This window comes from Silene latifolia, chromosome 7, assembly GCF_048544455.1.
Source record: "Silene latifolia isolate original U9 population chromosome 7, ASM4854445v1, whole genome shotgun sequence".
Taxonomy (NCBI): Eukaryota; Viridiplantae; Streptophyta; class Magnoliopsida; order Caryophyllales; family Caryophyllaceae; genus Silene; species Silene latifolia.
In genome coordinates, this window is record NC_133532.1 from 113,889,479 (window position 1) to 114,033,657 (window position 144,179).

General features: G+C 38.4%; 4 protein-coding genes, 3 long non-coding RNA genes and 1 pseudogene across 9 annotated transcripts; 1 reads left to right on the plus strand and 7 right to left on the minus strand.

Moving 5' to 3' along the window:
- Positions 1-5,810: 5,810 nt before the first annotated feature.
- LOC141590553 (heat shock 70 kDa protein 3-like) lies at positions 5,811-8,351 on the minus strand (annotated as a pseudogene).
- A 3,993-nt stretch (positions 8,352-12,344) lies between these two features.
- LOC141592579 (heat shock cognate 70 kDa protein 2-like) lies at positions 12,345-77,198 on the minus strand. 2 transcript variants are annotated; one of them, XM_074413314.1, is made up of 4 exons: positions 76,988-77,198; positions 74,903-76,344; positions 53,396-53,429; positions 12,345-12,795 (listed from the first exon to the last, which is right to left on the minus strand). In XM_074413314.1, exons 1-4 carry the CDS (start codon positions 77,196-77,198, stop codon positions 12,449-12,451), a joined length of 2,034 nt encoding a protein of 677 aa, XP_074269415.1. In that variant the 3' UTR covers positions 12,345-12,448. The 2 variants fall into 2 exon arrangements, 1 of the variants encoding a protein (XP_074269415.1); XR_012521179.1 differs by lacking the exons at positions 12,345-12,795; positions 74,903-76,344; positions 76,988-77,198 and adding exons at positions 53,174-53,279; positions 54,010-54,060 and having other exon boundaries at positions 53,364-53,429.
- LOC141592581 (uncharacterized) lies at positions 30,574-32,843 on the minus strand. The gene is made up of 3 exons (XR_012521180.1): positions 32,685-32,843; positions 32,478-32,587; positions 30,574-30,732 (listed from the first exon to the last, which is right to left on the minus strand). It is a non-coding gene; the product is annotated as an uncharacterized LOC141592581 (long non-coding RNA).
- Positions 36,592-38,766, minus strand: LOC141592582 (uncharacterized). Its single transcript, XR_012521181.1, has 3 exons — positions 38,609-38,766; positions 38,402-38,511; positions 36,592-36,657 (listed from the first exon to the last, which is right to left on the minus strand). It is a non-coding gene; the product is annotated as an uncharacterized LOC141592582 (long non-coding RNA).
- Positions 62,237-74,005, plus strand: LOC141592580 (protein HEAT STRESS TOLERANT DWD 1-like). The gene is made up of 6 exons (XM_074413315.1): positions 62,237-62,346; positions 62,458-62,623; positions 67,734-67,840; positions 72,778-72,917; positions 73,016-73,088; positions 73,658-74,005. Exons 1-6 carry the CDS (start codon positions 62,293-62,295, stop codon positions 73,790-73,792), a joined length of 675 nt encoding a protein of 224 aa, XP_074269416.1. The 5' UTR covers positions 62,237-62,292; the 3' UTR covers positions 73,793-74,005.
- An 850-nt stretch (positions 77,199-78,048) lies between the features above and the next one.
- On the minus strand, positions 78,049-81,994 carry LOC141592583 (heat shock cognate 70 kDa protein 2-like). The gene is made up of 2 exons (XM_074413317.1): positions 81,502-81,994; positions 78,049-80,086 (listed from the first exon to the last, which is right to left on the minus strand). The coding sequence occupies exons 1-2, from the start codon at positions 81,878-81,880 to the stop codon at positions 78,456-78,458; spliced, it is 2,010 nt and encodes a 669-aa protein (XP_074269418.1). The 5' UTR covers positions 81,881-81,994; the 3' UTR covers positions 78,049-78,455.
- Positions 81,995-119,505: 37,511 nt separating this feature from the next.
- Positions 119,506-122,992, minus strand: LOC141592584 (uncharacterized). 2 transcript variants are annotated; one of them, XR_012521182.1, is made up of 4 exons: positions 122,527-122,992; positions 121,685-122,409; positions 119,800-119,946; positions 119,506-119,668 (listed from the first exon to the last, which is right to left on the minus strand). It is a non-coding gene; the product is annotated as an uncharacterized LOC141592584 (long non-coding RNA). The 2 variants fall into 2 exon arrangements; XR_012521183.1 differs by having other exon boundaries at positions 122,273-122,409; positions 122,527-122,970.
- Positions 122,993-128,309: 5,317 nt separating this feature from the next.
- On the minus strand, positions 128,310-128,768 carry LOC141590554 (heat shock 70 kDa protein 4-like). The gene has a single exon (XM_074411134.1). The coding sequence runs from the start codon at positions 128,766-128,768 to the stop codon at positions 128,310-128,312; it is 459 nt and encodes a 152-aa protein (XP_074267235.1).
- Positions 128,769-144,179: the final 15,411 nt, after the last annotated feature.

The following is a 144,179-nucleotide window of genomic DNA, read 5'->3' on the forward strand; positions in this document are numbered from 1 at the left end:
GAATAAAACGATCTAAGAAGATCAAGTTATGAAAACCGACAATTGTCTCGTACAAACTATTCCCTAACCTTGTTCAAGTTTCACCCTAGTTAATCCCCAGCGGAGTCGCCAAACTATGGACGCGGGCCCACGGGGGCGAAAAGTGAGCATGCTTTTTCTGTGCATTTGGGAGTCGCCGCCAATTTATTGTGGAAAATTGGAAACCGTTCGAATACCTCATGCCATGTCAAGACACAAAGTAGTGATATGAACACCAAGAACTCGTTACCCTTAGTATTCTATGTCTAGAATGACTCTCGTGGATGCCAATGAACACGAGTGTTCACAGAGATCTGGAGTATGGGGTGAGGGTACGTATTAGGAAGCTCTTCTGATCGAACACCTAATCCCGCCCGCCTCGATAGCGGCCTCTACTAATGATTAGGGAAATTGTCTATACTCGATATGTTGTCGATTATATGCATGCAATGCAACATCTAATGTTTTAATCCTAGCATGTGAATTAATACTAAGTCGGTAAACACGTAATTTAGCATACAATTAATGTCAAGGTAAAAATTTAAGTTGATTACATGTGAAGGCATAAAAGCAATACGATAAGAGGAATACAATAAATATACAATAAAGAAAATTAAAATAACTACAATGGGTTAATTGATTGATGTCGAAAATACATTTAAAACGGATGATTTTAGAAAAGAAAGAAAGAATAAATAAATAAATAAACAGATTATTAGACGATAATACGAATAATAGTTAATTAAATACTTAATTAATAAACTAAGTCAAAGCAACAACGGAAGTTCAGAGACAGAACTCAACCAGGAACAGGCGCGGCAGAGCTGCGTCCCTTGGAAGAGGCGCAGCAGTCGCTGCGTCTGTTCCTTAGCTCAGTTCTGGCTGTGAAGCCGGAATTGCAAATCGTTAATATTCATTGGTGATTTTAATACTTGATTATATTATTTGACTCGGATGAAAGTGATTTAACAGATTATTTACATGTGAATAAGGTCATAAAAATGATAAAACATGAACAAAGCTAATTAGAACTAATTATATACAAGATTAGAAAGATTATTTACAAATATAAATTAATCAAATTAATTAGGTTAAACAAGTTATTAATGATGAACTAATGATGGTGATGATAAATAACAGATGAAATCTGTCAAATGATGAATTCCAGAGATTCAATATCGATGAATCGAACCTCTAAAACCCGGATTGATTTTAATAACGAAAACCCGCAAATATGAATTATAAGGGACTTAAGTCGGGAAATTGAAAGGTGAATTAATTATTAAGAATTATTAATAAATTACAGGTCAAAATTATCATACTTAAATTGTCGTGTTAATGAACAATGAACAATTGAAAGCAAAATAAAAACAAACAGACGAACAAAAGACGAAGGAAGAAGAAAGGAAGAAAGAATTGCGGCAGCCTCACGAAGAGGTGCAGCAGGTGTTGCGTCCCTTCGAAGTGGCGCAGCAGTTACTGCGTCCTTTCTCGACGTTTGTCTCCTGATAATCCGTAAAAAGAGTTTAAAACAAGGTTTTACAAATCGGTTTTAAGAGTATTTTCGACATAAATCTTACAATTGTGATTACAAAAATAAAGAACAATAAAGAAAAGAAGGATTTACACCCTCAGACTTACATGTTTGACGAAACGAGATGAACTAAGTTATCGTTTAGTGATGCTCAACTCGAATGTACGACGAAAGTGCCATCTAGGAGGAATTAAACAGATTGATTAAAGTTGATTAATTGTGGAGTTGGTCAAATTGGTCGGTCATGCAAAACGAGGCTGGTACTCAGAAAGATCCGAGCTTACGCGGTCGAAAGTTCAAGCACGTAGACGCCAAAAAGTAAGAAAGTGGTCTAGAATGCAAAGGGAGAAGAGAAGGGCGGACACTCGCGTGAGAAATATGTGAGACCGAAGGTATCTATTTATACTAATCACAAAGAGGAAATTAGGGTTTTCGGAGAAACTTTGGAAGTGAATCTCGAAAAGATACGAAAAATACGCAGAAAAGGACTGAGGAAGAGGCGCAACAGGCACTGCGTCTTTTGGAAGAGGCGCGGCACTTGCTGCGTCTTTTCCTCAGTGGTTTCCTCCTGCGGAAGAAAGATTTCCGTGTTTCTATTATGGAATAGCGGATTAATCTTATTTCCTTAATATTTTATATGATTATTCCGGGATATATTTTACCAAAGATTAAAAGATTGGAAAATATGGAATAGAAATATCCAGAACATTCCAGAACATTCTGACTCGGCATTTTAAACGGTTATTAGAAAATGAAGACGGTTTTTTAACCCGGACTCCAAATGTACTCTAATTACTGTCAAAACGACCGTATCGGCGCGTAGATGACGACTATTAGGTAGACACAAGTGTTTGAGCGATCACTTGGTGATAAACTTACGAACTGTCATAAATCGTTCCGTGTACCAAACATGCGGCCCAATCATCACCGGGTGGTTTGCGGGAGGTGCAGAAATGAGGTATCTACATAACCCAAATTAGGGCAAACCCCAAAAGACAACCATGAACTGATTAAGATAGAGCTAGAGACTTACCAACGAAACCGGTACGGAAAAAGAGATGTAGACTCACGATCGATCACACTAGACTTGGAAGTGATGAAGATGACTAGAGGAGTGGTAAACGAAGTTTAGGTTTTGTAAAAATGATTTAGTAACTGGCAACACATGATTTATAACCTCTAATCATCTTAATCAAAACCGCGGAAATTAATCCGTCGGACTGGGTACTTTATCGAGTACCTGGGGCACTCGACCGAGTATCTCACAACTCGGCCTAGTGAACCCAAAGCAGTAGCCTCTTTAAAAGAACTCAACAAGTTACTCGACCGAGTATGGAATACTCGACCGAGTAAGCTAAGACCATAAAATCGTAGTATTACACATAGGGCCAGAATGTGGTTGGCATTTTGGCTTGTGTAAGAAGAGCGAGACCGGTTTCAACAATATGTCTATGTCGTCGCTCCGCAAATCCATTATGCTCCGGGGTATGAGGTGGGGAAGCAAGGTGCGTGATTCCGTTGTCAAGGAGGGAGGGGTTTAATTTTTTGTATTCTCCCTAATTTTCGGAATAAAAACTCTAAATTGGTTTTTGAAAGAATTTTTCGATGATTGCCTTGAGTCGAGCAAAGGTAGTATGTGTGTCGGATTTATTTTTTAATGGATATAACCAAAAATAGTGTGTAAATGATCCACGAAAAGAATATAATATTTGAAGGCATCGTGAGATAAAATGGGTGATGTCCAAACATCCGTATAAATGAGGTCGAGGGGTGCTCTAGGCGTGAGACTCGAGACAGAAAACGTAAGCTTGTGACTTTTATTGATTACACAAGCAGTACAATGCATAAAATTGGAAATACAAAAATTAAAATAACTATTTAATTGTTTGAGAGTAGCGGTAGATGGGTGGCCAAGTCGGTGGTGCCACAAGCTTGAAGAGAGAGTTGTGTGTGCATGAGGAGAGGGTGAAGATTGCCATTCATAGGTACCCTCATGGAAGTGCTTCTGAAGAACAACCCGCATCGTCGAAATTTCCTTAGAACAAAACGAGTCATGTGAGGATAAGGCGATAGCGTAATTGTCTTTGCAAAATTGAGAGACGGAAAGTGGTTTGCTAGAATTATTTGGGACAACTAAAACATTATTAAAAATAAGAGAGTGGGAATAGAATGAACCAATATGAGTGATTGGAAGGGATGACCCATCGCCAATTACGAGATCATAGGACCCATCATATGCGGTATGGAGAGATAGGGTACTAAGATCGTTTGTTATATGATGGGAAGTACCACTATCTATGACATATGACGAGATGGGAGCGGTGATGATGGTGGCAGTGTGGGCATGAGGGCGGGGTTGTTTGGTGAGAGGTGGAGGGAAAATAACATTTGGATAGTCATGTTTGAAGTCGGGGCAATCTCCATTAACGTGCCCAACTTCACGACAATAGTGACATTTGCCTTTGAAGGGTTTATGGTGAGAGGTTTTCGGGGCTGACTAACGGGTTTGGGCAGGGGTGTGAGATTGGTAGGTGACCCGAGGCTGATATAGGTAGCTAGGTGCGGGTTTGGTAAGGGGTGGAGTAATAACAGGGTGCAGCATGAGCCGAGGGGGTGAATGGGTTGGCAGAAGGTGTATTTTTAATGGTAATCTGTTGTTGTATCAACTTTTCGTGAAAAGCTTCAACCGAGATAGGGGTATCTCGTGCACGAACCGCGTCAATAATCAGTTTGTAAAGGTTATGGTCAAGGCCAAAGATGATTTGAGAGGTGATATCCTCGGCATCCATCGGTTTGCCTAGTTGAGCCAATTAGTCAGTGCAAGACTTGATCGAAAATAGGTCATCAGTGATATATTTGTCGCTAAGGGTTACGTTCTTAAGCCTATCCTAAATTGAAGGATATGGCCTCTTGAGGGATTAGCATAGGTAATAGCAAGTATGTGCCAAGTATCATGGAAAGTTTTAGCATCGAATATAAGGGGTCCTGCAAATTCATGGAGCGTGGCCGCAAGCACACTAAGGATGAGTTGGTCTTGACGAAACCATGTGTTTTAGGCTAGGTTAGGGATGAGTTCAGGGTTCGGCTTGGCGTCAGTGGCAGAAGGGGTGATGGTTTGTGGGGGGGGGGGGGTGGTGTGTTGGTGTCGTCAAGGTAAGCAAAAAGGCCGTAACCTTGAAGGAGGCGAGTAATCTGAAAACGAAAGGTGCGATAAGTGGTGGGGTGAGTTTGATACATGAAGGAAAATGAAGGGAGAGTAGAGGTTTGGAGGGTTCATCGAGGCTGGGAATGAGATTGTAATTGGGGGATGCCATGAGTGTACCGACAAGTGCATAAGCAACGAAGAAGATGAGTAGTATTAGGATTGATGTGAACCTGATACCATGTAAAGATTAATGTTATTAGTTGTGTATGTTCAATAGAGAATTACAAGGTTTTATATATTAATTACAAGAGTAATCATACAACTAACCTAGTCAATTAGCTAAAATCAAATCCCTTGATTAAGGGAGAGAAATATGGTAACAAAATTTACATAATATGAACATAATGTTAATAGCCAATTATATGCAGTTCATAGACTATACATCTGAGGTAGTACCTCTTATTGTTTATTTTCTGAGTTTTATTTTAAAGTTTTTGAGTTCTGCTTTAGTATAAAGTTTTTGAGCACATTTACTAAAACATTACACTAAAAAAATATAATATTGCTCAAAAACTATATTTATAAATGGTAATATGCTCAGAAAAAATGTGTATAAGCTCAAAAATTACAAGGTCTGAGGTACTACCTCAGATGCGTAATCCTTTTTCTCAATTATATGGGATAACAACGTTGTTAAAAATATATTGATAAAATTGTTAGATGAACCATCTCAGCCAAATCCTTAAGGTGATAGTTGATGTCCAACTATTATATTTATTCTTATTACGCCCTCTCACTCGAATGCCTATTTGGCTTCAAGAGTGGTTAATGCACAGGCTCCCCAAAGCCATGTGCTGAAATTCTACTTCGTGAGTTATTGAGGGTGCCAGGATTCGAACCCGTGACCTTTAGTCACGCTGGCTTTGACACCATGATAAAGAAACCATCTCAACCAAAAACTTAAACTGGTGGTTAAGGTCCAACTATTATATTTGTTCATAAGAAAAAAATACAACTCGATTTCTATTAAAGATAGAAGTTGGACTCGACTCCTATTCCATCTCAACGTCGTAGTCATTAACTCGACTTCTACTACGTCTCAATCCTACCTTGTCACAGATCGAACCCCACCCTCACCATGACTATCAGCCTGTTAATTCTTCCTACCTGTAAGAGATACAAGTGAAAAGGTGCAAAACAGTATACATGTATTGTTATTCATTCTAATTGTTATATAATTCAGACCTTTAAAGCTTTAATGATACCGTACTTTTCATGTTCTCCATAATAATCCGGTTGCAAATATTCTCGAGTTCCGTCCTCTTGTCATCAAACTCATCAACCTCGGCAAGCTGGTTATCATCAAGCCATAAAATGATCTGTTCAATGGCATCATCGATCTTCTTTTGTTTATCCTTCACCATGTTTTGAATGTTGAAGGCATACTTCTCTAGGTCATTCTTGTCCTCGGCCGTCTTCACGCCTTCTTCATCATAAGACTTGTACTTCTCAGCCTCTTAGATCATCTTTTCAATCTCATCCTTGGTGAGCCTACCGTTTTCATTGGTGCTAGTGAGCAGTTTCTTTTGGCCGTGGGTCTTAACCTCGGCAGAACATTTAGGATTCCATTAACATTAATGTCAAAGCGCACTGTGATAAGAGAAACAGAAAGAATGCCGGAGATCTTAAATTTCCCAATTAAGTTGTTATCGCGAGGTCGGTTTCGGGTTTTCTCACCCTCGTAAACCTGAATTGCCAAACTCGGTTGGTTACCAGGGTAAGTGGAGAATACATGTGTGTTATTAATAGGAATGGTCGTGTTCTTAAAGATCATTTCAGTCATGACACCATCGCCTGCCTCCAAACCAAAGGACAAAGAGCTGACATCATGAACCAAAAAACCTTTGATCTTCCCTTTACCCTGGCCACTCAAGAGGGCGGTATGAATAGCTTCTCCACAAGCGATGACCTCATCGGGATTGAAGCTCTTGCAAAGCTGCTTGCCATTGAAAAAGACTTTCAAAAGCTGTTGACCTTTCGGAATGTTAGTAGACCCACTAACAAGAACGACATCATCGACACTGTTCTGTTGTATTTTTGTGTAGAGTATTTGACAAATTGAACTTGGATAACTTGATGATGACGAAATATATCACTTTCCTTATAAAGTATTTCTACCCTATTAAGCCTTTGGATTACAAGAAATCTTTCCTAAGGATAATACACCAAATTTCCCTCTTGTTCTAAGGCAAAAACAAGAGAAAACTTATGAAGTTAATATATTTTGTTTGTTATACAAAAAATCTGAAAATAAAGTTTGTTTTATTATTTTATCTAACATTTCCTCATGCATACTTTGAGTATATATATACTTATACAAAATAATCAGAAAACGAAAGGTAGTTATCATCGAAACGGAACATTATGACAAGTATGAAACAATGCAGCACGGTTCATAGAACCCAATAAATATCACTCACCCCGATCGGGGACGTAGCTTTTCAGTTTTACGTAAATAAAATTTTTGGAAATTTTTACTAGACACCTTCAACCCCGATCGGGGCTAGCAACTCCGATAAGGGTTAGTCAAATTTTCCATTTTAGAGCTACAATTACATCGACTAATTTGCATTGTAACTTATTCTTTAAAATTGCTCATTCAAACTCGTTTATATGAGCGTGTACTCCACACTCCCTAACCCATATTATAATGGTCAAATTTGCTACGATTTTTGGCCAAATCCCGATTTCATTCAAATGATATCGTGATTCACTTAAATCACCAACATTCCTCCCCCATTTAAATGCAATCCTTGATTCAAAACAACAAACCAAACCAAACTTATACATAAAACGAAAATGTCACGAAGATTGAATTTTCATCTTGGTGATTTATACATTCTGCATTCGAGTATTGGGGTGTCACAATGGATTGAATGCTTCAAAGTCATTTGAATACATGAAGATAAAACACATATAAATTTATTACAACTTTATAAGCTTATTAACCGACACTATATTACACGGCCTAGTGTCACTATCCATTCATGAGGGCTTAAAAGCCAAGCCCGAGCTTCCTGAAGCGGCCAACTTCACACTCACATAGGTAGACTCTATTCTTCATGCTCCTACAAAAGCAATTTTTCAAAAGATCCATTAAGAAGATAAACGTCATCCTAACATATCAGGTAGGGCTAAGCACATACCTTCGGGATTATCTAAACTTGTGCTTCAACTTAAAATAATAGGCTTTCCACATTGAATTCTACCTCTAATGTCATATTAGAAGGAAATTGGGTGTCCTACCACCATAAGTTAAAAGGGCTTTAAACCCATCCCGATCATTGACTTGTACACCAAGTCCCTAGCCAATCCCTTGGTCAAATGATCAGCTAGATTTTGTTGAGATCTCACGAAACTCACCGATATCACCCCTTGAGTGATCAACTCTCGTACCGTGCTATGTCTAACGCCTAGGTGTCGCGACTTACCATTATATACTTGGCTATATACCTTAGCCAAAGTAGGCTCATTATCACAAAGAATAGAAATTGGTGATATAGGTTTAGGCCACAACGGAATCTCATAAATTAAATTCCGTAACCACTCCGCCTCTTTTCCGTCTAAAGCCAAGGCTATGAATTCTGACTCCATTGTTGAACTTGTAATACAAGTTTGCTTCTTAGAAGCCCACGAAATGGCGCCTCCACCAAGCAAGAATACCCATCCACTTGTAGAAGAATGATCTTCCACATTGGAGATCCAACTTGCATTCGAGTATCCTTCTATTACCGATGGATGTCCTATATATGTCGGACAGGTAAGATGCGGAGTTGATTGGAATTTCGAGGGAGAAAAGGTCCACCATTTTTAACTCTAGAAGAACGGCAGGGGGAGTGAGGATGAACAAGAAGCCGACGAATAATTTGCCCGCTGACTGGTAGCGAGTCGGGGCGAAGATCGGACAGGTAAGATGCGGAGTTGATTGGAATTCCGAGTAGGGTTAGAGGGGGGAGTGTGGAGCAAACCACGGTGGAGAACGTCTCCTCTATGGGAAGAAGGATGACTGGTGGAAGGGGGGTAATGAGGTGAATTCTGGAAGATTAGAGGGGGTCAAGTGGAGGGGATGAAGAGGCGAGAGCAGAGTGGTTGTGGGCGGTTCATTGGTGGTAAGTGTTGAGAGGTTTAATGGTAGGGGAAGTGAGAGGGGGGTGTTTTGTGAGTTATCGGAAGAAAGGCAAAGAGAGAGTGCAGAATGGGGGAAGAGTTTATTATTATTGTTGTTATAATAATTAATATTATTATTTTTGTTATTATTATTTTTATCTCCACAAAAAGGCACGGTAAGGAGTAAAAAGGGGGAATGGGGGATAGAAATAAATTTGTTGTAGAAAAGGATATTTAGGTGATGTGATTTTCCAGATGGTTGAGGATTGGAAAAGTAGGAGGGGAGGGGGTTGAGTTGGTCAAAGGAATTGACCAAGGCTAGAAATGGGTTAGAAGCTTTAAACATACTAGGGGTTGGCTTCTTATTATAGTTTTCCTTGAATGGAACAACAGTCCAAGAACTTTTAGGAGATGTGACAGCAGAGCTACATTGTTAGTTTGTATATTTTCCATAGAAGATTTTTGTTGCTTATTCGTCCCGGATTCAGAATGATGATTAGCTTCTTTCCCGGAGCATTTCCCATTACAAATAGATTTAGAGAGATTGCAGAATAGCTGCTTATCACTACTACAAATCCAGGCAACCACAACGGCTATTTAACAACGCTTATTCACGAAAATCACCAAAAGACGTTGTAGAATCGATTGCGCGAAATTTTACTAAACTTAATTACAACGGTTATGTGTTGTTAACCATTGTTATTGGTTTTAACAACGGGTCAAACTTGCACAACCGTTGTTAATATAAAAACTAATAACAACAGTTTACTCTGTAATACATTATAACCGTTGTTAATAATTTGACGCAAAATTAGTGAAAATTAATTATAACGGTTATATTAGAACCCGTTGTTAATACCTTTTAACAACAATTGTCAAAGAAACCGTTATTAATATATTATCTAATGACAACGGGTTTATGTGTAATAACCGTTGTCAATACTTTCAAGCAAATACCACAATATAAACCACACAAACACAGATCAGCTACAACCACAACCACAAACACAAACACACAACCACACTCTTTCTCATCGTCGCTTTATCATCTCCGTCACTGTTGTTGTCATCGTCTCTTTCTTTCTCTAATTATCAGGTATAGATATATCGCTTTATGGTTTTAGGTTTTATCATCTCCGTCATTATTGTTCTTTCTCTAATTCTTTTATTTGCATGTGTTTTTCTCCGTCATTGTTCTTTCTCTAATTATTCGCTTAGTTTTTCTGCGTTTATTAGTAAAACAAATTAAATAAAATAAAACAAAGAAGATGATGGAGAGGATAGTAAAACAAATCCACATTTAACAGACATAAACTTAATTAATTGATATACATACATACATACATATATATATATATATATATATATATATATATATATATATATATATATATATATATATATATATATATGTATATATATATATATAAACTTAATGCATTGCTAAAAATACATTTCTTAGATGTTCATACAGGGATGCATTCTCTTCTATGAGAATCAACCTCTCCTCCTTTGCTATTAGGAGATTTCGTTCCGCAGATGGAATATTTTCTTATAGCTGCATTATCTGCGGGTCTAACAAGCCATGTTTTTTTGGCCTCATTGAGTGCGATCCGAGCTTGCTCAAGGAAGAGCCTATTCTTCCTCTCGATTTCCTGCAAGCGGCGTATGAAACTTTTGTTGTACTCGGTCATAATGCATGTTAAACGAATGGTATCATTCATTATTGAAGGAAGTTTGGAGTTTATTAGGTTTAAAGATTTAGGGTTTGAAGTTTAGGGTGGAGATAGTGATATAATGGATTGGTTATCTAGATAGTGGAATGAATTTATAATTAGTATATGTGTCGTTTGAGTAATTTTTTAATTAATATGTTTAGGGTTTGATGCTTAAATTAATACGAAGTATATTTTTGTTTAGGAAGTTGTGCCATATCCCTGCTTCAATTCTTATAACCCTTCGCATTCCATATATTGTGTCTTTTCATGCAAGGATTTTGGCAGTAATAATGCATACACTAATATATAATTAATTGATGCAGGAGTGATTTTGGCAGTAATGCTTTGTATTTTTATTATTTTTAAAAACAATAACATCGGTTATTTATTATTTTTTTTTATTTTTTTTTTTTTAAAATAACATCGGTTATTTATAAAAAAAACCGTTGTCTTTAGTTATAACAACGGTTTTTTTCTATTGTAACCGTTGTTATAACTTTCCCACCAAAAATTAGTCACACTTTTCACAACGAATGAGTCGTAACGACAACGGTTTTTAACTATTGTTAATAGTTTTCACAACGGGTTTCTTAAAAAACCAACCGTTGTTAAAACCTTTAACAACGGATGCTTTAACAACGTCCGCCTTTTTATATAACAACGGTCTTTAACCGTTGTTATACCCTATATATGTAGTAGTGTATCTGCTAATTTAATTTCCTGGCAAAAAGACCTAATCCACATCTTAGACGGAGTCAGAATGGTTTGGTCGAGATGGACAGAAATTCTGGCGAATCTCGCATTTTTATTTTTCATCCCGTTATTGTCATATTTGATAAACCCGCCTAATTTGTCTTCGATTGCACGGAGGACATCTACCCGGTGGTATTCAATGGGTAATTCTGGGAGAATAACCCATGTTGGTACAGATGAAATGGTAGCATAAGACGGTCGAAAATTGGGTACCCAATCTTGAACATAAAGGTAGTGACCATGGACAAACCAAGGTCCATTCAACTTAACAGAATTTAACTCAGAGGAATTGTGAAGTTTGCAGGAGTAATAGCCCTTACCTAGACCAATTAGGTTAATTGGTCCATTGATTTTCCATAAAGTCCGAAGAGCAGTGGAGAAATGACCCAATTCGATCGATTTGCCCAAAACCTTGATAATAAGGGAATTTTCCCATGGAGAGTGGATAGATTTGAGAATCTCAGGAGGGAGGGTGACGGTTAAATCGTGGGGATGTACAGGAAGGTTGGTCGTCGATTCGGAAATGGTGGTAGTGGTGGTTGGGGGGGTAGATGGAAGTAAAGAGGCAGATGGGAGTTGCTGGGAGGAAGTATAGGAAAGATTGTGTAGAATCTCAGTATCGGACGGTGACGGAACAAGGGGATAAACAGGCGGTGGTCCATTACAGGTTGGGGCGGGGGGAGATTTGTTTTTGGTGGGGTACACTCATACTTTCTTTATCACTCTAGTCTCACATCTCTCTAAGTCCATTTTCACTCTTTTTACTTAAAACTCATTATGAACATGAATAAATTAAATTCCCCTATGATTCTCCTCCCGTCCAAACTTGCTTGTGACTGTGACAAATTATAACGTCTCACAACCCCTCCCCATTTATAACATTATTTAAATCGAAGAGACGATAAAAATGAATTGAAGGGTCTACTTAATTTTGTGATACTGATACAAATCTGAAATCCTTGTTAACTAACTAGGATAATCAAAGAGCTTAAACACAATACAAAGACTCAAGAAATCCATTTCCCTTTAATTAAATTAACACCAATTACCTACCACTTGATCATACAAGTGAAGGAGTGCAGTTGTTAAGCAATTCATTCCTTTAATAATTACCTAAATTTTCATATTCTCCATAATAATCTGGTTGTAAATATTCTTGAGCTCCGTCCTCTTGTCATCAAACTCATCAATCTCGGCAAGCTTGTTATCCTCAAGCCATATCATGGTCTGGCCAATGGCAATGTCGATCTTCTTCTTCTTATAATTCACCATGTTCCCAATATTTAAAGCGTACTCCTTCAGCGCATTTTTGGCCTCATCCTTCTTCTTCCCAATAATGGTGTTGCAAATGCTCGTGAGTTCCTTTATCTTATCCTCGTACTCATCAGCTTCTGCAAGCTGGTTATCATCAAGCCATGAGAAGGTCTTGTCAATGGCATCATTGATCTTTTTCTTGTCTACTTCAGAAAAAACAACAGCAACAGAGTAATCGTTCTTCCCTTTTGATTATTTCTTTTTTTTTTTTTATTCATAAACCCAATTTCATTTTGCTTAATTTAATCATATTGTCCATAAAATTGATGTATATTTTCTGGGTTTTGCAGAGTTCCAACAATGGTGAAGCATCATCTTCAGCAACAGCAGCAGCAATAACAACAGGCGTTTCGGCGCCGGCTAGAGTATGGCAGCCTGGTGTGGATGGTATGGAAGATGGTGAAGAGCTTCACTGTGACACTTCCGCTTATAATTCTCTTCATGCCTTTCAGGAAGGCTGGCCTTGCTTGAGGTTATTTATTTATTTATTTTTTTTTTTACTTTGGGGTTAATTTTGATGGTACTCATGTGGGTTGTGTAATTGGAATCGTTTCGGGTTATGTCTTTGGGTTGCATTTCGGCTGTTAAATGGTTTGTGGCGGAACAAGGATTTTGTTAGGGGAATACCATACTGGAATCGTAGAGAGAGGAAAGCATAGAGAAAACCGTAGTATTATTGATGATCGTTCGTATCTCGAATGATTACATTGACTCGACATTTATAGTACTCACGAGATCTAAATCATATCAACTAATATCGCAATATAATATAATTATTCTAATACTGATATTATTCCGATTACGATAATATTACCGTAATATTCCCCTAACAGATTTATAGTTTTGGGTGAACTATTAAGGTCGTGTTTGGCCTAACTTTAAAAGTACTTTTGCAATTGAAAAAGGAGAAACTAGGCCAAACATTATAAATTAGGGAGGATTAAAAGTGTTTTTAAAAAGCCAAAAATTAATAACTAACCCCTACAAGTAGAAGTAGAAAATTGTTACTTCTACTTCTACTTTTTACTCTTAGTGCATAAAAAGCCCAAAAAAGTAGTTAGCCAAACATAATTATTTATTAAAAAAACGTTTTTACAAAAGTTTGGCCAAACAACCGAAATTTTTCTGAAAAGTAACTTGTAAATAAACTCATTTTAAAAAGGAAAAAACTATTTTACATAATCAAGGCCAAACAACACCTAATTTGGCTATTAATAACTAAAACTGTCAAATTTATCATTCCTCAAGGTGCTAGGGTCCCTGTTAGCCTTAATTTTGTGGCGGAACAAGGATTTTTAGTTAAAAGTCATTGAGTTCCAACTACATCACTATATCTCCCGGCATTAATTTTGTGTGTAATCCTTGCTACTTCACTATCTTTTTGCTACCTTAAAAATTTCAGTCAATTATTATTTGCAAAATTGAGGATTTGCACAATACTATGCTCCTTGGATTTTGATTTTCATATCTTGCTTTGCAGGCGGAGAAAGTAACTGATAATTCCATTGAAATATTTAAGCTATCTAACATTTCTGGAAAGAGGATCAACGATTTTTTCGAAAATGAGAGGTTAAAGATAGAGAGAGAAAAAAGCTGCGAAAATCCAAAAAAAGAACCCTAGATTTCAGCGATGACGGCTGCAAAATCCCCATCGAAAACTACCCCAAAAAATTCATCAAAAATTCACAAAAATTCAGAAACTGTCTGTAACAATAAATTTGATCTTCTTTCTCATGCTAGTAATGAAGAATTTCCAGCTCTAACCAAAACAATACAAGGACCTACAAGTGCGGATGTTCTTAAGGAGAAGCCGTTCATGAAGTTGTCGGAATTCCTGCGTTGAATCTTGAGGTCTTGGTAGAAGATGAAACAGAGGAGGCAGAGGATAGCAATAACGTCACGTCTTTGCCAGTTATTGAAGAGGAGCCCTCTAGTTTACTTCAATTTACTGCTGAGGAGGTGAAGGTGGAGCTTGATTACTGGATGAAGAACTCTGTCTATTGCTTTATCCTAGGAGCTAACCCTCCCTGGGATATTGTTGAAGGCTACATCAGGAGACTATGGATTAATCATAAGGTAGATAAGCTCTCCTTCTTGCCTAATGGTGTTTTCATGGTACGCTTTCTCTCCAAGGCTGCTAAAGATGCTGTCTTAAGGCAATGACACTTTCTTTTTGACAATAAGCCCCTCATAGTTAAGCCTTGGACCCCTGATGTGGAACTTGTTAAACATGAAGTTAAATCTGTACTTGTGTGGGTCAAGTTACGTAAACTCCCTCTGAAATTCTTGGGTAAAGGTCTTGCTCGTATCTCCGGACTGATTGGGAAGTTTATCAAGTGTGATTTGGCTACAGAGGATAAAACCAGGATTGGGTATGCTAGGGTTATGATTGAGTTAATGATTGGAGACCCTCTACCTGACAAAGTTAAGTTTTTAGATGAACATGGTGATCTTGTTATTATTGAAGTTGAGTTTGAATGGAAGCCTGTGGTGTGTGTTGGTTGTAAAGGTATTGGGCATGCTACTGCTGAGTGTAGGAGAACTAAGAAAACACAGGCAGTGGTGCCTAATACTAAGAAACATGCTGCAAAAGTTTGGAAACCTAAGAACAAGTCTACTGAGAATGTTCAGAAAGATAAACCTGTTAAGACTCCTGTCCATTCTCCCTCTGTTGTGGTTGTAGCAGCAGCTACTCCTGTTGAAACACAACTTTAAACCCCTGTGGTTTGGCATTCCTCTGGGACCTATTCTATGGGGCCTGCTCCTGCTCCTGCCAAGGCTACTGCAATAGGGAGACTCAGTAGACAAGATATCAGTGAAGGAGGGTATACTGTTCACAGATTTGGGCAACATACCTTTCTGGAAACCCTGAATACTCCTACACCCAAGGTAGGCATTGGGATAAGTGGTAGTGTTCCTCACCTTGTGGTGAGGAATGCATAAACTTGGGTTTTGGAATGTTAAGGGCCTAAATAGTCCTACCAAACAAAAGCATGTTAAGTGGTTCATGCATATGAATAAGGTAGGTTTGTTTGAGCTCCTTGAGACAAAGGTTAAGGCCTTGTCTCTAAATATTATAAATGGCTTAATAGTTGATGGTTGGAGTATTGATACTAATAATAGTTGGCACAAAGGAGGTAGAGTTTGGATTCTCTGGAATCCAGCTATTTTTATTCTTGATTTCTATGATTTTTCTGCTCAATGCATCAACATGAAAGTTACTGAAGTTGCCTCTTCCACTCAATTTTATGTTGCTATGGTTTATGCTTTTAATGACCTTGTGGATAGAAGAAGTTTATGGAATCAGCTTATCAATTTTGCATCTATTATTAATGGGCCTTGGCTGGTAGCTGGAGATTTTAATTGTGTGCTATCTCACTCTAAGAGACTTGGTGGTTGTAGCACTGATGCAGAGATTGATGAGTTCCAGAGTTGTTTGGATGCTTGTGGTGTAACACCCCCATATTCAGAGGAGCCTTAACTAGGCCTTCCTTAGGATATAAGGGCATTACCATCTCGGTTGCCCGAGGATAGAAATAACCAAATGTCGATTAAAGAACTATTAAGTTATATTACAAGCGATTTAAACCAAAATACGATATAAAGGTACAACTCAAAGACTATTCGCTATGACCATCGTATCTCGTGAGAACTCATCCCTGCCCGGACTCCAGCTATCAACACCACCAACACCTGTTAAGACCGACTGCTCACCATAAGGGATCACGGCAGACACATAACAAACAAACAACCACACAAGGTCAGTACTGAGACAAGACACGACAACGGCAACTACAATTATCAACACAATACAATGCTACTAATCTCAACACAATCACGGTAATTCAACCAACTTTGTCATTGACTGTCCACTGGACCGGTCCTGCCAGTGGGGGACCGCAGCCGTACCCACCAAATCCCCGCTCATCATACCGAGCGATAACCCTGTCCATTAATGTGCACATCCCCTCCCGTGGCGGGTTCCACGGAGGGCGAAACTAGGGCGTGAAGCCACTCCCGCAAGTGACCCCACTCAGCCGAGACGCATCTCGAGAACCAGAGACAACAACCACAATCGCCATCACACTCGTTGCCATACCATTACGACACTAAGCAAACACCAAACAATCACAACAACTGACACGCTAGACCATCTACAGAAACTGAGTAGGCGAACCTACCTTTAAGCCACCGCAACCAATCCATGCCGACAGATAACATGTCCAGCGACCAAGCAACGCCTATAACCAGAATACCGTCATCTATTACTAACAGGCAAACCCTAACTAAAAGAACAAGGACACGGATGATGATTATGACATACCTATTAGGGAGAAAACTCAAAGAAGAGACCGCTACCCGACACCGGACGCCCTCCTAAGGTTCAAGGATCTTCAAAAAGGCTTCCATGGAGGTTTTGAGGTGAAGGGGAAGGAAAGAGGCGACTGAAGGATAGAAGGAAAGTGGCGGAAGTGATTTGCGGATTTAACAAAACGCGATATAAAACCCTCGGCGAAAACCGGTACTCGATCGAGTACCCAACATACTCGATCGAGTGGCCCCTACTCGATCGAGTAACCTAGCTACTCGATCGAGTAGCCTCTACTCTATCGAGTACAACTCTTAACACGCAGCCCAAGATGGTTTTGGCACACTTTTCTAAGACTACTCCCGCTCCCATGGTCATCAACGCGGTCAAAGGGTCCCTAAAAGAGCGGGTATTACGGTCTTCCCCCTTAAAAAGAACTTCGTCCCCGAAGTTCAACTCACCTATCTCCTGCTCGAGGCACGGGAACAACACGACCTCACCACTCTTTCCGCTCAAACCATAACTCCCTGGAAATACCATCCCCCCCCCCCCCCCATGTCATCATCATCACCGTCTACATTTATACCTATCGATTCTTACTACTGTCATGCAAGCGTTATCACCGTCAACCGTCACTCTATATATATATATATATATATATATATATATATATATATAAAACATCAAACTCGCAATGCGAATCACCACCCACGATCACCCAACATACAGTAACAATTATCAAACTATCAATCTAGAACGTGTCTCATATCAACTTTCATGTGGTACAACTAATGCCACCATGTTACTCGACAACGTGATTCAAATACGATTCATCGCACTATAACTATTTCTTCATGACCGTCTCTTGAACATACACTTGAAACATACAACCACATTCACTTTAAAGAACTAAAGTAATCCGTTATACTTTAGAAATTTTTGTAATTAAAGCAAAACATAATACCAACAACATTATAAACAAGCAAAACATTATTCAAAAACAGCCTTTTTATTTCGCGACATTACTCTTCCCCTCTAAAAAGGAACTTCGTCCCCGAAGTTCACCACCCAATTTCAACGCATATTACTTATTATCTGATTCATGACATGGGTTAAAACATATTATTTATTGTGGACATTACTCGCTAAGCATAAACTCGTTAAATTATAAATCATACATAACTCTCCGGGACAACTAGTCGCCAACGATAAAGCACGTTAACATGGTATGCACAAATGTATGAGAAGATGTAATTCCGGTAATGAGATAAGAACAAGGCGGATGCAACATTTAAGCAAAAGAATCTATCACCTAGGTTCATTAGGCGATATAAATATGCATAGAGAACTCAAGCACGACTTCCAACATAGAGAATTAACGGTTCAACGATGTTACTAAGCACTAACAACCACGTTAAATATGAAACTTGCAATTATAAAACAATTGAACATTTTTAATTTTCGAAAACCTCCTCAGTAATGTGCTACTCGATCGAGTATGTAGCGGTACTCGATCGAGTGCCATGCTACTCGATCGAGTGTCCTAACTACTCGATCGAGTAGCCTACAGTCGAGAATGCTTTCTATCCCTCCTTCCTGCAGCTACTCGATAGAGTACGGGGTACTCGTCGAGTACCTACGAGCCACGGTGTCCTATAAAACCTGTCGTATCCCACATCCGTAAACATAGACGTCATATAACTTGAGTCGGGATGATTTCCCGACCCCCAACACAATCCTGCAACGTAGTTAAGTGACAAATCTGGCCTTATGGCCAACAATACAAGTCCAAAATCAAAGTCTCAACAAAAACAACCATCAAAGTCTAACCATCCTACCAATACTACTAGAAACAAGGATAAAAATAAGGAGTATCACTCCTGCTGCTGCTGCTGCTCAAACATCACCTCATCATCACCACCACCAGAAGTACCTGCTCCCGATGACCCGATCCCTGCATCCACTCCTGCTCCTGCTCCTGCTCCTACTCCTGGTCCCACATACCATGGAGTCAAGCCACCGTAAGGAAAGGACTGAGGTGCCCCCCACGTCGACTGATCCACCCCGTAGGAATGGAAAACCCCTGAGTAGTCCCCAACTCCACTCCACTAAACTGGATGCGGTCCCTCGGTCCCTATCCCCTGAGCGTACGCCATCTCGTGCATGTTCCGGAGTGTCAAGGTAGATGACACTCTATCTGCCAAGTAGCTGGATCGCGTCTCCGGGGTGTCGAGGTAAGGGTAGCACGGAAAAGGATGTTCTTTCTTGCTGTGGGCGCTACCGGCTGTGGCCTAGTCTCCGAGGCCCTCTCCCTCACTCGACGGGGTCCCCTCCCCAATATGGGTCTCTACACCACCGCAACTCCCGCATTCTCGCCCTTCGTCGGCTCCGACATCACCTCCAGGATGGTGTCGTCGATGAGATAGGTCTGCAGCTGGCGGGGTCTATCCTCATCCTCATCCTCCTCCTCATCATCGGAGTCCACCGCCACTACCGTCGGCTCCAAGGGCTCCGTCGGTGGGAGGTGCTGAGGAGCTGGAATTTTCATCCAACTCATGCCCCACACCCTCCACGCTAGGCTACCGTCAGCCAAGGTCCTCAACCATTTCAGGTCGAGATAGTAGTCACGATCCATGGTAGGCACTGGGGTAGCTAGAGGCACGTACTCCGAAGAAGCCTCAAAAGAGGTTAGCTTTTCAGCTAACCGAGTGGCGATAGCGCCACAACTCAGGTACCGGGAAGAGGAAGAAGCCATCAAGGCAAGGGCAGCACAAACCATAGAAGGATCATTAAAGACCTCATGATTATTCAATTTACTGATATCCTTTCTGTCATAGAGGAGGTTCGAAAGAGAACGGAGAAAGACCCTCAAGGTAACATGCTGAACGTCATTAATCAGCATGTTGCTCGAGGTGGAAGCTTGCTTCCCAGTCAAGCAAGGCATTAGGCGGCAGACGCCGCACTCAGCTGGGATGTCGGTGATTGAATTCTTGGGAGGTTTGGCCAACCCAAGGTGAGAGGAAACTAAATCCATAGTCAACAAAAAGCCGGTGTTCATCAATCTAAACTCAACAGTCTGGCCCGCTGGGTCATAGCTAAAAGAGCTCATGAACTCCAAAGTAAGAAAAGGGTAAGTATGTTTCCTCAGCCTATACAAGCCCGTAAAACCCAAGGTCTCGAATATGTGATGGACATCCGTCTCTATCTCTAAATCCTCCAACACAGTAGTGTCTATACACCTCGTAGGTCTCATTTTGCGTTTTTGTAAAGCTACAAAACGCTCCCTCTGCTTGAAATCAACAAAAACAACTGAAGGGTATTCGGGAACTGCGGGTACCACAGGTCCACTCCCCTCCCCCATCTCAGGTGGGTTACCCCTCCCCCGTTTACTTTGGCGGATTCCAAGGTTCAGTCTCGGCATCTTCTTTAGGCATATGTTCAAGCAACTTGTATAAACGTGCAAATATTTATTTTATGTAATTTGAATTCAACATACTCAGTTAGGCACACCAATTTACCAACAACTTTCAGCATGTGAAGCACATAATTTATGCCGTTAAATTTGAGTATTAAGCTAAGTACACACGTTCACCAGCAGTTTCCAAAATTTTGACATATAGTTTCAGTTTGTAGTCACTCATAAGCCGTAATTATGAAAATTTGACATGTGAACACATTTACTCAGCAATTTCGAACATCCTAGTATGACTCTAAGGTTGTTCCAACACACTACTAAACACATGTGAGGCAAGTATACAAGTTCGCGGAGAAGTAATTTAGGACATATGACCATCACCTTCAATATTAGAAAAGAAATTAACCCAGGTAAGTTGTCAGACGGTCTCTACAGCTGTGACTATTTTGACATCTTTTCATCAATTATCGTTTCTACTATCATACTGGAGTTCATCCTTTAGTTAAGCATTCACATACAATGTCAAATTCCACATGTAAATCACGAATTTCCACTTAAGGCACTTTTAAGACGGACTTTTAAGGTAACTTTTTAAGGTGAAAATCGTCAAAATTCATTCTCCCACATGATATAAACAATGTATGATACTTAATTTCATCATCTAATCAATGTAAATCAATCAAAATCAATTTCAATTTTGTAAACCCTAGAATTTTCATTTAATTACAAATTTCTAATCTAATTTACAGCATTTAATCACCAACAAACATGGAAAGAAGGCATGTGAATCTTGTTTCAACAATTAAAAGCACCAATTTGATCATAATAATCGAAATTTCAGATTGTTTCACTTTTCTAACACATTCAAAACAATAAATCGTGTAAATTAAGAAGAATAGCATACCTTGATTGATTAACAAAGTAAAGAAACGAAATTAAGTAAGGAAATTAACCCAAGAATCACCACTTAACCCAAGAGTATGAGAGGATTTGAGAGGAATAAGGATTTAGGAGGAACTTAGGGGTTTTGAAATATAGGGAATAAGAGGAAGAAATAGAAAGATTAGGGGTTTTAGAAAACCTGTAGGATTCGCTGTACAGTAACCTACTCGATCGAGTGCCTGAGGTACTCGATCGAGTACCACCCTACTCGATCGAGTAGGAGCTAAATCGTCGAGTATCTGCAGGGATTTTTCCACATCCCGACATCATAGCTTCCTAACTAGATCGAGTGAGGTCTACTCGGTCCAAAGAAACACCGCGCTCGAAGTATAGTCAAGTACTCGGTCAAAAGTACAAAGTAAATCAACGGTACTTGCAAAACAACACCGCGTGTCGATTACAAACTAAGTTCGGAATTCGGCACTAATTATCACCTTCGATCACGTCTTACAATCATTAGTCACGCACAACGTATCGCCTTACTAACAAGGCGTATGCCACCTTACGCTACAACAACTACCCAACTCGGTTCACCTGCTACCGAATGTTCCATAAACATATTCACGTCATCATATTGTACTTGAACTTACTATACATGTTTCTACTAGACTCATATTCACTCCAATTTGAAGCATATAATTTACCTCAACTCTTTCTTTCACTTATCACATAAATACACACTTTTCAAACAATTGTTCAATCATGTCTTACATTCTATCCTGAGCAATTCATCTTGCACTAATCAAATATTACGCAGCGGAAAAATTTCAACTGATTAGCAACGCATATACACATTGCCATATGCTATGATTCGGATTATTACTCAACTATACTATAACTATTATCATAGTCATTACGGTAGGATTTATAAACTCGCTTACAACTTCCGTCATCGTTAACTTTTAGCAAACACCTACATGTTCACTCTTCATGTCACGACATTCGATTCCACATTTTCACGCATCACTATCGCTTAAACCTTCGTCACATATCTCATAACCATCCTATAAGCTTGCTAATCATTCAAAGAACTTCAATAATCTCATCAACAATTATCCTACACGGCCCAAATTCTACCATCACACCCCTACTAACTTCTAACAAAGACTTAACCGGAGGTAGCTCCGGCACAGTTAACATATATATCACACATAGACACACGGACTCCACATTCCCATACCATGTGACTGGCTTAAGTGTCATGGGGCCAAGATTTTGAAATGAGGGCGCCTACTCACCCAAAATCTAGCATCAGCTGGGGCTCCCATTACACATAAACCAGGTTCATTTTATTAGACTCTCTACGTTCATTATGTTCATTTGTTACAGGTTCCAAAATCGTCGCTCTGATACCACATTGTAACACCCCCATATTCAGAGGAGCCTTAACTAGGCCTTCCTTAGGATATAAGGGCATTACCATCTCGGTTGCCCGAGGATAGCAATAACCAAATGTCGATTAAAGAACTATTAAGTTATATTACAAGCGATTTAAACCAAAATACGATATAAAGGTACAACTGAAAGACTATTCGCTATGACCTTCGTATCTCGTGAGAACTCATCCCTGCCCGGACTCCAGCTATCAACACCACCAACACCTGTTAAGACCGACTACTCACCATAAGGGATCACGGCAGACACATAACAAACAAACAACCACACAAGGTCAGTACTGAGACAAGACAAGACAACGGCAACTACAATTATCAACACAATAGAATGCTACTAATCTCAACACAATCACGGTAATTCAACCAACTCTGTCATTGACTTTCCACTGGACCAGTCCAGCCAGTGGGGGACCGCAGCCGTACCCACCAAATCCCCGCTCATCATACCGAGCGATAACCCTGTCCATTAATGTGCACATCCCCTCCCGTGGCGGGTTCCACGGAGGGCGAAACTAGGGCGTGAAGCCACTCCCGCAAGTGACCTCACTCAGCCGAGACGCATCTCGAGAACCAGAGACAAAAACCACAATCGCCATCACACTCGTTGCCATACAATTACGACACTAAGCAAACACCAAACAATCACAACAACTGACACGCCAGACCATCTACAGAAACTGAGTAGGCGAATCTACCTTTAAGACACCGCAACCAATCCATGCCGACAGATAACATGTCCAGCGACCAAGCAACGCCTATAACCAGAATACCATCATCTATTACTAACAGGCAAACCCTAACTAAAAGAACAAGGACACGGATGATGATTATGACATACCTATTAGGGAGAAAACTCAGCAAGAGACCGCTACCCGACACCAGTGACGCCCTCCTAAGGTTCAAGGATCTTAAAAAAGGCTTCCATGGAAGTTTTGAGGTGAAGGGGAGGGAAAGAGGCGACTGAAGGATAGAAGGAAAGTGGCGGAAGTGATTTGCGGATTTAACAAAACGCGATATAAAACCCTCGCTGAAAACCAGGTACTCGATCGAGTACCCAACATACTCGATCGAGTGGCCCCCTACTCGATCGAGTAACCTAGCTACTCGATCGAGTAGCCTCTACTCTATCGAGTACCCCTCTTAACACGCAGCCCAAGATGGTTTTGGCACACTTTTCTAAGACTACTCCCGCTCCCATGGTCAGTCAACGCTGGTCAAAGGGTCCCTAAAAGGGCGGGTATTACATGTGGTCTAGTTGATAGCCCTGCTCAAGGGGCCTATTATACCTGGAATAACAAACAGGATGCAAGCACTAGAGTTTTCAGTAGACTTGACAGAGTACTTATCAACAGTGAGTGGAGTCAGAAGATGCCTTCCCTATATGCCCACTTTCTTCCTAAAGGAACTTTTGATCACACTCCTTGAATTATTAAGAGCTCTGATCAGTCTGATAATTTCAAGAGACCTTTTAAATATTACAATATGTGGGGTAAGGATAAGAGTTTTATTCCAAAGTTAACTGTCTGGTGGACTGTGCATTGTCAGGGTACTAAGATGTTTCAAGTGGTTAGGAAATTAAAAAGTTTGAAGGTTCATCTAAGACAGTTTAACAAAGATCATTTTGCTGATATTGAAAATGTTGTTGCTTTAGCTTTAAGGAATCTTGAGGCCATTCAGACCAATCTCATTGATGATCCTTGTAATCAGCAGATGTTGAATATGGAAACCCATGCTGCTGAGGAGTACAAGAAATTACAAGCTGACTGTACTTCTTTTCTCAGTCAGAAAGCCAAATTAGCATGGAGTAAAGATGGAGATTTTAACTCAAAAGTATTTCCATGGAGTCATAAGGAGTCGTGTTCTCAGGAATAAGGTCCTTTGTGTGAAAGATTCTAAGGGTCAGGAGCATTTTGCACCCCAGGCTGTTAAAGATGCATTCTTAAAGTATTACAAGGAGCTCTTGGGGACTGCTGTACACACTGACAAAGTTAATTTTCAGATTATTAAGAGGGGTAAGTGTGTGATGTTGGTCTTCAGGATATTCTTGTTCTTCCTGTGACTGATCAGGAGATTAAAACAGCCATTTTTTCAATCCCTGATCATAAAGCACCTGGACCTGATGGTTATTCAAGTGCCTTCTTTAAGGATTCTTGGACTTTTATTGGTGATGAAATATGTGCAACAGTTCAAGATGTTTTTAATTCTGGTAAACTTCTCAAGTAGTTGAATGCTACTACTGTTACTCTGATACCTAAATGCAAGATGCCTACTTATGTTCATCAATTCAGACCCATTGCCTGCTGCAATGTTCTCTACAAGTGTATCTCCAAAATTTTGTGCAACAGACTAGCTCTTGTTTTACCTGAGTTGATTAGCAAGAATCAGGGAGGGTTCATTAAAGGGAGAAGTATACTAGAAAATATAATGGTGTGTCAAGATCTGGTGAGATTGTACAATAGACAGTCTTGTTCTGCTAGATGTATGTTTAAAATGGACTTGATGAAAGCCTACGACTCAGTTAGTTGGGATTTTTTAGCTGAACTCCTTGATGCTTTTAATTTCCCAGTTTCTATCAGAAGGCTTATCATGGAATGTGTGAGTAGTGCCACATATACTCTCAGTCTTAATGGGGATAACTTTGGTTTCTTTCCTGGCAAGGTGACTCTATGTCCCCACTACACTTCACTCTGTGTATGGAATATTTCACAAGAATCATTGACTGTGCTACTGAGAAGTTGCCATTTCATTTTCATCCCCTTTGCAAACCTATGAGGCTTACTCATCTGATGTTTGCAGATGATTTACTTTTATTCTATAAAGGGGATGCACGGTCTATTATGGTCTTGCTGAGGGTTTATGAATCCTTTTCCAGAGCTTCAGGGCTTAAGATGAACCCACAGAAGTCATGTGCTTATTTCAATGGTGTGCCATCTGGTTTAAAAAAGGAGATCATGTCTGTTTCTGGTATTAAAGAAGGCTCCCTGCCTTTTAAATATCTTGGTGTCCCTATAACAGCAAGTAGGCTAAAAAAGAGTGATTGTGGGGTTCTCATTGATAAAATAATTGAGAGGATTAGGTGTCTTGGAGCTAACAAACTTTCTTTTGCAAGGAGGCTTGTCCTGGTTAAGTTAGTGCTCTCTACCATGTCTAACTACTGGGCTTCTTTATTTGTGTTGCCTAAGGGAGTCATAAATAGAGTTGATGCCATTTGCAGGAACTTCTTATGGGAAGGGTGTACTGAGCATAATAAAGCTCCTTTACTTGCATGGCATAAGGTTTGTGTCCCTCAGAAGGAAGGGGGTCTTGGTCTTAGCGTCAGTTCAATCTGGAATGTTGCTTCCATTGACAAACTGGTCTGGTGGCTTTCAGTGAAGCCTGATAAGCTATGGGTCCAGTGGGTGCATCACGTGTATTTAAAGGGGTAGTCCTGGCAATCCTATAATCCATCCTCTGATACCAGTTGGTATTGGAGGAAAGTTTGTCATGTTCGAGATACTATTAAGGAAGGGTTTTCTGATGGAATTTGGAGTATAGGTGTAGGTGACTATTTTGTGAAGTCGTGCTATTCTTGGTTGAGAGATAAAAGACCAGTTGTTGACTAGCATAGATCTGTTTGGAATGCTGTGTCTCCTCCTAAGCATTGCTTCATTGTTTGGCTTATTGCAAGTCAGGCTTTAATGTTGAAGGAGAAGCTATTTAAGTTACAGATTTCTAGTGATGACAGTTGTTGTATCTGTGGCCTTGCTACTGAGAGTCATGTCCATTTATTTCAAGAGTGCAGATTCAGCCATAAGATCTATAGTTATCTAGCTGTGAAGTTGGGTGTTCGGCTAGATGCTACTAATCAGTTGCAGTGTATCATGAAGAAGAGATGGAGCAGTTTGAGGAAACAGGTGACCACTGCTATTCTTTTGGCAGCTTGGTACCTAATCTGGAATCAATGAGGCTAGGCTGTTTTTTAAGGTTTCACGACCTGAATTAATAGCTGAGCATATTTGGCGTGTTATCCATACTAGAATTAGAGTTTTGAGTCCTCAGTTTATCACTGTTAATGATAAACTTTGGTTGTCTAGAGTGCACTTGATGTAATATTAGCACTAAAATTGTGATCATTGAGTAGTTTGTAATGCGGATATTTGATCATTAATGAGAATTCTTACATTTTAGCAAAAAAAAAAAAACATTTCTGGAAAGAGGCGTGATTTAGTACCTAAAAAATTAGCCGAAGGCTCCGACATGGACAGTGATGATTATAGTGATGAAGATAGTGACGAAGAAGAGCGTGGCTCAGGAGGTCCTGTATTGCGGGCAAGTTATATATATATATATATATATATATATATATATATATATATATATATATATATATATATATATATATATAGAGAGGTAAGATCTAATGAGTCCTCCTCTCAAATTGAGTCCATAAGTCCCTTTAAGGGCCATTGGATGGCCTCAATGGATGGTTGAGATGAATTTGATTAAAGGCCATTAAAAAGAAAAGGAAAAAAATGTGGATGGTTGGATTGAGATGGGTGGTTGAGATTGAAAATTACCAAAAAAAATGAACATTAATCAAATTTCTATACACTAATTAATTTTTCTTTCTCTCTCTAGCCCCTAATTAATCAGTTTTGAGTTTTAGATTTCAGAAGTGTAAATGTAATGTTGTATGAGTTTTACAAGTGTAAATGTGACGGAAATTTTGAATTTATATAATTTTAACATTTTACAAGTGTAAATGTGAAGTTTTGCGAGTGTAAATGTAACATTTTAAGAGTGTAAAATTTATTTTTTGTGACGGAAATTTTGAATTTATATAATTTTAACACTTTACAAGTGTAAATGTGAAGTTTTACGAGTGTAAATGTAACATTTTTAGAGTGTAAATTTGATTTTTTGCGACGGAAATTTTGAATTTATATAATTTTAAAATTTTACAAGTGTAAATGTGAGGTTTTACGAGTGTAAATGTAACATTTTAAGAGTGTAATTTGATTTTTTGTGACGGAAATTTTGAATTTATATAATTTTAACGTTTTACAAGTGTAAATGTGATGTTTTACGAGTGTAAATGTAACATTTTAAGAGTGTAAATTTGTTTTTTTGTGACGGAAATTTTGAATTTATATAATTTTAACATTTTACAAGTGTAAATGTGATGTTTTACGAGTGTAAATGTAACATTTTAAGAGTGTAAAATTTATTTTTTGTGACGGAAATTTTGAATTTATATAATTTTAACATTTTACAAGTGTAAATGTGAGGTTTTACGAGTGTAAATGTAACATTTTAAGAGTGTAAATTTGATTTTTTGTGACGGAAATTTTGAATTTACATAATTTTAACATTTTACAAGTGTAAATGTGAGGTTTTACGAGTGTAAATGTAACATTTTAAGAGTGTAAATTTAATTTTTTGTGACGGAAATTTTGAATTTACATAATTTTAACATTTTACAAGTGTAAATGTGATGTTTTACGAGTGTAAATGTAACATTTTAAGACTGTAAATTTGATTTTTTGTGACGGAAATTTTGAATTTACATAATTTTAACATTTTACAAGTGTAAATGTGAGGTTTTACGAGTGTAAATGTAACATTTTAAGAGTGTAAATTTAATTTTTTGTGACGGAAATTTTGAATTTACATAATTTTAACATTTTACAAGTGTAAATATGATGTTTTACGAGTATAAATGTAACATTTTAAGACTGTAAATTTGATTTTTTGTGACGGAAATTTTGAATTTACATAATTTTAACATTTTACAAGTGTAAATGTGATGTTTTACGAGTGTAAATGTAATATTTTAAGAGTGTAAATGTAGTATTTTAAGAGTAAATTGGTCCTTTGAGTGTAACTTTGGTCCTTTATAAGTGTCACTTTTGTCCTTTACGAGCAAAACTTTAGTCCGACTACCAAAAAACACCATCACCGTCGTCCTCCACCACCAACTCATATCCACAAAAAATATGAGTGCAAATCTATATAATTTTAACGAGTGTAAATGTAAAGATATACGAGTGTAAATGTAAAAAATATGAGTGTAAATGTAAAGAAATACGAGTGTAAATATAAAGAAATAAGGGTGTAAATCTGAAAAATGCGTGTAAATGTAAAGAAATATGAGTGTAAATGTAAAGAAATAAAAGTGTAAATGTGAAGAAAAACCAGTGTAAACGTGAGTGCAAATCTATATAATTTTAAGGAGTGTAAATGTACAGATATACAAGTGTAAATGTAAGGAAATATGAGTGTAAATGTAAAAAATATGAGTGTAAATGTAAAGAAATATAAGTGTAAATGTAAAGAAATATGAGTGTAAATGTAACAAAATACGATTGAAAATGTAAAAAAATATGAGTAAAATTAATATATTTATTAGATCTAAGAATAAAAATCATGTTAATACGTTTTTTTTTTCAAAAATCTACTATATTTTTATTAGATCTACGAATAAGATCAACAATTTATTACACTTCATAAGAGTGTAAATGTAAAGAAATATGAGTGTAAATGTACACAAATACAAGTGTAAATGTTAAGATTTACGAGTGTAAATGTAAAGAAATATGAGTGTAAATGTGAGGAAATACGAGTGTAAATGTAAAAAAATCTACTATATATTTATCAGATCTAGAAGTGTAAATACTAAAACTAAATCTGAAAAAACCGACTACGAACACAAAAAACCCTAGATCTAGAATAAGGGAGAGGAAAACAAGTCCATACTTAAAAAAAGAAAAAAAAAATGAAAAACATTTAAAAAACAATAACAAAAAACATATAAAAGAAAAACAAATAGAAACAAAACAAAAAAAAAACAGACGACACAAACACACAAAAATTTAAAATTAAAAAACAAAAACACTGACAAACAAACACAAATAGAAACAAAACAAAAAAAAACAACATTCTACAAGGACGCCATTGTTGCTGATCTACTTAAAAAAAAAAAAAAAAAAAAAAAAAAAAAAAAGAAAGAAATTGAAAGACACCAAAACAGACGACACAAACATACAAAAAATGAAAATTGAAAGACACAAAACAATGACACACAAACACAAACACCATTACCGACTTTTGTCTAAAAAAAAGAAAAAAAAAAACGAGTTTGAAGGGAGAAGAGGCCGAGATGCGTGTGGTGGCGAGCGGTGGGGCTCAGATCTGGAACAAAAAGGGAGAAAGGGAGGGAGGTGGTTGGGCTAGTGGAGGTAGGGGTAGTTGAGGTGGTTGGTGGAGACGGCGGTGGGGTTCAAAACTGGAAAAACAGAGAGAAATAGAAAGGAGGTGGCTGGGTTGGTGGAGGTCGAGGTGGTGGCGAGAAGGGTGTTGTTTGTTTGGGTGTTGGTGGTGGTAATGGAGGAGGCGTGAAGGGGGTGCGATTGTTTGTTTGGGTGTTGGTGGTGGTAATGGAGAGGGCGAGGTTTGTGGTGGAGGTGGTGCGTGGTACGACGATGGTGGTGGTTGGTGGAGACGGCGGTGGGTGTCGGTGGTGGTGGGTGTCGGGGGTGAGGCCAGATCTGGACAGAAAAGAGGAGGGAATTTTTTTGTTTTTTTGGTTTTTGAATTTTTTGGATTTTTGGATTTTTTTGGTTTTTAGAGAGATTGAGGAATGATATTTGTGTGATAGGAGAGAGAAGTGAGTGGAAAAAAATGGTTTTATAGTGAAATTAGAGTTTGATTAGTGATGGTAGTGAGGGAAACTAATTAATTAGTTGTGACACCCTTAAATCTAGCCTTAATTAAATACGTAAATTCTACAGAAAAACTGGTAGGATATGTTTGTAAATGGTTCAACTAGTCCAAAAACCTGCAACAGCTGATAAACTAATTTACATACATAACTAAAGACGCGGGAATATAAGGATACAAACCAAAAATAGAAAAGGGAGACATATGTCCCTTCAAATAATATACAAACCAAAAGTGTAAAAGGTTTACTAATAGAATAGCCAAAACTAGGTCCAAGGTTCCTTGCTCACTAGCTCGTCTGTGACCCCAACTAAGCATCAACAACCTGTCAATCGCATTTTATACAAACACGAAAGCCACAATTCAGTGGGGAGTAACTTTGAGTCCTCCCAGCCACGAATCGTCAAAATTTATGTAACATGTGGTAAAACATGTAAACAAGATGATAAATAAATCAATTATCCAACATTCTAACATATGAGCCCTAAATTGACCAACTAGACTATCATGTGAAACATATAACAAATTGTAATCCAAACTCTATCAACCATAGCCGGCTTGCATCTCACCTTCTATGATTCATAGAATCATCAAACAAGAAAGGGCAATATATCAAAGACAGGCATAAGTTCTTAGTACCGTCAATTGTCACTTTGTAACTCGAGTCTATACCACGGGGTAGGGAAGGTAATCGAACCGGTATCTTGGCTCAGCGGTTACTATTAAGAAAACATGGCCAAGAGACAACACAACCCTAGCCTAAAATCACAAGAGACCTAGACATGCGGATACACACCACCGCACCCAAGACCCACAACTTTTTTTAAAACAAAGTGAAGTGAGTACCCTAAGGACACCACCGAAGGGTTGGCTAGTACTTAAGCTGACCCCATACTATCAAAATAAGTACCTGAGGTCATGCCCCAACTTGGATATAAATCCACTAGTCAGGAACACAAAGGCTATCAAGCAGTGAACATATACTAGTCAGAGACTATAAAGACCTATCTATGATGAAGGCCGAAGTACTCACCTAGGACCTAGTCCCAGCTAGTCCCAGCTTGAATACTTTAGCCCACACCACACAAGACTCACCACACCTGTCAAGTAAGACACCCACCTAACCATAAGAGGGCAATAAGTCCTACTTACAAACATAAATTCTAATATTCTATCATGTAAAAGGCTATATAAATGTCTAATCAGCAGATAAACCAACAGTTCCTCAATACAAATTCAATACTAACTTCCAATTCTAGCAATTTTAACAATATTAAAGGCTTTAGGGGAATCTAGGGCCATTACTACAAAATAAGAAGCTATTTAAATTCAACTAACTACACATGTGAAACAGAGATATAATAAATGGCCTAAAGCAAGAAAAAGGCCGATTATCTAATTCATTCAACCGAATTTTTACCCGCAACCCCAGCCCCTGCGGCAGTGCGGTTAAATTAAGTGCTGACCAATCACTCAATTAATCGACATCGCATCGATCAAAGGGACTAAGGCTCGGTTTTCACACAATCAACAAAACATTACAATTATCGCTATAAAATTCATTTTGAGCCTATTATTTACAAATTCATTTTGTAAACTATCCTAACATGTGATAACTATTAACATAAGCATAGTTTTATCATTAACATACTTTTTATTACTAGAATGAATCAATTCAAAATACTACCCCTTTGTTACTTATATTAGTTATAACATTACTCAACTTAAAATGACCAATATTGTACGAAAACCGCAAAACAAGCACGGACCAACCCGGGCAGCCGTGGGCTAGTCGTGGGCCTGCCACGATCCTGCCACGGGCCTGCCACGGCCTGCTGCCCGTCCCCCTACACCACCTTATTTTTCCATTTTTGTTAAGTAAGAGACCGTCTGAAAATTAATTAATCGTCCCCCATTCAACTTTAATAATTTAAACTAACAAAAGGCACAAATTAAACATGCATACAACAAATTTATCATGTGAAAACTACTACTCAAGTAAAAATCACCAAACATACAAAAATCAAAAACATGTGACGATCTTTCGTCGAGTAACTCGAAATATGTTACCTTAAGCTAGAAAAAAGAGCAATTAGCACCTCAAATCCAAACCCTAACTAGCAACTATCCGCTATCTTCGATAATATACGAGTCCCCGAACTCGTCTTCCAATTCTTCACCTAAATAAACAATTAAAACACAATAATAAGCATATAAACCGAAAATACCGAAAATTGGTCTTAAAACAACTTAATGAAAACTGAAATTAGAACATACTAAGTTGTAGATCGTGGCGAGGGGATTCCGGAAAGGTAAATTATGCGAAAAACGGACTAGTAACGAAGAATTTATGGCCAAAATAGCTTGAAATGGTGAAAATGGTGTCTTTTTGTTGTTGAGATGTTGATGATGATGAACCAAAGAACAAAAATCAGAAAAAAAAGAATAAAGGGGAAGGGGTGTGCGCGTGAAAGGAGAAAGGAAAGGAGAAAAGGAAAGTGCGGGATTTTCAGTCGGGATTTTTACGAGTCGGTTTTGACTCGTTTCAATAATAATTAAATCCGTAAGTCAAACGCAAATTCCATCAAGACCAAAGTTTTTAAACACGAGATTACAATAAAATTGAGTATTCATACGACCCATTTCCAAATTCGTTTACCCAACGTTCAAACGAATTGTCATTTTCCCCCCGATACGCCCTTATTTCGAAATAAAAGATTTTACACGGTTTAAACTATTTTTAAACATTTCAAAACTATCAAAATAAATACTTTTCTTCAAAATATAATAAAATTATATTTCTTTGAATTATTTTTACTTTAAATACATTATTGTCAAATTTTACTTGATTAATTAATTATTTTAGAAATATTTTAACGATCCGAAATTACGGGGCGTTACAATCACCCCTCCTTTTAAAAAGTTTCGTCCTCGAAACTTAGAAGGAGAAATTATAGTAATAAGAAAATATAGGTATCTTTTCAATGAAACGGTGATACTCTTGTTGATCAGACAAGAACATCCATATTCATATCAAGATATAAAAATATTTCTACACCAATAAATGAGAAAACCCATTATTGGGACGTCACCAACAACGAGATTTAACATTCACTAATGTTAAAATCATTGAAAATCATAAAAGCATTTTCAAAATTTTAGTTTAAAGTTCTATAATAAGAATAATATCTTTACTAATTATGATTAAATACGGCTTAGTACCGCGGAAAAGAAGTAAGAAAAAGGAATCATTACACAAAACGAGAAATAGCTTAGGTATCCAATTGAACACTAGGGTTGAAAGAGAGTGAGAAATCATTTTCGAATGTTATAGAAAAAAGTCACATGAGTTTCATAAAGGCGAACACAACGGAACAAGCCAGGATAGCAAGAATGACAATTGTCAGAGATCGGAATTAGGAAGATCGGTACATCGAGAAAGGCTTACTCAATTTTCCAACCACAGAGTCATCTTACTAGGTCCTCCGAACATCAACAGGGCAACAATCAGAGGCCACACTAATCCAAAGAGCCATCTGAACCACTCCTCGACAAGTCTACTCATAAGCTAATCCTTGAGACAATCCTATCCTCTACAATATTCCAATTCCAATAGAAAGATTCCTCAAAGGATTCAATATAAGGTCCAAATTTACAATAACATTCCAAAATAACTTTCATAAGCCTAAGGTTAAGGCTTCCAACAAAGTTATATTCGTATCCAACTAGTGTCAACTATGGGTTCCTCAAAAATTCTACAAGGTTTTCATTTCAAAACAAGGTAGTAACATAACAATCCCAAAATTCGAAAAATCAATAGGATCTCACGTTCCTTTATCCTTTTATTTATTAAGGATTGCCAAAAGCGGAGCTACACTCAGCTACAACACCGTCCCAACATCTCAAGTACTCGGTGCGACCTCAAGGTCTATAAAACTATAGGATTAACTAAATCTTCTCAATACTAAGTCTCTCTTAACTCAAGAACTCTCAAGAGCCAACTAATACCAAATCACATCACCAATCCATTCTGGTCATCAACATCCCCAAGGAGTATTCTTTCAAATTTGATATCCTAAACTCACTTACCATCAAATTCTCAAGGAACAAGGTCATAATTGTAACAACACTTTATTACCTCAGAGTTCCTAAAATCGTAAATTGAAATTATGTTCCTTAGCCTAACAATTGGTGTCAACCATACCATTACCCTTTCTAGTTATCAAAACAAGTGTTAAGACTTCCTAACAATGTAGCTTACTCTCACTCTCATAACATACTTCAAGTAGTAATCAATATCACCCACTAAAACCAACAAATAATCCCACAATTTAACATTTCCCACATGATAACATATACATTATCAAACTCTCATATCCCAAGTGATTATGGAAACCAAACCCAAACTCGGCTACTTAGTCAATCCTATATCCTCAAATCACATTTCACTAACTCTGTAAACATGGTCAACAGGGTACCAACTATACTAAGGAGATAAGAAGTGATAACGGGATAGAGAAACGGTAAAATATTTTCAAAGGGCGCATGAACCTGACAAGTTAGGAAATTAAGGAGTCAGACCGTAAAGATAACGGTTGACAAAAATAAGAGGTATTCGAATTAAGAAGATATCTAGGGCAAGAAGAAGATACGTAAACTATGGCATAAAAACAGGGTTCAACAAACGTTAAAGAGAAGGAAAGGAGAATAGAAGCGGCACAATGAAAGGGTTACCGCTTACCAAACACTCATCAAAGCTTATGATCGATATGATAAGGTTACACAACTAAGGTGCTCAACCAAGCCCCAAAAGTCTACCAAATTATAAGACTAACAAGGACTCCAATGGTAGATATTCCCCAACTCAATTGGTTCTAAGAGCCAAAATCAATTCACCACACAAATTCATTTGTTACCACCCATGTCACAAAGTATCTCCTTTACAATTCTCGTCATTGAACTTCACTTACTATGTCATTCCCAAGTACCATAGCTTGTCTACTCCATCATCTTACCACTTAATACTTCTAGTCTCCGATACCATAAATTGAAATCACATCCTTGAACTCACGAACTACATCGAACAACTTTCCACCAAAATTCCCAAATTCAGATATGATTAAAAAGGTCAACAAGGCTACTCTATACTAGATTTGGTCAACTCAAAAGGTTTAACAAACTAACTAATTCCAAAGTACGATACCAAACCTTTAAACAACGTCAATGTCCTATTGTATTCCTTTCAAGGCCTACAAGGATTAGGGCTGACTATCATTCCTTTAATTCTCCTTAAGAAACATCGAGACTCTTTAATGAAGTAGCTCAAGTTCATACCATCTTATGTGCTAAGGTAGTACCTCATGCTCAATCATCTATAACAAACAAGCTCTCAATAGACATAAATCCAAAGGTGTTCCTAAACTCACTAGGCTCTCATATCATGCACAACTAACAAGTCTAACCAAAGGATCCCAAGTTATATTCTCCTATACCACTCAAACCTTAACCAATCAATTTCTCAACTCATTCACGCCCTCCAAAGTTACATTCTCTCAAAATCGGGTTCTCTTTGAACAAGGGCGAACTATCCTGCGGAATAAAAGGAAGGTGTCCACATGGACTTTATTATAAGAAGAAAACGAACCTAAGATGAATCGGGAGAAAGAATTGAAAGGTAGTTACCAAGGCGAGAGAAGAGGAATTTGAAAGACGAATAAACAACGAGATTGGAAAACTAAGGTAAGATTGCATTATCTACCTCTATTGGAGAGCCATCTTACAAAAGAGAAAATCAATTAGTACCTAACAATTAGCAATCACAAACAGACTACCACATAAAATCCTAACTCTACCCATCCTACCCTTCTCTCAAGTTTATTATCTAGAGGTCAAGTGATTCTAAGTGGGGTGCACAAACGTGCATCGGGAGCAATAGGCTCTGATACCAACTGTGACACTCTTAAATCTAGCCTTAATTAAATACGTAAATTCTACAGAAAAACTGGTAGGATATGTTTGTAAATGGTTCAACTAGTCCAAAAACCTGCAACAGCTGATAAACTAATTTACATACATAACTAAAGACGCGGGAATATAAGGATACAAACCAAAAATAGAAAAGGGAGACATATGTCCCTTCAAATAATATAAAAACCAAAAGTGTAAAAGGTTTACTAATAGAATAGCCAAAACTAGGTCCAAGGTTCCTTGCTCACTAGCTCGTCTGTGACCCCAACTAAGCATCAACAACCTGTCAATCGCATTTTATACAAACACGAAAGCCACAATTCAGTGGGGAGTAACTTTGAGTCCTCCCAGCCACGAATCGTCAAAATTTATGTAACATGTGGTAAAACATGTAAACAAGATGATAAATAAATCAATTATCCAACATTCTAACATATGAGCCCTAAATTGACCAACTAGACTATCATGTGAAACATATAACAAATTGTAATCCAAACTCTATCAACCATAGCCGGCTTGCATCTCACCTTCTATGATTCATAGAATCATCAAACAAGAAAGGGCAATATATCAAAGACAGGCATAAGTTCTTAGTACCGTCAATAGTCACTTTGTAACTCAAGTCTATACCACGAGGTAGGGAAGGTAATCGAACCGGTATCTTGGCTCAGCGGTTACTATTAAGAAAATATGGCCAAGAGACAACACAACCCTAGCCTAAAATCTGCGCAGACCTAGACATGCGGATACACACCACCGCACCCAAGACCCACAACGTTTTTTAAAACAAAGTGAAGTGAGTACCCTAAGGACACCACCGAAGGGTTGGCTAGTACTTAAGCTGACCCCATACTATCAAAATAAGTACCTGAGGTCATGCCCCAACTTGGATATAAATCCACTAGTCAGGAACACAAAGGCTATCAAGCAGTGAACATATACTCGTCAGAGACTATAAAGACTTATCTATGATGAAGGCCGAAGTACTCACCTAGGACCTAGTCCCAGCTAGTCCCAGCTTGAATACTTTAGCCCACACCATACAAGACTCACCACACCAGTCAAGTAAGACACCCACCTAACCATAAGAGGGCAATAAGTCCTACTTACAAACATAAATTCTAATATTCTATCATGTGAAAGGCTATATAAATGTCTAATCAGCAGATAAACCAACAGTTCCTCAATACAAATTCAATACTAACTTCCAATTCTAGCAATTTTAACAATATTAAAAGCTTTAGGGGAATCTAGGGCCATTACTACAAAATAAGAAGCTATTTAAATTCAACTAACTACACATGTGAAACAGAGATATAATAAATGGCCTAAAGCAAGAAAAAGGCCGATTATCTAATTCATTCAACCGAATTTTTACCCGCAACCCCAGCCCTGCGACAGGTACGGGTTAAATTGCGGCTGACCAATCACTCAATTAATCGACATCGATCGCCAAAGGGACTAAGGCTCAGTTTTCGGCACAATCAACAAAACATTACAATTATCGCTATAAAATTCATTTTGAGCCTATTATTTACAAATTCATTTTGTAAACTATCCTAACATGTGATAACTATTAACATAAGCATAGTTTTATCATTAACATACTTTTTATTACTAGAATGAATCAATTCAAAATACTACCCCTTTGTTACTTATATTAGTTATAACATTACTCAACTTAAAATGACCAATATTGTACGAAAACCGCAAAACAAGCACGGACCAACCCGGGCAGCCGTGGGCTAGCCGTGGGCCTGCCACGGTCCTGCCACGGGCCTGCCACGGCCTGCTGCCCGTCCCCCTACACCACCTTATTTTTCCATTTTTGTTTAGTAAGAGACCGTCTGGAAATTAATTAATCGTCCCCAATTCAACTTTAATAATTTAAACTAACAAAAGGCACAAATTAAACATGCATACAACAAATTTATCATGTGAAAACTACTACTCAAGTAAAAATCACCAAACATACAAAAATAAAAAACATGTGACGATCTTTCGTCGAGTAACTCGAAATATGTTACCTTAAGCTAGAAAAAAGAGCAATTAGCACCTCAAATCCAAACCCTAACTAGCAACTATCCGCTATCTTCGATAATATACGAGTCCCCGAACTCGTCTTCCAATTCTTCACCTAAATAAACAATTAAAACACAATAATAAGCATATAAACCGAAAATACCGAAAATTGGTCTTAAAACAACTTAATGAAAACTGAAATTAGAACATACTAAGTTGTAGATCGTGGCGAGGGGATTCCGGAAAGGTAAATTATGCGAAAAACGGACTAGTAACGAAGAATTTATGGCCAAAATAGCTTGAAATGGTGAAAATGGTGTCTTTTTGTTGTTGAGATGTTGATGATGATGAACCAAAGAACAAAAATCAGAAAAAAAGAATAAAGGGGAAGGGGTGTGCGCGTGAAAGGAGAAAGGAAAGGAGAAAAGGAAAGTGCGGGATTTTCAGTCGGGATTTTTACGAGTCGGTTTTGACTCGTTTCAATAATAATTAAATCCGTAAGTCAAACGCAAATTCCGTCAAGACCAAAGTTTTTAAACACGAGATTACAATAAAATTGAGTATTCATACGACCCATTTCCAAATTCGTTTACCCAACGTTCAAACGAATTGTCATGTTCCCCCCGATACGCCCTTATTTCGAAATAAAAGATTTTACACGGTTTAAACTATTTTTAAACATTTCAAAACTATCAAAATAAATACTTTTCTTCAAAATATAATAAAATTATATTTCTTTGAATTATTTTTACTTTAAATACATTATTGTCAAATTTTACTTGATTAATTAATTATTTTAGAAATATTTTAACGATCCGAAATTACGGGGCGTTACATTAGTAACAATCCCATCTTTTTTGCACTAATCCCTTGTTTTTCCTCTTCAATCTTAGCCCTCCATCCTATCTTTTCAATGGCCCTAAAGAGGACTTAGGGACTCAATGAAATTGGGTGGACTCACTTGATCTCTTCTCTCTCTCTCTCTCTCTCCCTATATATATATATATATATATATATATATATATATATATATATATATATATATATATATATATATATATATATATATATATTGAATCATGTGAGGCACCCTTCTTAGGGTGAGGCGGCTGGACTCATTTTAAACCGTCAGATCTATATATTATAAACTCACCGGATGTTGCCACGTGTCCCAATATATAATCCCAACCACCTAAACATTTTCCCTCAAAACTCCTCATTTCCAGCGTCCTCTTTCTCTATCTTCAACTCAGCTACTGAACCAACTACGTCTTCGCCATTACCGAGCTTTTCGATCTTCATTTTCATTGAGCTTTGGACCGCCATTATCAGTGAGCTTTTCTACTGCCATTATCATACGCAAATTATGTATTTTCGATCTACTAATTTACATTTCGATTCATCTTGCTTTCATTCCGTATTTCTCACCCTAATTTTCAATCGACTTATTTAATTCGTTAAATTATTGTTGTTCTTCTTCGTGTTTTGATCGTTTTAAAGAATAATCGAGCACGGTAGGAACGCATAAAATCAATTGAAGTCGATTTCTCCGCTTCTTTGTATGTTCCTTTGCCTTTCTTTACTAGAATTTGATTTTCTTGCTTATTTAGTTAACCTGCTTATAAGGAGTATGGTTAACTTTTTCGATTATATAATTCCTAATTTTGATTTAGCGGTATTATTAATCGTCGAGTTGAAAAAAGAACATATATCGGAGTTGTTGCAATATACAATTCACACATTTTTCTTATTGCTTACTTTTATTAGTTTTTTTACACCATCAGCAGTCCAGATGCAAATACTAGTTCAATACCTAGTGTGAGTCTTGTTATGGATGGAGGAAGTCAGTTTACAGTTTACGATCCTATCATAGTCATCTCGACTCAGGTAAGAGCCTTATTTGGCCCTGTAAACATTATATCAACATTCAAGTTCCAGTAACAAATTCTAAACTATGAAAATATACTGAAGTTGTCTTTTAAGCTACTCCCGATTTTTCCAATTTAAATTTGTTGAATGCGAAAAGAACTTGTATCTTTGTCTTGTCTGTTATCGAGTACAGAGCTGAATATTATTGGACGTAAGTCATTTACTTGTGACTGATATGTTTGATACTTTTATACTGACACTTAAACATCACTAGAGTGGTCAGTATATGGAAAGATTGAAAGAGTAAAATGATTATAGATATAAGAGATCATAGTTTAGTCAGCTCCTTACCCATTTGGTTTATTGCTTGAGTTAATTCTCAATTGCCTACGCTTAATAGTAAGTTGCCTGGATTGGGTCCCTCGTTTTATTCACGCTTTTCCGGGTTTTTTATGCTTTTGAAATTTACGGTCTCTGTAAGTGTGTAACCCCGTATTTTTCACTGTAAAAATTAGGCAAAATACAAAAAAAGGAAAATTGATTTAAGGTGTCCAAGAACCCCATATCTTTTACACCAATTTAGCGACGACAGAAGTATGATGAAAATACTCTGTCCTTTTTTATTTTTGGCAGCCAATCTTTGTCCTTTAGAGTTTAGATATCTTAGTTCGGCTGTATTTCAGTGTAAAACATCAGTTACCTAATGTGAATTTCCAAATTTTGACGGACTGCAGTTTTTTTTTTTCCTGAGCCTAATGCCTCTGTCGTTTCTAATATTTACGCAGAAAACTTCATGACTGGCTACCGCATAGTATTTGACAGAGAGAAATTGGTGTTGGGGTGGCGGATTCCGACTGTAAGACACCATTTGTGTCTACATTTTATCTCACGTAGTAATACCTTGTCTTGATTGTTTAACAAAATACATTCTCTTCTTTGGATCCTTTTCAGGCTATGACATTCAGGTTCTGAGGTTTGCCATCAATCTTATGCTTGTCTTTCATTTTGAGGAACATTGCGTATGTTGTCTTAGTGTGATTTGTGTCTTATGGTACTCTTTTTGGCATGTGGTATAGATTGTTCAGCATGTGTTGCTTGATGTCACAAGCCTTGCATTCTTCACAACCTACGCACTTTTGGTGTTGTTTTGGGCAGAGACATACTATCAGGTTTTACTTGCTATATTGTTCATTTACTTGTCTTATGAATGTCTTCTCCTTTAACTGTTAGGTGTAGGCGTCTTGTACTTTTTTGAGTTATCTCAGTTGATATTTTCTTATTGTAGGCACGGGGAGTATCAACTGATGGTCTCAGGTTTAGTTTCTATACAATTAATGCAGTGGTGTATATTATTCAGGTGAACTTCTATTCCATATACAGTATTTTGTAAATTATATTCCGTATATTTCTTTTGTTTTTAGATTTTTATATTAATTTCACAAATTCAATATGCTCTCTTTGGCATTCTGAGGATAATTTTTTAGAGCTTCCAACCTTTCAGAAATTCCCATTTAAAATCTAAAGGGCTTGTCTTTTGTGTAATTGTTAGTGTGCAATATAGTATATTGTTTTTTTCATGTGCCTTATTCTTTCATTTTGGTATATATGTAAACAGGTAGTATTATCATAACGAGCTTGCAAGACATTATTAAAAGGGAGGGTTTTCGAGGACTATACCATGGGCTTTCACCTACACTATTAGCTTTACTTCCAAATTGGGCGGTAAGCAATTCTACTTTAGTTAGATATTTGAATGAAACTGATAGATTTGATCGTGGACTCGTCTTTGTAACATTTTGCCCGTTTCCCCCTTTCGCTTCTTTTGTTACTGTTTTTGTTTTCTTCTGTACTTGCACATTCAAAATTGACAGATTTGACTTAGTATAATTCTGAGGTGATAGTTTTATTGGCTAGTGATAGTTTTATTGGCTAGTGTTAACTTTGATCTCATTATGTGACTCATTAATCTTCTACATCCACTCAACAATGGCGAAGTGTTAGTAAAAGTGTCTTTATCGTGGCTAATGGTAATTGTATGCATTTGATTACCACTTCCTCAGTCTAGCCAATGGCTCAATAGGATAATTCTGTAGTAAGTGATGAAACTCATCATTGTTTTTAGGCAAGGTCACAGGATCACCCTAGACTATTGGTTTTTGCGATCCATGTGGCCTAAATTCTGTAACTGAACAACAAGACGTTTATGGACGGAGCAATAATTGTATGGCTTTCAATGAAAGTAACAAGAATCTCACTTCAGGCAGCTGTGAGAGAGACTTTCAGAAGTTCGTTCCTGATGCCCGTTCTACAATCACGGAGTCATATGGTAATGAATCTAGGGCTGTTCATCACATTGACACTCAATCGCAGGTTAGGCTTTTCATTGTTGCATATCTAAAGGCTATTAGCTTAAGGTTCCCCTTATTTAATCTTTGTTATGTACTCGTATATCTTAACGGCTATTAGCTCAAATGGGAGAGCAATGTGCAAATCTTGCACAAAGGTATGAGTTCGAATCTCATATAGCCTAGTTAATTTAAGAATCAAGTGTATTAAACTTAAATACAATAACATTGAGGATGAGTTAGCCAAATCCGTACTCAGATGTGCAAAATTGAGGATGAGTAGAAGAAGCTCAAACTTAGATGTGCACAAACGGCGTGCATAAGCCAAAACGTCGTGCAGAGCCACTAAAGGAGCAAAGGATTACAATTTTGAGTCCTTTGTAAAGTCAATGTTAGAAATTATCTAAATTGGGTGCAATTGGACATGACAGAAAAGGCCAAAACCCAAAAGTCCACTAGAGAAATACCAATTAGGCTTTGAAGTAACAGTAGCAGTCAATAACCAACATGGGAGTCGAACCCACACCTTGTGCATTGCACAACGCTCTGCCATTTGAGCTAATTGGTTTTAAAATAATTAAATCATTCCACTAGTTTGAGATTCATCAAATAAGGAAAAGAGCAAAAAACGTGATTTTAACCACTTATGATGACCAAGTTTCACAAAACAAGCTCTAAGATTCACTGAACAAGGTCTGAGATTCACAAAACAAAGTCTGAGATTCACCTAATAAAGAAAAGAGCAAAATAGGTGATTTTAACCACTTATAATGATCAAGTTTCACAAAACAAGCCTTAAGATTCACTGAAAAAGGTATGAGATTCACAAAATAAGGTTTGAGATTCACCAAATAAGGAAAAGAGCAAAAAACAACCACTTCTGATGACCAAGTTTCACAAAACAAGCTCTAAGATTCACTGAGCAAGGTCTGAGATTCACAAAACAAAGTCTGAGATTCACCTAATAAAGAAAAGAGCAAAGTAGGTGATTTTAACCCCTTATGATGATCAAGTTTCACAAAACAAGCCTTAAGATTCACTGAATAAGGTATGAGATTCACAAAATAAGGTTTGAGATTCACCAAATAAAGAAAAGAGCAAAAAACGTGATTTTAACCACTTATGATGACCAAGTTTCACAAAACAAGCTCTAAGATTCACTGAACAAGGTCTGAGATTCACAAAACAAAGTCTGAGATTCACCTAATAAAGAAAAGAGCAAAATAAGTGATTTTAACCACTTATGATGATCAAGTTTCACAAAACAAGCCTTAAGATTCACTAAATAAGGTATGAGATTCACAAAATAAGGTCTGAAATTCACCAAATAAGGAAAAGAGCAAAAAAGGTGATTTTAACCACTTATGATGACCAAGTTTCACAAAACAAGCTCTCAGATTCACTGTACAAGGTCTGAGATTCACAAAATAAGGTCTCAGATTCACCAAATAAGGAAAAAAGCTAAAAAGTAACAGCAAAAAATTCTACTATAAAGTTTCTGAAATAGAAACTAAGCTGTAAAACATCAAACATAGAATGCCCTCATTCGATAGAAACTAAGTTGTAAAACATCAAACCAGTCCTTAAATTCACAAAATAAGTCCTTAGATTCACCAAACAAATAACTAAATGATTTCACAAATTTGAGGGCCACGTTTCACATAATGAGGTCTAGGTTTCACAATATAAGCTCTTGATTCACAAAATAACCAAGTTTCACATTATTACCTTCTGGTTTCACAATATAAATTCTAGGATTCACAAAATAAGAAAAAGAGCAAAATAGGTGATTTGAACCACTTATGAACACGTTTCACAATATTACCATCTAAGTTCACAAAACAAACTTTAGGATCCACAAAATAAGGTCTGAGATTCACAAAATAAGAAAAAGAGCAAAATAGGTGATTTCAAGCACTTGTGATCAAGTTTCACAGAATTACAATCTAAATTCACAAAACTAGTTCTAAGATTCACAAAATAAGGTCTACTAGTTCTATGCTCACATTATTATAAATAAGCCAGCTATTTGAAAGACGCCTTCTCGTGCTAATTATGAAACTTCCTTGAACTTGTGCTATCCATATCTACTAATTCTACTAGTTCTATGCTCCATTATTAAAAATAGACATTAACTCACATAGACCACAGCACATCAAAACTTACATACCATTCGAAACACCTCCAATTCTCTAAACCAAGTTTTATTCAAAAACAACAAATTTACTCAATACACATAATAATATGGAAGGACTTATACCTTATGTCATACGTGCATTCAAACATCAAAGCCTACACAAGCACGGCTACTACCGTTGTCTTTCTAATGCTTCCAAACACTGTAATACAATCGATACAAAACAAGGTCTGTTATTCACAAAACCAGGCAAAGAGCAAAGTATGTGATTTTAACCACTTATGTTCACAAATCAATCTTTAAGGTTCACAAAATAAAGCCTAAAATTCACAGGATAAGAGAAATAGCTAAATAGGTCATTTCAATAACTTCTAACCAAGTCTCACAAAATACACATATAAGTTCACAAAAGAAGCTATATGATTCACAAAAATGCCTTCAAGATTCACAAAATAAGGCCTAAGATTCACAAAATAAGAAAAAGAGAAAAATAAGATTCGTATCTAGTATTTCATGAATTTCTGATTGAATCATGTAATTGCCGACAAAAGAGTTATCTTCTAGGTTCACAAAATAAGTTCTGAGATTCACAAAATAAGGTCTAAGATTCACAAAATAAGGAAAAGAGCAAAATAGGTGATTTACGACCAAGTTTCAGAATATTAACTTACTGGTTCACAAAACAAGCTCTAAGATTCACAAAACAAGGTCTGAGATTCACCAAAAAAAGAAAAAAGCAAAATAGGTAATTTCAACCACTTGTGAAGAATTTTTACAATATTGGTTTCAAGTTTCACAAAACAAGCTGTAAAATTCACAAAATAAAGCCTAAGATTCACAAAATAAGAAAAAGAGCAAAATAAGATTCTTATCTAGTACTTCGTGAATTTCTGATTGAATCATGTAATTGCCGACAAAAGAGTTATCTTCTAGGTTCACAAAATAAGCTCTGAGATTCACAAAATAAGGTCTAAGATTCACAAAATAAGAAAAAGAGCAAAATAGGTGATTTCAACCATTTACGACCAAGTTTCAGAATATTAACTTACAGGTTCACAAAATAAGTTTTAAGATTCACAAAACAAGGTCTGAGATTCACCAAAAAAAAAAAAATAAGTAATTTCAACCATTTGTGAAGAATGTTTACAATATTGGCTTCCAGTTTCACAAAACAAGTCAGAAAATTCACAAAATAAGGCCTAAGATTCACAGAATAAACTATACTAGTCACTAGAGCTCGACAAGAGCGTGGGTTGGCCCGGCCTAAGATTCATAGAATAAACTATACTAGTCACAAAATAAGAAAAAGAGCAAAATAAGATTCGTATCCAATTTTTGTATTTCGTTATTTGTTTATTTTTTATTAAAATATTTCTCACGGTTAAAAGTAAACAAATAACTGAGACAAAATAGTGTATAATGGATTAATAACATTGTTAAGCACTAATATATACTAAAAAATTGTGCAACAAATCGAAGGACTATCACGGATAATATGGCCCGATTCTTAAACTATTCACATTGTAGTATTAACACCGAGTCTTCCATGAGATGGTTTCACGCTAGAACTAACCTATATCCTGATGTATTCCTTATATAGCTATAAGCTTTTTGTCTATTGGACTGGTCTCACATAAAAATCCATCTCAGAAGGCTTTTGTGAAATATTAATAGCAAAAGCTGTTGATATGAATGACACATCTCAAGTATTCATCTATGGGTGGAAGGGACGGGGAATTGATCAGAAATGCAAGTCTCACCACAAAAGAATAAACTTGTCAAGGCTCCAGATTCATGCAAGACAGATGAATTATTGGAATAGCAGGATTTACGGCATTTACCTGTCAGGAGGTACCAACAAATTCTTGGTCATCTGACTTAAACATCCTGTGACATACAAAAAGAAGTCGTAATAAATCAACGAGCTAAGCATCAACCATTCATTCATACACAAAAGTTGAACATATCCGGGATAACCAACAAAAGAATATCGGAGTTCCTAATGCATCACCTATTCAAAGATATATCATTCCTACTTTCCTTTAACCCAAAACTGAAACTGAAGGAAGGGAAGCAGAAATGGATATGAAAGCAAAAAAAAAACAAATTTGAGCCATTCATAACACCTCATTATCATTCACCATCAGTACAAACAAAGCTAAACAGAGTGGTTGTTTGCATCCTAACCATCATAGTCTCGTTACTAACCATTCCTAGGCAACTGGAGCATAGAGAAACCCAAGGGGATTAGGTCCATCTGCATACATTTTTGGTTGGATGAAGTAGAGGCATTATGCACCAACCGAGGTAACTATTACGGACAAGGAAAAGCGAAATGACGGATAAATAAAGGGAAAAGATGATAGTGAACGGAAGGTAAAGGGCGAGGAAGAAGAGTAAAGGAGTTATTCCTAATATGCATATGCATCATTTTCGATCATTATACTTTTGCCATCATTCCTAATAGGGTAGAGACAACTCAAACCATTATCCCATAAGAAACAGTTATTCATAATATGCATATGCATCATTTTCGATCATTATACTTTTGCCATCATTCATGAGCATGGTAACATGCTTCAGCATTCAGCACCAATAAACATAACCAAAATAGCACAAATGAAGTCACACCACATACGTGATCCAAAAGAACAGATAAAGCACTTTGCCAAACTTAAGAAGAGGCACATCAGCATTCTCATTGCTTAAAAGTCGGAGGAAACAGCTTCAGTATGCATAACTCGGATGTAAAATCATCAAAAAAATGTAATAAGTAGTACGAAATTGCGAGGTAAAGGAAATCGCTCAATCTTGATCAAATTCGGACGTTATATTTACGAAATCGCTCAATTTGATCAAATTCGAACCTTATATTTATGAAATCGCTCAATTTTCATCAACTTAGAACCTTGTTTTTTCGAAATCGTTCAATTTCGATAAATCGAGCTTATATCATCAATTTATTATTGAATTTTTCGATCAATCGAGCCTTATATCATCAATTTATTATTGAATTAACAAAATTAAATGAATATGCTCAATTTTGATAAAAATTATGAAATTACCTCAAAATTGCTCGAAATCTTTTCCTGAAATTGCTTAATTTGATGAAATCTTCTTCTGAAATTGCTTAATTCGATGTTGTTGTGATGAAAATCGCTGCTTTGATTGAAAATTTGGGGAACTTTGCGAAATTGTTTTGTTGTTTTTGTATTTGTGTAAACTAAAGAAGAAGGTAAAGAATTTGGGCCTGCTTTAGTTTAGAGAGAGGAAGTATTTTGGCCTACATGAAAAAATTATGAAAGACCCCAAATTTCCAGCCCAATGAACAATTGGAAATCAGTCCAATGTAACAATTTGGTGAGGCCGGCCGCCTCGCCATAATTAACGGCCTCACCGGATCCGGCCTCTATATATATATATATATATATATATATATATATATATATATATATATATATATATATATATATATATATATATATATATATATATATATATATATATATATATATATATGTGTGTGTATAGAGGCCGGATCCGGTGAGGCACCTCATTATGGCGAGGCGGCCGGACTCACCAAATTGTTACATTGACTGATTTCCAATTATTCATTGAATGAAATTTGGGGTCTTTCATAATCTTTTCATTTAGGCCAAAATACTTCCTCTCTCTAAACTAAAACAAGCCCAAATTCTTTACCTTCTTTAGTTTACACAAATTTGCAGATTCTCTCACTACAAAAACAACAAAACAATTTGGCGCACGATTCCCCAAATTTTTCGTTTTGAGAATCAAAGGAACGATTTTCAAAAAAAACAACATCGAATTAAGCAATTTCATAAGAAGATTTCATCAAATTAAGCAATTTTAGAAGAAGATTTCATCAAATTAAGCAATTTCAGCAAAAGATTTTGAGCAATTTTGAGGTAATTTCATAAGTTTTTATCAAAATTGAGCATATTCATATAATTGGTGATCTGCTAAGAATCAGGTCGCCATGAACCCTATCAACACTGTTTTCGGTATGTCTCCATATAATCTTTTCTCCTTTTCGCTTGTAATTTTAATGATTTACATCAAATTTTGTGTTAGTTCATACATAGTGTAGTTTTTCGTTGATGTATTGTGTTAATTTTTAATTAGTGAAGTAATAATCTTATGCAATCGATGTTAGTTGTTAATAATTGTGTTTTTGTGTTGTTGTTTTCGAAAATTCTGGATAGTTTTGGCTTGATTGTTCATCTGTCTTCGCTAATTTGCTATCTTTTTCTCGTATATCCAGAATGTTGTCCGATTTTTGTAGCGATTCTGTTGTAAATTCGATGCAATTTTGAAAATTGTTTACAATACAGTCTCTTTTCTCCTTTTTCGCTTATAATTTTGGTTGCTTGTTGATTTATTTAAATTTTGTGTTCTTACACTGTTAAACAAAGATATTGATAGTAACATAGTAATTTGAGCTAGTATTGTTAATGTATGATTGTATTTGTGCGTTTTTTTTTTTTTGGTGGAGATTTGGATACTTAAAAGAGTGTCGGTAATATATGCTGGCGGATACTTATAAGAGATGAACCAGAGCAAGTCCATCTGAATTAGGTGATGCATCTTAGCATTCATGAACGAGAAAACATGATGCACCTCATACGGGTTAGTTTGAGTTAAAAGTCTAATAACATGGAGCTACGACAGGTTCAGAAAGTAAACCTTGCGATTATGCTTAAGTTAAAGCCCAATAAGAAAGAGACTACTTCCAGAGCTTGCCGATCTTGTCATGACTAGCCGAGGCCACCAGCCCAGTTGCGCTAGACACGGACAATGCTGCAATCAGACCATCATGTGTTGATAGAGTCATTGTCTTGTTTTCCGCCATGTTCCAAAGCTCCATTGACTGTCAGTTCAACACAAATATCAATTACATTTTCTGGGTCATTGGCTCTGTTGGAAATGGAATTTAAGTAAAATCTATCGCTTTTATCGGTAATGTTTTCATACTTAATGAGGCAGAGATTCACTATGATTTATCTGATTTTGAATTGAATAACTCGAATATTAGAAATGTAGCGACAATTATAAATCTTAGGCATTATTTTGTACTGGTTCATGAAGTACTATATACCAATCTTAATTTGCTCTTTTTCTTATTTTGTAAATCTTAGGCCTTATTTTGTGAATTTTACAACTTGTTTTGTGAAACTGGAAGCCAATATTGTAAAAATTCTTCACATGTGGTTGAAATTACCTATTTTTTTTTTTTTTTGGTGAATCTCAGACCTTGTTTTGTGAATCTTAGAGCTTGTTTTGTGAATCTGTAAGTTAATATTCTGAAACTTGGTCGTAAATGGTTGAAATCACCTATTTTGCTCTTTTCCTTATTTTGTGAATCTTAGAACTCATTTTATACCTAGAAGATAACTCTTTTGTCGGCAATTACATGATTCAATCAGAAATTCATGAAGTACTAGATACGAATCTTATTTTGCTCTTTTTCTTATTTTATGAATCTTAGGCCTTATTTTGACAAAGTAGTTTATCGCGTCTGTTTTTTGTGATGGTCGTTTGAGCATGAATTTATCAACAGTTGTTTGGTTTGGCCTAGAATTTGCCTTATCCATCAAATATGAGTATCAACTTCTTCTGAAAAGCCTTTGATTGATGAGGTCCTGCAACTTCTTTTCAGGTTTTGTAATGTCAAGACATCCAGAACTCCTCCCCCACCGATCCGGATTTGAGCCTAAGAATGTGGCAGAGGCTATTGCATCATGGGGCCTTGAATATGTGGTGATTACAAGTGTTGACAGGGATGATTTACCTGACCGGGTAGTGGTCATTTTGCTTTGAAACTGTGCGTAAGTTGAAGATCTTGAAGCCAACTATGCTGATAGAAGCCCTTGGTAATGGAAACTTTTGAGCTGTTATTTTTGAATCGTGCTATGTAGTTTGACTCGTACTGCTGTTTGTCAACATGTTGTTTTATTATTTCAAAGCATATGCTACTGTGTGTCCCAAATATACGACTCAAGGCTCAATTACCTTTGCTATTTCACTCGCTGATTTCAGTCCTCACTTTCCTCTTTTACTGATATTTTCTCAGCATTTCGGAAGCTCGGCTTGGACCGTGCTAACTGACACAACCTATCTACTTAGACCTCTTCAGGTATCATTTATCAGACCATAAGTATGCTCTTAATTTGCCATCACACTTAAATTCATCTTATACTTGTGAGTTGTGACTGTGAGGGGATTTTATGAAATCAAACCATTGTAAGTACATGATTTTGACTCTACTGAGTTCAGGGAAATCATGCTTTAACTTTTTGTTGTTTCAGACTATCAGCAATACAATTGCTCATGGTTACTTATATAGACTAAAAATTAAATGTGTTCCTATGATTGGTAGGAAGTGCGCTGCTATGAGGAGAAGATGCTTGCTTTGTATTTTAACCGGGTTTGTTTCAATATCTTGCTTTACTATGGCACATGAAACTTTTTGAGTGATTGTCTATCTGTCTCTCTTTGGTGAATCCGAGACCTTATTTTGTGAATCTCGGACCTTGTACGGTGAATCGAGAGCTTGTTTTGTGAAACTTGGTCATCATAAGTGGTTAAAATCACCTATTTTGTTCTTTGCCTTATTTTGTGAATCTCAGTCCTTATTTTGTGAATCTCATACCTTATTTAGTGAATCTTAAGGCTTGTTTTGTGAAATTTGATCATCATAAGTGGTTAAAATCACCTATTTTGCTCTTTTCTTTATTAGGTGAATCTCAGACTTTGTTTTGTGAATCTCAGACCTTGTTAAGTGAATCTTAGAGCTTGTTTTGTGAAACTTGGTCATCATAAGTGGTTAAAATCACGTTTTTGCTCTTTTCCTTATTTGGTGAATCTCGGACCTTATTTTGTGAATCTCATATCTTATTCAAAGAATCTTAAGGCTTGTTTTGTGAAACTTGATCATCATAATTGGTTAAAATAACCTATTTTGCTCTTTTCTTTATTAGGTGAATCTCGGACTTTGTTTTGTGAATCTCGGACCTTGTTCATGAATCTTAGAGCTTGTTTTGTGAAACTTGGTCATCATAAGTGGTTAAAATCACGTTTTTTTTGCGCTTTTCCTTATTTGGTGAATCTCAGACCTTATTTTGTGAATCTCATACTTTATTTAGTAAATCTTAGGGCTTGTTTTGTGAAACTTGGTCATCATAAGTGGTTAAAATCACCTTTTTTGCTCTTTTCTTTATTCGGTGAATCTCGGACTTTGTTTTGTGAATCTCGGATCTTGTTCGATGAATCTTAGAGCTTGTTTTGTGAAACTTGGTCTTAAAATCACCTTTTTGCTCTTTTCCTTATTTGGTGAATCTCAGACCTTATTTTGTGAATCTCATACCTTATTCAGATTTTAAATGCATATAATGTGCCTTATACGGTCATCGACGGAACTAGTTTGTCTTCAGATCATTAGAATTGGTTTTTCGCGCTTTATAATCCGTAACTATACCTATGTTATCATAATAGGATATTGTGTTATAATACATGGCTTTTGTGTCACAGAATATTATTTGGCTCTATGGAATAACGTAACAAGTTAATAGAATAATAACACGGTTACTCTATGTGATAACATTACAAGTTACTGGAATAACACTACATGCTCTTTGGAATAACATGAGAAACATATGACTCGAATACTCAGGTGAAGTGGTGACTTATAAACTTATATTGTGGCCATTACATCAACAAAGAGTGTGTTGGTGGAATATTCAGTTTCTACTAAACTAGCTCATTAGCTCAATTGGTAGAGCATTTGTGCAATTGCACAAAGGATGTAGGTTCAATTCCTACATGAGCTTCTATTATCAATATATGTAACATAAGTGTTACTTTATCAAATAAACAGTGTTATTATATATACGAAACAATGTTACATTATCAAATAACTAGTGTTATTCTTAGCTAGCATCACTTTGTTCGATAATTATTGTTACCACATATAACAACTAATGTTACTACAAAGTGTAACTAGTGATTTATATATGTTCGTCTATGTGGGGCTCGAACCTACACCATGTGCAATAACACATTGCTCTACCTTTTGAGCTAATAGACGACAATGGCCAAATCCGATATGAAAGTAGACAATTATAAGTCACACTTGACCCTTCTACGCTTTACTTCTTCAATCTCCTTCTAATTCACCATCTTAAATTACACACTTCTAATGGAGCTCACCAGGCTGCCCGGAACCACCGGCAGTACCTCTCGTCTCGTCACGGACATTTTCAATCACTTTTGATGCTAGAGTGAGTGCATATATTTTACAACAAAAGCCTCAGATAATGCTGATGGAGAAATCCAATCAACCCAATCATGTGTCATTCTTGGATAACAATGAAATAAAATAAACATTATAATGCACAGTACCAGGCAACGATCACAAACTCGAACTGGTGTTGCGTCCTCATCCAATGTAAGAGGAGTTCGACCTTGAGTACATTTATCGCAGAAGATCTCCCCACAGTTTCTGCAGTGATGCTGTATTAACATGAAACAAAGATCAAGACCACGAAATGAATAACATGTGGCAATATGGCTATTTCACGTTCTTAAAATACGAACCCTCCGGACAAAAGCATTGAAGTTTGATCCACAGGATGAACATTTATTCACTGCTTCATCAGGTACCTGTAATATACAAGGTAGAACTCGTGATATAAGTAGCACGTCATCTTGACTCGATGTCAAGCTTTGGGCAGTTTGTTTAAGGACCTAAAAGTCTAACACTCTAACACCAATTGCATCAAATAGCTATTGAAACATACTCCTATACAAATGACAATAGAATGACAAGCAGCTGTTTCCAAGGGGGGAGTATTTGTCGGTTTTATCTGAAGTGCAGTCAAGCATGCAAAAGGACTCCAGGCCTCATAGTCATCATAGATACTCGATAGACAATTCTTCCAAGATCAAGAAAAAGGGTACTATATAAAGTACTTAACTACATGAATTATTATTCTGGTCAACTTGCTTCATATTTCAAATTTTAAATAGGTAATAAGATGAGAACTCCAGTTAAGGAAAAAACAAGTTGTAGTTCATGACTACATTCTAATATTCTATACATCTTTCCATCCCAGATGAAAAGAGAGCTACTATTAGACAAGTCTGCAGCCTTAACAAGAAAAGCCTTACAACATACCAAAGCGGAAACGACTTCCAGAGCATCATAACTAATAAGCTCAATCGAAAAAGAGAAAAGGTTTACCCAGTGTTCTTTCTCCTCGATAGGGGGTTTCACCAAGTTCATCCAATCAAACTAATAAAATAACATGATAATTCTTCAACAATTAGGCAGAAATATCAGCATACACAAAAATTCCAACTCCTTTTGTTCGATTCAAACTAAAATATTCACAGAATTCTTTTGATATTCAACAAAAAACCAACGCAATTTGTTCGATTCAAACTAAAATTCAAACTTATCTGTATAAATGTTCGTCGCCGCAATTTGTCTCGCCGCATTCGTCAACTCTTTAGAAAGATGTTCATGAATCAATCTCACTACTGATCAGTAGTCTCATGTTCGCTAAATCGGCTCGTCATTCTCATTCTCTTGCCGCTCCTCTCGCTTCTACTGTCGATTCTTCACCTAGTTGATCGATTCAATCGCTCTTCTTCATCTTCATTCATCGATCGACGTCGAGCTTTTGTTGAATTCAAAGAATTCGAGGAAAACAATCCAAGTGTTTCGAAATTGTTGAAGATGTTGATAGTAGTGAAGAACGGAATCGTTGCAGGCATTGAAGATGATCGAAATGCGACGAAAATGGTGATGGAAAGCACAAAATTGAAGAAGTCAAGACGGAGATAAATGACAAAGAGAGAGAAAGAGGAGAGTGGAAGGAGAGTTGAATAAATGATTATAAAACGACTGGAAATGAGCAACATACCTGAGATTTTAATTAGTGGGACGTGGCACAATCTGGTGCATTCATTTGTTTTTGATCGGATGGTGGAGATGGGTCCAGCCGCCTCACCCTAAGAAGGGTGCCTCACATGATTCAATCTCTGTGTGTGTATATATATATGTATATATATATATATATATATATATATATATATATATATATATATATATATATATATATATATATATATATATACAATACTAGTTTGAAAGCCCGTACTTCGTACGGGTTAATGACCTTGATTATTTTAAAACTAAGTTATAGAACATTATCGAATAGGTGTTTCGAAGTTCAAATCCGAGTATCACATAATTCTAAAAAAATGAAATATCCTAATCCCTTATGGTCTCTTGATACGTACTTGATTCTAAGTATTAAGTAGCCTCTAAAGCTTTGTTATCTCACATTCTAGAAAAATTTATTAAGTACTAATCATCATAAGTGTAAGCCAATAGGGGCGCTTTGATAACCCTTATGATTAATACAAAGACATGTGTGAAATTAGTAAATAGTTTACATTTGCTATATTTTGGTAGGGAGAATAAAACAAATGTAAACTATTGACCGGGACGGAGGGAGTATATATTTTGTTTGAACCATATACCTATCCTTCAAATATGGACAATTTACTTTCACATGTCATTCTTATAAGTTAGTCGTTTCAAATTTTTTTGTTCAATTAATAAGACCGTCTTACATAATAATAATAATAATAGTAATAATAATAATAATAATAATAATAATAATAATAATAATAATAATAATAATAATAATAATAATAATAATAATAATAATAATAATAATAATAATAATAATAATAATAATAATAATAATAATAATAATAATAATAATAATAATAATAATAATAATAATAATAATAATAATAATAATAATAATAATAATAATAATAATAATAATAATAATAATAATAATAATAATAATAATAATAATAATAATAATAATAATAATAATAATAATAATAATAATAATAATAATAATAATAATAATAATAATAATAATAATAATAATAATAATAATAATAATAATAATAATAATAATAATAATAATAATAATTGATGGGGCATATTCTGCGCCGCTGACCAAGTCAACATATTGAGCAAGGTCAAGGATATCCACAGCAAAGTCAACGACTTAGACAGTCTAGCCGATGCAACCCATCGGCTGTCATCATCGGGGTCTCGGCTGCAACCACCAGTAGGACACATATCCGCGTACTCATATCCAAGACCCCTCGGCTGGCCTGCCATGGGTCCATCGGCCGAGGGTAGAACGGTCTTTCCACCTGCTAGCCACTTGGCCACTTGGCCACTACGTGACAAAAGATGAAAGCCTATAAATACTCCTCAACCTTCATTGAGGAAAGGATCCACAAATTAACCTAAGAATCACTATTCATCTGGTAATATCTTCCTTATCTCTCTACAATACATCCTTAGCCAAGTAGTAACAACTTATCCCTCTAAGTTTACTGACTTGAGCGTCGGAGTGAGTACGCTTGGCACAAAGCCAAGCCCTCAGTTCGTTCATTGTTGCAGGAGAGGCCGAGAGGAGCGATAGAGACAAGAGGGACTCAACTCAAGACATCATTCTACAAGCCACGGGTGGTAACGATACTTGCTCTGGAATTACACCCGGAACAATTGGCGCCGTCTGTGGGGAAGCGACACAAGAAGCTAGTCACATTCATTCCCAAACAAAAATATAAACAAAAAAAAAAAGAAAAAACCCACCCCCAAAAGCTAAGAAAATGTCGAAACAACAAGAGGCATTCGTGGCTGACGAAACCGAATTCTCCCAAGATGATACCGTCCACAAATCTGGAGTTGTGCAACCCTCCGCCGGTCACGTGATTCAACCGGAGTACGGGATGCCAATAATACCAGACACCCCGCTGCCTGCCGACCAGGTCACCATCATGGGACATGTGGTTGATGTAGCAAAACTGAAGATGCTCCTGGACCTAATTGGGAGTACGCCGGCTCACACTGTCATGCCGACAAGAGCGACGGAAACCGTCCAGGAGACCAGGGCCCAAAACGTGACCCCAAGAAACTTGAACGGAGCATTAGGAGAAGCTGACCCTGTCAGGATACCGGAGGAGCCCAAAGTGGTCGTGGTAAACCTAAGTCCTTCTCGCACTCGTGAGAAGACAGCGTCGCCGCAGCACCGACGAGGCACCCCCCAGAGGAGTGAAAGAAGCCCGACTCGCCAGAGTCGGAGAAGAAGCCCGACTTACCATAGTCGGAGAAGTAGTCCTTCCCGCTACGAGGAGAGGAGCCGGGCGAGGAATGCGAGGAGCCGATCGCCCCGTGTCGTTCGACACGTGGTCAGACAGCCCCTCAGCGCCTACGTCCTAGAAGCCCCGGTGCCAACTAAGCTGAAGTTACCACCTATAGCATACAAAGGAGAAGGCGACCCAACCGACCACGTCGAGGCTTACGAGTCTCACATGTCAGTATGGGAGCAACCCGATGAGGTTTGGTGCCGAATTTTTCCAACAACACTGCATGGGATGGCACAGAGTTGGTACAAAGGGCTACCCGACGGGTCGGTATACTGTTACGCCGATTTAAAGGACGCGTTCCTAGCCCAGTATTCCTGCAACAAGAGGAGGGCCGTGGAGACATCGGACCTCCCGACTATCGATCGAGAGGAGGGAGGCGAGTCTCTCCGGAGTTATGTGAAGAGGTTCGACGCCAAGGTTCAAAAATTCGTGAGCTGAACAATGAATCCGGCACTTTCGCTGATGAAAGGCCTCCCAAGGGGAGACCTAAAAAACGAGCTCATCAAATACGGCGGCCTGACCTTGGATGCCGCCAGGAAGATGGCTGACCAGGCCATCAAGGTAGAGGACTATCACAAGACCTGGGTAGGCCCCAGCGAGGCCGAGCACTCAGAAAAGAAGAGCCGCCGGGAGGGCAACCCGGATGAAAGACGCCGTGACAATAATAGGTCACGATCCGACGAAAGATGCCGTGACAATAATAGGTCCCGGCCTGATAAATCTGCCAGGAAACAGGACTCGACGGGCGCCGGGTGGAGTTCGGGAACGTACCACCAGAGGCGGTATAGTGATAAAACCCCACTCGTCGTATCAGCCGCCGAGGTCAATAATAATAATAATAATAATAATAATAATAATAATAATAATAATAATAATAATAATAATAATAATAATAATAATAATAATAATAATAATAATAATAATAATAATAATAATAATAATAATAATAATAATAATAATAACAATAACAATAACAATAACAATAATAACAATAACAACAATAACAATAACAATAACAACAATAACAATAACAACAACAATAATAATAATAATAACAATAATAATAATAATAATTAATCTTCTAATTACTGATACATAGAGTTCATTTTTATGTTCTTTCTTTCACAAAGCACATGTAATGTATACTCCTATGATCATCTTATTGCTATCATTCCACCGTAAAGGTGTAAAAGATAAATCCGTCTATGTTTTTTGCCACTATAAGCAAACATATAATTTATTGACAACAAAATTATAGTTTCTTAAATTCCAATTTTAACCGTTAATAATAAAAACTCTTAAGAGCTTTATATCACAATAGTTAAGTGACTCAAAAGATTTTGGCTTGATTCTCAAGTTTCAAGGATGTCTCCTATTTATAATCACAAGATCACCCTACCTTATGCATGCTAATCTTTCAATGTGGGACAAATCTACCATTTATACGTAGTATATTCACAACACCTCAATTATTTTTCAATGTGGGACAAATAACATACTAATAAATACACCATCTTTTTCACACCTACCTCGACATCCAACCCGAATCCCGAATTACGGACAATTGCTACTCATTATATCTAATAATAGTTATATTTAATATTTAATAATATGAGCAAATACTATATGTTAATATTCGTACATTCAACATCCAATCCGATTAATAATGAGCAAATACTAACAAACTAATCTTATCTAGAGTCTAAAGTTACATCCAATCCGATGTGGGACAATTCTAGTATTTTATGTATTATGTTCATCACACTTACATTATTTTTCAATGTGTGACATATAACATACTAAGAAACACATCTTCTTTTTTTCACCTAGTTCGACTTCGTATACTGTCTATTATTAATCGTACTTTTTTTTTCTTTTTCTTGTGTGTAAAAGATATGAAATTCATACTCTAATAATTTCATTTTTTTTATCCTAAATCTAATTATATAATTATAGTACGATAGTTTTTTATCAAATGAAATGTATAATATTTTTATATAAAAATTATAAACATGACTTGGATATATAATATAGAAAATATATATTATAATAATCAAAAAATATCCACTTTATTTTTTATATCATATTGTGGAGATATGATACAAATTTTTAAGAGCTCTTTAAGACAATACTTAAAAGACTCAAAAGATTTGGGTTAATACCTAAGTTTCAAGGATGCCTCCTATTTATAATCATAGGATTAACCCACTTTGTTAATCTTTCGATGTGGGACAATTTTATTATTTATACGTAGTATATTCTCCACACCTACATTATTTTTCAATGTGGAACATATAATGTATTAAGAACTAAGAGGTACACTATCTTTAGTATGTGTAAATGAAATAAAATTTATACTATAATGATAGCATTTTTTATCACGAATCTAATTATATTATTTTCATAATTATTTTAACAATACTTTGTTGTCAAATGAATATAATTTAGGAAATATATATATTATAATTATTAAAAGATTCTCCACTTTATTTTTTACATCAAAGATCATTATTTATGATACTTTCATAAATTGATTTTTGATGATGTGGACGCTCTAGAATCGCTCGAAAAAAGCCTCTTTTATAAATATACTAGACTAAATTTAATGCCCGTGCGATGCACGGGCCATCTTGTAAAGGCTATTGTAATACTTTAATTTATTTTGACAATGCGATTGAATATTTCAACCTCAGATCAAATTCTTATGCTTATCTAATAAAAATATAGATAATATATGTATACGTTCAAATTTTAAACTCAATAAGGCGGAGACACACTTTCGGTCTGTTTTTTTTTTCTCTAATAAATCATTCTCTTTTGAAATTCGGAATTTAATAAGAGTAATCTCTCACAATAATTCTCCTAAAAATCAGACGGCTCATATCACTTGAACTTTAAAAGAAACCACTCGAAGATTAATATAAATTTGCAATTGTTGGATTATTTGTTTTCGCTCGAATTAATTCTCCTTTATATAAGTAGTATGCGATGCTCGAGCCTAATAGAATTATGTTTTCTCATTAATTTTCCCTTCAAGGACTTGCAAAAGGATATACTCCCAAATGATCCCCTTCCCTCTCTTTGGTTTTTTATATCAAAGACAAAGTTAAAAAAAATGACCGGAACGTAGGAAATATGAGATGCCATGGATTCTGTTTAAATTCCTATTTCATTATATCCGGTAGGTAATAGTTATACAACAACCATTACAAAACGTTTATCTATATTACCTTGCTCATCAAACTATGTTATTTATATTAGGTTGGTTTTTTGAAATTACCTATTAAAGTCCTATATTTGACCAAATCCAAGTTATCTATATTGTGTTTCTTAAAACGATTGGTAGAAAAAAGATTGATAACATTTGAATTGAGCATTTTGCGTAATTTGCGTTGTTTTACGTACTAACCTCCACAAACATTACGTAGAAGTCGACATTAATAATGTGTTTCACGGCTACATATTTTAGATGTAAAATTCCATTGATGCCATATGCCGCTACTTACGTTTTTTTAGTTTCTACGCATAGTAACTATTTACTATGAGATTTAATTTGAGCTTTGAACACGATATCCATAAGAAAAATCGGCACATTTACGTTATCATCGTTGTGAATTTTCATTTAAATTATTATCGATCATTTTTAATTTTATTAGTCTGGTTACAATTTTAAGAGGTTGAAGTTGATACAGCTTCAAACAATGTTAGCATAAAAAAGAATTATTGTGTATATCGTATTATAATCTTTTAGACAATTTTTGTGAGGAAGCATTATGTAAATGTGCACAGTAACCACTTAATGAAAAAGAATTATGTGTATATCGTATTATTGTCACCGTTGACTAAACTCATCCATGCACACGCTACAAAAAGCAAATCGTCTACACTTCATCATCGTGGGACAAATATTTATGTATGTACTACACTACTACTGCTAGTATGTAATGTTCTTTTCCTTCCTCTAATAAATTGGATAACGGAGTTACGGATGAAAATTTTCTGTCGCTTCCTAATAAGAAAACGAAAAGATTATGATCACTTTTATAGGTACGATAGTTTTACCATAAGACGAATTGGAAGTTTTTGGTATACTCAAATTGCAGTATACAAAAACTTAATAATTTTTAGTATCTTTTTAAATTCGTTTTTATATATAAAGTATGACTAACTTCATAATTGTAGTAGATATTTCAGCTACGTACTTGTGGGGTTTTGTTATTGTGACGGTAAGATTCTTATATGCATCTTCATTAGTCCGAAACTCCGAGTCGTTTGTCTGCATGATTAAGACGGAGAGTGTAAAAGTTAAACCAATTAGGCAAGACATATATATTTAATTAACATATCGGAGGATGAATACGTGAACACGGGAATGATTAAGATTAACTAATTATAAATTGCTATTGAAAATTAAAGTAATAAAGTAATTCCCAGTAAAGCATGCATCGATTTAACAAACCATATATACATAACTAAAACTAACGTTGGCTTTAGCAACAACACTAAAAGGATAAGAAATCACGTAAATAAAAAACTTTCTCACAATTAATAATAACCAAGACTGATTATCAGACGTAAGAGTTAAGACGTTCATCAGTTTGCAAGGCTACTTACTGTTCTCGGAGTATGTTCAATGCAAAGTAGAATTGTGAATAATGATTCCTTTATCAATTGTTCATATTCCCTGCAAATCAAAATCAAACGTATGCAATTAGTGAACAAAAAAGTAAGAATAGAAAAACAAACAAACATACAGACTAATCACGGTTTTGATAAATTATGAGACAATAAAGAATTATATATGCACATTTAGGTGATTATGTTTGAGTAGTATTGTTATTCTCATAAAATAGTAGTTTGCGAAAAATTCAATTACATAATAATAATAATAATAATAATAATAATAATAATAATAATAATAATAATAATAATAATAATAATAATAATAATAATAATCAGTTTTATGTCATACGTAATACATGAGAGGATAACTTTTTGTTGTATACTTTAATTATAATTAATTAATTTTAGATAGAATTTGGTCGTAGGTAATTCGCAAAAATTGGACTCTCTATAATCGCTTGAAAAAAGCTTCCTTTAATAATATAGATAGATAGATAGATAGATATAGATATAGATTCTTCCTGCGAAGTAATCTCTTGTTGTTAGAGTATTGTTTAAGAATTACTCATGACAAGTTTTATCATTGATGTGCCTTGTATATGTGCAGTCACGGAAGGTGGCTCATCAAGGATGTATCAACCGAACACGTTCGATGCCTCAAAGTCCCCATATTTGTGCGACTTGGGGAGATACTGGCTTTGTGCAGGTATTTTTAAAGTTTACGCCTTGATAACCAACATATATACTATGGCATATGTACATACTGATGCATTCTTGATTTCAGTCTGTATGTTAAGCGTTAAGCACCTTTTTGCAGATTTGGGACTTCAGTAAACATCTCAATTTCTTGGCAGAGTCGGAAACTACTGCTGGTGCTAAGGAACCTACCATATTTAAGCAGGCCCCATTAAGCATTTTCAAACATAAAGATGAAGGCTATGCTATAGATTGGAGTCCCCTTGTTCCAGGAAGACTTGTGTCTGGTAAGATTAAACGTAAATAGTAGGTTAGTAGACCAGTTAACAGTTTCTTGTTGAATGGTGTGAAATATACTGTGTTCTGATGATGTATGAAAGAATAATATCTAAGATCTTGTTAATATTTGTAGGATATTATTCTTATCTTGTGTATCTATAATCTTTGTATATTAGGTATTAGAGATAATATAGTTACCATATTATTAGGAAAGTCAAAGATCATATCTTGGCAATTTGTGTATATATGTAACGATGCATCGATGCTTGAATTATATGAGAAATAACCCATAATCTCCTTCCTTGTTTTCTTTAGAATTTCACATGGTATCGTGAGCATTAACGATCCAAACGTATACTCAATACATTCACCACGAAAATTCAAAAATCAACCTCGTTCACCATGACCGGTGACGACGCAAAGAAGAAAGGAACCGGGAGTGGTCCTATGACGATTCCCATGACATCACCTCTCTATCTTCATCCTTCCGATAACCCGAACTTAAACGTCACACAAATTATTTTTAATGGCAATAATTACGACATGTGGTCGGAAGCCGTTAAAAACGGATTAGACGCAAAGAATAAATTAGCTTTTAACGAAGGCAAGGTTAAGAAGCCCGAGAGTGATGGAGAAGAAGACAGTCTGGAATTGGTAGCGTGGCGACAGTGCAACGCTATGTTAAGGGCGTGGCTTCGGAATGTGATCGACCCGAAGCTACATCCAAGTATTTCTTTCTCGCAGCCCATATCAGATATTTGGGAGGAGCTACGTGAGAGGTACTCAGCGGGAAACGCACCTAGGGTTCATCAATTGAAGAGTGAACTTAACGAATGCAGACAAGAAAGAGACTCGGTTGTGGAATATTACACGAGACTCAAAACCATATGTTGGGACGAGTTGGAAAATTATAGCAAGATTAAAGCTTGCACTTGTGGAGCAGCAGCGACAATAGCAAAAGAACGAGAGGAAGAGAAGGTACACCAATTTTTAATGGGTTTAGATTCGAAACTGTATGGTAACATACGAACTAACCTGTTAATGGAAGACCCCATCGCTTTGCTGACACGCGCCTATGCCCTTATTCTAAGAGAGGAGAGGCATGCTTCCCTTACCAAAGTAAAGGAAGAGCGTTTTGATGCTGCCATGACTGCCAGGAATTATACAGGAGGACGAGGACGCGGTGCAATTGCTAGGACAGAGAACGATGAAACGTACTTGCCACCCCAGTGCTCTCATTGTGGGAAATTTTATCATACCGAAGAAAATTGCTATGACAAGCATGGGTATGAAGAGGTCAAAGCACGAGAAAGGGGAAGGGGACGAAGAGGAAGCAGCACCGGCCGTGGAAGCAGTCGTGGAAGAGGAAGGGGGCGTGGGCAGAGCAGCTACCAAGCCAATGCCGTGAACAATGCCAAGAATGGGGAATCATCGAAATCAAATGTGCCGTTCACTGACGACGAAGTTGAAAGACTTTGTTTCTTGCTGAATACAAGCCCGGAGGGAAGTGATAAATTACAAGGTATGAAATTAACCATTGATGATGTTGAGTGGTTGATCGATAGCGGAGCATCGCATCACATGACAGGAAAACGCAGCCTCTTAGAAAATTCATGGCTTGAGAACTCATCCACAGTGAGTTTGCCGGATGGAAGGAGAGTTGAAGCGAACGTTCATGGCGAAGTCCGCTTAAATGAAAATTTTATTTTGAAAGACGTTTTATTTGTACCTTCGCTCACTTGTGATTTAATTTCCGTCAAACAATTAATTCATGAGAACAATTGTGTAATAACATTCTATCCGGATTATTGTATAATGCAGGACCGGACTACGAGGATGGAGATTGGACGGGGTGAGCATAGAGACGGAGTATACTATTTTTGGCCGAGCAAAACAGAAAAGGCGAGGCAGGTGATGGTTTCGAAGGAAAGTAGACTATGGCATAGAAGGCTTGGACATCCTTCTAAGAGTATTTTTTCTCGTTTTACTAATTTAGTTGGGTGCAATTTAAATTGGAACTCGGATGAAGTTTGTGATTCTTGTTGTAGAGCTAAACAATCTCGTATTGCTTTTAAACCCAATAATAAAAGATGCGAAGTTTTATTTGGTCTTATTCATTGCGATATATGGGGACCATACCGAGTGGCTAGTTTGACCCGAGCACATTATTTTTTGACAATAGTTGATGACCATAGTCGGGGAGTGTGGGTATATCTCATGAAAGAAAAGAGTGAGGCAGGAGATTACTTGAAAATATTTTGTCAAATGGTCAAGACTCAGTTCGAAAAATGCGTTAAAATAATCCAGAGCGATAATGGAACGGAGTTATTATCTGGGCCCATGCAGCGTTACTATGAGGAAAACGGTATAATTTTTCAAACAAGTAATGTTGACACACCACAACAGAATGGTCGGGTAGAGAGAAAACACCGTCACATATTAGAAAAGGCAAGGGCACTAAGGTTCCAAGGTGGGTTGCCCTTACAGTTTTGGGGAGAATGCATATTGACAGCAGCTTATTTGATAAACAGAACACCTACACCTTTGCTAGACGGAAAGACACCCTATGAACTTATATACCGAAAGAAACCCAAATTTGACAACTTAAAAATATTAGGATGTCTTTGATACGTCCATAATAAAGATAAGCCACGGGACAAATTTGGGGAACGAGGGAAGAGATGCATTTTCATAGGGTATCCACATAGCAAAAAGGGGTGGAAGATATATGACTTGAGAGAAAAACGAGTTTTTGTGTCACGCGATGTCATGTTTTATGAAAATGTTTTTCCATATTTGATTTCAACCCAAGAACAAGTGCCACAAGAAATGAACCATGACAGCCCAATACCTGATGTCGAGAGCTTTGAAACGTTGGAATTAGACACTCCTGAGATACCCCACGATGTGAGGGGGAGAGACGAGTTAGGAGGACCAGAAAATGGGACTGAATTGGGGAATGAATAGCATGGCGTGACAGGGGAAGCTGAAACAGAGTCCTCTTCACCGAGGAGTGAGGATGATGGCGTGAACGATGGAGATGACAGTGGAGCTGGGAATGATGGTAATGGACATGATGAGGTACCAAATAGGGAAGCGGGTACTGGTGCAGGCGAGGAGAGATTGGGTCGTGGAGCTCGAGAAAAATTTGAACTACAATGGAAGAAAGATTATTATTGCAAGTCAACAAGAATAGTTACTCAAGACTCGAATGCTCACACCGTCCAAAGGAATTCCTCAAAGTCAGGTACGCGCTATCCTTTAATCGATTATGTTGTTACGAATTGTTTCTCACAATCTCACAGGGCATTCCTAGCAACGATTGATGGAAATCAAGAACCAAGCCACTATCATCAAGCAGCGAAGAGTGATAAGTGGCGAGAAGCGATGAGCAGAGAGATAGAAGCTCTCGAAAAAAATGAGACTTGGAAAGTGGTTACTTTGCCCAAAGGCAAGAAACCAATCGGATGCAAATGGGTGTACAAAATTAAGTATAAAGCAGATGGGACGGTGGAACGATACAAGGAGAGACTCGTTGCACAAGGTTTCACTCAAGTAGAAGGTATAGACTTTCACGAAACTTATGCGCCAGTGGCAAAAATGACTAGTGTGAGATGTATGCTCGCAGTAGCCGTGATAAAAGGATGGAATATCAAGCAGCTAGACGTGAATAATGCATTCTTACATGGAGACCTTGATGAAGAAGTGTACATGAGGATGCCACAAGGATTTGATAAAAGTGGAGGAAATAAGGTGTGTAAATTGTTGAAGTCCATTTATGGATTAAAACAAGCTTCCCGAAATTGGTTCGCAAAGTTAACAGCTTCGATGAAAGAGTACGGGTTCACGCAATCGTTGGCAGACTATTCGTTGTTCACCTACAATCGGGAAGGTAATTTTATTGGCGTACTTGTTTATGTTGACGATATGATTGTGGTTAGCAACAATAGTGAGGCTTGCGTGAAGTTCAAAAAGTTCTTGGATAATATGTTTGGGATAAAAGACTTGGGAAGACTCAAGTACTTTCTCGGAATAGAAGTAGCTCTCGGTGCAAATGGGCTCTTCCTTAATCAGCGGAAATATGCTACAAATATCATTGAAGAGGCACAATATGGCAGGAGCAAGAACAGCCTACACGCCAATTCCCCAGAGGCACAATTTGGCGTTGGCGAAAGGGTATGTTTTGAAGGATATAATGAAGTATCGGCGCCTGGTTGGAAGACTTGTCTACTTGACTATTACGAGACCTGATCTTGTATACGCGGTTCACATATTATCACAATTTGTGAATGAACCAAGGAAAGAGCATTTGGATGCAGCTCTAAGAGTGGTGCGTTATATTAAGCGAAATCCGAGCAAAGGAATATTTTTTAAGAAGAATGCCGAGTTGCAATTGAGAGGATATTGTGACTCGGACTATGCGAGTTGTCCGTTAACAAGGAGATCGTTGAGTGGGTATTTCGTTTCCATCGGAGAGTCGCCTATTTCATGGAGAGCTAAGAAACAAGTGACCGTGGCAAAATCTACAGCTGAAGCCGAGTATAGGGCGATGGGAGCGGCTACAAGTGAAATGATATGGTTGAAAGCCTTCTTAGCTTCGTTAGGGATATTTCACACGAAGCCTATGAGCCTGTTTTGTGACAATCAGGCAGCCATTCATATTGCGAAAAACCCGGTATTTCATGATCGAACAAAACACATTAAAATAGACTGTCATTTTGTGCGACAACATTTGATATCCAACGAGAATAAAACGTTCCATGTTCGAAGCAAGGAACAGATAGCAGACTTGTTTACGAAGGCACTCGGAGGAGAATTATTTGATCATTTACAGTTCAAGTTGGGACTCGGTTTACCAAGTGCTCCAACTTGAGGGGGAGTGAAAGAATAATATCTAAGATCTTGTTAATATTTGTAGTATATTATTCTTATCTTGTGTATCTATAATCTTTGTATATTAGGTATTAGAGATAATATAGTTACCATATTATTAGGAAAGTCAAAGATCGTATCTTGGTAATTTGTGTATATATGTAACGATGCATCGATGCTTGAATTATATGAGAAATAACCCTTAATCTCCTTCCTTGTTTTCTTTAGAATTTCACAATGTATTAGGTGACTGCCAAAATTCTATTTATCTTTGGGAACCTGAATCTGGAACCAAATGGAATGTTGATAAGAAGCCTTTTGTTGGTCATGCTGCAAGTGTGGAAGATCTTCAGGTAAAACTATTTCTCTAAATAAGATTCTATAAAATAACGGTAAATCTCTTGTAAGATGGTCTAGTGGTCTACCATAAATTAGCAATTAGTATTAGAGAATAATTGACTAAATTATTCTATATGTATCTACTGTATATTGTGTAGTCAAAGATTTAGCTCCTTAATCTTAGGCTTAAACTAGCTAACTAATTCTCTTATTTTAGGAGTCTCACATTAACCTAGTCCTATATATTGATGTATTTGTCAGCTTTGTAATTCAACGATTATTCAATACAAATTATAATTCTCTACATGGTATCAGGAGAAAGGTTCGATCTCATAATGGAAATTATGATAATGAGAGTCGAGTATTGTAGAGTTTAGTCTAAAAGTGTTCTTGGTCGTGTGATTATCAGAATGGGACTATGATAATCCGGATAGACCAATATATTGATAACGGTACTCATGAGATGAGTATTAATGGATCTCATTCATTAAGTTATAATATAGATAATACATATGGAGATATGATTATTGAACTGACCAACAGTGAGATTTCCCAAATGGTTATTATTACCTATACAATGTCAATGTGGAAATTCTCTTAAGGAGTTTGTATATTTTATCCTTTGACCTGAGATCATCATTGTAGTTAATAGACTACTTATTGTACTTAGATACCGGACACCTAGTGTGTAAAAATGCTAGTTGAATGGTCATTGGGTATAATTGAGTACCTATGCTATTAGTGGTGAGTCAAGATGGAATCCGTCAGCTCAAGGTAATGAGTTTGAACTCTATGTTGTCATTAATCTTATTGGTTATATAAAACCTTGGCCAGGGTAGACGAATGATTTAAGAAAGGAGTTTCTTAAAGTCATTCCCGACCAATAATGATAGACATGTAACATAATGGTCGTCTAGTGGGGTTTGACAGTCAAACCATACCCTAGGATGATCCGGAGTTGGAACGACGGAGGGAAATAAATACAGTATCCTTTACCAGGTTCGAGTACAGTGAAGTACAGTGAATATTGGTATTCACACTATCCGGCCGTCGGGAAGTGTTGTTAGACGCCAACCTCGATTAATAGTTAGTGAGATTAATTATTACCGGTTTAGCGATGAACCTATGTGGTCACACACTTACGGTGTGATATTTAACGTTTACGGTTATTTAATTTATTATGAGATAATTAATTAAATAATCTCGACGACATATTTTTATATTGTCCGCTAACACGGAAATATAGTTAATATCGGAAAGACGTTTATAAGAGAGACGGACCGAAAAGAATTGATTTAGGCCACGTACGTTATGCATGCAAATCAAAGACAAAGTTTGATTTTGTATGTGTACGTGCCATGTACATGAGGAATCCTTAATTATTAAGGTTGTGACTCATGTTTTTCTTTCTTGGTGACCAAGGTTCCATTTGCCTATAAATAGGAGGTGTGGCCATGAATTTTTTAAGCACGATCGAAATAAGTTTCGATTTCGTCTTACTCTTATACATACACTAAAGTGAGAAAAGTGTTTTCTCTTACTCCGAGGTCGTCTCAAGGGTTGAGAACGTTAGTTTATTTACCGGTGTGGATACACTAGAGACTCTGTACTTTCGGGGTTGAACCAATTTACTGTCTACAAATAAAGTATGTGTCCCTTTACCCAGTTTTTACAAGTTTTTAAATGCAATAGGTCTCAGGAGGACCGCATTTCTATCTTCCGCTGCTACATGTAATGTACCGCGGTCCCTTCACACACTCCATGTTTAATGAAGTTAATTTTAAACCACGTTAATTTATTGATGTAAAATTTCATGGGAGTATGGTGGCACAAATCTCAGTCGGTGCTAGGTACATACTACAGATTCATTAGGAATGTAGTCATATTTGCACCTTCCTCCAATTTTGCAGAAGGATGGAGATGCTCGGGTTTTGTAGTAGTATGAGATGCACTGAATGTTTTACCATCTCTGGGTTGAACCATTTCTTTGTTATGTTTACTGGGTGCTTAAATTGTAATTGATTTAATCTTGGATATTTGGCACTTTTGGTGTCACTTCTGAGTTATTTGAAATAATTAAATATCCGCTTCATTTTTTTATATAACGTAATTCGTTAGTATCGCTCCTTCACATACTCATTTTGTTAGATTCCTTATAATTCAATTATCGGGCTGTCTTATTTATTTAATTGGGCTTATTCTAGTCCATTCATTGGATTTCATATGGTTTATTTATTGGGCTCATAAATGGGTCACTTGGACTTGGTCACATTTTATCCCGTATATTTCACATAACGTAAATTACGCATGATCACTCATTATATTTTATTTAACCGGCATGATAAATTATAAAATGGAATATTTATCTGCATAAGACAAGTATGAGGTATTTATTGTTAAATAATTATTTGTGAAGGGTCATATCCTTGATAATGTCTTGTATTGTTCGGTGGTGTGAGTCGTGGTCCTATCGGACACTAGGGGTGAGCCATAGGCCCTCTAGTTGCGATATGATCGTCGGGACTGATGTTCCCATCCGTACTTATGGTGAGATGCAAGCCATAAGTATGAGTGTGACATTAATAATCTCGTCCCATGTGCATGAAAAGGTTATTATAAATAATTACTTGTAAGAGTCGTATTCTTGTAGAAATGCCATATTACCATCGTACGTGCTTGACATACATTTTTGCCCTGCTTGTGCTGTTCTGGCAAGCACGGGTTTGACCTACTTGTATTGTTCTGGCAAGTACGGTTTTGGACTACTTGTGTTGTTCTGGCAAGTACGGCTTTTGGCCACTTGTGCTGTTCTGGCAAGTGAGTCTTATCTTAGTCTTTCCGCCACTTTCGTGCTGTTCTGGCGATTGAGGTACTCGGTCTCCATGAGTAGTCGAGTCTTGGGTGCGTCTTTGTCTTTGGCGCACGTCGAATCGGGATGTACACCCGAGAATCTGCAGATTTAGACTAGGACCGTATTATTATCGGAGTCCTACCCGGGGAAATTATGGTCTAAGAGTGATAAATGTCTTGCAATATTTGGATGGTTACTTTGGTCATATCTCCTTGAAATACGTGCTCGTGGCTAAGTGGTCGTGTCTGTTTCCTTGTCTTTCTTTTCCATTTATTTATTGTTGCTTATGCCTTACTTGTTTATTCCATCATTTCTTTTACTCTTGTTGGTTTAAACATGTATGATCCCATGTTTAGTTATGATTCGATTCACTCATGTCTTATCTAATGTGATTGTTTGTTTATGTTCTTTGTTATGTTCGTTTCGACATATTGTGGCTAGGAGAACCTTGAGTTACTCCCCACTGACTGTGGCGTTCATGTTTACATGAATGACATGTGGTGAAGATGCTTACGTGGGGAAGACGTGTGGGCTAGCGAGAACTAAACCCTTGGGCCTTAGTTGCTAGTTTAGAAACCCCTTATACGTTTATTCGTGGGATATCTTTTCCCCGTTTTCTAGACTTGGGTTGTAATAACCTAAATTTGTCTATTGTTGTATTTGTTTCTTTTAGTTAGTGTCACCCGCGTGCTATTCTTTAACTAGTAATTTTATAAGTTTTTAAAATTTCACAAATTTCCGTTTTAATTTATTAGTTATATTTTCCGCTTTATCGCGGGGTGTCACATATGCCGTGAGTAAGCTCTCACAATTTATGCATCAGCCAACCACTTGTCACTGGTCTACCCTTAAGCGCCTACTTCGCTACCTAGCTGGTACATCGTCTCATGGCATAACCATCTGTCGCCACACTTCCTTGAGCCTTCACGCCTATTCCGACTCTGATTTGGGAGGTAATCCTAATGATCTTACCTCTACTGGTGCCTACATGGTCTATCTTGGTCGCACCCTTATCTCGTGGAGCTCCAAGAAACATCGCACTGTTTCCCGGTCTTCAACTGAGGCCGAATATCGCTCCGTTGCTAATGCCATGGCTGAGCTTACATGGCTTGGTCATCTTCTTCAAGAGCTTCATATTACTCTTCCCTCGACTCCCGTTGTTTATTGTGATAATATTGGAGCGACCAATCTTAGTGCCAATCTCGTGTTCCACTCCCGTATGAAACATGTTGCCATTGATTATCATTTTATTCGGGAAAAAGTTCAGTCCGGCATAATGCGCGTCACCCCTGTTGCTAATGATGATCAACTCGCTGACGCTCTCACTAAAGCTCTCTCCCGGTCTCGCTTTGATATGCTAATGTCCAAGATCGGTCTCTCGTCCCGGCCGTCCGTCTTGCGGGGTGATATTAGAGAATAATTGACTAAATTATTCTATATGTATCTACTGTATATTGTGTAGCTTAGTCAAAGATTTAGCTCCTTAATCTTAGGCTTAAACTAGCTAACTAATTCTCTTATCTTAGGAGTTTCACATTAACCTAATCCTATATATTGATGTATTTATCAGCTTTGTAATTCAACGATTATTCAATACAAATTATAATTCTCTACAATTAGCACGCAATCATTTTGCTTAGAAAATAAAGGGTCACTACTCACTAGCCGTTTGTAGATTAGAGAAGAATGAAGGTCCATTTTCCCTCCTATAAGCCTATTTAAAATAACTCCTACATAGGACAGTTATGCAGGGATTAAACCAGGCCTGAAGCCTCAATTCCCCCCTGCAATGCTGTCTCCTCCCCTTCTCTTTATGTATCTAAACAAAGTGCAGAAGTCGTTAAAATAATCACTACCGTTATGTTAATTTACTAGATATGTGGGTAACTGTTGGTAGTATACAATAATACAAGTTACTCCTATTAAATTTGAAGTAGTGGTCACTATATTTTCTAAGTGAAGTGGTATCATACAAAATTTATATGTAATAATGTACTATGCACAAGTGGACAACTAGTGTCAGGAAGTACATACCTGCGATCTAGTTTTTTTTTATCAGTAGAACTGTTATTTTGACACTTATGTTTGATTTGCTGTCAGTGGAGCCCTACAGAGGCAAATGTATTTGCGTCTGCTTCCGTGGATAAGAACATTGCTATATGGGACACTCGTCTAGGGAAGTCTGCCGCAGCATCATTCAAAGCTCACGATGCAGATGTAAATGTACTCTCATGGAACAGGTTAACCAACCTTCTAACTGCCGTTAAAAAATATGAGCGTGGTTGTGATCATTTGCACCTGCACATGACTCCCTAACTTAACATACTTTTGTCATCAGGTTAGCTAGCTGTATGTTGGCATCTGGAAGTGATGATGGGTCATTCTCAATCCGTGATCTCAGAATGATCAAGGTATACATTTGCTTATTTTTCAAATGTGTGAATGTGGGTTTTCTAATAGCATTTTCAGATTGGACTCCCTCTGTATCCACCTATAGTTTACTCCTCATTTTCAACCACACAAAACATGGCTGAAAAGAAAGCGTAAACTATTGGCTGGGACAGACCAAAATGAAGTACTTAACTTACATAATAGGGTACATTAAACTGCTCTTGATTATGCGAAGCATTTTATTTTTAAAGGAACTCCGAAATATGATTAACCGTTTCTGTTGATCATTTGGTTTGAATTGCGTGCTTGAGCTTAACAGTAGCACTTAAAAATCTCCAGCTTTAGTGATCCTTTGTCGAAGGCATTGTAAATACTAAATGCAGGTTGAAATAATGTTGTCGGGTTACTTATGTCGGAGGCATTGTTGAAATGCAGCTTTAGTGATCCTTTGTCGGAGGCATTGTTACTCGGATTCGGCAACGCCTGTTGATGTTGTACCTACCAAGTTATTGCCTATCAAACCTTGTTTTCTATGAATTTTCCCAGCAGATTGGCTTTCACTAACTAACCTCGATGTTTCTTAAATCAGGGCCAAAAGGACATAAAGGAGCTTCATTGGCATGTCCAGATTCCTGGGATGATCATATCGACTGCTGCTGATGGGTTTAACGTCTTCATGCCCTCAAATATAGAGACCTCACTTCCGGCAGCAAACGGTCCTTGAAGTACTCAGATTTTCTTTTCTCTGAGTCCTTTACTGCCTCTCGATGATTCTTGCATTGCAATGTTTCAAGGAATCATTCCGTCATAGAGACGGCCTCTTGATTCCCGTTTGATAAGGGAGCTAGCTCAGTCCGTGTTTTAATTTTGTGCCTCTAGCTTGAACTACTTTGTGGGACAGAAATGCAATGCTTTTAAGCTGTTTACAGTGCCCTAATAGTCTATTTTCATTTTCTTTTCTTAGAACTCCTTAAAAAGGTTAATAAATTAAATTCCCCCAAGATTTCTTCTCCCGGCCAAAACAAACTTGTGACTATCACAAATTATGACGTCTCACAACCCCTCCCCTTTTATAACATTATTTAAATCGATTGTTTCATCATAATTTGTGATTGTGACAAGGATGTGTGTTCTAATTAAGCCTTTGGTATGGGGGGAATCTTCAGTCACAATGAAACAGTAAAATTGTTTATTTACTACTTTTTCTTAAAACTTTGGTAAAACAGATATAAAGACGATAAAAATGAATTGAAGGGTTTACTTAATTTTGTGATACTGATACAAATCTGAAATCCTTGTTAACTAGGATAATCAAAGAGCTTAAACACAACACAAAGACACAACACAAAAGAAACCCAATTTAATTAAATTAACACAAATTACCTACCACTTGATCATACAAGTGAAGGAGTGCAATTGTTATGCAATTCATTCCTTTAATAATATACCTAAGAGCTTGCTTGGATTGAGGGTAAAAGATGGGGAGTGATATGTGAGGTGCATTTTTCATGTTTGGTATGAGAGTAACTATTCACCTCTCGAATCTATTACCCTTACGAAGGGGTAATGCATTACCCACCCTCTCTGGGTAATGATTAAGGGAGTAAATTACCCCTGTAATTAATTTCCTCAGTAATTATCACCCGAATAAAATTTACCCCTTGATTATTCCATGGATTTCAGGCAAGCCCTAAATTTTCATATTCTCCATTATAATCCGGTTGCAAATATTCTTGAGCTCCGTCCTCTTGTCATCAAACTCATCAACCTTGGCAAGCTTGTTATTCTTGAGCCATGTCATGGTCTGTCCAATGGCAATGTCGATCTTTTTCACCATGTTCCCAATATTTAAAGCGTACTCCTCCAGCGCATTTATCGCCTCATCCTTCTTCTTCTGTTCTTCGTCATCAGACTTGTATTTCTTAGCTTCTTCACCCATCTTCTCGACCTCTTCCTTAGAAAGTCTACCCTTGTCTTTGGTGATGGTTAACTTGTCCTCAGCAGAAACGTCGAGGATGCCATTGGCATTAATATCAAATCGCACTGTGATCTGGGGAACACCTCTGGCAGCCAGAGGGATGCCCAAGAGCTCGAATTTGCCCAGCAAGATGTTATCACGGATTTGGAATTTCTCTCCTTCGTACACCTGAATTAACACCCTAGACTGGTTATCGGAGCAAGTGGAGAACACATGTTCCTTCATTGTTGGAAGTGTCGTGTTTCTCCTGATCGATTCTGTCACGACACCATCGCCTGTCTCTAAACCAAGGGACATAGGCTTGACATCAAGAGCCAATATATCTTGGATCTTCTTGTTACTCTCACCACTCAATATGGCGGCCTGAACAGCTGCTCCATAAGCAACGGCCTCATCGGGATTGATGTTCTTGCAAAGCTCCTTGCCATTGAAAAAGACTTGCAAAAGCTCCTGAACTTTCGGAATCCTAGTAGACCCACCAACGAGAACAACATCATCGACAGTACTCTTGTCCATCTTGGCGTCTTTCAAACAATTCCTAACGGCCTTTATACACCTGTTGAACAGATCCATGCTCATTTCCTCAAAATTGGTACGAGTGATAGTGATGTTGAAATCAACATCGTCGTAGAGAGAATCAATCGGAATGGTACTCTCAGCAGCGGATGAGAGTGCTTTCTTGGCCTTCTCACAGGCTGTCCTCAGTTTTGCCAAAGCCTTAGGGTTTCCACTAATGTCTTTCTTAGTCTCCGTCTTAAACTCTTTTACGAAGTGATTAACCATTCTATTATCGAAATCCACACCACCAAGGTGCGTGTCTCCAGCAGTCGCTTTAACCTCAAAAATACCATACTCAATTGTAAACAACGTGACATCTAATGTCCCACCACCAAGATCGAAAACTAACACACGCTTCTCGCCAGTGCTAGTCTCATTCTTGTCAAAACCATAAGCCATGGCAGCAGCAGTAGGCTCATTGATGATACGTATAACATTCAAGCCGGAAATGACTCCAGCATCTATGGTGGCCTGACGCTGAGAGTCACTAAAATAGGCTGGGACACTGACAACAGCATTCTTTACTACAGTTGACCCGAGAAAAGCCTCGGCAACCTCCTTCATCTTAGTGAGGACCATGGAGGAGATCTCCTCGGCAGTAAATTTCTTTTCCTCGCTTTTGTAGTTGGCCACAATCATCGGCCTGTCACCTCGACCCTGGATAACCTTGAATGGCCAGTGCTTCATGTCATCTTGGACCGAGAGGTCGCTGAACCTCCTGCCGATCAGCCTCTTCACATCTGTCACAGTCAAACGAGAATATATATGCAAATTTTCTACCCTTTTTAAAATGGAGGTAAACTGCAGTAGTTTAATTAATTGTCAAATTCTCTCATACCGGTATCTAAAATACCATGCATTTGCACAGGAGTTACACTAGTTTGTAATCAATTGATTTTGATGTCTTTATAAGAAAGAGATCAAAAGAAGAAGAATAATAATAATCATTTCCAAGAAAAACTATAGCCATGAGGATGAATCTCCAAGACATAGTTTATCTACTTTCTCTATACTCCTCTGAAGCTTATCTGATAAGGAAGAGAAAAGAAATGCTTCCTCAATTGTCCAATTCCGAACTTCCCCTCAAGAAGCCTACGTTGCTTGCCAACCCCATCTTTAGTTTAATTTCTTGTTCGAATAATGTAATAATAAAGTCTGACTTCTAGAGTCGGCTATGTACTCTATAAGCTCCCTGTTTTTACTGCTGCCAAAAAAAAAAATATTTTGATGTCTAATAATTACCCTTAAGATTTCTTATTAATATAATGAACCGATCTTTGACTAAAAAAAAGTAAAAATAACGGGTTTTTCTAACATGTGCCCTTAGAACATCACTATTAGAATAATCAAGTACAAAGCACGTAAATATAAGTATAGACTAACCGAAAATGGTGTTGATAGGGTCTTTGTCAACCCGGTCCATAGCAGCATCACCAATGAACCTCTGAGTATCAGTAAAAGCAACATAAGAGGGAGTTGTTCTTTTACCCAAATCGGAAATAATCTCGACATGATCGTGCTGCCAAACTGCTACACAACAGTACTTTGTACCAAGATCAATTCCGATTGCTGGACCTTCTCCTTTACCCGCCATTGTAGTGCACTCTTGTGAAATTTACGATGTAAAAGAAAGTGATAATATGTTTATGAAAATTAGAGTTCCAATGAACAAAATGCGGAGGGAGTTTATATAATTGTTTGATTACGAAAGTCTATGATCAAAGTCATTTAAAATTTGCTACCAATGTCTCTCGCTGCTTCCTACTTCCTGCTCCTTTTTTTATTAATCCGGAGCGACCAATATAATATATATATATATATATATATATATATATGTATGACACTATGACAGTATGACTACACTCATAATATGACTATTTAATGGATCTCGATAATTCATTAAGTTATACATAGAGATGATGTATATGGAGATATGATTATCAAACTAAATGGTTGTTATTACCTATGGTTTCCTGAATGGTTGTTACTACTTATGCATTGGTAATTGTTTGGGCCAAAATTTGCACATTAGACCGATATGATGGATTGGGCCAGGTGACAATGTAAGCCCACTGAAAGAGCACGAAATCAGGAAGAGGAGAATGGGCCATTGATGATGAGCCCAGCGGAGTATAGAGGAAAGGAGTTGTAGGTTACGGATAACGAGTCAAGGGGAGCAGAGCGGAACGTAGGCCCATCAGACGGACTTCGGCTATCTTCACGAGCAAATCAGACATAAGTGTCAAAATCAGACTTCGGCTCAGTTCCGCCCCTGGGTTCATCACATGGCTAGTATGCTTGAATGCATTGAACACAAGACATAATAAGATGAAGAGAATAGGGGTTTCTGATACCTCCCTCAACTGCAAAAGAGAATACTGAAAGCAGAAATACAAGCAGAATTGATTATGCCCTTCAAAAACAAGACATCATTGCTAGGGAAATTAAGGGGATGATAACAACTCGATATGCTTACAGATGCACTCAACTGAGGAAGAGTTTACCGAATTTTGTGATATGTTACAAATTTGAATATCCTTGTTAACCAGGATAATCAAAGAGCTTAAACACAAGGAATCAAAATGAGATAATTGACAGCATATCTTACAGACAATCAACAAATACAATTCTTGATGGAATCTCAGGATGATTTACATATGCCCCTGGATATTCATCTCTTATGTCGAGTCGATCTTGGAACCAGCCCCGATAGCACCATAAACATCATCATCCATGGACCATGGGATCTGCACCCTCCCCATGAGCAGCCTGTTACTTATTCGCACTTGTACTGAAATACAGTAATGCACACTATATATGTATTGTTTACTCACTGTAATTGTCCTGCAGTTCATTCATTTAATAATACCAAAATTTTCATATTCTCCATTATAATCCGGTTGCAAATACTCTCAAGCTCCGCCCTCTTGTCATCGAACTCATCAACCTCAGCTAGCTGGTTACCATCAAGCCATGTAATGGTCTGGTCAATAGCATCATCGATCTTCTGTTTCTTATCCGTCACCATGTTCCTAATGTTATAAGCGTACTTCTCCAAGGCATTTTTGGCCTCAGCCTTCTTCTTGCGTCCTTCATCGTCACACTTGTACTTCTTAGCCTCTTGAACCATCTTCTCGATCTCTTCCTTGGAAAGTCTACCGTTGTTGGTGGTGGTTAACTTGTGCTTTTGCCTGGTAGTCTTGTCCTCAGCAGAAACGTCGAGGATGCCGTTGGCACAAATATCAAAGCGCACTGTGATCTGGGGAACACCTTTGGGAGCCGGAAGGATGCCCAAGAGCCGGAACTTACCCAGCAAGTTGTTGTCACGGGTTTGGGTTCTCTCTCCCTCGTACACCTGAATTAACATACTAGACTGGTTATCGGAATGAGTGGACAACGCATATTCTTTCATGGTAGGAAGTGTCGTGTTTCTCTTGATCATTTCCCTCACGACACCATCGCCTGTATCTAAACCAAGGGACAGAGGCTTGACATCAAGAGCCAATATCTCTTGGATCTTCTTGTTACTCTCGCCACTCAATATGGCGGCTTGAACAGCTGCCCCATAAGCAACAGCCTCATCGGGATTGATGTTCTTGCAAAGCTCCTTGCCATAGAAAAAGTCTTGCAAAAGCTGTTGAACTTTCGGAATCCTAGTAGACCCACCAACGAGAACAACATCATCGACATAGATCTTGTCCATCTTGGCATCTATCAAACAATTCTTAACGGCCTTCATACACTTTCTGAACAAATCCATGTTCAATTCCTCAAAATCGGTACGAGTGATAGTGGTGTTGAAATCAACACCGTCGTAGAGAGAATCGATTGTGATGGTACTCCGAGCAGCGGATGAGAGGGCTCTCTTTGCCTTCTCACATGCTGTCCTCAATTTTGCCAAAGCCCTAGGATTTCCACTAATGTCTTTCTTATTCTTCCTGTTAAACTCTTTTACGAAGTAATTTACCATTCTATTATCGAAATCCTCGCCACCAAGGTGCGTGTCTCCAGCAGTAGCTTTAACCTCAAAAATACCATCCTCAATTGTAAACAACGTGACATCAAATGTCCCAGCACCAAGATCGAAAACCAAGACATTCTTCTCGCCAATGCTAGTCTCATTCTTGTCAAGACCATAAGAAATGGCAGCAGCAGTAGGCTCATTCATGATATGCATAATATTCAAGCCGGCAATGACTCCAGCATCTATGGTGGCCTGACGCTGAGAGTCACTAAAATAGGCGGGGACAGTGACAACAGCATTCTTCACAGTTGACCCGAGATAAGCCTCGGCAACCTCCTTCATCTTTGTGAGGATCATGGATGAGATCTCCTCGGCAGCAAAGTGCTTGTCCTCGCCTTTGTAGCTGCCGACAATCATGGGCCTGTCACCTGGACCAGGGATAACCTTGAATGGCCAGTGCTTCATGTCATCTTGGACTGAGGAGTCGCTGAACCTCCTACCGATCACCCTCTTCGCATCTGTCACAAGGTAGAAAACAATTGTAGGTGAGTAAACTGTCGCATAATGAGAATATCCATAGCAACAAAACTATTACAGTAAAAATTAGCATTGAGATAATTCTAGGTAAAATTTAAACGCTTTGCAAAATTCTAGAACCGAAAAGGTTTTAGCCTAGTGGTTAAGATGGAGGTATCGTGACAAACTAACAATAGATTCCCTTATACTGTATCAGCCTTGCGCCTCAATTAACACCAAAAAAACCATGGGATAGAACATTTTGTTCATTTTTTAAGCATAATTAAAAATAAGATTACCAAAAGTTTCCAGGTCTTTCATAAACAACGCACAAAGTATACAATTTTTTTTTGAGTCAAATGCACAAAATACACAATTAACGGGGCTACATTAGATATAAACTTCACAAATCAAAACTAACACAAGAGATCAATGTAAAACTACCTACTCCCTCCAGGCCTCCCTACGTCTCAATTATTTGTTTACGTTTCATTTATATACTCTACATAAAGAATTAAAAAGGTAAACAAATGAATGAGAAAGAGAGAGTACATATAACTATCTAAGACCACTTTTTCTTGGCTCAAAGAAAATAGCAGTAATAGAGCTTAAGATGAGTTGGGCTTAGCGGAATAAAACTGAACTGAAAAGAACTGAGGTGAAACTAAGTCGGAAAGAACATCTAGAATAATAACGTATGAAAACACGACAATAGAATACTCTACTAAATAGACAAACTAGTGTAAGCATTACAACATCAAAAGCAGAGAGTAAACAAGTTGAAATCCTTTGAATGAATCAACAAACAATCATATTTCAGCAAACTCCACAATGAACAAGTGAATAACAAAATCCAAACGAAGCGCGCATTTAGTCGCATTACACTAAATGGGAGGGGGAATTAACCCCGAAATTCAATTGTGCAGGATACCTCCGTCTTAACTACAAGGTTAAAACATTTTCGGTTCCAATATTAAAAGTAGAATATAAAAATATTCTACTTTTATTGTCCTCTTTACCCGAAATTTCATTTCAAATTAATTATCCTTTTTTGTAATTTTAGTATGGAGAAATATTATCTACCTTCTATTTTCACCGCCGATTAAAATACACAAAATATCATTTATTTTACTTGATCTACATGTCTTCTGACCCCACCCGATATATATTAATTTAGTCGGTTGTGGGAGAGAGGGGCAAAGGGAGAAGATCCGAAAGAGAAGGTTGATAGCATCCTCCTAGTATAGTACAGTATAATAATTGAGTAAACTAACAGAATTGCCATTTGGCCCATTTCCTTTAATTCAAGGGATATGATTGTAATTTTAGCCTATTCTTAAAGCTTTCAGCAAAGTGGAAAACACTAAAACAGGACAATAAAAAAGTGGAAGGAAGGGAGTATTAATTAAAGGCTAACCGAAAATGGTGTTGACAGGGTCGATAGCAACCCGGTGCAAAGCAGCATCACCAATGAACCTCTCAGTATCAGTAAAAGCAACATAAGACGGCGTCGTTCTGTTACCCAAATCATTTGAAATAATCTCGACATGATCATGCTGCCAAATTCCGACACAACAGTACTTTGTACCAAGATCAATTCCGATTGCCGGACCTTCTCTTCTACCCGCCATAATAGCCTTGTGTAAGGCGATATGATTAGAGTTATACTGCTCTACTCGGTTAGTCTTGTGTAAGCGGTAAAAATAGTGTTCGAATGAACAAAAATAGGAGAGAGTTTGGGGGTTTATAATTGTGGGATTAGACCGGATAGTCAATGAACACATTACCAAAGTCATTTTAAATTTACTAGGAAAGTCTCTCGTTACTTCCTATGTCCACCTCATCCTATAGAACAACTTTACACTAAAGTTTTTGTGCTTTCTCATACTACCAGTACAAATTAAGTTCGTGTCCATTACTTTTTTTCTCCATTATCTTTAAACCATTTAGGATTTATTTGGTTATCTTTTAAATTCATGAAATTCTGAAAATCCCATGAATTACAATATTATAAACTTCTTTGGTTGCCAAAATCATGGAAAAGTGGAACTTCCTATGAAATTTAAGTTCCTTCATTATGGAGGAAGTCACTTATCTAACCTCTTAGCCTCCCTAGGTAAGTGACAATTCCCACACATGAATTTAATGCCCATATGCCAACCAAACACTTTTTTGGCAATTCACATGAATTTTCATTTTATGTAAATTTATCTTCTTTTATGGCAACCAAACAACCCCTTAGATTATTTGTTCGCACAATTTAACGGTTACAAACATAAGTAATGAATGATGATGTCGGGGTGAAATAATATATAATATAATCCTAGGTAAGGACAAGAAATGGAGTCCTCAGTGCTCGTACGGAGTATTTCATTACTTTCAATGTTTATGAATTTTTGTTCAGAATAAATGACATTATATAGATTTTAAGTGAAAAAATAGAAAACATGCAATTGGCCTTTTGTATTTTCCAAAGTCATGCAATTAAGTTTGGAGTATTATATTTTAGAACTCGGTTCTTAAAACTAAGAAAGAACATTTTACATTTAGTCACAAATTATAATAAATAAATTTTTTAGTTTGAGTTTTTATTGACAACCTCAAGAATAAGAACCACTTTTATTATTGATCTAAAATCTCTACTTGAGAATGAAGTAATGATGGTAAAATTCAAATTCTTTTCAAAATACTCCGTTACTTTTAGATGTATGTTTTCTGTACTTTTTTTTTTATTGTCACCAAAAGTTAGACCTGGCAAACGGGTCTTGAGTCAATTCGTTTTTGGGTTTGCAAGAATTAGAGCCAAGTGATTCATTTTCAGGTGGGTTGTTTTGAAGTTATTCAGGGATAACGGTGAGTTTCCTATAATAAACGTTTGGGTCGGGTTGAATAAGTTCAAGTTAATTCGGGTTTCGGGTCAGATTCGAGTCTTTAATTCGGGTGCGGGGCGGGTCATTTGGATCGGTTCAGTTTGCCAAAGCCAACAAGTACCTATTTTTATAATCATTTTATCATGCACATGTCAATTAGCTTAATTGTTAAAGTTATGAAAGGTGGTGTTCGTGACCTGAGTTAAAATCCCGTAGACCACTTTCTCGGTATCCATTTATGCATTATTCGTACTTCATAGAGCTGACAAACAATGACACGACACGAAAACACGACACGACACGAACCCTACACGAAATTAACGGGTTTGGGTTGAGGCTTAATGACCCATTTATGTAAGTGGATCGACACAAACACGATACCATATCTATTTGGGTTGGGTTTTGATTGAGCTCTCTAAACACGAACCTGACACGAATGACCTGTTTACGAAATTAATTCTAATCTTTCTTGATTCTCCATCACATAATACACTTAAATTTTCCAAATATGGACATGACACGAAAACCCGACACGAAATTAACAGGTTAGGGTTGAAGCTTGATGATCCATTTATGTAAGTGAGTCGAAACAAACACGACACAATATTTAATTGGGTCGGGTATGGGTTGGAGGGTTTGTGACCAGTTTACATGTGACACGAACACAAACCCAACACGACCCGATCTGTTTGCCACGTCTAATTATTCATAATATTTTTATTCTTGACCGTATATCAATATGACTCTTTCATTTGATACATGTTTTCTTAACAATCGTATCTATTTTATGATATTTTCTAACCGTTTTTATTAGTACACCATTACGTATAATAGTACCTATTCTATTACTGTGTATTATCTATACTATATAATTAAAAGGATGCCTTAACCCATTTAATTTTATTCCACATCATCTTTATACTTTAATTTTATTCCACATGGGATTTGTACATTCATTAATTCTTATCATTTTTATCTATGGAATAATAATTAAATCTATACAATACAATATAGTTAAAAGGTTAACTAAAGCATTGACATTATTATAATTAATTATAGTTATTATTTGATTATATAAAGATCATAATTAATAAAATTAGAATAACAAAAAAGCCATTAAAAATAAAAACCGCAAAATCTCTAAAAATTAGATAATTTTAGCCCTTGAAAAGCAAACGAGGATTAAATAGGAAAACAAATAAAGGAGTTGACAAGAGTCATAGGTACGAGTACCGTGTTATTATGTTTAATTTTCATAATTTATTACATCCTATTTTACCATTTGCCATGTTTTCAAATAATTCGTGTTTATACAAGTAGTATTAACCAAAAGAGGGAGACTTATATAAGACCCATGATTTTTTCAGGGGTTTCAATTCAAAACTAGTTTTTAATTCAAATTGTAACATATCTCTCAATAGGTTTATTAAAATACCATTTTTCAAGAAACTTAGTATAACTACCCGAATTTACTTTATATATTTGTAAATATATCAATTGGTATAATATTTGTGTATTACGAAACAGCTGGGGCAATCTCCTTCGGGGTACTGAAGGTAATTTAATAGGCAAGTTTGGTTTTTTCATTCGCAAGAGTCTGGAATCGAACCCCTGACCACTTGTTTAAGAGATGAGAGCCCTTACCACTCACACCAGCCAACTTTGGTTGTATTACTTTTTATGTGGGGTACTTTGAATACGGCTATCTTTAAAGCAAAATATTAATAATTCAAAAAAAAATTTAATGTCACCGTCCAAGCATTCTCTACCACCAAAAATGCCAAACGTTCTAGCGTTGGGGCCTTTTTTCGTCTTATTGTATCAATTATGGGGGGTGAAACAGTAGATTGTAAATTTTCACCATATTCGAAACTTTTAGTATGACTCATTAATTTACTAATTTACTAGTTTTATACCAGTGCAAAAAGATGCACAAATTTACTATTTAAATTTAGTTAATTATAAAACGATAAATAAAAATACACAGATTATTATTAAAATCTATATTATGTGTTCACATATGAAATTAGCTATATTAATATTAATTATTATTAATCACAAATAGGTATTGTAAACTTTCGAAAATATGAAATTGGTCATATATAAAATATACATAATGTAAAGTTTAAGGTCATATAAAAAGAGATTGTATATTGTAAACTTTTTAAAATAAAATGAGAAATTGATGAAGTTTTTTAGTGGTGGGATAGGGGGTAAAAAAAAAAGTCTTTTGGCTTTCTAGTCTTAAGGAGCCAATCAGAAAAGTTTAAAAAACTCAGCTTTTATATATAGAAGATGTGTGATAAATTGATGAATCTATTAATCTGTTTTTCAAAAACAAAATACTTGATTGAGTTCTAATTTCTTGTTTTTCAATATAACTCCCCAAAGATATTCACTTTAATAAATTGCAAAAAATGAATCTATCAATCAATACACATAGATACAACAATTTATTAATCTAAATCCGCTAATTACCAAACACTTCTAATAAATCTGTTAATTGAAATATAATAGTCAAACATGTCAATCAAGTCGATCATTTATTTGCTTAATCAATGTATTCTACTAATATTAATCTGTTGAGTACCAAATATCCATGTCCTATTTCCAACAATGCCGAAAAAATAAGTTAAAACCCAAAATGTCTCACTTGTAAGAATATCACATTGAGAAAGAAGGAAATAATAAATCTAATCTATAAATCAATGAGCTATTTCAACCATCGAGTAAATCTCCTAGAGACGGCCCTCACAAAAAGTGTATTGAAAAACTATTTTACAATTTTAATAAAAAATGGTACTAAAGCTAATAAAATAGGTACAAATCATGATTAAAGATAAAATAGGTACATTTATTTATTAGGTAAATAGATAAGAAATTATTATGTCACGATCAACAATAAAAGAGTCATGAAAAAGAAATAAATGGGTATAAAAAATTGGTTTCTCAATAACTTAATAAGAGACCATCCCTCCTAAATCATTACCACCTGACTTTGGGATGGATTTTCTTAAACTTATGAAGTGGATTATTTATCTTTTTTAATAGATTCAACCCAGACCCATATGCATGTTTTCTATAATGCGAATTACTCCTATTTATCTTCCTTCATAATGTCTACGTAAACAAACATGAGATTTAAGTATTTAACTAACTCCAATGGCTTTGTCAATTCGCGGTGCTCCAAGTATGAATACAAGGAAACTCGTTGACTCACATAGGAGTCTAAGGCCTCGGGTAGCCACGGACGTGAGAACAGGATCTTCAGTTTTGATCAGTGGATATACAAACTTTATTGATAAAATTCAATATAAACCTCAAAGTATAATATATTTGTACAATCATTATCCATATCTGTTTGAAGAATTGGCCAAGCTTTAGTATTTTTGTAACTGAAAAAGTAGTAATTAGGCACACCCTAAATTATGGAGTTTTTAAACTACTCTGAAAAAGTCAGATTTTGATTATTGACCCCCAAAAGTAGTAGTAGATATTTTCTACTTCTACTTTTCACATAAAGTGCCAAAAATCATTACTTTTTTTTTTATGAAACCATTACTCATTTATATATTTTGTTCCTACACTTTTTCTCTTCTATGTACAATATTTGCTTTTATTCTCTCACATACACCGTTAAAGTACCAGGATGTGTAAAATTATAATTTTGATTTGCTTCTACCCTTTTCACAATATTTGTTGGCATAATTTTAGTTTAACAAGGTGTGTAAAATTATAAATTGAATGGTAATTATATAGTTTTAGTATAATTGTCGAGTGATTAAATAATTTTTTTAAACGTTTATTTTTATTCAAATAATAAATCTACAAATAACATGGTTAAACTTAATGGAGAAAGAAAAAAAAAAGTTGGATGAGAGTAGTTAGGCAAACAAATATATTTTATAAGAAATCACTTTTACAAAAGTATGGTCAAACAACCAAAACTTTTTCCAAAGTAGCTTGTGAATAAACTCCTTTTAAAAAGGAAAAGATATTTTACACAAGTAAGGCCAAACAACACCTAAATAAAATAGGTCAAGTACTACCCCACTTGGATAAATAGAACAATTATTTTGCTAGACCTTAGGAGCTTTTGTTTGTCTTACGCAATCCAAAACCGAACCAAATGACAATTTATAGACAATTGATAGTTATGATTGGAACTAAGGTCATGACCAGCAATATTTTACAGTGACCACTATTTATAGACAATTGATAGTTACTAGTATAGATCCCGCGCAAATGCGCGATTTTTTAGATAGAGATATTTGAGAATTTAACAATTTTACCATTGTAATAACTCCATTTGAAATTTAATTATGAAATTTACTTTTAGAAAGAGACATTAGAGAATTTAAAAATTTTACCACTATAATTACTCCATTTGAACTTTAATTAAGAAATATATTATTAAGAGGTAGAAAAAAAGGAGATTCAACACTTATACTCCGCATAAGATTAACTTTATTTTAAAAAATATTGTTATTGTATCAGTATGTTCACTAAAGGCGTAATATAAACATGAAGGAATGACATTGAAAATATAATCAGATAAAGAATAAAAAAATATTTTACATCATAGATCGGGTGTTAGTTTTTCTTTTCAAATGAAGGGTTTCTTCAAAAAACCAGAGTTAGCCGAGTAGCTCGAGCAGGAGTGTTTATGAAAAGCTAAAAAATGGAAGGATATGTATTGTAATAAATATATTTATGTATATGTTAAATTTAAAATTTTCAAAAATTAACTAAAGTTTAAACGGTAAAGAAACGTATATTATTCGTAAGTTTTTCCTTTTAGAAGTAAAAAAACAAAAACAATCTATGAATACTCTCAATAACTTGTAATACGTTTGTTTTAAAAGACAGAATAATAGAATTAATTAGAACGTATTTGCTAAAATAATGTTCGTGGCCATCATGCATGTTTAGTTTTAAAAAATAATAATAATGAAATATTTCTATCACATCGTACCTATAATTAGTGCAATTTCATTTATGTAACAAAATTAAAAAATCGTTTCAATATGTTCATACAAATTAAAAAAATATTACCCTTTTTAAACGGAAAAAAATTATTTATTGCATAGAATAATTGCCTCAATTATAGATATGATATAATTGTTAGAATATATTGTATATATTCAGTCAAATATGCACATATTATCTTCCCTAATTTGTAGCACCTAATTAGATAGTTTAGGATATGCTCTCATGTAATTTAGGAGGAAATATCTCCTCATCTTGTATTTATACTCACCGATTAACATCAATGAAAGCAAGCATAACATCTTTCATGGTATCAAGTTTTCTTTCTTAATTTCGATATCGCTTCCGCAATTTTTTTTCTCGTCCTCACGACAACATCTTCTTCTTCCTTCTTGATCCAACTCTCAATTCACCATGACCATTCCAAAACATCAAAACCGCAACTCTTCTCCTTTGCCCTCGGTTTTTGCCGTCAGTAACATCAAAAACCATGTCTCCGTCACACTCGGAATGGACAATGATCAATATCGTTTGTGGGTTGCTCTTTTCACCAATTATGCTAAGGCAAATCGTGTCTTACATCAGATCATCAATCCGAAACAAAAGGCTCCTAAGCCTAAGACCGATGAAGAACAAGAGTTATGGGACACCATTGATGCGACGGTTCTGCAATGGATATATACAACGATCTCTACGGATCTATTGTAAACCGTGGTTGGAGATGACTCCACCGCCATGGAGTGTTGGGATCGCATTCGCGATATTTTTCAAGATAATCAACACTCGAGAGCGGTGACTCTCGAGCAAGAATTTTCTCACGATGATGGCGATTTCTCTCGCCTCCGCGTATTGTCAACGTCTTAAGAATCTTGCCGATCAACTCAAGAATGTTGGCTCTCCCGTTTCTGACACCCGTTTAGTGCTTTAATTGGTGTCAGGATTGACGGACGCATATCATGGTGTGGGTACTATTATTCGGCAGGCTTCACCGTTACCACCATTCTATCGTGCTCGTTCGATGTTGACATTGGAGGAGGCAGGGTTCGCGAAATAGGCTGCAACAGGTGCTCCTTCGGCCATGTATGCGAATGCTACTGATGCTTCCCCAACTGCGTCGATTCTTGGTCGCCCTCCTTCACAAGGAAAGTCCAACAAGAACAAGAAGAAAGGTAATTCTAGTAATAAAAAGACAATATGGCATGATCGTCTTGGACACCCTGGCGATGTTATTTTTAATTCTCTTAGGCTTAAAAATTTGATAAATTGTAATTCTAGTAATAAAAAGACAATTTGTCATTCTTGTTCTATTGGTAAACATATCAAGCAACCTTTTGTTCCGTCAACTACAAGAACTACTATGCCCTTTGATATAATTCATAGCGATTTATGGACTTCTCCTGTTTTAAGTTCTGCCGGTCATCGATATTATTTAGTGCTTCTTGACAACTTTACAAATTATTTATGGACTTTTCCATTGGCTAAAAAGTCCCAAGTATTTGTTATTTTCGTCAAATTCCACAATTTTATTAAGACCCAATTTGAAAGAAGTATAAAAACGATTCAATGTGACAATGGAAAAGAATTCGATAATGCTCTTTTCACCGAATTCTGTGCTTCCAATGGTCTAACTTTTCGTTTCTCGTGTCCTCATACATCTCCACAAAATGGCAAGGTTGAGAGAAAAATTAGATCAATTAATAACATAAATCGAACCTTACTTCTTCATGCGTCTATTCCCGCTAGCTTTTGGCATCATGCTCTTGCTATGACGACATATTTGCTTAATGTTTTACCAAACAAACAATTGAGTCTTTTAACCCCTCTTCATATGTTGTATAACAAAAACCCGTCTTATTCAAATATTAGAGTATTCGGCTGTCTTTGTTATCCCCTAATTCCCTCGACGCAAATTAACAAGCTTCAAGCTCGTTCCTTACCATGCGTGTTTTTAGGTTTCCCGGACCAACATCGAGGTTATAAGTGCTTTGACCGTCAAACTAATAGAATCATAATAAGTCGACACGTTCGTTTTGATGAAAGTGTTTTCCCTTTCGCTAAAACCAACCCACCCGACCCAACCTCCTATGACTTCCTTAGTGATGATGTCTCCCCCTATATCCTTGATTACATTACCCGGTTACCCGATACCGCGCCCATATCCACTCCACAACCCGTGTCAGCTTCCTCTACGGTTTCTCCCACACCTACCACCGACCCTGTGCCCCACAATATACCACCAGCTACACCTATTCCGAACACCACCAGTACCGCACCCCCATCTCGCACCATTCCGATTAGCACCAAGGCTGTTACTAGAGGAGACCATGGGATACGCAAACTGAAAAATATTGTCAGTCTTCACACGTCCGTAGCCATATCACCCCTGCCCAAAAGCCCGTTAATAGCCCTCCGTGATCATAATTGGAAATTGGCAATGGATGACGAGTTTAATGCTTTGATTAGTAATAAAACTTGGGATCTTGTTCTGCGTCCTGCTCATGGGAATATAATACGGTGTATGTGGATTTTTCGTCATAAAGTAAAATCTGATGGTTCTTTTGAAAGGCACAAAGCTCGTCTTGTAGGTGACGAGAAAACGCAGCAAGCAGGTGTAACACCCCCATACTCCAAGTGCCTTACCAGGACCACTCAGGTATGAAGATATTACCATCTCGGTTACCCGAGGCAATGATAATCAAATAAATAATAAAGAAACAACGTTTAAATAGAAATACTTAGTGAAAGGTTACAATCTCGAAACCAAAACCAAAAGTACGAATACATGTTCTCAAACTGACTGTTTACTGTTCTAACTGAAATGTAAAGAAACTACTAAGCTACAGCAGAAGACTTCTATCATCATATCGTGGCAATCTCAGCTATCCCAACACCCATCTCATACCTGCTCAATATCTGCTCACCATCCCCGAATGGATCACCGCAGGTTTACAAAACAACAACCGGGGTCAGTACTAATCACACAACTCAATATATATCAACAACAAGATAAACAGACAGCTTAACTGTCACACAAAACCACACCAATTCCAACAATCTCAATCACCGACTGTCCACTGGACCAGTTTTGCCAATGGTGGACCGCAGCCGTACCCACCAAATCCCCGCTCCTCATAATGAGCGATAACCCTGTCCATTAATGTGCACATCCCTTCTGTGGCGGGTTCCACAGAAGGCGAAACTAGGGCGTGAAGCCACTCCCGCAAGTGACCCCACTCAGCCGAGGACACGCCTCGAGAACCATAGACAACAATCACAATCACAATCACAACCGTCACAATACAATTACTATATCAAACAATCAATCTCAACACATCATCAATCATCCCATTATGGGACTAATACTGAGTAGGAAATCCTACCGAAAGCACACTATCGACGGTCTCTACAAATTTGTATCAAAAGCTTCCTCTACGAAACCTCCTCCTATCATACAACATACAAATGCTACCAAATCACATACTACTCAAAAACCCCCAAATCCCTATATTAGGGTTTAACCAAATCAAAGGAAAGGCAACAAAAAGGGTACATAGATCTTACCCTCGACGCAAGGATCTCAACGGTATATCAAACGATGAAAACCGACCTTCCAAACTCCGGGATTTGCTAACAATGCGATTAAGATGATGATCGTACTTGCTTTTCTCTCTTTGACAGTAAATTAGGTTTTGCAAAAGTGTTTAGTATAATGACGACGAAGGTTATATATCTTAATCGCATAATTAACAAAACCCGAGAAAAACTCCCCGTAAACCGGCTACTCGATCGAGTACCCAAGGTACTCGATCGAGTACCCCCTTACTCGATCGAGTATCCTAGTTACTCGATCGAGTACCCAACAGTCAGAAACTATTTTAAAACGCAACTTACCCTTACTCGACAGAGTAAGGCCTACTCGATAGAGTACCCAAAGACTCATAAATACGGAGTATTACAGTCTTCCCTCCTTAAAAAGAACTTCGTCCCCGAAGTTCATACCACTACTAAACAAAGGTACTCCCTTAACACTTCCAACTCAACAACCAAAACAAAACTCAACATAAAACATGTTACTAACCCAACTCATCCCGACACACATACCGACACAACATACAAAAAGGGTATAAACCTCTTAAAAACTCGTCGCGATCATCTCCTACCCCCTAAAAGAAACAAGGTTACGTCCCCGTAACCATACATACCTGATCAAAAAGAAAAGGGTATCGCTCTTTCATGGCTTCCTCTGGCTCCCATGTAGCTTCCTCAGTCTCGTGGTTAGACCAAAGGATCTTAAGCAAAACCGTCTCACCACTCCTAGTCTTCCTAACCTTTCGGTCAAGAATCTGCTTAGGCACCTTAAGATATGATAAGGACTCATCTAGCTCTAAGTTCTCTGCCTCTAACACATGTGACGGATCACTCACATACTTCCGCAGCTGCGATTCATGAAACACATTATGCACTCTCTCTAGCGCACTGCAAAGCCGACGATATGCAACTTCCCATTTCGCTCTAAGATCTCATAAGGCCCGATAAACTTCTGACTTAGCTTGCCTTTCTTCCCAAATCTCATAACCCCACGCATAGGAGACACTTTCAAAAGAACCTTGTCCCCAACTTGAAACTCTATATCTCGGCGATGTAGATCTGCATAACTCTTTTGCCTATCCTGAGCTGCCCTCATCCGTTCCCTGATCATCTTAATCTGTTCCACCATCTCATGCACCATCTCTGGTCCTAAAACCACAGCCTCAGCACTATCGTCCCAACAAATCGGGCTCCTACATCTCCTCCCATACAAAGCCTCAAACGGTGCCATACCAATACTAGTGTAATTGCTGTTATTGTAAGAAAATTCTATCAAGTCCAACCTCTGTTCCCAGCTACCACCAAAATCTATCACACAAGCTCGTAACATATCCTCAAGAGTCTTAATTGTTCTCTCAGTCTGTCTGTCTGTCATTGGGATGAAATGTCTTTGTACTAATCTTCAAAGTTGCTCCCAACGATTCCCGCAACTCTTTCCAAAACCTTGATATAAATCTCGCATCTCATGCGACACACTATATCCTTAGGGACTCCATGTAACTTAAGCACGCTCTTTCGATAGGCCATAGCCAATTGTGCTTTAGTCCATGTATCTTTCATTGGAACAAAGTGAGCTGACTTGGTCAGTCGATCCACTATTACCCAAATCATGTTGTTACCTTGTTGACTCTTCGACAAACCCACGATAAAATCCATGGAAATGGATTCCCACTTCCACTCAGGTACCGTTAAAGACTGAATCTTACCTTGTGGTCGTCGCTGTTCCCCCTTAACTCTCTGGCATGTCAAACAACGGGCCACAAACTCAGCTGTCTCTTTCTTCATCCCAGGCCACCAAAACGTATTCTTTAAATCTTTGTACAACTTATCTCCACCTGGATGAACTGAATATGGTGTGCAATGTGCCTCTGTCATGATAGTCTTTTTCAACTCCTCATCATTAGGAACACACCACCTACCATCAAACCTCAAACTACCATCTGTGTGAATAGAGAATCGAGACACTGTCCCTTTCTTTACTCCAGCTCTCCACTCAACTATCTTAGGATCTAACGCCTGCTTACCTCGAATGTCATCATAAAACTCAAGCTGCACTGTCATATCACCCATGGCATCTCCTTTCTGCATCATATGTATCCCAAACCTCGCTACCTCATCTCTCAGCCTCATCAAAGATAGAGCTGTACACAGAGAATGTACACTCTTCCTACTCAAAGCATCAGCAACTACATTGGCCTTCCCTTCATGGTAGATAATTTCCATGTCATAATCGCCAATCAGCTCCATCCACCTCCTCTGTCTCATGTTCAACTCCTTTTGAGTGAAAATGTACTTGAGACTCTTGTGATTCGAAAATACCTTAAAGATTGCTCCATAAAGGTAATGTCTCCATATCTTGAGAGCAAACACTACTGCACCCAACTCCAGATCATGAGTAGGGTAGTTCTCCTCATAAGGCTTCAATTGCCTAGAAGCATAGGCAATCACTTTACCGTTCTGCATCAACACACATCCCAACCCATTCTTTGAGGCATCTCGTATAAACCTAAAAGTTCTCGATCCCTTCAGTAATGCTAAGACTAGAGCTGTGGTCAAACGCTCCTTTAATGTTTGGAACACCGTCTCACAACTCTCATCCCAACGAAACCTGTTCTCTTTCCTCATCAACGCTGTCATAGGTCTAGCTATCTTGGAGAAATCTTTCAAGAACCGTCTGTAGTACCCAGCTAAACCCAGAAAACTCGATCTCAAAGAACATTCTTTGGTGCTTCCCACTTTGTCATCGCTTCTATCTTTGCTTTGGGATCCACACTACCCCATCTTTAGAGATCACATGCCCCAGAAAAGCAACTTTCTCTAACCAGAACTCACACTTGGATAGCTTAGCATACAACTCATGCTCCCTCAAAGTTTGCAACACGATCCTCAGATGCTCCTCCTTAGTCTTGGAGTAGACTAAGATATCATCGATAAACACCACTACAAACTTGTCCAAAAACTGTTTAAAGATCCTATTCATCAAATCCGTAAACACTGCCGGTGCATTAGATAACCCAAACGGCATCACTACATACTCATAATGGCCATACCTCGACGTGAAGCCTGTCTTTGGTATGTCCACTTCTCTAATATTCACCTGATGATACCCCGACCTCAAATCAATCTTAGAAAAGACTGATGCACCACTCAACTGATCAAACAAGTAATCTATCATTGGCAAAGGATACTTGTTCTTCACCGTCACTCGGTTCAACTCTCTATAGTCTATACACAACCTCAGACTCCCATCTTTCTTCTTCACAAAAAGAATTGGTGCTCCCCACGGCGATACACTAGGTCTAATGTATCCCTTCTCTATCAAATCATCCAACTGCTTCCTAAGCTCCTCCATCTCCTTAGGACCTATACGGTACGGTGCCTTAGAGATTGGCCCCGTCCCTGGTTTCAACTCTACTGTGAAATCTATCTCTCTTCTCGGCGGCAACCCCGGAATCTCCTCTGGAAACACATCCTCAAACTCCCCCACCACTGGTATCTAATCAGCTGTCGGACCCTGTAGATACCTCATTTCTGCAACTCTCGCAAACCACCCGGTGATGATTGGGCCGCATGTTTGGTACGCGGAACGATTTGTGACAATTCGTAAGATTATCGTCAAGTGATTGCTCAAATATTAATGTCTACCTCTTAGTTGTCATCTACGTGCCGATACGGTCGTTTTGACAGTAATTAGAGTACATTTGGAGTCCGGGCCTAAAACCGTCTCCATTTTCTGATAACCGTTAAATCCCGAGTCAGAATGTTCTGGAATGTTCCGGATATTTCTATTCCATATTTCACAACCTTTATCTTTTGGTAAACAATTTCCCGTAATATTCACATAAGATATTAAGGAAAACCGAATTATTCCGTCCTACCATAACTTAAACACGGAAATCTTTCTTCCGCAGAGAGAAACCCCTTGGGAATAGACGTAGCAGGTCCTGCGCCTCTTCCAAGAGACGCAGTGACTGCTGCGCCTCTTCCCAGGTCCTTTTCTGCGTAATTTTCGTATCTTTTTCATATCTTTCCGTGATTCACTTCCAAAGAGTCTCCGAAACCCTAATTCCTTCACGTGATTAGTATAAATAGGAGCCTTCACTCCTCATATTTCTCACGCGAGTGTCCGCCCTTCTCTTCTCCCTTTGCATTCTAGACCTTTGTTCTTACTTTTTGGCGTCTACGTGCTTGAACATTCGACCACGTAAGCTCGGATCCTTCTGAGTACCAGCCTCGTTTGCATGACCGACCAACTTGACCAACTCCACAATCAATCAATTTAATTAATCTAATCGTTTTCCTCTTACGAGGGCACTTTCTTTGCATTCGCGTCGAGCATCACTAATCGATATCTTAGTCCTTCTCGTTTCGTCAACATGTAAGTCTGAGGGTGTAAATCTCTTTTTATTTATTGTATTTTAATTATTGTATCACAATTGTAAGGTTTATGTCGAAAATACCTCGTTAAAACCGATTTCTAAACCATACTTTAAAACCTCTTTTTTACGGATTTCCAGAAGACTAACCGTCGAGAAAGGACGCAGAATCGCCGCGCCTCTTGAAGGAGCGCGCATCTGCGCGCTCTTCTTCGTGAGGCCGCCAGCCTCGCTTCCTTTCTTCTTCCTTCGTCCTCTGTAAACTCGTTCATTGTTTGCTTTTTATTTGTTTGTTCTTTAATTCTTCGTCATAATAGTCTGATATTTCACATGTATATTATTTATCATTCATTAGCACATAATTCATCATAAATTCGACTTAAATCCCAAGTAATCAATATTTGCGGGTTTTCGTCATTAAACTCAAATTCGAGTTTTAGAGGTTCGATTCATTAATATTGAGTCTCTGGAATTCATCGTTGACATATTTACATCTGTTATCTATCATATATTCGTTATTAATCCGTTGTATTTAACCTAATTAATTGATTTAGTTTGTTAATTTGTTAATAATTCTCATTAATCTTATATTAATTCGTTTAATTCCGTTTCATCCATGTGTTACTGTTTTCATGACCATTAATCATATGTAAATAACCTACTAATCACTTTCATCCGAGCAAATAATTTAATCAATCATTAAATTCACCAACGAGTATTAACAACACGCACTTCGGCTTAAAACACGACCCGAATTTCAGTCAGAAACAGACGCAGTCGTCTGTCTACCGCTGTTCGGTTGAATTCTCATCCCAACTCCGTTGTTGCCTTGACCTAGTTTAATTAGTTTACATTTAATTAACTGTTATCCGTATTATCACCTTCTGATCTGTTTGTAACTTTATTCTTTTTCTCAAATTATCCGTTTTAAAGGTATTTTCGACATAAATCGCCTAATCCAATGTAATTATTGTAATTTTCATTATTGTAATTTTCTTTTGTTGTATTTATCATTATTTTTTTGTGTCATTTGTAAGTTTTCACATGTAATTGAACTTAAATCCTATTTCGACCCAATTGTTTGCTAAATTAATTGTCAACCGACTTAGTATTAATTCTCACATGCTAGGATTAAAACTTGGATGTTGCATTGCATGCATACAATCGACGATATATCGAGTACGATTAACTTCCCTAATCATTAGTAGAGGCCGCTATCGAGGCGGGCGGGATTAGGTGTTCGATCAAAAGAGCTTCCTAATACGTACCCTCACCCCTTACTCCAGATATCTGTGAACACCCGTGTTCATTGGCATCCACAAGAGTCATTCTAGACATAGAATGCTAAGGGTGACGATTGCTTAGTGTTCATGTCACTACTTTGTGTCTTGACATGACGCGAGGTATTCGAACGGTTCCAATTTCCCATAAAAATTGGTGGCGACTCCATACAAAATGCAAACGCTTGTTTCTCTTCTCTCCCAAGCGCCCCCGTGGGCCCCCGCTATCCACAGTTTGGCGACTCCGCTGGGGATAATACACTTACGTGTAGCAAGGGTGAAACTTGAATAAGGTTAGGGAATAGTTTGTATAAGACAATTGTCGGTTTTCATAACTCGGTCTTCCTAGATCGTTTCACTCGGCCTTCCTAGGCCCAACCCAACGAATTCGACCAATCGTCCCGTCTAAACGGTCCTAATTCTTATTTGGGCCTAAGGATGGATAGCGATTGACGTCATCCATACCATGGTACTTACTCTTGTTTGTATCAAGGGCCTTCACTACTTGAGGAAATGGACTAGGAATCGGCCTTACTCTTGTTTGGTACGAGCCTCTCCACAGACTTCGGGTTTGATGGTTCGGTATGGCAACCCACCCTTTAAACCAAAACCCTTTTAAATGCACTCAGCATCCCGTTATAATGCTTGTATAAATGTTTGTACCTTGCGTGATCACCATTTCTAAACAAAATCATGACGATTTTTCAAAAATCAAAACCCTTTTTCTTAATCAAAATTTCGAAATAGGCCTTCAATTAGCGCAAAATCCAGTCAAAACTCTGTCCGTTTGTAGTGTCAAAATTCGGGCCACAAAGCCCATTTCAAAACCTCACTTTGAGTCCACTCCTACAACTACACTATAGTTGACTAGGACGCACATTTTCAAAAACCTTGTCTTTCTTCAAAGCTCACTCAACACAAGTGGCACACACCCACTTCACGAGTCAAAACATTTCTTCTTTTAGCAAGTGTGTTAGAATGGTCGATCGTGTTTTGATTCGTCGCCGACCTCTTATCCAGTTTTCAAGATGCCTGGATCCAGCGAAACAAACCTCCACCAACTTCAAGATGGTAATGATCGAATCCTAGCCGCGCTAGCCCAAATGCAAGTTACCCAACACCAAGTCTATGACCGCCTTGAGCTCATCGAGGGCCGTATCTATGCCGTAGAGGGAAGGTTGCCCCCTCATGAAAGTGAAGTACTAGGTGACTCCGATAATGAATCCAAGGATGAAAATCCTCTCATGGGGATGACTGTAGCTGAGAAAAGACTCCAATACTTAGAGGAGCAATTGATGTACCTTAAGGGGGATGACATTTATTGGGAGAACAATCCCAAGTATAGGCCGTCAATTCCAAATTGCCAAACAACTTCAATATGACGGATATCCCTAAATTCAAGGGACATGAGAACCCTTTGAACCACATCCGTGCCTTCAAAGATTACATGTCTATCAAAGGCATCAAACCCGAGATGTTCTTAAGGATCTTTCCTTCATCTCTTGACACCATCCCGAAGCAATGGTTCTACTCCTTAGATCACAAGAAGGTCGCTACTTGGGAAGATGCCGCAATTGAGTTTTCTAAACAATATGCGGATAATGCCGAGATCCAAGTAAACATGCGTACTCTAGAGGTTCTTACCCAAAATGATAAAGAAGGATTCACCGACTTCCTAAGTAGGTGGAGGAAGACTAGTACCCAACTGGTTGAATGCCCGGATGAGGCTACCCTTGTGGAGAAGTTTGTGGATAATCTCAAACCCATCTATGCCAATCATTTGAGGTACCAAAACATCAAAACTTTTAAGGACTTGACCGTACTAGGGACAAGGATTGAAGATGACATCCGTAAAGGACTCTTGTCCAAAACGGTAGGTCGAGGATATCAAGGTTCAACAAGTCGTTCATACGGCTCTACTAGCAAAACCGATGAAGTTAACCTTCTCGAGCCATCCAAGAAAAGTACCCCACCAAGGAAATTCACAAATCTTAGGGACACGTACTCCAACGCTCTAAAAAGGTTAATGAAGCAAGGCAAACTCCAACCCATTGGACCTACTCACGAACCCGAAAGGAAATCCAAATTATGGGACGAGAACTCATACTGTGAATACCATAGGGGCAAGGGGCACGACACAGAAAAATGCTACAAGTTGAAAAACGTGCTTCAAGACATGATTGAAGATGGTCGATTGCCAATACCACCGGGAGGTAAACCCAACAACACTCAGAATCCTCTCGGAGTTCTAGTGATTACAAGTGATGAATCTACCTTAGATTGCTCACACCTTATTTCTCTAATCGAAAATGAAGTCTACGCAATCGAGAATGAAGGGTTCTACTCTACTATCTCCCATACCATTTCCGACTTCATCATATGGGCAAGGAGTGTAGATGGGCAAGTTTGGGAATTAGAAAATATGGTGACAACTTTACGCGATCCCAACGCAACACCCAAAGAACATGTGCCACTAATCTTCTCTCAAAACGCTACTATGCAAGAAGTAGTCACCGTGGTTGATAAAATAGTTGACCAAATCATACGACTGGAAGATGAAATCATGAGAATGAGAGAGCTAACTGCAATCAATGGAGTTTGGGCCGACGATGATGAGGACGAGTATCTCATTGAAAACTCCCTAGTCAAAGAAATAGTCCAAAATGGTGAAGACCAATATGTAGACCACCTAACTCGCTCGGGTCGTCCATATCAAAGCACTACTCAAAACGGTCCAACCAACGTTGTCACACCAAATGATAACGAAGAGGATTCCACTGACCATTTGCTCAAGCAATTACAGAAGACGAAGGCTGATCATTCAGTCTGGCAATTAGTAGCAAGCTCATTCCCACATCGCCAAGCTTTACTGCAAGCTTTGGCCAAACTAAATGTAGCGCATAACTCGACGCCCGAAGATGTAGTCAACTTGGTCTTCCAAGAATCACCAAAGCTAAGTAATCCTATTACTTTCTCAGACGAAGATTTGCCACCTTTTGGCGCCAGTCACAATTTAGCTCTTTACATCACTGTCATTTGTCTAAAGAAGAACGTGCCAATGACCTTGGTAGATGATGGCTCCGCGGTCAACGTCATACCCCTCAAAACGGCATACAAGTTAGGCATAAAAGAGTCGGATTGGACCCCTACCAATCAAGGTGTGCGTGAATACGATGGTACACGACGAAAGGTGGTAGACTTGTTAACCTAACCATAGCCACAGGGCCAATTGAACGAAAGGTTAACTTCCAAATAGTGGACATTGAAGCTTCCTTCAACATACTTCTGGGAAGGCCGTGGATTCACGCTTCCAAAGCGGTAACATCCACCCTTCATCAAAAGATCAAGATCCCACTAAATGGCAAAGTAGTGACGATCACTTCGTCACCCATCAAGGCAATAATCAAAAAACAGTCGAACAATCAAGTCCTTGCAGATCCCGTATACGAACTTGGAGGCTTCCAAAGTGTAAGCGTCATAGAAAGTGAGTTGGCACCCTTATACTATGATCCCTACTCCAACTTGGTGGTCAACCACATGCTCAAAACCCAGGGATACTTCCCTGGAATGCCTTTGAACCCTACTCGAAGAAACACATTCGCACCATACAAGGAAGGCAACTCAAAGAGGATACCACTTGGACTAGGGTACAAACCCACTAAAGAAGAGGTTCTCGAAATGCTTGCCTAAGTCCAAAACCGCAAGCATGTAGGAGTCCAAATGAGACCCTATCTCCCCACTTTAAATGGGTACTTTGTTCAAGAAGGAAGTCTAGAACTCTTTCACGGATTTCCCGAGCCTTGGCATTATCTCGAGAGGAAGCTAGCCGGAATCGAGATATTTCACGATTGCTACTTTATCCCTCCAGAAACGGTTCCTACCGTCAAAACCCGTCAAGCACCTTGCTTAGACGAACAAGCCGTTAGCCTATTGTTTGGAGAAGATCAATTTGTCGGGGCGCGCGAGATGAGATCATTACCATGATACTTCAAGACGATCGCTTCAACCCCACCGCGTTAATCACGAAACCAACGCAAAACAAATTGAAAGGATGGAGAAAATCGATCAAGTGGACCAACAATCAAGGAAGACTCTTCAAGCTCACCACCGGAGAAGGAGAGATGTTCAAAGGAGAACCAAAGACGATGAGTTCGAGTCGGATTCGAGTCGAGTCGAGTCTAGAGAAGTCATTAGAGAGTCTCCTCCTGTCGTCATCCCTACTCCCTTTATTTCTCCTAGCTTAGCCTCGAGTAGTCACGTAGTTCGGGAAATGCCCCAACCATCGTCCCTTGCCGCCACTGACCATGGATCGGTTGGCTTTTGTTTCAACTATACTCAAATTTTAATATGAATAAATCAGGTTCTGCTTACTCTTTGTGTTATCTTGAGTGCAATTCTGTTTACGATGATACTGAGGATGACCAAGACCCAGACTCAATCGAAATACCCCCCTACATAGCCAAAGAAATACTACAGGAAGGGGAAGGGGGACCAGTAATAGAAGATACCGAACCCATCAATGTAGGAACCGAACTAGAACCCCAAGAACTTAGGATAGGGACTACCTTGAGCTCTACCGAAAGGGCCGATTTCATAAACCTCCTAAACGAATTCAAAGACGTTTTCGCTTGGTCCTACAAAGACATGCCAGGGATCGACAGGGATATCGCTGAACATAGAATTCCGATTAAGCCAGGATTCAAACCTGTGAAACAGAAGCTTCGACGAATGAGTGCAGAATGGGCTCTTAAGATTAAAGAAGAAGTTGACAAACAATTCAAAGCCGGGTTCATCAAAGTTTCCGAGTATTCTGACTGGGTAGCCAACATAGTACCTGTGCCCAAAAAGGATGGGAGAATCCGTGTTTGTGTTGACTTTAGGGACTTAAACAAAGCAAGTCCAAAATATGACTTCCCTCTACCTCACATCGACATATTGGTGGACAACACTGCTGACCACGCGTTACTATCCTTCATGAATGGATATGCGGGTTATAATCAAATCAAAATGGCCATGGAAGATATGCATAAGACCGCCTTCGCCACTCAATGGGGAACCTATTGTTATACGGTCATGCCGTTTGGATTGATCAACGCCGGAGCTACATATTAACGCACCGCAACTACAATCTTACATGATATGATGCACAAAGAAGTTGAGGTATACGTAGATGACATGATTGTCAAATCCAAGGAAAGAAAGGGGCATATTGCGAACCTTCGCAAGTTCTTTGCAAGGCTACGAAAGTACAACATGAGGCTCAATCCTCAGAAATGCACATTCGGGGTGACATCTGGCAAACTCCTGGGATACGTCGTTAGTCAAAGAGGTATAGAAATAGATCATTCCAAAATCAAAGCTTTGATCGAAATGCTACAACCTCAAACAGAAAAAGAAGTCAGAGGATTCCTGGGAAAGGTGCAGTATATAAGTCGATTCATATTGAAACTTACAATGATTTGTGAGCCTATCTTCAAGAAACTCAAGAAAACAGACCACACCATGTGGGACGACGATTGTCAGAAGGCGTTTGCCCGAATAAAAGAGATATTGGCTAAACCACTAGTGCTCATGCCGCCACAACGAGATCAACCTCTTGGTTTATATCTCACAGTAACCGAAACAGCCATGGGTGCCATGCTGGCTGAAACAGTAGTAAGTGAAGAAAGGGCTATCTACTACCTTAGTAAGAAGTTCCTGGAGTACGAGTGCAAATATTCACAACTCGAAAAGACATGCCTCGCTCTTGTATGGGCAACGAAGAAGCTACGCCATTACATGCTTAGATACTCCGTCAAAATATACTCCAAAATGGATCCAGTCAAATACCTCTTCGAGAAACCCGTCCTCAACGGACGCCTAGCAAGATGGACCCTGATGCTCTCAGAATTCGACCTCAAATACGTGCCACTGAAAGTTATTAAAGGGCGCGCCGTCGCCGAGTTCTTCGCAGAAAATCCCATCATTGACGCACAAACGGTAGACACTTGGTCATTTCCAGACGAGGATATACTCCAAACTGATGTAGATTCCTGGGACCTTTACTTTGATGGAGCATCAAACTTGAGAGGATTTGGAATAGGAGTGTTGCTCATTTCTCCTGAAGGCGAGCATACACCACCATCACAAACTCGACTTCGAGGTGACAAACAACGCTGCAGAATACGAAGCTTGTCTCATTGGACTACAAGCGGCAGTGAGCTTAGGCATTAAAAACCTCCGAGTACATGGGGATTCATCACTGATCATCAACCAAGTTACAGGATCTTGGAAAATTTGAAGCAAAAGCCTCGCACCTTATCAGGCTAGAATAGACCAAGTCACTCAATTCTTTGATCACGTAACCTACCTACACCTACCTCGGGAAGAAAATCAATTTGCAGACGCTCTTGCGAAACTCGCATCTTTGATTAATATGCCAGATCACATGGTAGAAATGCCTTTGTGCATCGAACGACGGTCAGAGCCGGCTTATGTCCACCAAATCACCGATGAAGAAGAGATCGCGCAGGAACCCTGGTTCCAAGCAATCCTGAATTTTAAGCTCAATGGTACCTATCCACCCGATATGGACAAGAGGGAACAACGTGCTATACGCCTACTCGCTTCCCACTACGTTCTCATGCAAGGAGAATTATACAAAAGAATACCTCTTGGTGTAATCCTGCGTTGCCTTGATCATTCACAGGCGCGAAAGGTGATGGAAGAAGTCCACGACGGAGAATGCGGTCCTCACATGAGTGGGCCCATGATGGCAAAGAAAATCACACGTTTGGGGTATTATTGGACCACAATGGAATCCGATTGCATCAAATATGTAAGACATTGCCACAATTGCCAAATCTTCGGGAATGTACAACATGTCCCTCCTTCATTGCTCTATACAATGACGTCTCCCTGGCCATTTTCTGCATGGGGAATTGACATAATCGGGAAGATAACCCCGGCCGGAACAAGAGGTCACTGTTTCATTCTAGTAGCAATTGACTATTTCACCAAATGGGTAGAAGCGGCTTCCTACACTAGTCTTACAGCTAAAAATGTGGCAAAGTTCATACAAAACAACATCATCTGTCGATATGGTTGCCCACATGAGATCATTAGCGATAACGGATCACATTTCCAAGCTGAGACCGAGCAATTGCTAGCCAAATACAAGATTAGGCATCACCACTCTTCGCCCTATAGACCACAGACTAAAGGCGCGGTAGAGGCGGCAAACAAGAATGTTGTTACGATTCTCAAGAAAATGATTGACAACTATAGAGATTGGCCAAGCAAGATACCCTTTGCTTTGTGGGGGTATCGTACATCATAGGGACGCCCACTGGGCTACTTCTTTCTATTTGACCTACGGCATGGAAGCTGTACAACCAGTCGAGCTAGAAATACCATCCTTGCGTATTTTACTAGAAAGTCAAATCCCGGAAGCCGATTGGAAGAGGGATAGATATGAAGAACTCATCCTCCTGGATGAACGTAGGTTACGCGCCTTGCATAATGTCCAAACATATCAAGCACGTATCAAACGAGCTTTCAACAAAAGGGTTAGGCCAAGAAACATCAAAGAAGGAGACTTAGTGCTCAAATCGGTTAGAGCTCTTCTACCTGTTGACCCACGGGGAAAATTCAAACCTAATTGGGCCGGACCATTTTTAGTCAAATCCATATTCCCAGGGGGGTGCGGTTAGAATCACAGACCTAGATGGGAATGAGTTTTCGAACCCAACAAACCTTAACCAACTAAAACGGTACTATGCCTAGAATAGGAACAAAAACGCGCCTCGCGTAACCCCACGTGTCGCTCTTGTGGCACTAAATAAACGGCCCCTGGCCAAGCTGAAATAAGCTAATGTCACTATGCTCTTGCATTTTGACAAATTTGTCATCCTCATATCATCAAATAAACTAAATTTGCACCTTCAGAGTAAGCAAAAAGCTCATGCTTATTTTCTAAGTTCATTACAAGCTCTTGCTTAGAACAATTATTCTTTTACATTTACTCGAACTACGCGCAAGGGTTTGATTTCATTTTTTTTAAGTGAATACGTAGGAAATCCTTCACAGGATTCAACCCATTATATCTAAAATGTAAATAGAAGGACATTTGCATTGCATTTGGAACTCGACAAGAATAATAAATAGAAAATCACAACGGTTTCATAACCACTTAACCTTTTTTTATTTTATCCATTTTCTAATAATAATAGTAAGCTACATAAGAAAAATAGAATAGGCTAGGATTCTAAAAACCCCACCTTTTATTACAACAATAAATAATAATAATAATCAAATAATAAATAAAGACTCGGGCTATTCCTCCATCTTCCCTTTGCCCTTGTCATTCTTGTCATATTTCTTGTCACGACCTCGAGCCGGACACTCTTGCGCCACTTCAGACCTAATCACCAACGGTCTTTCTCGAGGCCTAGACTTTCCATTCTTGCTAATCACCATCTCTGCGACAGGAGTAGTGTTTGGTTTCTTCGAAGGATGAACAACTTGAAACCCGGCTTCTTCTTCTCCCTCTGTCAGATGCTTCTCTTTCTCTTTCCCTCCCTCGCGCACCTTGTAGTCGATGGGCTCGCGCTTCCTCAATTTCTCCCGCTCTTCCGGAGTTGTAGCCTTTCTCCACCTCATATAAGAATCCGACACCCATAAAGCATTGGCGGAAAAATTCAAGAACCACATGTTTCTTTGGGCCCATTTAATAGCCCACTCTCTTCGGCTCTCTGTAGTAAGCGCCATAGCAACAAGGGACGGATCGAGCCTAGGGATCGTCTGTTTCAGCCCAACTTGCCTCATCACCTTTCCGGAAGATGCATACCATAAACTCCAATCCCGGAATGCGCACGGACCTAGTGGGATCCAAAGAAGACACTCCAAAGGATGGATTTGAGGTGCCACCACGGTGACGACCCACCTAATCAACGGGCCATCATCGCTCTTCAGTTTGTTCTTCTAGTAATCACAGACCCGAGTGAAGTCCACCATATACAACCTCGTCCTCATCGCAATCGAGCGGGCATGATAGGAAAGAACATGAACTGGGGGCTCGATCAATCGGAGCCGTTCCATAAGCCAAACCTACCAAAAGCGGGTATTAGACAACAAACAAAAACGAAAAAAAAAGAAAAAAAAAACGAAAGAGAAAAAAAAACGAAAAAAAAAACCGAAAAAAAAAAAACGGAAACGGAAAACAAAAGAAAAAGAAGAAAGAAAAAATGTCTTTTCCCTGCAGAATGACGGGGCTTCCCAAATACGGTAGATCACGGTTGGATTTCCTATTATCCAAGCCCAAAAGAATTTCTCCTAAGCATAAGCAAGCTGGGCTCCTGCGCAGCTCCATCTGCTCAACAAGGCCCATAAGACGGGGATCACCTCTCAAGTCTTCATCAACATGCCCTTGGAAGACATACACATGCAACAAGCAAAAGCCAAATGCTCTCCACCTAGCAACATGAGAAACGGTGGGGTCGACCCTGTTGATGAATCGATCTATGAAGTCCAGCATCCCCACGCCTTTCGAAGTCACTAGACGGTCCACCTCAAGTCTAGTCAACCCAAGCAAGTCTCTAAATTTGCTCTTGTACCCTTGCGAAGTAGAAGGAATGGCAGACAAGTGTTCAGGATCCCACCCACCAATAGCAGCAATTTCTTCAGGAAATGGGCAAATATCACCTCCAGGGAATGCAAAAACATGGTAATTTGGGTCCCAATAGTCAAGGCAAGCATCCAAAAACGGTTTAACAACCTTGATGAGTTTTAAACTCAACAAAGACCCGAAATTATAAGCACCCATATCATGTTTTTCCATGTTCGAAAATTCGTTGGTCCATTCTTTCAAACGAATCTCCAAAGTATTCATGATGAAAAGATTATTTTGAGAATTTTGTGTAATTAGACGAAGAAGAGACGGAAGAATTATGTGAATAAAAGCTCCATCGACGTTTCTATTTATACTAATTTCTGTTTCCAAAAATCCGTCGAATCGAGAACGAACACCTTGGGAACAGGCGCAAGACTGCTGCGCGCTCTTTCAAAGGGACGCAGCTCATGCCGCGCCTCTTCCTCGCCTTCCTTCGTGATTTTCCGCATTGGATCTTTCCTAATTCCAAGACGAATAATTTCCTATTCCTACGGGTTATTATTTTGGTAAATACGTGAAGATTACCATGTTTCAGGTTTCCTAATTCCGCGGGCACGCATTTCGAGGCGACATCGACATTTTCGCCATTTTACCGCACTCACACATTCTCATTTTAAGAAATAATTTTAATTCATCATTTTAGGAAATAATTTTCGTTTTAATTCATTTTACATTTCTCATTTAATTCATTTATTTTAAAAAAATAATTTTCGATTTACCGATTTTCAACATTTATATATTAATTTCAATTTCTTAATTTCATTTCTACATTTCTAACTTATAGATTTCTGTTTTTTTTTCTTTTTTAGGGGTAACCCTCCCTACCGTCCGGTCATTTCCGGCAATTTTTTTGCATTTTTTTTGCATTTTTGCATCTTTCGAGTCACTCGTTTTGCGCTAATTGAGGCCATATGTATATACAAATGTATGTTTTGCGTGATTTCTATGTAAATTTCGGCAGCATGACGGCGTAAACCGTCATCTACCAAACCTGTTCAAAGCTAACCTGCATATACAAGCAAACACAACCCAGCATCAAAGGCCCTCAAGCCATCCTATATACACCAAACAAGGGAAATGTACAACAAACTGGGGGCTCTCGCCCCAAACAAAGTCCAAAAATGTCCAAAATCAATGTCCAAATGTGCAAGTCTACAAAAACCTACACAAAACTACTGCTGGTCGCCCTCCAACTCTGCAACTCTTGCCGCAAGAACGGCAATCTCGGCGTCCCGAACCTCGAGCTCCCTCAACAAGCGAGCTGTCTCCTCCCGAGACTGGGTCAACTCTCGCTCCAGCTCGCGGTCACCCTGTAAACAACAAAATTGGCTCATGTCAATCGTCTCAAGCAAAGTTGGAAAATCAAAATTCAAAAATGGAATAGGCATAAGGTTCATACCTGACGACCTCGACCGCCGACAAGTGCCTCGACGGCAGTAGCTCGCAGCCGGTTGGCCACCCTCCACAACGCCACAAACCGAGACGGCGCAACCTGCATTTCCAAAAAGAAATTCTCAACAATCGAACAAACTCAATCAAATGTGTTCTTACATAGAAGTTATGCAAAATTAGAGGACTTACCCTCCGAATCAGATGCTGCCAGTCGTCCAGGCCAACATCCGTCACAGCTACGTCAAAGTCACGCAGCTCGGAAATCGTCGTCCTCGCGGTCGCGTCAGTGTACTCGAGGGTCTCGGGGTACTCTAGGGCTCGATGCCCGCCGCCTCGACCTCCTGGAAAGTCAAATATTTCTCGTTAATTGGTGATCTTTCATCACAGTTCTCAAAAGGAAATCAAATCAAGAGGAAGAGTAAAAGATGCTCACCACTACCGGCCAGTACGCCAACCTCCCGTAGAGGAACGCCGAGTAGTCCTCGCCAGGAAGAAGGAGGGCGTCACCACTGGCACCGCCAAGTCCGCCTCCTCTCTCGCCTCGAAGGCTCCCTGAACATCGTCCTGGGAGGATCAACGGGAACCGTCAACACGTCCCGAGAGCACTGACGAGCCAAGCGCTCGCCCAAGTACCACACAGGACCCATCGACGTCCTCAACAACAGTCGGCTCGAGCTTCTAGGTCGAAGGACCTCAGCCACAAAAGGAGGCGTGTCAGCGTACTCCGCCCAAGGCTTGGGCACCCACTGGGACAAGATAAGCAAAGGATCATTCCTATGATCAATTAAAAGGCAATATAAGAAGCAAATGAATATAAGTAAGATACTTACGCTGTCCAGCTAAAGAGCGTTCACATCCCGCCGGTAGACACTGTGAGAAGAACGCTTGCTCTTCGTCCGGCACATCACCCAATCCCTCACCACGGGATAGGCCTTCTCCAGCGGCTCCGTCCTCTTGGGCGCGAGGCCCGGGAAGTAGTAGTACACCCACGCCTACAAAGCAATATATTTAATGACGATCTTTCGTAATTTGATAAGGACAGGAATTGATTTCGGTCTAAAGGAAGGTTCATACCTCCAGCAGTAGTCCAGGCCCGACAGCACCGGGAGAAGTCCCCTTCTCCATCAACTCCGGTCGAACCATGGCCCTCATGAAGCAGATGAGGACCGCAAAACCAAAGCAGGACCAGGTCCCCAACGCCCTAGGGAATTCAGGTCGAAAGGAAGGGAAGAAGCTTCGTCGACAGCCTCTCGCCCTTGTCTCCGAGGTAAATCGAAGACAGAAATCACTAGAGCCACAAACGAGCCCTCCGCTTTCCCAGACAGGAGGAGGAGCCGTCTCCCTCCCGTCAATCGTCACCAGCGCCGGGATCTTTCCCGCAAAGTAGTCTCGAACGTAGAAGCTGGGCACCAAACCCGGCACTGTGACAGCCTTCGGCGACAAGTTCCAGCCGATCAACCTCCTCGCCTCGGCCGAGTCCACCCTCATAGCAGTCTCCGTCCACTCCACCTCCTCAGACCCACACGGCAGACCAGAAATCATGCCGTAGTCCTCCAGAGTGACTCCTACCTCACCGAAAGGCATGTGAAACGTGGAAGTCGTATCTCAGAATCGGTCCAAGAAAGCGCGGACCAGGCTAAGGTTAGCCCGTAGCTTCCTCTTCGCGATATCCCTCCAGGCCTGCACCAAAAGACCAAACGCTCCGCGCTCGATCATGGCCCGCTCCTCCGCCGACAGCCGCTCGTAGTGCTCCATCGCTGTCGTGTAGCCCGAGAATGACTTGATGTTCCCGGCCTCCTATTGTGATTTGAAACAAAAGCTATCTTTAGTTTTGAACGAAATTTGAAAGAGATATGAACAAATGAATGAAAGAGGATGAGTAATGAGTAGTGAATTCCTATTTACCAAGCTCTTGACCGTCCTGTAGGTCAGGTGAACCTCTGCAGCCCACAACAGGTGCCTACTCTCCCAAGTCTCAGCCCACGCAGGAGCTCCTCTCAGCTGACGACCTCCTCGCCCAACGTTGGCCCGTCTCGGGGCCTCCTCCTCGTGAACCTCGTCCCTAGCAGCCATCACCGCGGCGGTGAAGGCCTGCTCTAAAGCCTCCTCGATAGTGGTAACGTCTATCTCCATGGGAGCTCTCTCAGAAGTAGAAGCTACATCACCTGCAATATTAAAGCAAATTTAGGCCGCGTCACGTGACGACGAGCCTTGGTTAAGGGATTTTCGAGCCTTCGGAAGCCCTGAAATCGCTTTTTTCTCGCCATCTTTGGCCACATTCTCACCAACCTAATCACTCATATGGTAATTTGGGTCAATTCAAGCCTAATGTGAAGCCAAGTTCCGGGTTCGAGTCGAAATTTCGGCAGCATTTCGTTATAACGGCGATTATGCCCTAGAAAAGTGTCCTGAAAAAGCCGTCACAAACCGAAATTCCGAGATGGTAGAAAGTTTACCCATCATTCAAGGATCCCAAATATCAACTTTCATCGCAAATGGGCAGTCCTACGGTTATTTTCGAAGCAATTTACGGTTTAGCTGTGAAACCGTCTCAAAATTCACTCAAAGGCTCAAAACCCAACGAAAATTCAAGACAAATACATGGTTATGTTCCTAATATTACCAATTATCCATTTCTAATGTCAATTTGACAAGGCAAATGCATTTGGGGGAAAAGCCCCAAATTTTCGATCAATTGGGTCATAAACCCTAATTTTTTTGACTCAAAATTGAGCAAATATAGACGAATAATGCAAGAATGAGACACATATCTCGATCAGTCATGATTAATGGAAGCTTTTGGATCAAACCTTGGCGGAAATGGTGAAGATTTGAGAGAGAATATGTGAAATTGTGTTTCGAAATAATAATGAACATAAGCCTCTGATTATCGCGTTTTTTACGCAAAAGAAACACTTTGGGGAATAGACGCAAAGAAAGGGCCTGCGCTTTTCCAAGAAGAGACGCAGCTCTTGCTGCGCCTCTTCCTTGTGTTCCCTCCATACGGATTTTCAAAAATTCGTTATGAGTTCGTTAGTTGTGGGCCCATCTTTGGTGCGCCTCTTCCCCAATGCTATTTTATCCTTTTGGTCCGTTTGACGATTTTCTTTCATTTCGGCCCGCATTTCCAAGCCAGCAGCAGACTGTTGCATGTTATTTATTTCTTTCAAGACCTTTTACTTGTCACAACGAGCATTTATTCCTTCACAGAATTCGACACGCCTTCATTATGTTTCCCGACGAGAGTAAGCGGATACACTTTCCCTCTCATAACATGAAGAATAATTCCCAATCATGTCTCCAGCGAGAGTAAGCGGACGTACTGTCCCTCTCAAGACATGAAGATTAACATCTACCTAAGCAAATTTCTCCTCAGCTTCCCGCTTTGTGTCCTCGCTACTCGCAATTATTTCTCGAAGACTACCCAAGCAGCCTTCTTTCAGCAGTTCCCGCCTGTGTCCTGCTACTCACCGTATTTAGTCCTTACGCCTGATCTTCGCTCAACAGCTCCCATGTACCTCCGGAAACATCTCCAGAAAGAAGTCTCAGGTATGATCTCTTCTTATGGCTGGCGAGCCTCCTTACGTAGTCTAATGGACTTTAAACGACCCTCCCGATAGTCGACGACTCTAAAATGTTCCCGACGACAGTCCTTGGCTCGACCCCTGAGCCGCCTCGCGTCGCCATAGTCGTCAGTTGTAATCTTCGATTGACCTGATGGCTATACTTTGACTTTCGCCTTGTCCAAGCCTCAGTCAAAGCGGGGGCTCTGTGGATACCTCATTTCTGCACCTCTCGCAAACCACCCGGTGATGATTGGGCCGCATGTTTGGTACGCGGAACGATTTGTGACAATTCGTAAGATTATCGTCAAGTAATTGCTCAAATATTAATGTCTACCTCTTAGTTGTCATCTACGTGCCGATACGGTCGTTTTGACAAGAATTAGAGTACATTTGGAGTCCGGCCTAAAACCGTCTCCATTTTCTCGATAACCATTAAATCCCGAGTCGAATGTTCGAATGTTCCGGATATTTCTATTCCATATTTCACAACCTTTATCTTCTGTTAAACAATTTCCCGTAATATTCACATAAGATATTAAGGAAAACCGAATTATTCCGTCCTACCATAACTTAAACACGGAAATCTTTCTTCCGCAGAGGAAACCCCTTGGGAATGTATGCGGTGTGCGCTCTTCCAAGAGACGCAGTGATCGCTGCGCCTCTTCCCAGTTCCTTTCTTGCGTAATTTTCGTATCTTTTTCATATCTTTCCGAGATTCACTTCCAAAGAGTCTCCGAAACCCTAATTCCTTCACGTGATTAGTATAAATAGGAGCCTTCGCTCCTCATATTTCTCACGCGAGTGTCCGCCCTTCTCTTCTCCCTTTGCATTCTAGACCTTTGTTCTTACTTTTTGGCGTCTACGTGCTTGAAAATTCGACCACGTAAGCTCCGATCCTTCTGAGTACCAGCCTCGTTTGCATGACCGACCAACTTGACCAACTCCACAATCAATCAACTTAATTAATCTAATCGTTTTCCTCTTACGAGGGCACTTTCTTTGCATTCGCGTCGAGCATCACTAATCGATATCTTAGTCCTTCTCGTTTCGTCAACATGTAAGTCTGAGGGTGTAAATCTCTTTTTATTTATTGTATTTTAATTATTGTATCACAATTGTAAGGTTTATGTCGAAAATACCTCGTTAAAACCGATTTCTAAACCATACTTTAAAACCTCTTTTTTACGGATTTCCAGAAGACTAACCGTCGAAAAAGGACGCAGCAACTGCTGTGCCTCTTCGAAGGAGCGCAGCACTCTTTGCGCCTCTTCACAGGTCGTCGCAGCTTCTCGCTTCCTTTCTTCTTCCTTCGTCCTCTGTAAACTCGTTCATTGTTTGCTTTTTATTTGTTTGTTCTTTAATTCTTCGTCATAATAGTCTGATATTTCACATGTATATTATTTATCATTCATTAGCACATAATTCATCATAAATTCGACTAAAATCCCAAGTAATCAATATTTGCGGGTTTTCGTCATTAAACTCAAATTCGGGTTTTAGAGGTTCGATTCATCAATATTGAGTCTCTGGAATTCATCGTTGACATATTTACATATGTTATCTATCATATATTCGTCATTAATCCGTTGTATTTAACCTAATTAATTGATTTAGTTTGTTAATTTGTTAATAATTCTCATTAATCTTATATTAATTCGTTTAATTCCGTTTCATCCATGTTTTACTGTTTTCATGACCATTAATCATATGTAAATAACCTACTAATCACTTTCATCCGAGTAAATAATGTAATCAATCATTAAATTCACCAACGAGTATTAACAACACGCAATTCCGCTTCACAAATTGATCGGAAGTCAGAATGACGCAGCGTCACTGCGCCTATTCCAAAGGACGCAGCTCTGCTGCGCCTGTTCCGGGTTGAATTCTGTCCCCGAACTCCGTTGTTGCCTTGACCTAGTTTAATTAGTTTACATTTAATTAACTGTTATCCGTATTATCACCTTCTGATCTGTTCGTAACTTTATTCTTTTATTCTTTTTCTTAAATTATCCGGTTTTAAAGGTATTTTCGACATAAATCGCCTAATCCAATGTAATTATTGTAATTTTCATTATTGTAATTTTCTTTTGTTGTATTTATCATTATTTTTTTGTGTCATTTGTATGTTTTCACATGTAATTGAACTTAAATCCTACTTCGACCCAATTGTTTGCTAAATTAATTGTCAACCGACTTAGTATTAATTCTCACATGCTAGGATTAAAACTTGGATGTTGCATTGCATGCATACAATCGACGATATATCGAGTACGAATAACTTCCCTAATCATTAGTAGAGGCCGCTATCGAGGCGGGCGGGATTAGGTGTTCGATCAAAAGAGCTTCCTAATACGTACCCTCACCCCTTACTCCAGATATCTGTGAACACCCGTGTTCATTGGCATCCACGAGAGTCATTCTAGACATAGAACGCTAAGGGTGACGATTGCTTAGTGTTCATGTCACTACTTTGTGTCTTGACATGACGCGAGGTATTCGAACGGTTCCAATTTCCCATAAAAATTGGTGGCGACTCCATACAAAATGCAAACGCTTGTTTCTCTTCTCTCCCAAGCGCCCCCGTGGGCCCCCGCTGTCCACAGACCCTCTATCCGGTCATCTCTCACATGGCACAATATCAAAGGACATCCCTTCCTCAGATATGACTTCAAAGTGACAGCTGCAATCAACTTAACTTTGAGTTTGACTAGAAACCCACGATAAGACACACTAACGCTCTTAGGACCTCTTAAAGACACTTTCTTTTGATGACAGTCTATCTTAGCTTTATACTTTCCCAGCCAATCCATCCCAACTATCATCTTAAAACCGTCAAAAGGAAACTCTAGCAAGTCTACAGGGAAATCAACTTGCCCAACTACCATAAGTACATCCCTATATAACCTCCCACAAGATACAGACTCACCCGAAGGTATAAAAACTTTCTCGCTAACAGACTCATACACCCTCAAACCCAACCGTTTAACATGACTCGAAGGTACAAACGACTGAGAAGCCCCCGAATCAAACAAAACAAAGGTATGAATACCATTAACAAGAAAAGTACCGGTGATAACGTGTGCATCCTCCTCAGCTGCTTTCTTCTCCATCATGAACAGCTTTCCACTGATCTTCTGTCCACCTCCCTGGACAGTACTGGCTGATGTGGTCGGCTTAGCACCCGACCCTTGATTGTTTTTGTTGTTTGTTGGTGGTTTCTGATAAGAATTACCGCCGTTGCGGTTGCCTCCACTCTGGTAACTCTGACTTCCCCGGTTTGGCCATGACCCGGTGGTCTATTGCTCGCATAGCTCACAGCAGTCTCGGGAAAGTTCCCGGTGCACTTGTGCACTCATGTCTCTGGTGGCCTACACCACCACAGCTATAGCAGGTCACTCCCCAACTACCACTAACACTTCCACGGTCACGCCCAAAGGAAACCCCAGCACTGAACCCTGACCCAGAAGAAAACCCCTTAGACTGATTGTGGTTGCCTTTCTTATGATTAGATTGGCCACTACCCTCGCTCTCAAACTTCCTTTTCTCACCTCCTGACCTCTCCTGAGCCATCTCCACCAACCTCTAAGCTCTTCCAGCCCTCTCATAAGCTTCCTTAACATCAGTAAGGACTCCCACGGGTAACTTATCCATAATCTTAGGGGTCAACCTCCTCTCAAACCTCAGCGCCAAATTCTCCTCACTCAAACCCATATCCTCAGCATACCTAGACTTGTCATTGAACTGCCTGTAGTACTCGGCCACAGACATCTCAGCGGTCATCTTAAAACCGTCAAACTCTTCTCTCAACTTACTCCTCACGGGTTCCGGTACAAACTCTTTTCTCATAGCCCGACGAAACTCTTCCCAAGGTATAGCAGGTAAACCTTGGTTCACATACAACTCCTTAGCACTCACTTTCACCGTATCCCACCACTTCCCAGCTGCCTCCCTCAGATGGAATGCAGCCTGTTCCACTCTCATCTCATCAGGACAGTGAACCAAATCTAATATGTTCTCCATCTCTCTAAGCCAGCTATCAAGAAGGTTCGGCTCTCCAACTCCCTTGTGCTCTTTTGGGTTAAACCTCGTTATATAGAGGCTGATTTTAGAGTGATCAACCTCTTTCTCCTTATCCTTATCCTTATCCTTATCTTTCCCCACAGTCTTTAAAGCCTCAGTAAGAGCATCCTGATGCTCCAACATCTTAACGATGTCATCTATGTTCATAAGCTCGGCTCTCGCATACAAAGCAGTCTTCTTGGGCGGCATCTTGAAACTATATCAGAAAAGGGGTAGACATAAACATACGCGCTAAAACCTCAAAACACGAAAACAAGCTGCCCAGACCCTACTCGATCGAGTTCCCAAACACACTCGATCGAGTAACAGGCAACTCGATCGAGTGCCTAACATACTCGATCGAGTGCCCCAACATAAGACCCCAAACAGCCTTCTGATCTCTGACATACTCGACCGAGTAGCTAGGCTATTCGATCGAGTGACCCCCTACTCGATCGAGTGCCCAAAAACACGATTCTGGACTCAAAATCGTCAAAAGCCCACCCGATCGAGTCAGTCCCACTCGATCGAGTCATGCTAACTCAGAAACGCTACCCGCATGCTATTTCATATGCTAACATGCTAAAAACTTTATAAAACCAACATTATATCATAACTAAGCATATAATGCTATGCATCTTTTCATACGATCTACGAAATCATTATATCATGTTATTAAATGCCACATTGTAAACATCTAACATGTTTTCATTCCAACAACAATTCTACATATATCATCAACCTTTCTTTCACATTCTCAACTTCCTACCGCAAACACCCAACAGTTACACACACTTCATCACATTCACACACAAGCTAACCAAACAACGCATACGACCTTGACATACACCCCCCCATGTGACCGGTTCAAAATTGTAGGGCGAGTTCGTGACTTCAGGACGTCTCCCAAGCCTTTGCATTAGCTCCTACAACCTTTACCTCGGGTTCATTTTAATTGACTCCCTATGTTCATTAGGTTCATTGGTTACAGGTTTCAGGATCGTCGCTCTGATACCATTTAAAACACCCCCATACTCCAAGTGCCTTACCAGGACCACTCAGGTATGAAGATATTACCATTTCGGTTACCCGAGGCAATGATAATCAAATAAACAATAAAGAAACAACGTTTAAATAGAAATACTTAGTAAAAGGTTACAATCTCGAAACCAAAACCAAAAGTACGAATACATGTTCTTAAACCGATCAATCGTTCTAACCGAAATGTAAAGAAACTACTAAGCTACAAAGACTTCTATCATCATATCGTGGCAATCCCAAATATCCCAAAGACTCATCTCATACTCGCCAATATCTGCTCACCATCCCCGAATGGATCACCGCAAGTTTACAAAACAACAACCGGGGTCAATACTAATCACACAACTCAATATATATCAACAACAAGATAAACAGACAGCTTAACTGTCACACACAACCACACCAATTCCAACAATCTCAATCACCGATCGTCCACCGGACTGGGCCCCGCCAGCTGGGGACCGCAGCCGTACCCACCAAATCCCCGCTCCTCATAATGAGCGATAACCTTGTCCATTAATGTGCACATCCCTTCTATGGCGGGTTCCACAGAAGGCGAAACTAGGGCGTGAAGCCACTCCCGCAAGTGACTCAACTCAGCCGAGAACGCATCTCGAGAACCATAGACAAACAACCACAATCACAATCACAGCCGTCACAATACAATTACTATATCAAACAATCAATCTCAACACATCATCAATCATCTGTAGACACCTCAAAATGTCTACCTAGCCTTATGGGTACCCGATGATGAGGCTAAAATTTAATGACTAAATGAAAATTGACAATGTTATAATTAACGACTCTTTACGCTTATTACCCGAGAAAATGGATTGAAAACCACCTTTAAGCCTTTTATTTTTCATTTAGCCCACTTTAGTGTGTGTTATTGGCATATAACCAATGAGGTCCAAAATTTATCCGCTTACCAAATGACAGTCAGATTAAGACGCAAATGTTATTGGGCCAAATAAATAAAAGTCAAAGAGGTGATATTAATTGGTCTTAGCCGATTATCAATAGGAAACCGAGAGGGAAGGGTGTGTCATGTAGCAAGATAACAACTAGATAATATTTGGCAGACAAATTAGATAAGATTTTTATACTTTTTCACCATGATAAGAAAACTAGTGACAATTCCTATCGAGATGCCAGTAAACTACAACAAAGCACCATGCAAGTAGAATTCGTCTAGTTCCAAACCTCCGCAAAGCCTAAATAGCACACCACTATAAATACAACTACAAAATATACGGACGAAAGGACACAGATGAGGACGAGCCATACACAGTCAAATAAACCAGACACATACTACCAGATCCATAAATTCTACTTCCATATATCATCCGTCTCAAATATACAATCCCAGTTTCAAATCAAACCATTCACATAAATTGTCCCAGTTCTATATAAGCGCATAAGAGCCAATAATTTACGACAAAGTCGAAATTCATTAATAGTCAAATAAGTTTTTCTCTACTCTTTCTTTTTATTTAACTCTTTATTTTGCCTTTTATTTATTTTCTCTATTTATCGTATAAACTAACCTATTAATTTGTCCTTGTAAATAATTGTATAAACCTTGATTCTAACTTTCTTTTCTTTGTCTTAATTTCATCAAATATATAATATTATAAATAAATAGTAGAGGCCGTCAGTTTGATGGGCGATCCGGGTGCCTAACACCTTCCCTGATCGTACCTTTACCCCCGAATCCGCAATCTTTGGTTCAGACCGGAGTGACGGATCAGTCCCCATATCAGGGATCAAAAGGGGCCTTTTCCGTTAACTTTATTTTTGTATGTTTTTTTTTTATAAAACCTACTGGCGACTCCACCTATTTACTTTATTTTTCAAAAAGGAGATTTTTTCAGGGATCTCACAGTGGCGACTCCGCTGGGGACTTATTAAGCGGGTAAGACTTGAAGTTTATTTATGATATTCTGTATTTGACTAATAATTTTCTTTCGTTTTTGAAAGGAATCCGAACACTATCTCCTAATCATAACTGGTGCTTCAAATTTTATTGTCAAGTGCGTGCGTAGTAGATTGCAGAGGTCAATTCGCTTTCTTAATTTATCTGATTATCAATGATGATTTCCCTGCTTTAACGTCACTCCACATGCATCTTGTGATTTACTCCGTATAAAATAAGTTTGCATCTCATAATCTCCTGATTGTTCATGTGGAATATTTTGTTTTCATATTGCTTTCTGCTCTCTATTTTGTATATAAAAAAAGCGTAGGCTCCCCGTTAGCCAATATTACGCTATCTAAGCTACCCTATATTACCCTCGGTAAAGTATGTTGTATACTTAGAAGGTCCATTCGACCGACTAGGCCTTACACATATTTTCCACCTCATGACGTCGCGTTTTGGCAACTCGTCTGGTCCATATGACTGGGGGAGCACAAATGCGAGAGATGCCCTCGGGCATTTTAATGTTGTGAGTACCCAATTTCCTACCCACAAACCTAACCATAGAGCCCGTAGAACCTTTGATTAGGATCATGCGTGCATTATTCCCTGTTTGTAATCTTGTAACTTTCGTGCCGTTGCTTGAGTCATAATTGCGTCGTATAGTTAATATAACTCACTCTGTTTGTTGCGTCAAAAAAAATGGTACTTCATCAGTGTCATTCAAACAAGCATCTGCATCTAGATACTAACTTGTATATTAATTAGCCTTAACTTATATCATCATAGGACATTACATATTTTGCATTTAGCTAGTTCACAGGTCAGTCCGTCATTCTGTCCGTCGGTCCTGCACACTAAAAAAAAAAACAAAAAAAAAGGTAGTTTAAAATGCATTGGCGTTGGTATAGACGTGTCTCAGTAGGTGTCGGCATCGCGTACGTATATACACATTAACAAATTTGGTCTATAAATTGGCACCTGAGATTTGTACATATGCATTTGCACTCACTAGCCTTCCACACTTCCTGTTTCATCTTGTAAGCATCTGCACATATCCCACTCTGAGCATCAGCATATAGTAGTATCGAAGCGTCTGCATCTAGGAGTATCATAGTCCGTCAAGTCCTGCACGTGTCAAATATTATTGTTAGATTACATGCGACACTCAGTCCATTTAAGCATTCAGTATAGGTAGTTCGACACACGCACTTCACATAGTAAATTCTATTCTTAGACGGTGTCTCATATAGGCCTGCATTTGCATATAGTAGGTTTAGTACAACAGCATTATTGATGTGCTGAGCACAATATTGCAGAACATGTAAAAAAAAAAAAATTAGATTCTCACATTCAGATCTTAGCTAGCATCATATACATGTACATTCAATACATTACTCCATACTAGTCCTGTCTCCTATAAAGGAAATAAAATCTTTTTCTAAAAGCTAAGTCATGATCTGGGATAGGGAGGAGTAAACAAGACCCTAATTTTCTTAGCCACTCTAGCTTGGGAATAAAAGAAGGGTACAGAAAGACTAGACAATACCCCTAACTCACATGTAGTTTCCATCAAAATTTGCTTAAATTAGGACCATCCTAGTCCTTTTTTTAGTTACATAAAAAATGAAAAAAACGAGCATATGTCATTTTTATTAGTCACTTGTTCTACTTTTTATCCTTAACTAGTAGAATAGACTTGAAATACTTTAGGTCGTATTTCTTTAGTGTAGATCAGTCGACCTCTTAGAATCAGCCTAAACGAGGGCGTGCATTTGACCATCTATTCCATCTCTGTGGTGTGATAATTCCTTGATCGCCGTGTCTCTAACTAGGTGACCTATAGGTTTGGAGACTCCATCTTTCTACCCGATTCGTCAAATTTCCATGACTACCAAATAAGCACAAATTGCTTTCTACCAAATTTGTCAATTTCTTATGTCTCAAATGACTATCAGATGAGCACAAACTCACATGATCAACCGTTTTAGCAATTGTCCATCCATTTCCATTAAGGCTAAAAAACTAGCTCAAAAACATTAAAACAACTGTGCCCAAACTTACCAAATGAAACACAGACTCCGTGCTATTTTACAGGTGACCACTAGTCCCTTAAAATGAACTTAAGACATGAGTCTAAATACCAATACATTTTCAAGCAGAAAATCCAGCTTCAAGACTCAAATATTCAAAGAGAAATTATGATCTCAATAGATACAAATTCGATGTCAAAAGTCTCAAAAATCCACAAGACAAAAAAAAAAATCCAGCCAAAGTTGCAATTTTATCCCGTATCAAAAATCTCAAAAATTCAAAAGACGAAAAAAGTTCCAGCAAAAAAAAAAAAGACGAAAAAAGTTCCAGCAAAAAAAAAAGACGAAAAAAAAGTTCCAGTAAAAAAGACAAAAAAAAAATTCCAGTAACAAAAAAAAAGCTCCAGTCCAAGATGCGAATAAAAATTGCAGAGTAGTCACTTTTTCATCTCTCAGACGAGTCAATCCACAGTTACTTTGTCTCCATTCCTCTTGGGACGATCCTTTCATTCATTTAGGTGAGTGAGAGAGGCACACAGATCTCCAGTGTCTTCTAACACCATGGAACCTTCTACTCCATTCAATTTATCACCCTCGTTTAGCATCTAAGACTTCGGGGGATGTACACTAAGTTTATACGGTCACATAAGTATTTTGTTTCTATGATATTAGTTTTGCTTAATTAGTCGAGCTTGTTGCTATAAAAAATGGCAAAACTCATTTTACAATATAAATCTCAAATTCTAAGGTGAGGAAAAATTCCAATGTAAAAAAAAACAGCACAATCACGACCCACACCAGGTCAAAGAAAAAAAAGAGACAGAAGAAAATACCTGAACAGGGGGCTACCACAAAACAGAGTGAAGAGTCAGTTAAGACCAGGGGCATAGGGAAACACTCAGAGCATATGTTTGACTACATTTAGACGACAACCCGGACAAAAAAAAAAGCTATAAGGACTTACAAAGCAATGACGGTTCAATAGGCATAACACCTAAAAAGCTAGGACCAGAGTACTATGTCCCTTGCCCAGATCATGCTCAATAGCACGTTTTTAAAAAAAATTAACGGGACTAGAAATGAGATGTGTCATGTGTCTGTGGTCTATTTTAGGAAAAGAATGCATTGTCGTAAGTACATTAGCATCTTGCATCATTAGCATCATAAGCATTCTATTTGCATTATCAGCATATACTACTTGCGTCATACATCACAAGTTATTTGCATTAATGTCGTAATCGCACTATCAGTTCAGTCCTATTATCAAGCACACTACTTGATTCGCAAGACCAGTAAAATTATCAGTTCAATCATATTATCAAGCACGCAACTTGATTGATTGATGATATCAAAAGTAAGAATCAAGTGAAAAAGAGCACGAATCTGAAGTAAATGTCTCATAAAAAGACGGAAAAACTTACGATTTGAAGTGGAGCTTTGTACCAAGAATGCGAAATCAGGTCAAAAATCACGACCTGCAGGTTTGTTGATGCTCCGTTAATGATGGCTCAATCAACTCGTCGCAGGGGCTCAGACGATGGCTATGACGGCACATCAACTGTCAATTATGTCCCATATCAGGACAGTATGCTTGAAATTAATGGAAAATGTGAAGATAATCATTTAAAGAGTATAAATTCGGAATCAATCGACAAAAAAAAAAAGAAGCACTTACTTCGATCGTGCTCCATCATCAGTCACCCGGTCGCCAATCGGGGGCTCAAACAACAGCTATGGCGGCAGAAAACCGCTAATCGCATCCCATATCAGGAGCGAGCAGTCACCTCATCACCAGTACAGAGCTGGGATAATGGCTATGGCGGCATAGGCGCTGATCTTCGAGGACGATTGGGCTTTAAAGCTCTGAGCAACAATAGATGAATTAGGAAAAAAAATCAAATCAAAGAAGAGGACGATTTACTGGATTTCTGATGAAATGAAGAAATTGCAAGTTCAATTGAAGAAAAGGGGAAAGTAAAAGTTTGGTCAGTTGAATGAATATGAAAGAAGCAAAATGAAATTCATCTTCCCTGAACTTTGGGGAGTATTCAATGAATACGTCACTTCAAGTCAACACCATTGGTCTACCTCAACTTTTCAACCTGTCTTTTAATTAAGCATGTTTAACGCACTCGGTTTTAAACCCGCTCTTGTAAAATAAAATTTTACACCTCTCTATTTTGTGAAATAAAACTTTCGCAACTTTCCAGCCCGTTTCAATCAATAATTGCGAAGATTTCCAGTTTACCCTTTTTGCGAAATAAAATTTTGCAATTTTCAAACTTATCGGTCGACGGGCTCTAACACGCATCTTAGTTTTACATTCTATTCCTTCTTTCAAAATAAAATTTTGAAATCTTTTGGTCGGCGGGCTCTAACACGCATCTAAGTTTGTAAAATAAAATTTTACATTCTAATCCTTTTTCAAATAAAATTTGAAATTCCTTCGGTCGGCGGGCTCTAACACGCATTTAAGTTTGTAAAATAAAATTTTACGATCTTATCCATCCTTTTTCAAAATAAAATTTTGAAATACCTTGGTCGGCGGGCTCTAACACGCAATCCTTTTTCAAAATAAAATTTTGAAATTCTTCGGTCGGCGGGCTCTAACACGCAATCCTTTTTCAAAATAAAATTTTGAAATACCTTGGTCGGCGGGCTCTGACACGCGTCCTAGTTCATAAAATCAAATTTTGTGTTCTAATCCGCCGTTCACCTGCGAAGTTAAGCAAATCCGGTTTCGTTCACCTGCGAAGCTAAGCAATCTCATTCCGTTCACCTGCGGAATAATCCAGCTTTGTTCACCTGCAAAGCAATCCAGTTTCGTTCACCTGCGAAACTAAGCAATCTAGTTCCGTTCACCTGCGGAATAGTTTATAAATCCAGTCTCGTTCACCTGCGAGACTAAGCAAAATCCAGTTTTGTTCACCTGCAAAACTAAGAAGAATCCTTTGGTCGGCGGGCCCGGACACGCATTTGAGCTTGTGAAATCAGATTTTGCAGGTTCACTCTTAAGTGAAACAAAGTTTCGCTCTACCAGTTCCAGATTAGTAAAACAAAGTTTTGCTAAGCGGCTCCAGATTCCAGCTACTCCAGACAGGTAATATAAGAGGCCCAGGTACGTTTCTTATCCTTTATCTGTCCCGACCGGACTACTTTGACCTTCGTCTTACTCAGACTCGGTCAAAGTGGGGGCTTCTGTAGACACCTCAAAATGTCTACCTAGCCTTATGGGTACCCGATGATGAGGCTAAAATTTAATGACTAAATGAAAATTGACAATGTTATAATTAACGACTCTTTACGCTTATTACCCGAGAAAATGGATTGAAAACCACCTTTAAGCCTTTTATTTTTCATTTAGCCCACTTTAGTGTGTGTTATTGGCATATAACCAATGAGGTCCAAAATTTATCCGCTTACCAAATGACAGTCAGATTAAGACGCAAATGTTATTGGGCCAAATAAATAAAAGTCAAAGAGGTGATATTAATTGGTCTTAGCCGATTATCAATAGGAAACCGAGAGAGAAGGGTGTGTCATGTAGCAAGATAACAACTAGATAATATTTGGCAGACAAATTAGATAAGATTTTTATACTTTTTCACCATGATAAGAAAACTAGTGACAATTCCTATCGAGATGCCAGTAAACTACAACAAAGCACCATGCAAGTAGAATTCGTCTAGTTCCAAACCTCCGCAAAGCCTAAATAGCACACCACTATAAATACAACTACAAAATATACGGACGAAAGGACACAGATGAGGACGAGCCATACACAGTCAAATAAACCAGACACATACTACCAGATCCATAAATTCTACTTCCATATATCATCCGTCTCAAATATACAATCCCGCTTTAAATCAAACCATTCACATAAATTGTCCTCAGTTCTATATATAAAAGATAGATAAGAAATTAATAATTTACTTACAAAGTTTCGAAATTCATTAATAGTCAAATAAGTTTTTCTCTACTCTTTCTTTTTATTTAACTCTTTATTTTGCCTTTTATTTATTTTCTCTATTTATCGTATAAACTAACCTATTAATTTGTCATTGTAAATAATTGTATAAACCTTGATTCTAACTTTCTTTTCTTTGTCTTAATTTCGTCAAATATATAATATTATAAATAAATAGTAGAGGCCGTCAGTTTGATGGGCGATCCTAAGTGCCTAACACCTTCCCCGATCGTACCTTTACCCCTAATCCGCAATCTTTGGTTCAGACGGAGTGACGGATCAGTCCCCATATCAGGGATCAAAAGGGGCCTTTTCCGTTAACTTTATTTTTGTATGTTTTTTTTTTATAAAACCTACTGGCGACTCCACCTATTTACTTTATTTTTCAAAAAGGAGATTTTTTCAGGGATCTCACATCATCCCATTATGGGACTAATACTGAGTAGGAAATCCTACCTGGAAAGCACACTATCAGACGGTCTCTACAGCTGTATCAAAAAGCTTCCTCTACGAAACCTCCTCCTATCATACAACATACAAATGCTACCAAATCACATACTACTCAAAAACCCCCAAATCCCTATATTAGGGTTTAACCAAATCAAAGGAAATACAACAAAAAGGGTACATAGATCTTACCCTCGACGCAAGGATCTCAACGGTATATCAAACGATGAAATCCGACCTTCCAAACTCCGGGATTTGCTAACAATGCGATTAAGATGATGAACGTACTTGCTTTTCTCTCTTTGACAGTAAATTAGGTTTTGCAAAAGTGTTTAGTATAATGACGACGAAGGTTATATATCTTAATCGCATAATTAACAAAACCCGAGAAAAACTCCCCGTAAACCGGCTACTCGATCGAGTACCCAAGGTACTCGATCGAGTACCCCCTTACTCGATCGAGTATCCTAGTTACTCGATCGAGTACCCAACAGGTCAAAAACTATTTTAAGACGTAACTTACCCTTACTCGACAGAGTAAGGCCTACTCGATAGAGTACCCAAAGACTCATAAATACGGAGTATTACAGCAGGAGTCGATTGTGGAGAGACTTTTAGCCCGGTTGTCAAACCCGCAACTATTCGAACTGTATTATCCATTGCTTTATCTCATGGGTGGTCCATTCGTCAATTAGATGTAAAAAATGCCTTCTTACATGGGGAATTACAGGAGACTGTATACATGCACCAGCCAATTGGGTATCGCGACAAACGCTTTCCGGATCACGTCTGTTTGCTTCGGAAATCTCTTTATGGGCTCAAGCAAGCGCCAAGAGCGTGGTATAATCGTTTTGCTACGTTTGTTCATCAACTCAGCTTTGTGAATAGTAAGTGTGACAATTCTCTCTTTATTTACCAAGACAGTAAGGTAATTCGGCATTCATATTACTCTATGTTGATGGTATTTTATTAATCTCCTCTTCCGGGCTACTTCGTCGGGAAATCATGTCACGGCTTGGACATGAATTTGCTATGAAAGACCTTGGTCCTATTAGTTATTTTTTGGGCATTGGGGTTACTCGGTATGATACGGGTATTTTCTTATCTCAACATAAATATGGTGCGGATATTATTGAACGGGCTGGTATGTCGAATTGCAAAGCTACTTCAACTCCGGTAGACACTAAACCGAAGCTCAGTTCCATGGTTAGTCCTCCTTTTAGTGATCCTACTCTTTATCGTAGTTTAGCAGGGGCTCTGCAATATCTCACATTTACGCGTCCGGATATTTCTTATGCGGTTCAACAAGTTTGTTTGTTCATGCATAATCCTATGGAAGTTCACATGAATGCACTCAAGAGGATTTTACGTTATGTGCAAGGTACTTTACGACACGGTTTATGGTTAACTAAGTCATCACCAACAACTCTCACCACTTACACTGATGCTGATTGGGCAGGGTGTCCCGACACTCGTAGGTCTACCAGTGGTTATTGTGTCTTTTTGGGGGACAACTTAGTTTCATGGGCTTCTAAACGGCAACCCACTATATCACGTTCAAGCGCCGATGCTGAATATCGTGGGGTAGCCAATGTCGTGTCGGAATCGTGTTGGCTGCGTAATTTACTTCTCGAGCTTCATCACCCGTTGCGTAAGGCAACTATTGTCTATTGTGACAATGTCAGCGCTATCTATCTTGCTAGCAATCCCGTACAACATCAACGAACGAAACACATTGAAATCGACATCCATTTTGTTCGTGAAAAAGTCTCTAAAGGCGACGTACGGGTTCATCATGTTCCTACTCGGTCTCAAATAGCCGACATCTTTACGAAGGGGCTCTCTTCGGTTCTCTTTACATATTTTCGCTCTAGTCTCAGCGTACGACTTCCTCCCGATTCGAATAAGGGGGAGTGTTAGAATATATTGTATATATTCAGTCAAATATGCACATATTATCTTCCCTAATTTGTAGCATCTAATTAGGTAGTTTAAGATATGCTCTCATGTAATTTAGGAGGAAATATCTCCTCATCTTTGTATTTATACTCACTGATTAACATCAATGAAAGCAAGCATAACATCTTTCAATAATTTATAATGAAGCATATTTATAGCAAGTTATTTAGGCGGGGAAATTTTAAGAAACTCTTATTCTTTTAGTATAAGGGGGATGATAGGAAATATAATGAACACATACAACTCTTGATTGAATCTATGGACGATTTAAATATGATCCTGGATATCTCTTACGTCTAATCGATTTCAGAACCAACACCCCCAGCCTGTTACGGTGGTTCTTCCCACTCAAAAGAGATACAAGTGAAAAGGTGCAAGACAGTAGACATGTATTATTGTTATGCAACTAGTTTAGCTCCCGCGCAATAAATGCGCGGTATTTATAGAATTTTTATTTTTATATTACTTAATTAAGTTTGACCCCGTGCATTAAACACACGGCTTATAATTTTTTTATTTTTTTTACTAAATTAGATATATGATAGTGGTATCTCGTTAATTGTTCATTTTTCTCATTATTGCATTTTGCTTTGAGAAATAAAAAGTTGAAACTGAAAATTTACTAAAAGAATTGAGTAGCATGTTGAAATGTATTTTTGTAAATAATATCTTTTTTATAACGCAAAGTTAATGATTCCAATTTATAAATTTTCTCATTTTTTTTGTCTCGAAGTAATTAAAATGGTTTAATTTTGTTTCATACATAGTATATGAGTCAAATCATTTTCAAATAATAAAATCAGTAAATAATAAATCATAGTTTGATACAATTTTTTTATTAAAATATTTTAATTAAAAGATTATAGATTAAAGTTTAGTCAAAAAAATATAATTTGATGAAAAGATCAATTTTAATGAAAAGATAATATGTTAATGAAATAAATTATTATGATTATTAGTTACCTTAGTTAGTGTATACATAAGTGTTATTAGTTACCTTATTTATAAAGATGTTTTTTGGAGGGAAAATTTGTGAGGTTGCCTATTCATTTAGTAAATAGGGGATTCAGACCTTTAAAGCTTTAATGCAATGATACCGTAATTTTCAAGTTTTCCATAATAATCCGGTTGCAAATATTCTCGAGTTCCGTCCTCTTGTTATCAAACTCATCAACCTTGGCAAGCTGGTTATCATCAAGCCATGAAAGGGTCTGGTTAATGGCATCTTCAATCTTCTTCTGCTTATTCTTCACCATGTTATTAATGCTAAAAGCGTACTTCTCCAGGGCATTCTTGGCCTCAGCCTTCTTCATGCGTTCTTCATCATCAGACTTGTACTTCTCAGCCTCTTGGATCATCTTCTCTATCTCACGCTTGGAGAGCCTACCGTTTTCCTTGGTGATAGTGAGCTGTTTCTTTTGGCTGCGGGTCTCAACCTCAGCAGAAACGTTTAGGATGCCGTTAACGTTGATGTCAAAGCGCACTGTGATATGCGGAACACCATATGTCAGTGAAATGGGCCGGGACAGTGATAACAACATTCTTTACAGTTGAGCCAAGAAACACCTCGGCACGCAGTGTCCTTCATCTTTGTGAGGATCATGGATGAGATCTCTTCGGCAGCAAAGTGCTTGTCCTCGCCTTTGTAGTTGGCGACAATCATGGGCCTGTCACTTGGTCCGGGGATAATCTTGGACTCGCTGAACCTTCTACCGATTAACCTCTTCGCATCTGTCACAATGTAGAGCACGATTGTAAGTGACTAAATTCTCGCATAATAAGAATATACGTTGCAAGTAAGTTTAACATATACCCTTAGAGCACACATATTAGAATAATTATTGCGATATTGTCGGGATATTTTGTGATATTTTGTTTGCTTGTATTCCACGTAGAATGTATTTAGGAAATACCTAGTCTTTCCTTATTTCGGTTTCTTCTTTGTCAAGTTCGCTTGCTATATATACATGTATTTTTAGGTCATGTAAACACACAATTGAATCAATAAAATCTTCTCATTCTCGCCATCATGGTATCGAGCCAATGGTTTAACGATCCAATTTTTTTGGTCTATGTGGATGATATTCTTGTGGCAGGTAATAATTCTACCCTTTGTGCTGCATTTAAGCGACATTTAGACCAATGTTTTCAATTAAAGGATTTAGGACCGCTGAATTATTTCCTTGGCATCGAGTGTGCTCGGTCCCCTGAAGGCTTATTTTTATGCCAGCGTAAGTACGCTCTTGACATTCTTCATGAGGCTGGTTTACTCGCTGCTAAGCCAATTTGTAACATCCCGTTTGATGTCTATGAGTGTCTTGGTATTGGATTTGATAGTTGATGATATTATGGAGCTAGCAGCATTAGAGGATGGTAGTTGGCTATGTATGGAGTTGGTATCGTGAGAGATATATATGTGGTAGATACGATATAGTGAGTCATGTTGTGGAAGTAAACATAGTTGGTGGAGTGGGTGTTAAGAGTTCATGTTCTATGTTCGGTCGAGTTCTTGAGTCCTTAGCTAAGTTGTTGTGTCTTGGTCGAGTCTGTATGGTTGTTTTTATGTATGGGTTGAACTTCGGGGACGAAGTTCCTTTTAAGGAGGGAAGACTGTAATACTCCGTATTTATGAGTCTTTGGGTACTCTATCGAGTAGCCCTTACTCTGTCGAGTAAGGGTAAGTTGCGAGATAAAATAGTTTCTGACCTGTTGGGTACTCGATCGAGTAAGGGGGTACTCGATCGAGTACCTTGGGTACTCGATCGAGTGTCCGGTTTTACGGGGAGTTTTCTCGGGTTTTGTTAATTATGCGATTAAGGTATTTAAACATAGTCGTCATTGTTTTAAATCACTTTTACAAAACCTAAAACCCCGTTTAAGAGAGAAAGCACCACTTCATCTTCCTAATCGCATTCTTAGCAATTCCGGAGTTCGACGGTCGGTTCTTGTCGTTTTTCGTGTCGTTGGATTCCTTGCGTCGAGGGTAAGGCTTTAATATAGTTTTTATAATGTTTTGTTAAGATTGGTTAAACCCTAATTTAGGAATTGGGGGTTTTGGTGTGTAGTTTGTGATGTGTAGTCTTTATGTGTTTGTATGATAGGAGGAGAATTCGTAGAGGAGCCGTTTTGATACAAACATTGTAGATACCGTCTGCGTGTTGTGCTTTCCAGGTAGGATTTCCTACTCAGTATTAGTCCCATAATGGGATATTGGTGATGTGCTGTAGTTAGTTGTTTGATATGATGATTGTGATTGCGATTGTGATTGTGATTGTGATTGGTTGTTGATGGTTCTCGAGATGCGTTCTTGGCTGAGTGGGGTCACTTGCGGGAGTGACTTCACGCCCTAGTTTCGCCCTTCGTGGAACCCGCCACGGGAGGGGATGTGCACATTAATGGGACAGGGTTATCGCTCGTACGATGAGCGGGGCTTAGGTGGGAACGGCTGCGGTCCCCCATCGCGTGGCTGGTCCAAAGGGACGATCGATATTGAGACGATGGGAGTTGGTGGTGTGTGTGTGTGTGTGTGTGACAGTTCAAATTTGTCTGTTTATCTTGTTGTTGATATATGTATTGAATTGTGTGATTAGTATCGACCCGTTTAAATGTTTTAAAAACTCGTGGTGATCCATTCGGGGTGGTGAGCGATTATTGAGCGGTGTGATATGACGCGTATGGGATAGCCGGGATGAGTCATCACGTGGCGCTTAGAAGTCTTCCGCCGTGTCGACGAAGTCTAGTAGCTTTGATAGTTTAGTTGTAGTCCGTATGAGAAGCTTGTAATTCCTTTTATTAGTTTTGGTTATAACATGTAATCGCTTAATCTATAATTACTTTAAAAGTACGTTTCTTTATTGTCTTATGATATTCAAGACACTTTCGCAACCGAGATGGTAGTATCCTTATACCTGAGTGGTCCTGGTAAGGCACTTGGAGTATGGGGGTGTTACAAATGGTATCAGAGCGACGATTTTGGAACCTGTAACAAATGAACATAATGAACATAGGGAGTCCAATAAAATGAACCTGGTGTATGTGTAATGGGAGCCCCGGCTGATGCTAGGTTTTGGGTGAGTAGGCGCCCTCACTTCAAAATCTTGGCCCCATGATACTTAAGCCAGTCACATGGTATGGGAACGTGGAGTCCGTGTGTATATGTGCGACGTGTATGTTAATTGTGCTGTATATGGTTTGTTGAAAGCATGTTGCATGATAGTTGGTTGACATGTTGGTTGGAATCGTTGGAAAAGTATATGAGAATGATGAATGATATGGTAGAAAAAGAAAGTAGTTCGTATATGATGATGTGTGATGAAGTGGATTTGTAATGTTGTTGTATTAGCAACAAGGGAATAGGATTTGTAGTGTATGGGTGTGGTTTGTGTTATGAAAATTTATGAAAATTTAAAACATGCGGGTAATACATGATTGAAAGTTGAATGTCATATGAGCATGATAGATGGTAATGTTTGACTTTTGGTAAGTAGTAACATGAAGAATAGAGGTTCAATGATATGTGTTTTATATAACGAATTGGATGAAAAGCATGATGGTTGTTTATAACGTGGCACTTGATAACACGAAGTAGATTATTTTGTTAATTGTATGAGGAGTTGCGCAGATGTGAATGCGTAGTTGTAATCATAATGTTGAAATAATAACGAAGGCACAAAGACGTTGGGGTATGTGAGATAACATGCGGGTAGTATTCACGAGTCAGCATGACTCGATCGAGTGGGTTTGATTCGATCGAGTGGGTACTTGTCGTTATTTTGACCCGAATCGTGTTTTTGGGCACTCGATCGAGTACCTCGGGCACTCGATCGAGTATGGGGTCACTCGATCGAGTAGCCGGCTACTCGGTCGAGTAAGTCGAGATCGAAGGTCCGTTTGGGTTCTGAGTCGGGGCACTCGATCGAGCATGTTGGGCACTCGATCGAGTAGCCTCAACTCGATCGAGTAGGTTCGTACTCGATCGAGCGGGTCCGTGCAGTCATATGCGTATTTCAGGTCATATGTTTGTCTTTTGACATTCGTTGCATATTATGTTTAATTCAAAGGAGTTGTATTACTTCTTTATGCATTGTTTTACGTATGTGTTGGTCCTGAAGCGTAAGTTACCCAATCTTATGATGTAAAGAGTGGCACTATGATGAGTATGAGTTCGGTGAGGAGGACCTGAGTTATATGTGATTATGATAGATGGTGGAAAAAGAAAAGGAAGATTGGTATAGTTTATTGAGGCATGGCGCACGTTTTGCGAGACGGGATGAGTGATATGATTGTGTGTTGAGTAATGTAAAAATAAGTGAATATAGGCAAGGGATGATGTGAGTATAATGAACGTGAGAATGAAAATATTGAAAGTAAGAATGTGGATAGTGGCAGCTTGAGATGTGTAAAGAGTTATGGAGGGAAATGGTTAGGAGTCGTGTGGGTTATGGATTTATGTAGTGAAAGTTCGTTTAAAGGGGTTGCGAAGAGTAATATATAGTGAACTTTGTGGAGACATGTCGCGAGATGTATTTGTAGACAGTGAGTGAGTTTGGGAGGTTTGGTTTATTAAAAGATGAAACTACTGTGTGAGCTCCTTGGGTAATTAACGGTATTAAATGAATTCTGATTTCTAGAGTTGTAAAAAGGGAGATGCAATTGTTTGAACATTAAACGTTGGTTCTATGGATAGATTAGTGGCAAGTATGAGTGATAGCATAATAAGAGAAGATCCATGGGAAGAAAGAGTGAGATGATGTCGGTAGAAAATAATGGAACTGAGTTTTGAAGCAACGAAGGGGTAACCAGATTTCTAAAGAGTTAGCTAGAAGGAATAAGGAGTTGAACTATTAATTGGTATTATTGAGTGTAAAGAGAAAAGAAGGATAAAAGTAAGCTGAGGAAAATGTTCACCGGAGCTATGTGATATAAAGATAAGAAATCATCGAAATATGTGATGGTATCACGAGGATGTTAGCTAAGGGTTATATAGGAGTTTCAGGGCAACATGTTTGGTAATGAGTTTCGAGGAATTAAGGGAGTAAGAAGTTGGTGGAGTATTGGCACGATACGAGATATTTGGTGGAGAGTTGGATGACAATACAAATAAGATAGCATTGGGAATAATGTTGAGGTAATTTTGTGGATGGGTTTGATGTTCGTTATTTGCAATGTTAACCAAAAATGGTAGAAAAACCATGTTATTTTGATATGAGTGTAAGATATTTGATATACGAAAGCAAATGTGGCGTTGTGGTGTTATCACTAATGGCTAAGAGTGATGGAATATTAGAAAGGTAGCAATTCTAAAGAGGTTGATTTGGTAGGGACCTGATTGTTGTGTATGATTGTGAGAGGGTATAAGATGTGGTTAGATGAGGCGGACGCTATTAGTTGAATAGTGAAGGTGTGATTATATTTGGCAGAAAGTAATGGTTGTACGAATGGGGGAATATGTTATGAGGGGCATATGAGTTAAACTCGGGCGGCAGGTAATTTTTTTTCGAGTGGTGACTTACGTGGTCAGGATTGACTAGTTGGTTGTGATTACGGGTCTATTATATGTGTAAATGGTTGTGTGAGGTTCTGACCTCACAAGAAGTGGTATGGTGTGATAATTATAAAGTTGTTTTATGAATGTTCTGTAATATATATGTTGGACACGGTAATTTAGTTGAATGATATCCAAAAAGGTAATAATTTGATTGATTTGACATAGCTAGTTATAATTTTATGTGTATTGATAACACATGTGTATTCCGGGAAATGGTAGAGATGATGTACATGAGATGCTTATCTGTTTATCCATATGATATGTTGCGTGGTGGTTTAATAAAGTGGATTTGAGTAAGTTTTTCTTGTCTGAGAAGTTATGCTAAGTCAGTATTTATGGGAATTGTATGCAGTTGTGATGTCTATCGGTGTGGTGGTGGTGCCTCGGGTGGTGATCCGGGCACGGTACATAGTGCTGTGATGCGGGTATTTTCGCACTACGGTGTGGCTGTTGGTGGCGGTGTTGTGATGCCGTCACCGGTTGTGGTGGAGTAGGCGGGATGATTATGATTCGAGTTTCAAAAGTACATACCAATTATACATAGATTGTTGTTTTGTTTGATGTTGCTCTCTGCGAGTGTCGGTTTGTCTTTGATAGACAAATTGTCTTGCTTATTCATGTTTTCTTTACCAGGTTAAGTTGGGAATGAGGTAGAGTATGATTGAAATAGAGTTGTATATGTTTCGTTGTTGTCATAGGATAGTAATAATCTGTTGATGGGACACGGTTGTGAGAGGTTGTTACGGTAATTTTGATCTTGTTTTCAGATGAGACATCGGTAGACATGGTAATGGAAAATGATTCGTGGAACATGTGTTATAATGACCTGAAAGCGGCAGGTAGTTCATAATCTTTTGATTGAGACAGTGAGTGTAGAGTGTTGGGGAAATTAGTGTCATGTTAAGTTGTGTATGAATTTTGCGGTAATGAAAGAAAGAACTTGAGGATCTAGGGTGCGTGTACGTAATGAGTGCGGATCGTGAGTTATGCTTCTGGGAGATAAGTGCCTTACGTAGAGAGGTATGTTGTTTGACAGTAATAATGGAGAGTGGGTATGGTGATTTGCTACCACTACTACAGATACAGGCTATAACAACGGTCAAAAACCGTTGTTATATAAAAAAGCGGACGTTGTTAAAGCTACCGTTGTAGAAGGTTTTAACAACGGTTAGTTTTATTAAGGAAACCGTTGTTAAAACTATTAACAACGGTTTTATGTATAAAAACCCGTTGTGGAAAGTGTGACTCAATTTTGGGGGGAAAGTTATAACAACGGGTTTTAATATACAAAACCGTTGTTATAACTAACGACAACGGGTTGTTTTAAAATAACCGTTGTTGTTTGTTCTTAAAAAATAAAAAAAAAATTAAATTAAATATTACTAGATGCATGCATAATTACGGCCTGTTAGAATTCCGATGCATGCATTATTACTGACATCACTGTACATATGAACGGATAATATGGAATGAGAAGGGTTAGTAATAGGATTTGAAGCAGCATTATTGAGAGATATGATGATGATTATGGCACAACTTCCTAACATATTTATTAATTAAAAAGCAATTAACTCAACCCACACATTGCTTAGTATAAATACATTGCATATCTCAACTAACATTTCCATTATCTCATATATTCATCTCCAAACTCTAACTGTTAAAACAAACTCTACTTAATCTTTCAAATCAAACTCAAAAAACTCTAACAAAATGAATGATTTCATCCTAAAGACTCTTACCATGATCGAGAACAACAACAACTTCATCCGCCGGTTCCTCCATATTGAGGAAAGTTTCAGGAGCTACCTTGCGGATGCTCGATCCGCACCGAAGCACGCCAAAGAAGATGGCTTGACGGAGCAAAGAAGCTATTGCGGCTATATGACGATATAGCAATCACGAACGGAACCTCCAAATAGCCAAGGAGGAGAGGATGGATACGATAGAGCACAATAAGATCCTCCATGAAAATATAAGAACTGCATTTTTACATATGTAATTTTTTTTTTAATTTATGTATTTATAAATATATATATATATATATATTAATTATGTTTATCTTACTTTTTCATCTTGCTTCTTCATTGTTTTAGTAACTAATTATGCGAACAATACTTAAACAAATAACATAATGGTCGATAAAAACACATATATGCAAAAGAAATAAATAGAAAAAGAAAATAATGACGATGAAACTAACAGTGACGGCGAGATTTACCTGATAAATACAGAACGTAATAGACGATGAAATCACAGTGACGGCGAGAAGATAAAGGGACGATGAGAAAGAGAGAAAGAGAGTGTGTATGTATGTGTTTTGTGTTTGTTTGTCTGCTGTGTTTGTGTTTGTGTATTAAGGGTTGTGTTTTGTGGCTGCAGCAGACTTCTGTTTGTGTGGTTTATAGTATGGAAAGTATTGACAACGGTTATTAAACAACAACCGTTGTGAAATATGTTTTAACAACGGGTTGTAAAAAACACCCGTTGTTAAATAAGTTTTAACAACGGGTTCCAAAATCAACCGTTGTGATTACTTTTCACTAACTTTGCGCCAATTTTGCGCCAAATTATTAACAACGGTTGTGCATGTGTGACCCGTTGTTAAAACTAATAACAACGGTTTTTATAACCATACCCGTTGTAATTTATTTTAGTAAAATTCGCGCCATACATTCTACAACGTCTATTGTGATTTTCGTGAATACTCGTTGTTAAAGGGGCGTTGTGGTTGCCTGTATTTGTAGTAGTGTACGAGTTTATGGTATAGGTTAGGTGCGCTGCCGAATGAGCTGAGGAATGGGAAATGTTTATGTATGGGAGCCTTGGATATAAGAATGGTGAGTGTTTGGGTTATAGACGGTTATCGTTGACAGGTGGTGGTACAGAGGGTAATGAGATATAGATATGGTTTGGTATTAGTGAGTTACGAGGACGTAACATTTGTCTTAAGAGGAGTAGGATGCAATAAAACAGATTTTGATGCTTGTACATATGGTAATACATTCGGAAGTTGAGTCTTGATGTAGAATAAAAGATCTATTCGTGTTGTGGGTGATTTTAGTAAAGGTCATGACCGTGCTTGTAGTAGCGTGATGTTTAGGAGTGTGAGAATATTTCGCTAGTGTTGACAGTTGGATGATGAGGTTACGAGTGTGAGTAAACTTCGAGGACGAAGTTCCTTTTAAGGGTGGTAGAATGTAACATCCCGTTTGATGTCTATGAGTGTCTTGGTATTGGATTTGATAGTTGATGATATTATGGAGCTAGCAGCATTAGAGGATGGTAGTTGGCTATGTATGGAGTTGGTATCGTGAGAGATATATATGTGGTAGATACGATATAGTGAGTCATGTTGTGGAAGTAAACATAGTTGGTGGAGTGGGTGTTAAGAGTTCATGTTCTATGTTCGGTCGAGTTCTTGAGTCCTTAGCTAAGTTGTTGTGTCTTGGTCGAGTCTGTATGGTTGTTTTTTTATGTATGGGTTGAACTTCGGGGACGAAGTTCCTTTTAAGGAGGGAAGACTGTAATACTCCGTATTTATGAGTCTTTGGGTACTCTATCGAGTAGGCCTTACTCTGTCGAGTAAGGGTAAGTTGCGAGATAAAATAGTTTCGACTGTTGGGTACTCGATCGAGTAGTCAGGGTACTCGATCGAGTAAGGGGGTACTCGATCGAGTACCTTGGGTACTCGATCGAGTGTCCGGTTTTACGGGGAGTTTTCTCGGGTTTTGTTAATTATGCGATTAAGGTATTTAAACATAGTCGTCATTGTTTTAAATCACTTTTACAAAACCTAAAACCCTGTTTAAGAGAGAAAGCGACCAGTTCATCTTCCTAATCGCATTCTTAGCAATTCCGGAGTTCGACGGTCGGTTCTTGTCGTTTTTCGTGTCGTTGGATTCCTTGCGTCGAGGGTAAGCTTTTAATATAGTTTTTATAATGTTTTGTTAAGATTGGTTAAACCCTAATTTAGGAATTGGGGGTTTTGGTGTGTAGTTTGTGATGTGTAGTCTTTATGTGTTTGTATGATAGGAGGAGAATTCGTAGAGGAGCCGTTTTGATACAAATTGTAGATACCGTCTGCGTGTTGTGCTTTCCAGGTAGGATTTCCTACTCAGTATTAGTCCCATAATGGGATATTGGTGATGTGCTGTAGTTAGTTGTTTGATATGATGATTGTGATTGCGATTGTGATTGTGATTGTGATTGGTTGTTGATGGTTCTCGAGATGCGTTCTCGGCTGAGTGGGGTCACTTGCGGGAGTGACTTCACGCCCTAGTTTCGCCCTTCGTGGAACCCGCCACGGGAGGGGATGTGCACATTAATGGGACAGGGTTATCGCTCGTACGATGAGCGGGGCTTAGGTGGGAACGGCTGCGGTCCCCCAGCGCGGGCTGGTCCAAAGGGACGATCGGATTGAGACGATGGGAGTTGGTGGTGTGTGTGTGTGTGTGTGTGACAGTTCAGTTAATTTGTCTGTTATCTTGTTGTTGATATATGTATTGAATTGTGTGATTAGTATCGACCCGTTTAAATGTTTTAAAACTCGTGGTGATCCATTCGGGGTGGTGAGTGAGCGATTATTGAGCAGTGTGATATGACGCGTATGGGATAGCCGGGATGAGTCATCACGTGGCGCTTAGAAGTCTTCCGTGTGTCGACGAAGTCTAGTAGCTTTGATAGTTTAGCTGTAGTCCGTATGAGAAGCTTGTAATTCCTTTTATTAGTTTTGGTTATAACATGTAATCGCTTAATCTATAATTACTTTAAAAGTACGTTTCTTTATTGTCTTATGATATTCAGTACCTCGGGCAACCGAGATGGTAGTATCCTTATACCTGAGTGGTCCTGGTAAGGCACTTGGAGTATGGGGGTGTTACACAATTGACACGCCTTTGCCCCAAAACCATTCGTTGGCTGCTGATGACGGTCCCATCTACGAAGATCCAGCCTTATATCGTCGGTTCGTAGGTATCTTACTCTTACACGACCGGATTTGACTTATGCGATACATATCCTTTCTCAGTTTATGCACGCTCCGCGCAAAGCTCATTATGACGCAGCCATACGAGTTCTACGTTACATCAAATCTCATCCAGGGCAAGGCCTTGTCTTACGTACTAGTAATGACTTCCTGCTTCATGCTTATTGTGATTCCGACTATGCGAGTTGCCCGATTTCCCGACGCTCGGTCAGTGACTATTTTATTTTACTTGGTGATTCTCCCATTTCCTGAAGCAAACTACGGTTTCACTTTCTTCTGCTGAGGTCGAATATCGCGCAATGGCTTTCGTTTGTGCTGAAATTATGTAACAACCCGGATTATAAAACAAAGGAAAAACTTATATAAAGAGAATATCAGAGTATGATACTTGGAGGGAGTTTGGGAGTTTATATAATCGTTGCATTAGGAAAGTCCTTGATCAAAGTCATTTAAAATATCTTAGTATACTCTTTCGTTGCTTCCTAGTTCTTGCTCATTTTTTATTATCAACTAAGTATCAGAGTATAAAAACTGATCTTGTAACTCCAATCACCAGTTTAAATTTTTTATTGAGATGTTTTTTTTGACATGGTATCAGGGCCAGGTATGGAGAGGACTACAGTTTTATCCACAATTCAAGTCCAGAGTGCATTCGTGTAAGGGTTGTATTAGAGTATAAAACCGATCTTAGGACTTCAATCATCAGTTTAAACTTTTAATTGTGATGTTTTCTTCACACTAGCATCTTTTGGTAATAGCCGCCCTCTCCGACAATTCTCCCTACTCTGATGATGGTATGCTTCAAATTCATTTCAAAATAATGTTAGTTTTAACCAACATTGTATCTGTAACACCCCCATACTCCAAGTGCCTTACCAGGACCACTCAGGTATAAAGATATTACCATCTCGGTTACCCGAGGCAATGATAATCAAATAAACAATAAAGAAACAACGTTTAAATAGAAATACTTAGTGAAAGGTTACAATCTCGAAACCAAAACCAAAAGTACAAATACATGGTCTCAAACTGATCACATCGTTCTAATCGAAATGTAAAGAAACTACTAAGCTACAACGGAAGACTTCTATCATCAAATCGTGGCAATCCCAAATATCCCAAAGACTCATCTCATACTGCTCAATATCTCGCTCACCATCCCCGAATGGATCACCGCAGGTTTACAAAACAACAACCGGGTCAGTACTAATCACACAACTCAATATATATCAACAATAAGATAAACAGATGACTTAATCGTCACACACAACCACACCAATTCCAACAATCTCAATCACCGATCGTCCACCGGACTAGCCTGCCGATGGGGGACCGCAATCGTACCCACCAAATCCCCGCTCCTCATAATGAGCGATAACCCTGTCCATTAATGTGCACATCCCCTTCCGTGGCGGGTTCCACGAAGGGCGAAACTAGGGCGTGAAGCCACTCCCGCAAGTGACTCCACTCAGCCGAGAACGCATCTCGAGAACCATAGACAAACAACCACAATCACAATCACAAATTACCACAATACAATTACTATATCAAACAATCAATCTCAACACATCAACAATCATCCCATTATGGGACTAATACCGAGTAGAAATCCTACCCGGAAAGCACACTATCGACGGTCTCTACAAATTTGTATCAAAAGCTTCTTCTACGAAACCTCCTCCTATCATACAACATACAAATGCTACCAAATCACAAACTACTCAAAAACCCCCAAATCCCTAGATTAGGGTTTAACCAACTTAAAGGAAAGACAACAAAAAGGGTACATAGATCTTACCCTCGACGCAAGGATCTCAACGGTATAACCAACGATGAAAACCGACCTTACAAACTCCGGGATTTGCTAACAATGCGATTAAGATGATGAACGTACTTGCTTTCTCTCTTTGACAGTAAATTAGGTTTTGCAAAAGTGTTTAGTATAACGACGACGAAGGTTATATATCTTAATCGCATAATTAACAAAACCCGAGAAAAACTCCCCGTAAACCGGCTACTCGATTGAGTACCCAAGGTACTCGATCGAGTACCCCCTTACTCGATCGAGTACCGTAGTTACTTGATCGAGTACCCAACAGGTCAGAAACTATTCTAAAACGCAACTTACCCTTACTCGACAGAGTAAGGCCTACTCGATAGAGTACCCGAGGACTCATAAATACGGAGTATTACAGTCTTCCCTCCTTAAAAAGAACTTCGTCCTCGAAGTTCAAACCACTACTAAACAAAGGTACTCCCACAACACTTCCGACTCAACAACCAAAACAAAACTCAACATAAAACATGTTACTAACCCAACTCATCCCGAAAAACATACCGACACAACATACAAAAAGGGTATAAAACTCTTAAAAACTCGTCGCGATCATCTCCTACCCCCCTAAAAGAAACAAGGTTACGTCCCCGTAACCATATATACCTGATCAAAAAGAAAAGGGTAACGCTCTTTCATAGCTTCCTCTGGTTCCCATGTAGCTTCCTCAGTCTCGTGGTTAGACCAAAGGATCTTAAGCAAAACTGTCTCACCACTCCTAGTCTTCCTAACCTTTCGGTCAAGAATCTGCTTAGGCACCTCAAGATATGATAAGGACTCATCTAGCTTTAAGTTCTCTGCCTCTAACACATGTGACGGTTCACTCACATACTTCCGCAGCTGCGATACATGAAACCCATTATGCACTCTTTCTAGCGCAGCTGGTAAAGCCAGACGATATGCAACTTCCCCAACTCGCTCTAAGATCTCATAAGGCCCGATAAACTTCTGACTTAGCTTGCCTTTCTTTCCAAATCTCATAACCCCACGCATAGGAGACACTTTCAAAAGAACCTTGTCCCCAACCTGAAACTCTATGTCCCGGCGATGTAGATCTGCATAACTCTTTTGCCTATCCTGAGCTGCCCTCATCCGTTCCCTGATCATCTTAATCTGTTCCACCATCTCATGCACCATCTCTGGTCCTAAAACCACTGCCTCAGCACTATCGTCCCAACAAATCGGACTCCTACATCTCCTCCCATACAAAGCCTCAAACGGTGCCATACCAATACTAGTGTGATAGCTGTTATTATAAGAAAATTCTATCAAGTCCAACCTCTGTTCCCAGCTACCACCAAAGTCTATCACACATGCTCGCAACATATCCTCAAGAGTCTTGATTGTTCTCTCAGTCTGTCCGTCTGTCGCAGGATGAAATGTTGTACTCATCTTCAAAGTTGTTCCCAACAATTCCTGCAACTCTTTCCAAAACCTTGATATAAATCTTGCATCTCTGTCAGACACTATGTCCTTAGGGACTCCATGTAACTTAAGCACGTTCTTTCGATAGGCCATAGCCAATTGTGCTTTGGTCCATGTATCTTTCATTGGAACAAAGTGAGCTGACTTGGTCAGTCGATCCACTATTACCCAAATCATGTTATTACCTTGTTGACTCTTTGGCAAACCCACGATAAAATCCATGGAAATGGATTCCCACTTCCACTCAGGTACCGTTAAAGACTGAATCGTACCTTGTGGTCGTTGCTGTTCCCCCTTAACTCTCTGGCATGTCAAACAACGGGCTACAAACTCAGCAGCCTCTTTCTTCATTCCAGGCCACCAAAACGTGTTCTTCAAATCTTTGTACAACTTATCTCCACCTGGATGAACTGAATATGGTGTGCAATGCGCCTCTGTCATGATAGTCTTTTTCAACTCCTCATCATTAGGAACACACCACCTACCATCAAACCTCAAACTACCATCTGTGTGAATGGAGAATCGAGACACTGTCCCCTTCTCTACTCCAGCTCTCCACTCCACTATCACCCATGGCATCTCCTTTCTGCATCATATGTATCCCAAACCTCGCTACCTCATCTCTCAGCCTCATCAAAGATAGAGCTGTACACAGAGAATGTACACTCTTCCTACTCAAAGCATCAGTAACTACATTGGCCTTCCCTTCATGGTAGATAATTTCCATGTCATAATCGCCAATCAGCTCCATCCACCTCCTCTGTCTCATGTTCAACTCCTTTTGAGTGAAAATATACTTGAGACTCTTGTGATCAGAAAATACCTTAAAGATTGCTCCATAAAGGTAATGTCTCTATATCTTGAGAGCAAACACCACTGCACCCAACTCCAGATCATAAGTAGGGTAGTTCTCCTCATAAGGCTTCAATTGCCTAGAAGCATAGGCAATCACTTTACCGTTATGCATCAACACACATCCCAACCCGTTCTTTGAGGCATCTGTATAAACCTCAAAGTTCTCGATCCCTTCAGGCAATGCTAAGACATGAGCTGTGGTCAAACGCTCCTTTAATGTTTGGAACGCCGTCTCACAACTCTCATCCCAACGAAACCTGTTCTCTTTCCTCATCAACGCTGTCATAGGTCTAGCTATCTTGGAGAAATCTTTCACGAACCGTTTGTAGTACCCAGCTAAACCCAGAAAACTCCTGATCTCAGCAACATTCTTTGGTGCTTCCCACTTTGTCACTGCCTCAATCTTCGCCGGATCCACAGCTACTCCCTCCTTAGAGATTACACGCCCCAGAAAAGCAACTTTCTCCAACCAGAACTCACACTTGGATAGCTTAGCATATAGCTCATGCTCCCTCAAAGTCTGCAACACAACCCTCAGATGCTCCTCATGATCCTCCTTAGTCTTGGAGTAGACTAAGATATCATCGATAAACACCACTACAAACTTGTCCAAAAACTATCTAAAGATCCTATTCATCAAATCCATAAACACTGCCGGTGCATTAGACAACCCAAACGGCATCACCACATACTCATAATGGCCATACCTCGACGTGAAAGCTGTCTTTGGTATGTCCACCTCTCTAATCTTCACTTGATGGTACCCCGATCTCAAATCAATCTTAGAAAAGACTGATGCACCACTCAACTGATCAAACAAGTCATCTATCCTTGGCAAAGGATACTTGTTCTTCACCGTCACTCGGTTCAGCTCCCTGTAATCTATGCACAACCTCAAACTCCCATCCTTCTTCTTCACGAAAAGAACTGGTGCTCCCCATGGCGATACACTAGGTCTAATGTATCCCTTCTCTATCAGATCATCCAACTGTTTCCTAAGCTCCTCCATCTCCTTAGGACCCATACGGTACGGTGCCTTAGAGATTGGCCCCGTCCCTGGTTTCAATTCTACTGTGAAATATATCTCTCTTCTCGGCGGCAACCCCGGAATCTCCTCTAGAAACACATCCTCAAACTCTCCCACCACTGGTATCTGATCAACTGTAGGACCCTCTATCCGGTCATCTCTCACATGGCACAATATCAAAGGACATCCCTTCCTCAGATATGACTTCAAAGTGACAGCTGCAATCAACTTAACTTTGGGTTTGACTAGAAACCCACGATAAGACACACTAACACCC

Excerpts from the sequence above, each read along its gene's own strand:
- LOC141592583 (XM_074413317.1), bottom strand. The coding sequence starts at position 81,880 with ATGACTTTGGTAATGTGTTCATTGACTATCCGGTCTAATCCCACAATT. Across the intron at positions 80,087-81,501 it reads CCCTGTCAACACCATTTTCG|ATGCGAAGAGGGTGATCGGT; the intron begins GTTAGCCTTTAA and ends ACCTTGTGACAG.
- LOC141590554 (XM_074411134.1), bottom strand. The coding sequence starts at position 128,768 with ATGTTGTTATCACTGTCCCGGCCCATTTCACTGACATATGGTGTTCCG.
- LOC141592579 (XM_074413314.1), bottom strand. The coding sequence starts at position 77,198 with ATGGCGGGTAAAGGAGAAGGTCCAGCAATCGGAATTGATCTTGGTACA. Across the intron at positions 76,345-76,987 it reads CCCTATCAACACCATTTTCG|ATGTGAAGAGGCTGATCGGC; the intron begins GTTAGTCTATAC and ends TGACTGTGACAG. Across the intron at positions 12,796-53,395 it reads AGTGAATAAATGTTCATCCT|TAGACAAGAAAAAGATCAAT; the intron begins GTGGATCAAACT and ends TTTTTTCTGAAG.
- LOC141592580 (XM_074413315.1), top strand. The coding sequence starts at position 62,293 with ATGCCTCAAAGTCCCCATATTTGTGCGACTTGGGGAGATACTGGCTTT. Across the intron at positions 72,918-73,015 it reads AATGTACTCTCATGGAACAG|GTTAGCTAGCTGTATGTTGG; the intron begins GTTAACCAACCT and ends TTTTGTCATCAG. Across the intron at positions 73,089-73,657 it reads GTGATCTCAGAATGATCAAG|GGCCAAAAGGACATAAAGGA; the intron begins GTATACATTTGC and ends TTCTTAAATCAG.